The 143038-nt window shown below is 48.1% G+C and overlaps 6 protein-coding genes across 7 annotated transcripts; 2 read left to right on the top strand and 4 right to left on the bottom strand.

Annotated features, from left to right (window-relative positions):
* Window positions 1–4436: 4436 nt before the first annotated feature.
* Window positions 4437–7128, bottom strand: NDUFB6 (NADH:ubiquinone oxidoreductase subunit B6; the record flags this gene model as incomplete). Of its 2 annotated transcripts, XM_082006966.1 has the most annotated exons (4): window positions 4437–4830; window positions 6137–6181; window positions 6776–6868; window positions 6949–7128. In XM_082006966.1, the coding sequence occupies 4 exons, from the start codon at window positions 7126–7128 to the stop codon at window positions 4762–4764; spliced, it is 387 nt and encodes a 128-aa protein (XP_081863092.1). In that variant the 3' UTR covers window positions 4437–4761. The 2 variants fall into 2 exon arrangements, with proteins under 2 accessions (XP_081863092.1, XP_081863093.1); XM_082006967.1 differs by lacking the exon at window positions 6137–6181.
* A 373-nt stretch (window positions 7129–7501) lies between these two features.
* On the top strand, window positions 7502–12823 carry EEF2KMT (eukaryotic elongation factor 2 lysine methyltransferase; the record flags this gene model as incomplete). The annotated part of the gene is made up of 8 exons (XM_082006952.1): window positions 7502–7579; window positions 7663–7725; window positions 8672–8752; window positions 8971–9072; window positions 9264–9397; window positions 10237–10538; window positions 11862–12011; window positions 12723–12823. The coding sequence occupies 8 exons, from the start codon at window positions 7502–7504 to the stop codon at window positions 12821–12823; spliced, it is 1011 nt and encodes a 336-aa protein (XP_081863078.1).
* Window positions 12824–15583: 2760 nt separating this feature from the next.
* On the bottom strand, window positions 15584–24582 carry ALG1 (ALG1 chitobiosyldiphosphodolichol beta-mannosyltransferase; the record flags this gene model as incomplete). Its single annotated transcript, XM_082006839.1, has 13 exons — window positions 15584–15718; window positions 16058–16133; window positions 16873–16987; window positions 17993–18103; window positions 18997–19056; window positions 19657–19695; window positions 20496–20617; window positions 21524–21634; window positions 22262–22351; window positions 22982–23130; window positions 23599–23702; window positions 24128–24205; window positions 24378–24582. 13 exons carry the CDS (start codon window positions 24580–24582, stop codon window positions 15584–15586), a joined length of 1395 nt encoding a protein of 464 aa, XP_081862965.1.
* Window positions 24583–36509: 11927 nt separating this feature from the next.
* On the top strand, window positions 36510–47916 carry NAGPA (N-acetylglucosamine-1-phosphodiester alpha-N-acetylglucosaminidase; the record flags this gene model as incomplete). Its single annotated transcript, XM_082006990.1, has 11 exons — window positions 36510–36637; window positions 36996–37481; window positions 41587–41726; window positions 42287–42395; window positions 42727–42855; window positions 43698–43906; window positions 45029–45076; window positions 45427–45555; window positions 46718–46849; window positions 47031–47091; window positions 47612–47916. The coding sequence occupies 11 exons, from the start codon at window positions 36510–36512 to the stop codon at window positions 47844–47846; spliced, it is 1806 nt and encodes a 601-aa protein (XP_081863116.1). The 3' UTR covers window positions 47847–47916.
* Window positions 47917–54345: 6429 nt separating this feature from the next.
* On the bottom strand, window positions 54346–85446 carry SEC14L5 (SEC14 like lipid binding 5; the record flags this gene model as incomplete). The annotated part of the gene is made up of 15 exons (XM_082006561.1): window positions 54346–54451; window positions 55590–55768; window positions 56171–56416; window positions 57170–57307; window positions 57702–57836; window positions 58534–58705; window positions 59352–59422; window positions 59946–60034; window positions 60370–60559; window positions 65319–65431; window positions 67200–67419; window positions 68105–68233; window positions 70193–70324; window positions 70459–70608; window positions 85384–85446. 15 exons carry the CDS (start codon window positions 85444–85446, stop codon window positions 54346–54348), a joined length of 2133 nt encoding a protein of 710 aa, XP_081862687.1.
* An 11960-nt stretch (window positions 85447–97406) lies between these two features.
* On the bottom strand, window positions 97407–141801 carry LOC309410209 (syntaxin-binding protein 4-like; the record flags this gene model as incomplete). The annotated part of the gene is made up of 22 exons (XM_082006560.1): window positions 97407–97512; window positions 98292–98349; window positions 99703–99833; window positions 100714–100763; window positions 101970–102086; window positions 102382–102570; window positions 102667–102732; window positions 103104–103196; window positions 103756–103883; window positions 105006–105102; window positions 107341–107438; window positions 109903–109975; window positions 111596–111749; window positions 112201–112307; window positions 112504–112645; window positions 115287–115401; window positions 116152–116237; window positions 123021–123095; window positions 124388–124457; window positions 125225–125320; window positions 130113–130186; window positions 141734–141801. 22 exons carry the CDS (start codon window positions 141799–141801, stop codon window positions 97407–97409), a joined length of 2193 nt encoding a protein of 730 aa, XP_081862686.1.
* Window positions 141802–143038: the final 1237 nt, after the last annotated feature.

The raw sequence follows: 143038 nt of genomic DNA, 5'->3' as shown, positions 1-143038 counted from the left end.
CGCCGCCCTCACTCACAGGCGGGTTTCCGGGACTGGCAAAATGGCAGGGCTCGGAGCTCCCCCAGCCCCCAAGGAAAGCACAGGGCAGGTATCCCGGCACCTGGCCCTGCGTGGGCGTACAGGGTCAGCACCCCAAAATGGCCAGTGGGGTTCCCCTGCCCATTGTAGGGCAAAACTTGTCAGGATCCCCTGGGGAATGGGTGAAGTTGGGCTTAGAGAGAAACCACTAGGTATACCACGGTGGCTATTTCAGGTGAGACCTATCACCATCTAAACTACTGAGCATTAGCTGGAATGAGAGCTCACAGTGACACCTGTGGACACCATTCCATGCCTGCACATTGGCATCTGGTGCCACATGAGATACACTCGGGTGATGGAGACGTCCATGCAGGTCTGCCACACGTCACACGAGACCTATTGGGTGCCTTCATCCTCGATATCTTCAACCTTACCAAGTAGCAGCTGGAGACAAGGAAGGCTCCTCAAAGCACCTAAAAAGTCTCTGCGTGATTGCGTGTGGGCAACTAATCCCCTTTTGTTATGCATATGATTATTAATTGAGACGTGAGAAGTATGACTGCATAGTACTGAGTGAAGAAAGGAGTGGTGCAGTCACTGCATACTCGGTGTGGGTTTCAACATCGTATTTACGCAGCACGAAAGAACCAGCTGCTGACACACAGCTCTTCTGGCGTGACGGGGGAGTTCCTGGCTGAAATCACACTATCAGCTTGGCCCTCTCTAGTTGGAGAATAAACGTATAAAAGTAACTTCGCCCAGTTACAATGCAATTTCAAGTAGTGGATGAATGCCAGCGCATTCTGTTAGGAAGTCACATGAACTGGGATTCACATCACCTCATTTTAGATGGATAAACCGAGGCATGTAATTTGTACTGGGCATCACATCTTCGTCTATGAGCAATGGAGAAAGACGAAGAGTTCCTGTTATTCCAGATAAGTTCCTACTTCTGTCATTGATTACAAAGAAAACCAAACATTCAGCTGACGCAGCAGAGGCATCAGTATTTCAATGAACTGCATTCCTGGAAACGAATGCCTTAGTAGCACTGAAAGCCTCGCTGAAGGCAAGGTGTCATCCACTGCTCTGCCCTGACCAAACCTCGTCATCACAGAAAGCAATCGCATGTTTCAGGCAGTGTAACGCCACGCAGACTGTTCCCCACCATCTCCTCCACCTGACGTGCCTTCCAAAAGGACTCATTCCATGTTTTTTCCTGGGAACTGAAGTGAAGCTGGCTGGCCTGTAGCTGCCTGGGTCATCCTGAGCCTCTTTCAACAACGGTGCAAAACTTGCTTTCCTCCAGTCGTGAAGGCTCTCCCCTAGTCGCCGCGACTTTTCACAGCTGACAGAGAGCACCTCTGCAAGAACATCAGCCGGTTCTCCCAGCACCCCAGGCTGCAGCCCGTCCAGCCCCGTGGACTTGCACAGTTAAGATCCAACAAGCAAACGCTGCATGAATCCTCATGGGTTCCACTGCATGTCAGCATAGACACAAGCGCTGATGAGATGGCTCCATATCCTCAGTGTCTCCTCCTCTGGTTAACGAGCTTGCCTGGCACTGGCCGTGAGCTAGTACGCAAAAGGGATACCCTGTGGGGTGGGAGAAATTGGGAGCTGAGCTGGAGCAGACCCAGCCAGCCAAGCATGAAGGACGGCACGCCCAGGGTTGATGAGCACTGGAGGATGCACAGGGATGCTTCTTGGCCGAGTTCGTGCAGCCAGTGCTGGAACCAGCAGCTCCTGCTTGAGGCGCATCAGGTGAGGGAGGAAGGACTAGCGTGTTCAACCACTCGAGGATCTTCCAGTCATCGTTTCCCAAGACACCAAGCTTTTACTGAGTGCTTCCCTCCGTCCTTACCTCCTGCTCTGCTCCAATTAACCTAGCATGGGACTGGCAAGTGGCTCTTTTCTGGTACCTGTCCTCAACCCTCTCATTTGCAGCCTGAAGAGCAAGGAGGTCCTGATGGCTCTGCAAAGGGCTGGACTGAAAGTCATGGCCCAGAGCATATGGTCCATCACCTCTTTGGGAGAAGGTCTTCCTCCATGCGTCCTTGAGCCATTGTGATGGAAGGCTTTTTGCAGCAAGACAGGCGCCAAGAAATGTAACTCTTGACTAAATATATATTATATATCTACCACTGACCAGAGTGATTTTTTTAGCTAGTAGGGATCTCAAAAGAAAGTTATGTAGCAGATGTACTCCTGCGTGTCCATATGTGTATGGTGTATGCGTGTAACACAGAGGACATTTAAGGGAACAATATTGTACAAACCCAGAAGAGTTTTGGTTTCATTGTCTAATGCATCACCCACATTTAGCGCAAGAGGGAAATAAGACTCAAAGAACTTGCGAAGTGTAACTGAGGCCCAGCATCCCCCCCAAGGGAAGAGGCACACTGTATTTGTAGAGACGCACATTCATTGCACAGGTCCAACGCGCTGTCAGCGGTATGGTGTCTTACAACGGGTGGGTGCTCCTCCTGCTCGCCCAGTGCCATGTGCTGTCCTCTTCAGTGGGACAGGCGAGGCGGTGGTGATGAATGCTCCTGCCATAACTGTGCCGGGACACGTTCCGTGTCCTTTATTGTTTTTTTTGATGGGGTTGTAACAGTCAAACCCCTCCCTGTTTGAGGGAGAGGTATCCATTCCCTCTACCCAGGGAGGGTTATCTGTTCCCGAATGCCTAGGCAATCGCGAGCCCCATGTGACAGGCTCTACGGGTTGACCCACAACCAGTTCTTGAGACTTGGGACCGAGTCTGTGGCCTAGAACAGCCACTTAGGCCCCACATCTTAGGGACGAGGGGGATAAGGAGTGGCTCCAGAGCTGTGGGGACGTCCATGGGACCCTGGGGGTACCACGAATTCCCTGTAGTCCTGGCAGGGGCCTCACTAGAGGAGGAGAGGTGTCAGGGCTTCCCTGGGGGAATCTGGGAGCCCTGGGGGTATCAGGCATCCCCATGGGTATGGGGTGTCCTCAGGAGATGTCACAGTCCCCAGTTCCTCACAAGCATTGCAGAGGTGCGCAGTGGGATCTTGGGGCACCCCAGCCAGTCCCTTGTTAGTGGGGTGGGGGTGTCAGGGGCATCCCCAGCGGTCACTCACCAGTGGGGCGGTGGATTCGGTGTTAGCTTTGGGGCCAGGCATGTGCAGGCGAGGGCCAGGGGACGCCTCCTCCTCTGCGGTGGCGGTGGGGTCGGCCAGGCTGAGCAGCAGCAAGTTGGTGCAGGCGAAGGTTCGCTTCAGGCTGCAGCAGTTTGGGGGAGGAGCGCTCCTGGGGAACTCCGTGCTGGAGGGACTGACACACCATGGGGCAGAGGTGTGTCAGGGACCCCCATGGCCATGGGAAGGAAGCACAGGTCTCAGCGCCCCTGTGGCCCCCACAACCCCTCTACTAGCCCCATCACCCCCCTACTGCCACTGATAACCCTCAGTAGCCCCCATTAACTCCCCAGTCTCCCTCTCGACTCTCTTACCTTCCCCAGTGCCCCCCAACAGCCCCTGCTGACTCTAGGCCACTCCAGGGACCCTCATGCTTCTCCAGTAACCCCCTCCAGAGCCTCCCAGTGATGACCTGGAGGACCCTACTGCCCTCTCACAGCACACAACTGCCCCTCCACTTGGTTCCCCAGTTGCCATCCCACCCTGAGCTGCCTTTTACCCGAGGAAAGAGATGGATGCGGGCTTGGCGAGGGCCTGGGGGGCTCCTGGGCCTAGCAGAGGCCTTGGGGCTGCGGGCTGAGCATGGGTGCTCGATGTGGGGTCCATGGCCTCCCTGATCTCCTTCGACTGCAGCAGAGTTTTCACCCCTGCATTGGCCATGGCCCTGTTGGTGAGAGTCCCTGTCAGAGCGGTTACGAGGGGTCTGGCTGCCCCCAGGCACAGCAGGAGGGCTCCTGCCTGTCACCTTGACCTCACAAACACTGGCTATACTGGTCACATGTGATTCCATGAGGTCATGAGGGACTTCTGCCCCAGCCCCTCCCCTTACGTGCCTCAGGTTACCCTTGGATTGCTGTTTTAACCATTTCTATCCCCAAAGTGGCCACCAAAATACTTAGAATCATAGAATATCTCAGGTTGGAAGGGATCCATAAGGACCATTCACTCCAACTCCCCGCTAATCAAGAGGCCAGTCTTCCCCAGCATGAAGTGCCCCAGGTATGTGGGGCCAGTGAGGGCAGGAAGACTCCAACTCAGAAGGGCTGAAGACAGAGAAGGAAGTGTAAAGAATTTGGCAGCAGTGCCACTTCTGCTACCCTCTCTTGGCAGAGAAGTGGGATGACAGAGGCAGAAGCTTAATTTTCACTGGAAGTCTCTGTCAGAACTGGTTGGTAGACAAGGGCTTGCTAGACTGGAAGAGGAGAGCCGTGGTGTGGGTGTGCAGGAGCTCACCACGACAGCCTTCCTTTGAGCAGACTACTCCACAGTCCCCTGGGACATACAGCGTCTCTCCTGTTACTATGATGCCCACATTGTCCTGCTGCCAGATCTCATAAGGTCAGATAAAAAGTTGAGGAAGGGGGATTGGAGATCACCAGGCCTCAGCAATAAAGCTTACCAAAGGCAAAAGAAACTCCCGTATGAGTAGCAACTGCAATAATGTGGACTAAGGAGAAAGTAAATGACAGAAAAGCTGAGGCGATGCAGAATAAAGACTCTTTTATAGTCTATAGAGATAAAGCAACTGCAGTTCTCGCCTTGTTCGCTGAAGGAGGAAATCAGCTTTTAGCCATCAGTGGTGCCCCTCGGGTTCTTCTTTCAGGGGTGGAATAATTTCTCCCGTCTCTAAAATTCTGTCCCCCTGATGGAATGAGAGATCATGGTGAGCATTTCCTTGTACCCTCAGTCTCTGCCTTCACACAGCACAGTCTGTCAATTAAGCTGTCACTGTCCCCACTTCCAGACAAAAAAAAAAAAAAAAAAAAACACCAACTTTCTACAACTTACTCAGAACACTCTCATTCACTCAGCATTTCCCAGGATGCTGAAATAACATTACAGCCAAATGATCTGAAATCTGTACTTGCTTTACCCCTTTCTTTTCAGCTACAGAACAGGAACGAAACATTTCGAGACTCCATTGTTTTAAAAATGTATACTGGACTTACAGCACTGCCTAACCACCTTCAACATGGCGCAGCTTTAAGTAAGTCTCCAAACCCATGGCCTGTAGCCCACGAAGAGCTATGTAATCCCTCAAAAATCAAGCTGAGGCCCAACTGCTGTTTGTTACAGCTTCAAGTGCTGTCTTGGCCTATAGAGCTGACCTAACTCGAGTGAATACTTAGGCTGAAGTCAGAGGCGCGCAGTTTGACTTTCTGTATGTTGTTATGTGGTTGTTAAGGATGGAACGCTTTATAATTTAATTTCAGCTAAAACACAATTAGGCAGGTGTTACGCAAAAAATGTGCAGCTGTCAGAAAGAGCAGAGCTAAACTTCTACGGGAATATTTGCCCACTGACTTGCTACTCCAATCAACAAGTAATGGCTCAGAGCAGCCTGAAAACAGTAAAGACCAAACAGTCTGACACTCTCCACTTCATAAAACTCATCCCAAGCTAAGGTGGCATGACGCGATCTCTCTGGGGACGCCTGAGTGCAGGGGACCTTCAGGGACGCCTGGGACCAAGCTTGTGAGGGCAGAACCGACACGCTCAGCGGCAAACTCCTCCCAACTCCTGACAATCACCACTCCTGTCAGTGAGGAGAAGCAGAACCGCTCCCCTCTGTCATTCCATGCATTATTAATCACGCTTTCACAGAGGCTTTAAACACCCAAACCCTTTCACAAAGACGCTGTTACTGCGCGGTTCCCCATAAGGGAACGTTTCTCTTTTCTGCCCAGGATGCACGGTGCTGTCAGCCAGGTACTCGAAGGTCTGCCGCTACCACTGAAACAGGGACTGTCTGCTCTGAGGACAAGATGAAAACTGCTCAAAAATACTGGAACTGTGCTGATCCAAGGCAGCCTGACCACAGTTATCAAGCTCATCCATCTAGAAATTCTCCCTGCACAGCTACTGCATAACCCACACTTCTCCCCAAGTCACCCCTTTTCTGCCTGTTTTACAAAGCTGAAAGATAAAACAAGTATTAATGGACTTACTGGGAATATCCGTGGATTTGACATAACGACACCATGTGGCGTTTTCTGAAAGTGGGGAAGGGGAAGAACAGAGGAAAAGGGTAAAGAAAAAGGAGTGTTACCCAGATGAAATACAAAGGATTTGCAAAATGGGGAAAAGGACCCTTCTAAAACACAAGCTCTACTGAATACAAGGCTCATTAAGCCGGGTTCTTTCCCCTAGTTGAAGAAATACCCGAGGTTAATAAAATTACAGCTCCCAAGCCAGGCAAGACTGTAGAATTGGAATGTCTGTCCCGTTGTCAGTGCACTGGCCATTCCCCTTCCCCACATCAGCAGCCGCAGTCTGGTTACCCCCAGGGTCACTGTTCCTCCAGGAAAGCAAGAATTAAGACACAGCTTTCCAGCAGCATGGTCAAAGCCGGTCACCACCAAAAAGATCACAAAAAACTCCTACGTGTGGCACCCAAGCAAGGAAAAACAAGCAGTGACCAGACCTTGGGAAGTCACTTTACCTTAACCAGAGTGTTCATACACCCCTGAGGCACCTGCTCGTTTCATTGGCCCCCCGCTTTCAGAGCTTCTTACGGGGTTTAACCCAGATTCCCCCCACTCTCCCTGAACCCCCTTCTTCACGCGTCCTTCGGGGGCCGCACGCACCATGACGTGGTACTTCACGTAGTAGAGGATGATCCAGGCGGGGACCAGGACCCGCGTCAGGATGAAGCCGCCGGTCTGGTAGGCCTTGTGCACCTGCGGGGCACAGGGACGCGCGTCAGCCCCGGGGGCGGCGGGGCCAGGATCGCCTGTCCCCCCACCACCGCCCCGCTCACCTGGTGCCGCCAGAGCCCCCCGGGCTGCAGGAACCGCTCCCAGAAGGCGGCCACCGGCCCCAGCTGCCGCCGCGGCAGGACGGGCTCCCGCTCGCTCAGCTCCTGGTCCCGCAGCCAGCGGCGCCGCAGGGCGCGGAGCTGCTGCAGCCGCAGCTTCTCGTCCTCGGTGTAGCCGCTCATGGCGCCGCCGGCCTCGAGCTCGGTCTCGGTGCGGCCAAGCCCGGCTCTGCGCGACGAGCGGGCGCCGTGTCCTTCGCCACGGCGCGCGGCACTGACGTCCTCAGGGCGCGCAGCAGTGCGTCATCAACGCGCGCGGGGGTGGGCACTGCGAAAGCCCGAGCCCGGTAGGCGCGTGTGGGGGGAGGGCTGTGCAGCGCCCCCCGCGGGCCTGGATAGCTCAGTCGGGAGAGCATCAGACTTTTAATCTGAGGGTCCAGGGTTCGAGCCCCTGTTCAGGCGGAAGACGCCTTCTTTCTTTGGCGGCGCCTCCTCGGAGGCCCCGCCCCGGGGCGGCGATCAGGCGAGGCCGGGGACGCGCGGCCTGCTCGGGGCCATGGCAGAGCCGGAGCTGGGGCTCCGCTTCCAGCGCCGCTTCCTGGCGGCCCGGCAGCTGCGCTCCTTCCCCTGGCCGGTACGACGGGGAGCGGGCGGCCGCCCTCGAGTGATGGCGACCGAGGGGAGGGGGAAGCCTCAGCTTTATTTCCTCTGTTTTAGGAACTTGAACAAAACCTCCGGACTTCCCCGGATTCCTCCCTGCTCGTGGATATTCTGCATAAGGTAAGATGGCATGCTTGGTGTCACAGTGGTACCACCGCGAACGCGCGATGATGCCTCGTGCAACCAAAGCAATTGCTGGGGTTTTTTGTCATGATTACAAAGAAAAGTGACTTTTTGTCACAGTTTTCCTTTGGGAAACCACAGCCACTGTGGGAATGCATCGACCCTTAGACTTATAGAAGGGTTTGGGTGGGAAGGGACCTTTCAAGGCCATCCGGTCCAACCCCCTGCAGTGAGCAGGGACATCTCCAACCAGAGCAGGGTGCTCAGAGCCCCGTCCAGCCTGACCTGGGATGTGTCCAGGGATGGGGCATCCACCCCCTCTCTGGGCAACCTGAGCCAAGGCCTCACCACCCTCTCTGAAAAATTTCCTTATATCTAGTCTAAATCTGCCCTCTTTTAGTTCAAAACCGTTACCCCTTGTCCTGTTGCTACAGACCCTGCTAAAAAGTCTGTCCCCATCTTTCTCCTCAGCCCCTCTCAGCCCTGGCAGCTGCAGGAAGGTCTCCCCGGAGCCTTCTCTGCTCCAGGCTGAACGCCCCCAACTCTCCCAGCCTGCCCTCACAGGAGTTTAAGCACCTTTATGGTGCTTAAACTTTGCATGTGGACTGGAAATCGCAAATAAGGCAGCTAAACGGAAAAAGAGAGAAGCGAACAGCAAAATAGAGCTTAACTGGACTCTCTTTCTGCTTGGTTTTGCCACTTACTTTCTGAAAAGTGAAAAACACATTTGCGGCCGCAGATCTGTAAACTAACAAACTGACCAGAAGTCACCAAATTTCATTTTCTGGCTCAGCATCACTTCTTTAAGCTACAGATTGCATCACAATTTCATGACACAGCGTCGACTAATGGCTCCCATGTCTTTCTCTGGCCCTTTGCCACCTTTCATAAAATCTTCACTTGGTAACTGGTTTCAATTGCAGTTGTTGTTTTCTTGGTTTAGACTGTTCTCCACCCGCTGTGTGTGAAATATCCCCCTTCCACCAAGTACAGAAGATGCTTTCTAACCGAACTCATCAAAAAGGTAGTGGTTACTTTTCATGTTGGTTGCAACTTTTTGGTTTTCTTGAAAATAGGCCGTTTTTACATTATGGGCCAAGCTGAATGATTTATAATAACAAAGAATAGCATTCACTGTAAAAAATTATGGCCAACGATGTATTAAAATGGGAATTAATGTGTGTATGTTTTCTGCTTCATGGCAATTTGATACCCGAAACTGCCCGGCTCTCCTTCGCGCAGCATGAATCCACAGCAGCTGAACCCCTGGATGAACTGTATGATACACTGGCAGATATTTTAAAGGAAGAAGAATCTACTCACTGTTACAAAAACTACTTACTGGTAAGAACTAATGCCGCATTGTTATAAATCACTCTTAATTATCTGAACTGAGCAGTAAGTGGCTTTAAAAGTAACCACCCCCAGAAACCCAGAGTGCATCCTACCTTTTTCCAGGCGCTGATAGCAATTCTAAACTGTAAAATCCATTGTCTGTGCTGATCCATCTTTCTTTTCTTGCGTGGGTCCTCCAGCCCACGGGAGAATCTGTTACCCTTTCCGAGAGCGTGGCGATAATCTCCGGAGGAACCACGGGCCTCGTCACATGGGATGCTGCTCTTCATCTCGCTGAATGGGCAATAAAGAACTCCACAGTTTTCAGTAACAGGTAAGGACAGCAGCACAGACGGAGGGGTGGGGAGGGAAGCCAAGGTATTTTCTTTCATATTGTGAGTGAGCTACGCAATGTTAATTTAATAATATACAATATTTACCCCCCATTTAACTGAAATGACTACAGTCTTTTGCTACTGGCTAATGGCTGCTCTCATCTGTTCTGCAACAGTCCAGCTTCAATCTAGGAGAGGACTTCGTTGTTATTTTAAGACAGGTTTTAAGATCAAAACCATTACACCATGCAGTCAGATGTGCTCCCTAAAGTAGGCTGTTAAATTTCAGCTACCGCACTGTCTAGCCAGTAGCTTCGGCTAGCATGCTTCACTCCATGATGGGACTCATCTCGCCTAACTTTAGATGATTGATGTGCAGGTGTGCACATCGAATTTCATAGTCTAGACTTTGTTCAGAAGCAGTCGAGAGGAACAAGCACTTTTGAGGACAGATTCAGCTAAGTTGTTAGTTTTAAGTATCAACCTTACAAGGAAAGGAACTGTCCTGAAGTGTCAGTTTGTCTCCACCGGCTATGAAAAGAACTGGACAACCAGTTTAGATGGAGAAAACTATGATGCAGAAGTCTAAAAAGAGGTGGAAATGCTTTGTACCATATGCAAAAGCAGTATTTCAAGTACTTCATTTTTATGCTTATAATTGCATCTTTGGTGTTTACCAAGTCTACCAGTTATTTGAAACAAAAATTAGATTGTAGATGGTTTACTCAAAAATTATTGAAACAATCTGTAACTGATTTTACCTTTAGATAGAATGGTTTTATTTCCTAACTCAATTTAGAGTCCTAATAAGTACTACTTTTATTCCATCACCCTTCAGGACAGTCTTGGAACTGGGAAGTGGGATCGGCTTCACTGGAATTGCAATCTGTAAAACCTGCAATCCCAAGGCATATATATTTAGTGACTGCCACCCCTGTGTTCTCAAACAGCTGACAGAAAACATCCGTTTGAACGGCTTTGTCCTGGAGTCTGAAACTACTCATCTGACGGAGTCCCAGGGCCAGCAGACAGAAGCAACGAAATACCAAAACCCAAAACTAGTTGTTGCAGAACTTGACTGGGGCTCAGTGACAGAAAAGCAACTGTTGGATCTTCAACCTGACGTCGTCGTTGCAGCAGGTGCTTTACGCTTCTGATTACGCCTCGCTGTGTCCTGTCACACAGGAGTAAGCAGGTTAGAGAGAGAAACGCAAAGGTGTTTGTGTGCAGGACCCAACTCCAGTTACGGTATCTGGAAGTGTATGACAGATCTTCTCCCAGTTCATTTCACCATTCTGTCTTTTTCAGATATTCAACAGTTGTTTATGTAAGGCTGAAAAGTAAATTATTTTTCCCTTCTGGATTTAAACAAAAAAAAAATTTTTTTTTCTTTAAAATCCAGAAACAGAAGATGGTAACTCTGCCACTTTGAAAAGCCTAATCCATAAATGTCAGTCTTTTCATTCTCTTTGAGGGCTAACAGATATTTTTAAAGAAAATAACTTTTTTGGGCACTTGCCTATGTATAAATCTGGAGGGAGTTCATAAAAATCTAGTAATGGAAAATCTACCAATAGTAAAATTTCTTAGCTGTAGCTACAGGATTTTACTCCCTGATTTGGGGCTTTGCAAAGCAAAAATTACCTAAGAATTTAGGTGAAGAAATGTGATTAAATATGTGAATCCTGTAAAATGAGGTCACTCTCTGTATGTTACCCAACGCCACCCATACTGTTCTGAGAACGTACAAACCAGCCCAAGCTGGACTCACGAAGGCAATTCAAAACTGAAGATGATTTATTGCTAGCTACTGTTTGCTGTTGCTAGTTACCGCAGGACGTTACTACATTGCATCAAGAGTAACTGCTTGCTTACTTACATCAAGAGTAACTAAGTCAACATGCCTCAATGTTTCTGTGTAGTAAACAACCACCTCTTTAGTACTGGTCCTGAACACAAGACTGACACATTTCAGAATCGTGGTGCTAATTAGCAAGGCTGACATTTTGTACCCCTTCGTGATCAGTTTTACCTTTCATCACTATTTCTGCTCTTAAGAAATTTATTCAAGATGAAAACTGCTGCAGTTTGAATTGAGTCTTTTGCAATCAGCCTTTAAAATACAGATTTTGAGCAATGCAGGTTTTTTTCTCCTAAGGACAGTTGTAAGAGAGTAACAACGCTCAGTGTTTTTGCTGTCTCCCTTAAGATGGGCTTAAACACAGTATCTGACAGTCCAATTACAAAAAGGAGTAGTGATTTTTAGCAATTTTATCATATTAGAGATGAGGACCACTTAACATAGCATGTAAATAGAGGCATTTTCCAATATCTCTCTTGGGGAATTTTTAACCCCCCAAGTACAAAAATTCTATTTTCCAGCAAGGTGAATACTTTGGTTTTGTTTTGTGGTTTTCATTCTGCTTTTTACTCAATTCTCAATAAATATTGAATGCTTTCCAGATGTGATATACGATCCAGAGATAACTTTAGCCCTGACCGGCATGCTACAAAAACTCTCCACTTGCAGAGCAGATAGAAAACCTCCCGAGGTCTACGTTGCTTCTGCAATTCGTAATCCAGACACGTATCACCTCTTCCAGGCTGAACTTGGTAGGTGCCTTTTCCATCGAGTGCATCAATAGTTTTGGCCTCTTTCCCCATTACTTAATCTGTAGTAGAGATGAACAGGAACATTTTTTGGTGGTGGGTGTTGTCCAATAGTGAGATTCTTATCCTAGAGCTGGATTGAAAAGCAGTCTGCCTAAGAGCACTAACTTTTCCACGTGGATTTGATCAGGAGATTGGAACTTAGCTTTTTGCTACATCCTGCCTATCACAACTCGCATTTGTTAAGAGTGCCAGCTTGAGATGATTTCCAAGTGTGGTGGCAATAGGAAACTAAGAAAGGGTTAAGCTTAGAGAAGAAACATCTGTGCTGCATTGTCACAGTGATAATGTTCAAGATGCAGCCTAAAACCTTTATCTTGACTGTTCTTTGGGAGTTTAACAATATCCCAAACAACTAGAGAGTAAATAAAATCAGGAGGGATTGTGGATTTTTCTTCATATACTCTTCACAAGCCTGTCTTTTGCAGTCTACTAGCTGTACAGCTGGTCTACAGCAATTGGTTATTTCACAAAATTACGCTGAGTGCGTAGCAGCAGCATTACTGTTGATTTTTAAAAATACATACTGATAAGCATTTACCTGTAGCTTGCTTTAACAGCATGCTAAAGACCTCTTCTTACACAACTTCACGTGCAACTTTTGCTCTTCCTTTTATCACGCAGAAATATGATTCGCATTGTTTCTCTTTACAGATAAAGTTGGGATCGGATGGCAGATCATTCCAGCCCACAGCAACAGGATTTTTCTCTATGACATGCAGCCAAATGTAACTATTCTACAGCTATTTATATAGACTTGGCAAACATGACATAATTAGAATTTTCAGACCAACAGGAGCTATCTCGTCCTTGCAATGTGATTATCTTGAATTCTAGAAACATGCGTAAGAGGCACTGACGACACAACTATATGCACCGACCCTTGTCAAAGTGAATTACGTTTCTTCCTATAAGTGTCAGCATGTATGCAAGCAAGCTGCTGCCCCTAAAAAGTAGCCATGAACCTCATGCAATAGAAAAAAAAAAAATCCCTAATCATACTGCACTTTGAGTCTGTAGAAGACAGCAAAATTGAACTGTATTTTTTTTTCCCAACTGTGTTTTGATTTGTCAATAATGGAGGCACATCTGCAGGCTCACAGGATGAGTATCTCACACCAAGGGAGCAAAACAATGTTTCATAGTAATAAATATTTTTTAATATTAAAATCAGCTGTGATGGTCTCCTGTTTTTTTATACTTGTCTATATATACTTGCAGTACAGGTCATCTTAAAAATGACTAATGAATAATACCTACAGTGAAGGTAGTAGATAGTGTCACAAGCTTACATGATGCTCTAAGAGGAGGTAGTAGAGTCTGCTGTCAATCAGGTGCATCTTTACTCTGCAGTGATGACAAAAACCAGAACTTGATTTACCTTTCTTTCACATAAGGACTGTCACTTTCACAACTAGCTATCGGGAAGCCATCCTCTCAGACGGGCCAGAAAACAAAAAAAGAATCGTACTCCCTCGCAATGCTCTACATATACTGCAAGGAGGAAGAATTGAGCTCACCTTCTTTGAAACTTTCCATAATCTATCATTTTCCTGTCAGACACTGTTGGTCCTCAAGCAGAAAATAAATATGCTGCTCTTTCTCCTGACTTCCTTTTCTGTACCTTTGTTTAAAAGCCACTTAAAAGAAAATTAATAAATACTTTAGCCCCCTCCTGTAGTAATGGAGAGAAAATGGATGACGGGTAACTTGAAGAATCATCTTGCTCTTCAAGCTGGAGGAAGCCACAACTGCTAGTATTAAGCTGGATATACAAGTAACCCCACCTCAGGTTTTAGCTACCTCTCCCTGAGAAGGAAGAATTCAGAGGTACTATTTACAGAGTAAATGCATGCTAGCAGCCCAAACAGGAACTCCTTTATCTCCCCTTACACAAAATTCTTCAAGTCACTCAAAAATTCTGTACAGATGGCTCATTTTGGATCTAAAAATTTTATTACAGGTTTATTACAGGAAGATGGAACCTCTCTAAAGCTTTCAGCATTACTGTGGAATTAGAGAAGTGCCTAATTTACCTCTGTGTGCACATCAATGGCTAAACAGCAACAGACAAACTACCGGACAGGATTTTGCTTGAAAACAGTAGGAAAAAAAAATTTTGAAAATTGGCAAATAAATCTTTATGGATCATTCTTCAGCCAATAAACTAGTGAAATTGCCAAACTCCCGCAGTAAGCAACTTGGACTCTTATTTTCACCTTCCCACCAGTGGAACCAAACCACTGTCAACAACCTTTTTTCACAAGAGAGTGTGTCTACTCTAACCACAGTGCAGAAGGCAAAAGGCAAGATTAGCAAATGGCTGTCTAGCTTGACAAAAGCAGATATTAAATGATTTCTCAGTAAGAGGGTTTAAAAATGCTGCTAGAACCCTCTGTAACCATCTACCACCACTGAATGAAGAACTCTGAAGAGTCAATGCGAGTAGTAATCACATGGTAAACCACACACATTTATTCCTTCAATTTTATAATCCAAAAGGTGATGAAAAAAGCATCTTGTAAGCATTAGGTCTGCATATGAACACTGATATTAACAGTAAAAAGATGAAGGGTATACCTGAGCGAGCACTCAAGACAGTGAAGTGCCCTTTTATTAGGTTATACATACTTCAATAATAGCGTTTGTTTTTATTTTTTCCTTTTCTATTCATCTGTTCAAAAAAGGGAGAAATTCTATGTTCTTTCTCAAGGTAAACGGGCATCTTCACTTCAGCGTACAAGGACAACACTCACTGAGAAGTCTATTTTCCTCTAAGTGTTCAATAAAGCTGTCACACACCAGTGGCTGTGCTTTCACATTCTTGCACACACATTGTAAAAAGGACAACAACTTTGAAACAAAATGGCTGCATCTCAATAAAGTCATACAAGAGAGTATTCTGCATTTGTGTAGGGAAGACTAGTGAAGAATATGAACTGATTGAAAAAATAAACACCCCACTGTATTCTCAGCTCAAATAAAACAATTCAAAGAAAAGGCATCTCCCATCCGCAAGAAAACATACCCAAATCGCCTACTGTGACTGTAGTGCTTACTGTACAACAGGTACAACTGGTAATAGTTCAGCTATGTGTTCAAGTATCTTCACCAAAAAGTGACCTTTAAGCAGCACAGGTAACAGATTTTGCACATACTGAGTTATTTCCTAGAGTAACTAACCCTCCCTCCCACTTTCTAAAGATTCACCCCAAGTGGTAAGGAAGGCAAGGCAGTCCAGATGGCAAGGCTCAAGCTCTTCAGCACCGGAACCGTGTCTTCCCTCAAGACTTACACTGTTAGCACACAACCAATAGCCTTGGCTGCACCTTCAGCACTCTTCTGACTCACGTGAGGAGCTCAGATTGTAAAAGGAAGAGGTGCGTCCGAACACTTGTTCCAAGATGAAGTAGTTAAAAACTGCAACTATAGACAAAGTGTTTATTCACTATTTATCAAATCTACGCAGCTCCAGGAATGCATTAGCTTTTTTGACACCGTCCTCCCCCACAAAGTCACTCATTCTGCCCAAGCAAAGGAAGAACAGTCTGGTCCCAACTCTCATCCCAGCACAGCTGCATGGATGCACGAAGGTTTTTTCTGAAGCTGTGAAGTTTGCCTTCCAGTGTAGGAAATCCCGCAAAAAGGATCTAGAAGTTAAAAAGGAAAAACACGGAAAAATACCATCATATTACATTTCAGGCTCCTTCTAGCCTCCCCAACATTAACCCTGAACTACAGTGCTGCAGTAAAAGACATTATCCCTGGTCTGGCCCTATAAATAGTGAACGATGACAGTATTTAAAATGTTCTTGCTAGCATCAAGTTCGCATTCAAACAGAAGCGAGGCTAACAACATTCACCAGGCAAAGCAGTATCTTCTAAGAATGCAAAATACACAGATGATAGTCAGATATGGAACGGTGGCTCACATGGCAGCACCTTTGCAGCTAGAGCTAGAGGGAAAGAAAAATCAGTTAAGCCTTTACCTTTAGTTGCTCTGCAAGTTCAGCTGAGTCCCTGAATATCAGACCATTTTCATTGTGTTTCACAAGTTCATGTAAACTGTGAATAAAAGTCATAGAAGAAAACGTGAAACAAATAGCAGCGAGAGGGACATATACGTTTAAAAAGTTGCATAGTGACATCTGAATAGCTCGTGCTGGATGGCTAGATATCAGCTTCATACATGACAAAATGGAATGAAGAAGGCAGTTTTAAATGTTTAAATTTAAAGATTGTTTCTCCCTTCTATGTCAGACTATTTAAATCTACCATTACAGTACAAAAGGGCCCTCACTCTGTCTTTGTGCCACTCACCTGGACATATATTAAAAATCAGGGCAATAATCTACTTTACAACTAACACACACAGAAAATCTGTGCAGGATCCAGTTCACGAGATCTTCACAGAGAATTTATCTTTCTTTGTAAAAGCTACTGTTTCCTCAAAGGACCATAAATTCTAAGACTGACTATGCATTCACTCACCCCTCCACAGAACAGAGACACATCTATACAGAAGGAAGCCTTCTTGAAATTAAGTATATGGAACAAAGCATTACAGGGTAAGTATTTTTAAGGCAAGTGGTTGCATTAAATACTCCCAACTTTGCAGAAACTAGTGTTTTTTCATTCAAAATAAATCCACCTCAATTTCTAACTTACCGAATAAAAAAAAAAGTTATTATGGTACAGTACTGGAATCTCAGTTGATATATGCAGTAGCTGCTGGACTCTTGCTTTGTAAGAATACTGTTTTATAGGATCCACTTAAACTGTATCAGAATAAGCAAGCTCTTACCATTCAAAATATATTGCGCACACAGGTAAACAACAGCCAAACATATCGACCACCTTCATGGGTAAATCCAAACCACTAGACGATTTATGGAGACACACCCCCAGGTCTGCCGAGCCTGAAAAGCAAACAAAAGAGGCAAGAGTCCGATTTCGCCAAAAGCAGCTCTTCTAGTCTTACCTTTCTATTTACGTACTGTGTAAACCTTTCTATTTATGTACTACTTTGGGCGATGCAAGCTAAATATAAGCTACATTCCATACCATCCAGACTGACTCAATTTCAAGCACTCGGGGGAAAAAAAAAAAAGGCGGAACATATTTTGTGACTAAAATTAGTCAGGCTTTAGAAACATACCAGAGGAATGCATATTAAATTCGAGGAAATTTCAAAATTTCATGTATCTTAAAAAAGCCTTTCTGCCTCTTAATCTGCTAAGAATGGGTAAGTGCACAGGAGAACTCCATCACAACCTGGACAGGATACACTGCACGGCTCACTAGCGACCTCTTCCACTTCAAGTGATTTGCAAACAGAGAAATTACAGCCTGACTTTATAGACATTATATTCATTAGTTTAAAAGTACCAAATAAACACAGTGTTTTACAGCCACATAAACTGGCAGGCTCCAACCCTGCAGAATGTAGATCAAGTTGAATTATGTATTTACTACTTTATTAAGCTTACTCACACTTGATGCTAATACAATGAACATGCTGAGGGAATACTATTCCAAGGACATGATAATTTAGAATTTCAGTTACTTTCAGTCGCTCAGCCAAAAACTTTATGATTTCATTTACTGAAATGATCCTGAAAGTAAACTGGAACACGCACAAGCATGCAGTATTTCAACACAGTTCGAAGAAACAAAGAGTAAAAACAACAGGCTAACATAGGTACTATGCCTACTTCTTGGGATAACAGTGAAAAACTGTAGCTAGAGAAATTTAGCAATTTTGCCAGCATGAGTCAAAACCACAAATATACCATCACTAACCAGCAACTTCATTCACTTACTATATTCTACCAGCTTCTGTGCAAAATCTGTATCAGCGCTCTGCCACTGTGCTAAGCTGTTTTTCACACATTCTCAAGCCTATTTCATAACCCACTATTTACCAAGCAAAAGTGGGTAGTCCTCAGCTTCAAGCCACGGTGTACAGATCTGGATATGTTTAAAGTGCAGCTCATTTATCAGTCCGTTGTAGTAGTCTTTTAGAGGTCCTTTACCTGTTTAAAACACAAAAAAAACCTGTAATAGATTTTTTTTTAATCAAGATGACTGAAAAGAGTGTGGTCTGTGCATCTTACTGTACAGTGCAGGTACATCAAAAAGGGTACCACACAGACACGTAAAAGACTAAGTCCCCTTGAAAGAAATGTGAACGTAGGCTTCTCTCTTACTCCCTATTTAGAAGAGTCTGACATTAATATAAAATCATAGAATAATTTAGGTTAGAAAAGACCTTTAAGATCACCAAGTCCAACCTAACACTGCTGAGTCCACCATTAAAGCATGTCCCTAAGCACCACATCTGCACATCTTTTAAATACCTCCAGGGATGGTGACTCAATTGCTTTCCTGAGCAGCCTGTTCCAGTGCTTGACAAACCTTTTGGTGAAGACGTTTTTCCTAATATCCAATCTAAATCAAATAACTAATGACTCATTTCATCAGCACAACTGACCCTTCAGAATCACACTAAGTTTTAGTTTGCTCTTAATGAGAAAGGTAAACAAACAGCATTCATTCTCTCTACAGAACTTTTTGGCAAAACCTCATTTAACAGTCCTCTTTTCCAGCACTACATAGAAAGCCTTCTGTTTAACGCTCCAAACATCAGATTTTATGTTTCTTTTGCAGCATCATCTCAATGTTCAGCTTAAATTCTTTTGAACATGGAGTAATGCACAGCTGTACTAGATAGGGAGGCCGAGAGCTTCTCCTCTTTAAACATGTGCCATGATTACATGGCTGTAACTATAAATCACTACTCTTATAACCAAAGACAACAGTCCCTCCTCTCTCTTCACCATCAACAGAAGAGTCAGCACAGAACAAAAGTGAAAATGAAGTCTTCTGTATTAGCACCAAAAGAATTGTAGCGCAAATAAACTATTACCTGTTATCACACATACTAAAGATGGAAGTTTGACTCCTTCATTGATATACCGCTCATAATCTGGAGAAGGAAAAAAAAAAACCAACTGTTTAGCATCGACAAATATACGGATGCTTAGTTTAAGAACGGTCACAGTGTGTTTAATAGCTTAGCTTCCTACTTCAAGTAATTTCTTTACAAGCGTATAATTAGTAAAATAGTAGTAAATTTAGCATTGTTAAGATTGACAAACTTCTACAGAAGTAAATTATGGTCTGTTTCAAATGACTATTCATAAACCATTTGTTCAGACTACACCGTATCAGCTGTTTCAATATATCAATTTAGAAACCTAAAAAAGCAAGCCTACAAAGTAAGGCAATGCATATTCCCTTCTTTCCTATTAGCAGATGCCTATGGAAAGCATATGCAATAGCTTAGAAAATAAAATGTCAATTTGCAAGCTACTTAGAAATATAATTCTCCCTGACAATTACTCTAATTGAATCCAGATGTTGCACTTCCATATTTCAGCTACTCTTAAAACCACTGCTAGTTAATCAAATACACCTGCATTTTCACCTGAATATGGAAGCATTGCTCTTTAGCAAAACCCTTCAGAACTGTCCAGAATACAACCATCCCCCTCTGAATAAGTGAGATTAATTCCTTCATACCCACCTTCTAAAGCTTTTAAAAGCACTGAAAAGTCTTCATCCTCTGAAAGAGAAGGCTTTATTAATGACATTCGTATTTCTATCACTTATAATGACTTACTGTCTTTAAATAACAACAACCAAGATTCTCCTCACCTTCACCTACATGACTTAAGTATGGACCATGCTTTTCCTATTAAAAATCTGCTGTAACTATTTTTGTAAATAAAAGTCTATAACCATATACAGTGCTTATTTGCTCCCCTTATTGGCAACACAGCAGACAAACAAGCTACAAACACTGCACATCCTCACAACTATCAAGTTAAAATTTTCAGGTTTCTAAAGCTAGAGAATTAAGTGCAGAAATTGCCCTGTCAATTCAAAGGTATAGACAACTCTGCCCACAGTTGCTAGCAATGCATTTGTTTCCACTCTGTTCATTCTTCATACAGAGAAAAAAAAAAAGTGAGAAAATTATCTAACACGCATTATCAGAAATAAAGAAGTAAATATTTTAGTTTCGTAAGCTATTTTACACCACCATGCAAGACAGTATGCCTAGAATGAAAGTTAAAAAAAGTAGGAAATCTCTTTTAATCATTCTTCAAGCTGAGCCTCTACACTATAGCTCTATTATAAAATACAACTTAAAAAATAATTCATTTTTAGCCACTGAGGTGTATCACACACAACTTGTCTTCAAATTCTTCCAGCCAAACAAAGGAAAAATGTTAACTTCACCACTGATGATGTAAACATGCCTCTACAGCATGTCAAGCGTGAAGAAGTATAAACAGCCCTAGTTTTATCTTTTGTTAAATTGAGGTTAAAAATGTAAAATAAAAATATTTGTTTCCAAACCTGTCCAGCTTGTGCTGCTGACTAGAAGAGCTGGCCGTCCCCTGGTTTTTATCACGTGTCCATTTTTTGGATCCATTTCTGTAAAGGCAGACCTCTCAGCATTCGAACTGACAGACTCTGTACTACGGAAACAGAATTTTCTGAGTATGGACTACACAAACAACAGCCAACAAACACAGAATGAACTACTATGCTTAACTGGCATGAATTTCCAAATGCTTTGTTTCAGGTTTGCTGCTCAGGTTCTCTGGAAACACAGTCATTACAGTACTGAGCTGCAGAGAGATACTTGATCATATCTGAAAGACCGTTTTTCATCCTATCGCTACCAAAAGCCTAGTGACACTACTGCTCTAGGCACAATTCCATCTTCTAACAAAGTGTTTTTCTTAACAAGTTGAGAAAATAGCCTCTCTTTCCAGCTCTGTCTCATAGAGTAGAGCATGGAGGCCAACGGTACATTTATTAAATTAAACCCAGAACCTATACATTCTATGGTGGCCGCTATACACTATGGCTTTCACTTCTCTTTCAAGCATTAGCTTGCTAAAGTAACGCCCTGTTAAATCTACTATAGGAGACATCCTGCAGATAGACAGATCTTGGTTTAACACCAAGATCTTGAAAGCTCTCCACAGTAAGTGAAAGGAAGGGATGCTACTAACGAAGCACCCAACCACTGTCATCTAGTTCAGTGGGAAGCAGACAACTGCCAAGTTCCACCCTAGAAATATTCTATTACAGATTGCCTCAGTACTTACACAAACTTCTTTAAAAATAAAACACTTCCATTATTTCACACACCAAGCATTGTACTATCACAATTCAATGACTTTACTCATTCTGGCCTCTCTACTGAGAATTAAGCTAACTTGCACACCATCAGCTGTTGGCTAAGAGGACGCAGAGGTCACTCTGCCTGCTGATGTTCAGCGACTTGTGACCCCATGCAAAAGTATTTCTGATGCAATAACTTTATGTGATTAGGTTAAGGACTGTAACTGCATGCTTTACTTACTTACACATACCGTGGCTTAAAAGGCTCATAGTCTTTGGCAAGTTTCATGTACAAATGATGTTGAAGTTCTAATGGTGTTTCCTTAAAATAAGAAGCTGGCTTGTCATACAGCGTTACTGCCCTGTAATGAAATAAATTCACAAGTTAAATAAAAAAACAGATGTAACAAAATGTATATAGTACAGTGACAGGCTACAACAATGTAATGCAGAAAGCAAATGAGTAAAGCAACACAGCAAAATAATTAAATTCTTGACTCTTACAACTTTCAGTATTCCTGTTCCAAGGTGTACATAGTAATCCTGTAACAAAAGACCCCTTCCTTACGTGCATATTCAAGGGGTGTAATGCAACCATAAAAACTGCAGACGTCCCCGTCCCGATTTTTAAACTTACCTCATAAACTTTCCGGAGCAACTTTGATCTTAAAGCCCTCTGACTGCAGAAGAAAAATTTGCAGGGCAGACTAATTGCTAAAAAAAACAGTGATGTCTGCCTCATTCTATAGGCAGCTTTGTAGCACAACTCCGTAACACCTGGACTACTACCACTTAGTCAATGGGGCACTAATTATGAAGGGTAATGAAGACACTCAGTACAAAACTGAGCTAACATGTTTCAGTAGTGATGGATGGCCTCGGGAAAGTTGCTTTTGTAAGAGTCCTCTGAATCCAGAATCATCAGGGATCTGTTCTTACATTTTACTTCACTTACACACGTACTAATTTGTTAGAGGTATTTGACTTACTTTATGTTGCAATTCACCCATAGATCTTCTTTCATTGCATTAGTGACACACAAGTTATAGTCAGACAAACGCCCAAAAAGCTTTTCGTACCTGACAAAAATTGTATCTTAGTTAGAAATCACAGGCAGGCAATCGCATTAAACAAACAATAACTGCCCACCAGTGCCCATGCTAACTAAAAGCAAAACAAAACCAGAATAAACCAAACAGCCCCCAGTAACTGAAGTTTAATTATCAGTTATTCATTGACTCCTTATATTGAAGTAGGATCAGTTTATGAGAAGGGATACAAAAGGACTCCCTTATCCTCTAAGACCTAAGACCACCACACTCAAATGCCTTTAAAGCCTTTGGCTACATATAACCAATTAGATTCAGGAAGAAACAGACCGTTAAAGATGAGTTGGAGCATAATGCAGCATTAGAAAATTTAAAAAAAAAAAAGCCAGTACATATAAAGAAATTCTAATAACAAGATCAAAGTTTGCATATGTGCATAAAAGCAACCTGCCTATTCCATCAGCCGCCTTCCTACATGTTTAACAAAGGCGTTTTACAGAATGTGTTTTCTGAAACAGAACGCATTTTAACAAAGCAAAATCCAAAAATCCTTCATGGAAACAGCCCTTCGCTAATTATATGCTCCCCACTGGTTTCCATTCTTCTGAATTCTGAAAAGGCACGTAATTTGTAAAGAGGAGAAGAAATTACTGTACAAACCATTTTGCAATTTGTACTAGCGGGTGATTTCTTCCATGACTCAGACTCATTATAGTATATCCATAGTTGTGCCAATCAATTATCAGTTTGCTTCTCCAAAAAAGACAGGCTACCCAGGCAACAGCTATACTAGGTAAGCCTGGTGGATTCTGTTTAATAAATAAAACAGGTAAACATAGCATAAGACTGTGGTCAAGTGACAAACTCTAAGCACCTACCAGAAAAAGAAAATCAAATGATTGAAATTACATCGCTTTAAAGAATCTTAATGAGCAGAGACAATTTTGTAGATTGCTAGGCACTTCAAATTTTACTGTTGGACCAGGATCAAAATTCTCCTCCAATAAACACAGAAACATTTACATTAAAATGTATTCTTTACTACTATCCATGCCAATGAAGTTCAAAAGCTCAACAATTAACAGGAAGAACAATCATGAGTTATTAACAGAAAAATCAAAGTTTAGAGCCAAAAAAAGAGTTTAACATAGGTTTACACCATTGATTAGGCCCGTTTTAGCTCCCAAATAATTAGAACAATGTCTGAGACTGCTAAAAATGGCCTGTAATGTAGTACTGTCTATTTTTATTCAAATTAGTCCCAACACAAAACTTACCTGAAGAAGAATATAGGATGGCTGATCTATCTTCAGCATTGTGTACAGTAGTTGCATTGCCTGCACAATGACTTTTATGACATACTGGAAAAGCTTCGGGCCAACTGCAAAACAACCGAAAACTTGGTAAAAGTATTACAGCTCTCCAGACAGAAACGTGTACCTCATACAGAACCAGCCATCTCTGCAGAGAAAGGTTTAAAATAACGGTACTCGGCAAAAATGGAAACACGTTTTTACACAAACGTCTCGCAATCCCCGCAATTCCCCTTCTGTGTTTTGTACAGAAAGAAATCGGAGTACGTATGGATAAACATACCTCTGGGCCGAGCCAGCACACAACTCCGGAGCAGCCGCATCGCCCCACGGCAGCGAGGCCCAAACTCCCTTCCGGTTATTTATTTTTTCCCGTTAATCTCGTTTCCCCTTTTCCTCTGCTCCCCCCGAACACAAGCACCCGTCCGGCCACTCATTCCCCCGGAAGGAAGACGCCCGGCGGGTTCGGGAGCCGGGGCCGTCCCGCACCCACCTTGCAGCCGCCGCAGGTCCGCCACGGGCACCAGGCGTATCCTCCCGCTCCGCAGCACATCGCCGTGCGGCCTGCTCTCTGCCAGATGGGAGAGGCCCGTCAGAGGAGCGACCCCCGCGCACCGCCGCGGCCCGACGCCGCGGCCGGCCCAGCCCCCCGCTCCGGCGCTGCTCGAACCGGGCCGCGCGGGCGCCGTTTCCTGGGAGGCGGGTGTGTGGGGAGGGGAAGGAGCCGCCCGCCCCTCACTCACGGAGATAGCCCAGCAGCGCGACGCCGCGTCCGTGCCGGGCCAGCGAGAGCGCGTGGTACTGCATCCGCGGGCTGCGGCCCAGGTCGCCCAGCACCACCACGCACACCCGCCCCGCGCCGCCCGCCGCTGCCCGCCGCCGCCACAGCAGCCCCGCCAGCACCACCGCGCCCGCCGCCAGCGCCAGTGCCGCGCCGCCCGCCGCCATCTTGCCCGGGAAGGGCGGTGGCGGGAGCGGGGCGCCCCCTGGCGGCGCCGCGCTCTGAGGGGACCCGGGCTCGGCGGTTCTGTGGCGGGGGGCGGCGAGCAGGGTAGCTGTGGGGCTCCAGGTGAAATTCCGTTTTAAAAAACGGGTTGTGGTGGGGAATAGCGGTCGCTGGAGGTGACTCCAAAGCTCTCTGTAGTTTAAAATGAGTTTATGGTAGTATGGAAAATGCACTTTCTTTCTGTCAGCCCCGGACCCCTGGAGGAGTGGCCCTCAGAACGTGAATTACTGGCTCAGTGTGCCCGAGTTGAAAGCCTGGTGAAGGACTTGTCTTCGACTGAGAGCGCGACACGTTCTTTAGCACAGAATGATCCCAAATATTTCAAAAGTAGAAAACAACTGGTAGCTGTGGTGGTGAAAACCAGTTCTCGTCCAAGCTCAAGGTATTTGTATTGCAGTGCTCTGCTTTTACGTTCTTGACCAACAACAAAGATGCTAAAGTTAACAGAACAGTTTGCTTGGAGTGAGGGCAACATCTGGTATCCATCCTGAGCGAGCGTAGGCAAGCAGGGCTCTTCCGAGTTAAGAATCTGCTGAACCTGATTTTTTGGGTGGCCTGGAGAAAGGCGCTGAGGGCAGGTCTGCACAGCAGGGATATTTAGCTCCGAAAGCCACAGAGAGGCCAGATCAGCTTCAGGCTTGCTCACGCTTGCGTCATGTGCCTAGTGCTTCTTTTTAAGTCACTGGAACTAAATCCGTGGTCCCTTCCATAGCTTCCCCGTTCAGTCCCTCCAAGCTGTCTGGTGGCTGGCAGTGAAGTTGCAGTGATGCACTTGGCCAATACCTGTTGAGAGACAAAAATGATTTTTTTTTTTTTTCACCAGCATATAGTTTATTTGAAAATGTCGTCCTACCATTCCGTGGCACTACCACTAACTTTAAAGGGACTCTTCTGTCATTTTGGGGAGAAATAAAGCGCCTTATTCTGTGCTGTGGCAGCAAGATAACTTAGCCTCAAAAACTGGCTAAGCGGGTGCTTCTTTAAAACAGTCGTATGCGCATGCATACGGTTGTGTTACCCAAAGAGTACCTTTGGGTATACACAGACATCGAAGAAATCAAGCAGGACCTGAGAAATCCCTCTACTATACCGTTAATTACAGGCTTTCTTCTTTGATTTGCTTTCAGAATTTGAGGAAGGAGAGTCTGGGAAAAAGGGCCCCAGGAAGAGGAAATGAACCTAGCCTCTGCCATGCGACAGGTTTCTCTGAACACCATTTCTAAGCTAGGTTTAGACAGAGCAAAGGGCCCATGGTTCTTTGATTCCACTTGCAAATATCCTGAACTGTGGCGATATACGCAAGATACCTAGGAACGTCTTTGTAATTTTATTTTTCACATTCTCCTCAACTTCTCAGCTTAATTTTAGGGCCACTTCTTTCTCTACTGAATAACACCAATATTTTATCTGAGTACTTCATCCCAAAAATCTATAGAAATATTCCAGTTGCATAAAACCATGGACATTATCCACATGACACATTACCAGTAACCAACAAAATTATACTTGTACTGAATTAGTTCTTGGGCACCAGGCAACGTAGATGTTTACTGGGGCAACTCTATGTGTCGAGCTGGTTGAAAATACGATTTTCATATATGGTTAATCTGGAAATAGATTGATGATGAGGGTCCCTGCTTGCTGTGTAGGTATACCAGATACTGATGTTCTTTTCCATCCCCCCCCGGCTTGTTAAGAAGGACACATTATATTTGTCGGGAGCCTCTGGTCCATGAAGACGCATCCTGCTAAAAAATAATGTTGTTAGATTGACTTATCACAGAATATTTGAATCCAATGTAAGATTTTCAATTGCAGTTCACAGCTCTCAGATCCTCTCTGCCCTACTCCAGGTTGAAGAAAAGAAAAAGTCTAATAAAAAGCAGTGCAATACACATTTCTGGATCTAGAACAGATACTCTGATCACCTGTTCCTGAGGACCCACTTACAAGAGTATTTTCTGTGCTAGCATCATGAAAATAAACTTGGAGATTGAAAGCAATAGATTCAAGTTTTCTTCTCAAGAACTCTTCATGGGAAACAGTATGTAACCTATTCTCCATTAATCAACAATGTGGTAAATGGTATCATGAGATAATAAAAGCAAAGCTTTTTCTTCAGCAGCAATGAATCATCTAACAAAAGATATGAAAGATCTGCTATGTTAAAGTAATGAATTATACAACATTTAAAACTTGAGCCTCAGATATTTATCTCAAATTTTACAATCTGAATCTTTATCCCAACTTAAGTAAGATTTATCAAGTAAAATTTATTATTCTGCTACATACATTAGCTATACTGTAAGTGCAATAATTTTCAAACCTGGAAATTATTTGCCTAAAGCTGTTCTTAAAATAGATTGCTAGGATTAATGTGGTATGATTTAGGTTAAGCTTTATAAGCATCTTCAGCACAAAGAACGTGCCTGGTCATATAGATTGCCAGAACCTTAGCCCATTTGTAGGAAGTTTTCTCACTTGAAGTCTGTTTCATCAGCTGTAAGATAAGGCCATCTCCTCTGCTTCAAGAAAGCAGAAACTTCTGAGAGAGAGGTTAACAAGAGTCTTTGCTGTGGATGAAACCTCAGCATTGTGGAGCAATCCATTTCTCCTTATTTCTTCTTTTTTTTTTTCCTCCATGTAAAGATTTGGAACACACCTCTGGAATAGCAGACCAAAAGCAGCTTCTGGAGAGAGGTAAGAGAAGGGAAAAGTTGTTTGCAGGTAAAAATAATTGATGTGTTTGAAGGAAGGTGTATCTTTTAGAAAGCTTTGTTCCAGTTACTGCTGAACAACTGTGCATAAATTATTCAGTAATATAAATCAACACAGTTGTTTCCAAGGTAATTCTAACTTCCCTTTCTTACGTGTAGGAAAGGCTTTCCTGTCTCCCTAAGAACGTCTGCAGAAAGAAGGCATCACAAAAGCTTGCATGAATAAGAAAAATTATCCTGATTGTCCCACGATTTTTGTCAGGGAGGAATCCTTTTATTAAATGACAGTTTAGAGACAGATCTCACAGCATGAATGCAGAATGAGAACTCCAGTCTGCACCCATACCGAATAACCCACTGATTACATCAGAGCCTGGAACAGGTTTGGAAAAAACACTCCGAATAGCAAAGGCAGCAGCAAGAGCCAGCTGTTCCCTAAGAGAAGCCAAGCCAAGGGTGACGGCAGCCGCAATGATCTCGCCATCAGGGCACAGGCCCACAGCAAGCCCAGCTGGGTGAGCAGAGCAGGGTGATGACAGCAACAGGTTCCATCGATCGTCGGACAAAAGCAAGGTAAAAAGGCCAAGGTCGAGCCACTAAATCTAAATAACAATTCAGGAACAGGAGTGGGAACAGGTACATCTACAACATAGCTCAGGGAAAAATTGAAGGCAAGGCCTGAGCTTAAATGAGGCTTCAAGGCCTGTGGGCAGAGGGTGTGGGTGGTGAGTGTGGTCAGGGCAACTAGGGCCTACTTGCTGCACTCCGGGCCCTGACAAACCGATGCTTCCAAATACAAAGTCCTTCTGCAGATAACTTGTGAGCAAAGTTGGTTAACTTTCCCATTTGCCAGTTCAGCCATATTACCATTTTACCATGTATCAATATAGTGTAATAAAAAAAAGGGGAAAAAAAGGAAAAAAAAAGGCGCTCCTGAGATGATGGATACAGCATTTGTAAAACAAAACACTTGAACAAATGCTAGGTGTTATCTAACGCAGCCTGTTTAAAGTAGTCAGAGAGCTAATGTTCATTATCACCCATAAATTGAGTCTGCTATCTCCCTGAGTTATACTGTAGGATGCCCAGCACTAGGAAATTCAGAAATCATTAAATTCTTACATTTTCAACTCATGTGGAAACTCCAGTATTAATCTATTTGTCTTTCCATGTTTCTGATCTTTGGAACTACAGAAGTCCTGCACACACAGGTATCAACTGAACCTATTCAGACTGTGATACAAATTCATATCATGAAACAAAATGGTTTTCATTATATAAAGGATAGGGGTTTTTCTTCAGTGGCTGTCATAACACTGACAATATCCCTGCTCGATACTCGATAAAAAAATAGGATTACATTTATCTCAACGACTGGGTATGGCAGAGCACAGACAGTATTTTATCCAAGTTCAAATGCTGAGCCCAGGGTCACACACAAATCACAGGGCTACAAAGTCGAATTGAATTTCTAACTTGCCGTTCAATTTCACCATTTGATCTCCCTGACTAAACTCAGCTGTGCCCTCCCAAATGTGTATGGTTTTAAAATCAGTACAGGTCATCACCTATGCAAGCCATGTAACCTTGTTCAGTAACGAGGACAGTTGACAGTTGCAGATGTCAACAGGGAATGCCACTTGCACAGAGAGGTCCTTGAGCTCATTCCATGGTGAAATGGGATTAGATCTTTTAAATCACAATCTGTCTTGCAATACAAAGAGGAACTCCACCTTGGGAGCTGTTTTTTAATTACGGCAATACTGGATAGTCGTCCGCAATGTGTATTTTCTTGGTAAGTTTTAGAGTATCCCAGAGTGTCAGGGATGGTTTCAGTGCAGCCCCATTACCATCGAGTGCATACATTTTTCTTTAGCTCAAATACCACTCAATTCTAAAGAGATCTTCAACTTCACTGGATCGGAACGAATATCCTGGGTATTTCTGTCATATATCTCCATTTGCTGTCTCAAGTCCTGATCCTACCAGGTACGAAATACCTTCAACATCTGCATTCCGCTGGTTTCTAATACATGTATGTAATAAACAATTTTCAGCTATTTTCAGTTTGCTGATCCTCGTTTTCTGGTGGAAATGCAGATGCCAAGAGCAAATAGAAGCCTCCTGACAGAAACGTTTGCCACATTATCTTGCCAAAGCCTTGTGGAAGTAACTGAACCCCATGGTGAAAAATCGTTAAGTTAGAGCCTCATTCAAGAGTTTAAACCTAGGTTAGATGTACTGACCAGGAATCAAGTAAGATGTGTCACACAATGCAGAGACCAAATGGTATTTCTTCACTACAAACAGGAATAAAGACACAAATAAAGGATGCTCTTCTGCAGACTCTAATGGCCACCCAGTCTGAATGGTATGCTGGTATCCAGTTATGTTTCTTTTACCCCTGTGACACAAACAGATGTTAGATATTATACTTCCATGGTAATTCTCCATATCGCCTACCAGCAAGTATGCAGTAACAATGAAACCATTGTTTCCTCTTAAAGCATATGACTAATTACAAATGTGGGAAGACTGGTTCAACAAGATAATAAACCTGGACTATTTCCTCAAAGATCCTGTTCAGAACGCATCTTTTTCTAACTGGGAAAGCAGTGAAGGTCTCTTCAAGAAAAGACTCACTGTCCCACGTCCCTAGCCTGCTTTTACATATAGACTGGTGGCATGGGCAGTCACACATCCATACCAACCTGTAGGAGACCTGTTTTTTTCTGTCTCTCATTTCATTCTCACTTAGCTCACCTGACAGCTACTTGCTGCGTATCACTTTAATGCGAAATGCAAATTGCTTTTCGTATTTCTTCTGAATAGAGTGCGAATATCATGTCCTGTGGTGGAATGAGTGACTGATTCTTGCCCGCTATCAGGCATAACACCATGATTCCCTTATACCCGTATTTTCTGGCAGGTTATCCACCTACTTAGAATTACTTACAAGTGTATTAGCTTTATAGATACAGTGACTTGAGTCTGTAAAGGCAGAGTTGCAATAAATGTTCTTTTGGCCTATCTAGTCTTCAGAGCACTTAGTTGGAGAAAGATAAATATGGTGTCGTCATCACTTATATCTGAAGCTCTGAAAACAGGAACAGAGATTAATGCAGTTATGAGAAATGCATTTTGGGAGAGAACTTACTTCTGCTTGTAAAATTTTCCATATTTGTTGAATAACAGTTATGTTTTTCAAAGGCTTTTTCCCTCTCTTCTTCCTGTGACATTTCAGAAAGTTTGGAAATGCTGTTTGCAGTTTATTCTAGAAATCTAGTCTACTTAAGCTCAGTGAGTCAAAAATCTAACCCTAGCACCAGTTTCCTAAGACTGTTGGGCTTAAATGGTCAATTTGTATGCATCCCAGCAATATTGGCGCTCAGGAACCGTGCTGAGTTAGCAGATTTTCATTCCAAGTCACTTTTGTTTTTAATTCCTTTGTCATGCCTGTTAATATCTCAGGGTGTTTGCCAAGACAGAATAACCAGTTAGCCACTAAGTTATTCATTGGGTTACACCGCAGAGCGCTTAAAAAACCCAAAGTGCTACACAGCTTTTGAGTCATGTCTGTTCAATTGAGCATCACCAAACTTGTTCTTTCTCCCTGACAGATACAAACTACATGCTCGCGTAGGCATGCAGGGTCCATCTCAAGCCTTCCTCCCCTTGACAGATCGCTGCAAGTGCAATAAATAAAGACACAGAAGCCTCAATCCTGACTAGTGGAACTTCAGGACGAGAGGAAATGTCCTCAAGTTGCGCCAGGGGAGGTTTAGATTGGATATTAGGAAAAATTTCTTCACCGAGAGGGTGGCCAAGCATTGGAGGTGATGGAGTCGCCATCTCTGGAAGTGTTCAAAAAATGTGTGGATGTGGCGCTTCAGGACATAGTTTAGGGGACACGGTGGCGCTGGATTAATGGTTGGACTTGATGATCTTGAAGGTTCTTTCCAAACTTAGTGATTCTGTGATTCTGTGATTCATTAATCCCAGAAGTCACCAACTCGAACGTCTCAAGCTAACCTTACAAAAACCTGCTGCTACCTTGGCTATTCTTATTGCCACATAATATATGTAATATGAACCTTTTAAAAATTGTATTATGTTTGGTTTTTTTTCATTTGCACTGAAAAAATGAACATGAACCATCCCAGTAATAAGTATCTGCACCAATCAATTGTGCCTGCACTGTGGGGGTACAGACTAACAGTAGTCATAAACCAACATGACTTCAAACCCAGCATGACTACTGAAGCTGTGCAATATTGTCATCTGATAAATTATTGCCATTTTTTAACAGCGAGGTAATTTGCTTCTTGTGTTTGTTCTCCTGCTTGCTCAATTTCTAAAGTGCGACCCCTGCTACAGTGGAGATGAAAGGAGTCGGTCGCAGAACAAGCTCCATTTGGAAGCAATTCTAGGTAGCCTGAAATGCTACTGCAGGTAGTCTGCCACTGAGCCCACAGCCTGTTTTGACGCTGCTGAGAATCTCCTGTGCTTTGCTCACTGCACTGAAGATGAAAAGACTACGGTGTTTCAAAGGTAGGACTCCCTGGCCCCAAGCTAAATGTTCCTCTAAAGACTACCATGCTCGAAAATACAAAATTAATTTTATTCTGTTTAGTATGTGCTGTGACATGTGAACTGTACACCTGCCTAACCTCATCTGGTGTGAGCCCTTCTCCTCTTTATGCTAAGGCTACAGATAGCACTAGATAGAACCATAGCATGCAATTTTTTCACCAACCTTCCTAACCTCAACCTTCTCTCCTGAAGGGAAAATGGAGGAGAAAGACCCTTTAAAAAATGTCCCTTTTTTCACCCACAGCACCCTCTATCACTCCAAACTCTGTACCCTTCTTTCAGTTGCTGCCTTTTAATCTCACTAGCTGCTTTTTTAACCGCTTTATTAATTTTCTTCCCACCCAAGAAATCCCTAAGGAACGTGTGAAGGTAAAAAGAAGAGGAAATTTTTACACAGCTTCCCAAAGACAGTTTCTCTTGACTGATTTGTATTGGCTTAGACGTATTTTCAGACAGGTACAGGTATACGTTACAGAAATAAATTTTTTACTTCCATCCAGTTTTACAGATATGGCCATAGAAGAAGAAGAAGGGATAGAAGTTAATCAGAACGAGAAGAGCCAGTATATACAGCTTGTAAGATTCCTGGTAAGTTCTCCTAGGCAAATTCAAATTAGTAATCATTAGACATGTTTTTCCCCAACTACAATTTTTCAAATTACAGGAAAAGCATCAAATACTTGATAATTGTGTTCACACCGTAATTTTCAGAGCTGGGCTGAACTTCAGTTTCATGACAGAGGTGGAGCCAGTATTAGATCTAGATATCAGCTTGCACGTTCCTTTCATGATATTTACTGTGATAACGGGGAAAAAAAAAAAAAAGAATGGCAAGCATGGCTGACCTCCATTGAGTGGAGAAAACAGAGATACTCTGATTTAGAACCTGACCTAGACTAAAACCTGGGTTAGGTTTGGAGCTGTGTCTTCCTACCAAAGCCCAGGACAGCTTAGCTTCTGAGATTTACTCAGTCCAGTGTGGTCGAAAGGTGGTTCACCAGCACCTGTGCACACATATGCTTTAGAACCTGTATTTTGGGGAGGTAAGTGTGTTTGTGACATGCTTGAAACTGAGACTGGTTATTTTTAACAACAGGTAGTTATTTCCATTAATGGGGAAATCTTGTGCCAGCGCAAACAAACACTGAAATCCTGACAGTGCCCACCCTTCCTTCTTTGAAAAGTTCTAGAAAAACAAGTTACTTATATTCCACGCAGTACTGAATATTAGTGCAGTGGGAAGGGGCTGCTTTAGAGAGGAAAGTACATTGCAAAGTAAATGCCCTATATAGAGAGGAAAGAGTACTCAGTTTTCAAATACCATTTTGGTTGGGTTTTGTTTGTCTTTTCATTCCAGTTTGCATGAGGTTCCTGTTCCCTACGGATCTCCAAGGGCAGCTTTTGGCCTGTGGATTCTACACCCCACATTGTGATCCTGGCTTCTCTTGTAAGCTACGGAAAAGACAGAGTGAGTTTGGGAACTGGGTGGAAGCTTTCTGGTGAAGCCCTTAGTACAGGATGTTCCCTGCGAAAAGTTTAAGGTGTTTGAGCAAAATGCAAAGCACAATCCTGAATGAACTCCCAGAGTACTCGACTCAATGCTTTATGTAGAGCTGAGTTAGAGCATTAAAACCACACTGTTAGTCCATCCTGCAGTTTCAACTGGACAGCCTTGTTTCCAGCTCCAAACACCAGCTGCTGAATGAAAGTGAAGGCACAATAACCCGTTTGCAAAGATCTTTTAATGCACTAAAGGGAGTTTGCACAAAGGGAGTTTACCAGTTAATTTCTGAAATAAAAGTATATTTTTTCCACCTGCAAGGTACCTGAGACAGCAGCACACTTACCTATACCAGGTACACTTATCCTGGGAGAGCTGAGGCAATACCCTCATGGAAACACCTGCAATACAGCCTCGGGCACACGGCTGCGCAGCCCCACTCCCCCCATCCACAGGGGTGATACCTGCCCTTGTATCACGCATCATTTACAGAATCAGACGCCTGAAAGTAAGGAGGCAGCTAACTGAGCTCATCATCAGCCTCACACAGGCTGAACAGACATAAACACAGGTCGGGCAAACGTATCGAACCATTCTACAGTGAGAATGGGGCTTTCCCAATGCTTCCTCCTTGAACTCCCCTCTCTCCAGTCACTGAGTAGCGCAAGGCAATGGTGTGCAATACAGTGCAGCAGTAGGCTTTATTTTTTTTCAACAAAAATACGAAACTTCTCTATCAAGCTACAAGTCCCTGCCAGAGCCATGCCTCCAGGGCAAACTGAGGCTTGGATTTTAAGATTAGCCCCAAGAGACTGCACACCTAAAAGATGTATTTTATTCCCGATATAAACATTCAGAAATTTCATTTCCGATACAGTTACATACTGGCAGTATTTTCCCTAGTGATGGGTAAGGTTCAGAACAGAGCAATGAAACACTGAAACAATGAAGTTTGCATTTGCACCCTCCTAGCAACTTGCCCCCAAACCCTGGGAAGAGCTCTCCAATTAATTTCCTCTGCTATTTAAACTGTTAGAATCTGGTAGAAAACCGAAGGGTTCTTACCTTTACTGCTGCTCCTTGGGTGGTTATGGCTTTCCAAACATCTCATTTGTTTGGTCAGGACTAGAGCCAAAACTTGGCTGAAAGCACCAAAAGCAAGATCCTGAGGTCAAGAAGAAACAAATACAGAAGTTAAGAAGTGTTTGGAGCAGTCAGTACAGCTTGAGGAGGTGGCAGGACTAAGCACTTGATAAAGATGAAACACAGTGAATGAAGTAGGTGCCCTTACCACTGTTAACAAAATAATTCATGCATTAAAAATAGAACTATGGAGATTAGAAAGAGAAACATTTTTACTGAAAATGAGGGCTATGGCATAGAGTTTCTGGTTAGACAAAAAGTATGTTTAAAAAAATTAATTTGAACTGGATATTAGGAAAAATTTCTTTACTGAAAGAGTGGTCAGGCATTGGAACAAGCTGCCCAGGGAAGTGGTGGAGTCACCATCACTGGAGGTGTTCAAAAAACATGTAGACGTGGCACTTCAGGACATGGTTTAGTGGGCATGGGTGTGTTGGGTTCACAATTGGACTTGATGATCTCAGAGGTCTTTTCCAACCTTAGTGATTCTGTGATTCTATGAATTACCTTGTAGGCAGATACAGGAATGGAGGATTTGCTGGTTTTAATCAGGTATTTGACTTGGATATTTCTTGAAAGAGAAAATTCCCAGATTTGTAAACTAGGCTCTATGAGATTTTTCTTCTTGACTCGGTTAGCCAAGGCATATCACAGAATCCAAGCCACTGAAATTACAGTTAAGAAAACCTACTGATGAATTTAGTTTCATCACCCCCCACCCCCAATTTAGTTATTTTTCCCATCTGGAAAATGGACAAAATCCTAATCCTCCAAATTGCTTATGTTACCAGTATTTTGTTTGGAGGAAAACTGAAAGGTTCATCAAAACATTACTCTGGGTAAGACTACTTAGTCTCCATACTTATTACCTGCTTCTTATGTCCCAGTGACCAAATTCAGCTACCTTCAATTTAAATATAATAAAAGGAATTAAGTTCCTATCCATTAGCAAGTTATCAGGAGCTCACCGGGAGAAAGGCAGCAATAGCAGGGCTCGAGTCGGGGGTGACCGACCTGGCCCAACACATTGCCCTGTGGGTGATGAAGCTGTGGTGGCTGTAACGGCCATATTTACCTCATTGTCTGAGAGATGTGTGAGAATCTGTCAGAAACCATGATGAGAAAATGCCAGACCTTGAAGAACAGTGAGCGTGTCTGACCTGGGGTTAAAGATAATTCAGACGTCTTCACAGAATCACAGAAGGGTTTGGGTGGGAAGGGACCTTTCAAGGCCATCCAGTCCAACCCCCTGCAGTGAGCAGGGACATCTTCAACTCGAGCAGGGTGCTCAGAGCCCCGTCCAGCCTGACCTGGAATGTTTCCAGGTATGGGGCGTTGACCACCTCTCTGGGCAACCTGGGCCAGGGGTTCACCACCCTCACTGTGAAAAATTTCTTCCTTAGATCTAGTCTAAATCCCCCCTCTTGTAGTTCAAAACCGTTACCCCTTGTCCTGTCGCTACAGGCCCTGCTAGAAAGTCTGTCCCCACCTTTCTCCTCAGCCCCTCTCAGCCCTGGCAGCTGCAGGAAGGTCTCCCCGGAGCCTTCTCTGCTCCAGGCTGAGCTCTCCCAGCCTGTCCTCCCAGCAGAGCTGTTCCAGCCCTCGGAGCGTTGCTGGGGCCTCCTCTGGCCCCGCTCCAGCAGGTCCGTGTCTCTCCTGTGCCGAGGGCTCCACCACACAGAGACGGGCCACAGCTCAGTATTGAGACAGGAGGCTTTAAAAATATTTCTTTCCATCTTTCCAGTCGTAAATGTCCTCCCGGCTCACTGTTCTGAGCACACACCGTGCCCGCAGCACAGGCTGACGGCCGGGGCGGCGGGAAGCGGCGGGAATCGGCCCGCGAGCGCTGGGGCTGCGCCGCCGCCGGGAGGCAGAGGGCGCGCTACCAGCGCCCGCCCGCTGACCGCCCGCCAAGATGGCGGCCTGCCGGGCGGCGCGGGCCGCGGGCGGGGGGCGCGGGCGGCGGCCGGTGCCGGCGGGGCGGGCGGTGGTGGCCGCCGCGCTGGCGGCGCTCGGCTGGCTGCAGGCGGCGCGCGGCGCCGGGTGAGTGTCCGCGCGGGTGCCCGGGGCGGTGCCGGCCCCGCCGTGGCGGTCCTGGCGGGCCCCGGGGGTCCCTTCCCGGCCTGCTCCTTTCCTGGGGCTCTTGTCCGGGCGCCGCCGAGCCGGTGCCCCGAGGTCGGCTTGGTGGTGCGGGTAGTAAGCGGGCCAGTCCCCCTTAAGCCGGGGTGGGTTACAACGGTACCGGGGACTCCCCGGGGGCAGGGGAAGAAGTGGGGCCTGGGCTGCCGCTGAGGCCTTCCCTGCCCGCACCTCCAAGCCGAGCAGCTCGTGTCCTGCCACACAGGGTTGCAGATGAGCTCTGCCAGGGCAACCTTGGGGCAACCAGAGCTTCTCGTTGCAGGAGCCCCCCCAGCGACCTGCTGCTGCAGCCCTATTTCCCCTCCCAGCACGGCCCTCGGCACCACCACCGGCACGTCAGAGACTGTCAGCCCCTCAAGTACGGCAACGTCACGCACGAAGCTTGGCCCAGTGACAACAGGACGGGTGGCCCAGTGGCTACCACCAGAACATTTGTTTCTTACATACCCCCAGAGGGCGAGGACCGCAAGGTGGTCTACGGCCACTTCACTTTTGTGAGGAACCCCCTGAGGACTTTCTCTGTGCTAGAGCCAGGTGGCATGGGAGGCTGCCGGGCTCACCGCAGAGCCCCCGTGGAAGAGACCGCAAGGCTTGGGAAGTGTCTGGTGGCCCAGAATGGCGGGTACTTCGACATGGGAACCGGAGAGTGTCTTGGGAACGTTGTGAGCAATGGAAAGCTGGTGAGAAATTCTGGAGGCCTGCAAAACGCTCAGTTTGGCATCCGGAAGGATGGCACCATGGTGTTTGGGTAAGAGCTTGGGGGTTGTTTGGAGAGCGCTCTCTCCTCCCTGAGGAACCAGTAGGCATCACTGAGGCAGGAGTCACTGTCCAGGCACTGCCTCCTTGGCCTCTCCCACTGAGCGTAGAACCATGCTTTGAATGCTGAAATTAGGCAAGTCCTACCTGTACCCCCCTGAGCTATCTCTCTGGCCATTGGCTTTTTTTCCTAGGATGAAGAGAAGTGGGATAAGTTACTCTGATGATCTCTAGCTGCTTAAGTTCCTGTGTGTCCTCTCCCAACATTCAACAGGCACACTTGATTATGGTAGAAGGGAGGGAGGGCTCTGTCCCCCCACCAGAGAAGAGGCAGGGTGGACTGGAACTGCTCTGGCTGCAGTACAGAAACGCTGGTGTTGGAAGGGACCTCTGGAGGTGCCTCATCCAACTCCCTGCTCAGCACAGGGTTAGGTGAGCAAGCTGCTCAGGGCCGTGTCTAGTTGGATTTTGAACATCTGAGGGTGGACGCTCCACAACCTCTCTGGGCAAACCTGTTCCTATGATTGACCACCCTTTAAAAAAGTAAAAAAGTTTGTCTTAAGTTACTTACTTTTAAGTAGTACTTACTTTTTTAAGTACTTACTTTAAGTAGAAATCCAGGAGTCTCCTGGATTGCCTGTGATCTGCTGCATTGCCCTTTCAACAGGTGGTTAAGTCACCCGTAAGCACCAGGGCATGTGAACACAAGGCTTTTTCCAGTTTTCCAGACCAGGTGGTCTTACCTACTATTTCCCAATCAGGCAGCCTGTGGCAGTCACCCACTGTGATGCCACCCACACTGATCTGCCAGAGGTCTAATCCTAACCCGTAAGCTCTCAGCCAGCTTGTGGTCAGTGCCAGGGCAGAGCTCCAGGTGTTCCTGCTGCTCTCGCACGTAAAGGGCAGCCGCTTTTCCTAAAGAGCCTGTATCCATCCATTGCAGCACTCCAGGCACACGCACTGTCCTGCCATGTCTGCATGATCCCGGTGAGGTTGTAGCCCTGCAGCTGTGCAGACCTCTGATTGCTCCTGTTTGTGCCTATCCTGCACAACTTCACATAGGCACCCGCTCTGATTTTCCAGGAAGAGGGCATTTCCTTATTTGTGTGCATATGGTTGAGACCCCTTCTTGTTTATACTTTTTTGTTTCAAGTTCTTATGCCCATGTCACTCTGCAACCTTCACTTGCCAGCCTGGTCTACCACTTCCTCACTTGTCTGGGGGTGATCATCTCCCTCCTGTGTCATTCCTGGTCTAAAGCTCTCCTCAACAGATTACCTATTTACAGAAGTTCCTTTTGCCTCACTTGGTCAGGTTCTCATTCCTCAGAGAGGGTTCTGTCCTTGTAAAAGCCAAATTCCTGTTGTCAACGCCAGCCATGCTCCTGCATATTGACCCACAGAACCCATCCACTGCTTCTCAAGCCCTTCCTCCTCACCAGCAGGATTGAGAAGAGGACCATCTGGGCCACCCTTGGCTATTGCCTCCAGAGCCATGCAGGCACTCTTGATGCACTCCTGGTTTCTCCTGGCACTGCTGTTGGTGCCTGTGTGGAAGAGCAGCAGGAAGTGACAGTCCAGGGGCTGGAGAAGCCTCAGCAGTCTCCCCACACCATCCTAGATCTGAGCCTCCAGCCCACCTCCCTAGACAGGTTAGCAAATGGGAGCCCTGTACCCCGCAGCAGAGCTTCCCCTATCACTCACCCGCCTCCTCTGGTGCTGCTGCGGGGTTCAGGCTCAGCTGGCACAGACGCTTCATTTCACAGAGCTCCCAGCCCAGTACTGCGAGGGCACTGAACCTGGGTGGGGGAAGAGCTCCCTCCTAGTGCCAGAGCTCATGGACTTCCAGCCTTCATCATCACAGGATTTGCCACCCCACTGAGCAGATCCTGAGTGCTCTGGGGCATTGTGGGGTTCAAGGTTTTGTTTCTGCAGGCTATTAGGGAAGATCTGTCCATCTCCTTCTCATCATCCCTGCTGCTGTGCAGCATGCAGACCTCCTCCTGTAGCTCCTTGTGCCAGCAGCAGAGCTCTTCAGCCAACACACACTAGGACACTGTTTCCCTTTGCCCCAGTGAGAGGCAGCAGGTATCCTCACTGCTTTCGCCCTCCACAGTTTGGGCTGAATCAAGGTATCTGCAGTGCTGAGGGTGGTTGTAGAAGTCGGTGCTGGAGGCTGTGCCCTGCGGTGTGTCACCACAGCTGACCACAGACATTGCCCTCTGCAGATTTTCCAGCTCCCCACCATGTGAGCTACAGCATTCGTTGGCTGCTAGGAGCCACAGTCTCAGCCCTGCGGTTATGTAGGTCTCTTTCTGGCACCAGCTGAAAGGGTGTGTGCCACTCCCAAATCAGGAGTCAGCTGGAGACAAAAGCTCAAAGCACCCTTTGATGAGGAATAGCTGACAGAGGGACTGTTTGTGCTTGCTGGAAGTAAAGGCCCCCGGTAGCTACCCTTCCCTGGCAGCAGCAGGCACCCTAAAGGTCCTAGAAGGGTTCCCAGAGGTCCTTCTTACGGTCTCAGAAGATTGAGAAGCAGTCTGGAAGCTGCTGCATCTGTTGGCTGCATTCCCCACCCTTCTGCTAACCCACTCCCACGTGCCCTCAGACCTCAGCAAAGCCAAACTGACTGTACCAAGCCAGGGCTTCAGCCTGCAGCCATTCCCTGACAGCCCAGAGAACTATAGCCTTAATTTACGTGGTGGAGTGGCTGGCAGAGTTGGTGACATGTCTGCTTAGCGAGGAGCCTTCTGCCGAGGAGACCAAGTGCAAGGTCACTGCTGAGTCCTTAATCTCAGGTCTGCCCTGCCTCTCTCCTGCTCTGGCAGCATTTCCTGTGGTAAATGGAGTCACTGCGCTGTGCGGGTTGTTGACTGCTCGATGTCTTTGCAGCTTCCAAAACATGACCCTAGAAATAATTTTGATGTAAATAATTCGATCTGTCAGGGCAGCGGGGGAAGTAATTTGCACTTGACCCTTTCACACTAGAACATGATCAGCAGGACAGTGCACCAGGGCACACCACCTAGCAAAGATGCTGCCTCTACCACCTAGACTGGTGATGGATAATTGTAGGCTTTAAAAGCTGACAGTTGATTAGTCCATGCTTAAGCTGTTGTGCAATTTGATCCTTTTTCAGCTGTGTTCATTTTATCTTTGTGCTCTCTTCCCCAAAGGGATTTCTTTTTGCATGTTTTCCATTCAGGTATTTTCAATTACACTTTTCTACAAAGTGTGAAGCTTTGTTTGGCTGCAATCATGGATACTAAAAAACTAAAAGTTGAGCATCCAACTCCCACAAGACATGTCTGGAGTATGTAGAGCAATCAGCTTTAAACCAAAAACCACTGGCAGAGGTAGGGAGAGCACAGCTTTTCAGCCCCAACCTTTGCTGCTGTCCTTTCCTGTCCGTTGCAGACATCACCTAGCGTCGGGTTCTGAGGAGGCGGATGTTGCTTAGCACCCTAATTCTTGAGGGGAGAATATCCCTTGGGAAACACCCCACAGTGACACGCAATGCTGATCATGGAAATAGTAGCTGAACAGTCCTTTTACTGTCTGACACTTCAGTGAGAGGTTTTGCTGTCTGAAAGAGTAGAGGAAGCTCTTTCCCAGACGGAGGGGAACAGGTAGCATCCAGCCATGTCTTCCCCGCAGTGCAGCTGTAGGCAGACTGGATGCTGTTGCTGAAAACCCTCTCAGAGGCTGTTTGGTGTCACTGTTCTGCAGAATGGAAGCTGACAAACAGCAAGATGTTACAGCTGCTTCCATAGATCCCTGAGTATTTGGCAATGGCTCTGCCCTCATGTTCTGCCAGATGCTTTCTGTCATTATCCTGGCTCAGGTCCGCTGGCCACTTTGTTGGCAGGTGTGGTTTCATGCACAGTGGCCTGGGACCATTTTGTGCAGAATAGCGGAGAACAGGAGCCGCCCTGGCTGCTGAAGTGATGTTTCATGCTGCTTGGCCTCTAGTTTTGGGTGTCGCTAGCCTTCATTCAGCCACCTTCTCCCTGCTTCTGGAGCCTGCTGTCAGCAGAAGAGGCTTTTACATGACACTGCTGTGACTGTGGGTAACCCCTCCTGCTCTCTCTTTCCTAGTTACCTGTCTGAGGAAGATGTCTTGGATCAAGCAAACCCTTTTGTGCAGCTTGTGAGTGGGGTGGTTTGGCTCCTAAGAGATGGAGAAGTTTACATCAGTCAGAGTCAAATGGCTGAGTGTGGTGAAATTCAAACCACAGGTAAATACTGTAAAGCCTACCTTCAGCCTGGGTCTAGTGTGTCCTTCTGATGGGGCTATTGGAAGGAGGGGGTAGCAGTGGAAACTATGTTGTCTAGTTGCAGTTTGCTACTCTATTAAGAGGTCCTAATTTCTTCTGTGCTACTTTACCCCGAGTCTGCAACAAGTGCAGTACAAGAAATAGGCTGCCTGCAAGATGAGGCTGCACTCGCCTGTTCAGGGTTGTTGAACAGAATTTGCCGAGGACTGTAAATAGTGGTGGCACGATTGGTATTAATACTTGTCCAGAGAAATTCAGAGTAGATGCCTCTTACAGGAGTTTAAAACTGAGGGCTTCTGAATCCCCTTCTTTGTTCCTGTGCCAGACAATGAGTTAACAAGAGTGCTTCTGGAAATGTTATTCCTAGATGGGCTTGGATGACCAAGAGGAAGCTGGGCTGTTTTCTCATTGTGTTTCAGTTTAGATGAGCTCCTTGCTGGGAGCTGTTTTGCAGACAGATGTGTCTAAATGGCCAGTTCTGTCACGCAGCCAGTGCGCGAATGATTCCCTCTCCTGAACAGGAACCTTCGACAAGTTCATCAATGTGGTATCAGCCAGGACTGCGGTTGGACATGACAGTCAGGGGCAGCTGGTCTTGGTTCATGTGGACGGACAGACAGAATCCAGAGGGTAAGGCCAGGGTTGTGGTAAGGTCTTGGGTCAGGTGCAAGATCAGTCTTTAAATTCTGTCACTGGAACTGGAGGGACTCTGCAGCTGCCAGTAATATGTTTTAAGGCAGAGACTTGCAGAGCTCGAGAGGTCTGTTGAAGGCACCACTGTTTGGTGTCTTTCTGGCAGAGCCAGAAAAGGCTAATGCAGCCTCCAGGCAGTGAGTGAGCGTACCCTGGGGTGGGAGAGCTTCCCCCCTTCCGCTGAGGAGATGCGCCAACCTTCTAGTGTAGCAGTTTCATTGAAGTCAAATAGTGTGAATGAGCAACGAACAACTGTTCACTCTTACAGGGTCAACCTCTGGGAAATGGCTGAATTTCTGAAGCAGCAGGGAATCATCAATGCTATCAACCTGGATGGTGGAGGGTCTGCAACACTGGTCTTAAATGGGACCCTCGCAAGCTACCCGTCTGAGCACTGGTAGGTGCTGGCTGCACACGCCCAGGGCTGCACAAGTAACCACGCGGCTCCTGTTAGCGTGCAGAGCTCAGTCCTACCCCTCTGCTCTGCAAGGGAGTCAGTCTGCGTTGCTGGGAGGTCACAATGTAAAGGCAAGTGACAAGTTTTGAGGCAGAGCACGACTCTAAAGTGATTTAGTGACTACATATTTTTTCTATGGTTTAGCTTTTTCAGACATGCAGCAAAGTTGTTTGACATGACTGAGTGGCTTGATGTGGAAATGAGATATGGAAGCAGCTCTTAGACTGGAAGATCCAGAGCTGGGCATTCACAGGAATTAGCAGACATCTGTCAACAGCTTATTGTTAGGGAAGAGAAACACTGACTTGGAGGCCCTGCCCTGCCTCATGTTAGGGTACCCAGGGAATATTTTCCTTCCAGTTTAGCTTTTTAGTAATTTCTGACTGTAAATGTGAAGGGATTTAAAATACAGTTTGCGGTCAGACAGTTGAAAGCCAAGCATTGCTATAACTGCAAAGATGTTGCTTGTATCAAAGCAAATAATATTCAAGGAGAGGTGTGTTGAATGCCAAGTGAGGGAAGCCGGGACCGCTTAAAGGGAGACTTTGCGTGTTGCTTTCTGGGCTTCTGTGTTTGAAATGACTCCTATCCAATAGAAGTTAACACTTAGTTAAAACATTGACTCAAATCTAGTTTTGTGTTTATATTTTCCCGTTATTAATGTTCTCATTTGCCAGTGTGAATCAGGATGAAAATTTGTGGATTATATCAACTGGTTTCACGTAGGGCTGGGAGCAGCACAGTGCTTGCACGCCTTTATGGGACCCGCCTTCTATCCCCAGCTCCTTTGACAACATGTGGCGTTGCCCTCGGAGCATCTCGACCATCATGTGCATCCATGAGCCTGCCTGTGAGCCCGCGGACTGCAGCGGTCACGGGGACTGTGTGGAAGGGGAGTGCCACTGCACCAAGGACTTCTGGAGAGGCCCAGCCTGCGACATCTTGGACTGTGGCCCTTCCAACTGCAGCCTACACGGCGTCTGCACCGACTGTGAGTCACTGTGGTGTGCAGAGGCGGCCTCTAACACGGAGATGCCAGTGGTGCCCTTGGGTAGCTCTAGAGGAAGCATGGACCTGGGCAGCGTATACATGGGCAATATTGCTTACCTGCCTGCAAGGCACCACGGTGGGGCCTCGGTGTGTCGCAGTGCACAGTCCTGCCTGGTCCACGAAGTCCTTTCCCACCCTGCTGTGAAGGGCTCTAGCTCACATGGACTGGCACCAGCAGCCGCATCCTTCGCTGCAGAGAGCAGCAGTCTTTGGAGAGGCTGCCCAGCCCTTTAGGGCTGCAGGTACCAATTGTCTGGCCAGCCCACGCCCTGACTCTGGAAGCCAGCTGGAGCTGTGTGCCTCAGCCCTTGTCCTACCTTCTGGGCATATGGAGCTGCTCTCCCCCTTCCCTCCAGCATCTGAAGCAGCAGTAGAGATGGTCAGAACACTTTTTTGCCTTTAGGAGACAGCAGCAAGTGCCAGGCTGGGACTCAGATCTGGAAACTGGACCTGTAATGGGACTTGACTTCAGACTCTGTGTCTCAGTTTCCCTCTCTGCTCCCTGGGCTTGTGCTTCTGGTTTGTTTGTAAATCTGCTGACAGGAAGGGCAGTGTATTATGCTGTATGACAAAGCAGCTGAGTTCTGCCCCTTCCCTTCTTGACTCTCCTGCTTCATGATTTTTGCAAGTGAGCAATTGCTTCTCTTCACTAATGTTGTTTTGAATCTAGGGACTGCCATAATGTACAGCCCCAGCTTCTGCTGTTCTGTGCCTGCTCAGTCCTATTTTCCCATTTCTTTGCTACCTCCCTGATTGAATTCACAGCCAAGCTTGCACCAGTGAAGTGACTGGGCAGAGGTCGCTACAGGTGTTGGTAATAGTTGACCCAGAGTTAAATCCCTGGAAATCCAATCAGCAGGAGGTTCTGCTGTGTTTGGCAGCGGTAGTGGGTGTGTAGTTGAACCTAACCTGTGTGAGTTCAGGATTCCTCTTCTGTGGGTTCCCTGGCAGAGGCAGGGGAAGTTAAGAAGGCACCCCAAGAAGCAGAAGCTCCTAATTTTGAGTTCCTGCTATTTCTAAGTCTTTCTCTGTTGTTAACGCCTGTTTGTGTGTGTTTGCACAGCTGGATGCCTGTGTGATGCTGGCTGGATTGGCAGCAGCTGCAGTGAAGGTAATGCTGACTTCCACTCCACGTCTTCATAGCCAGCAAAAGGATAGTGTGAAGCACTTCCTAAGAGCCGGCTGCCTGCAGTGGTGGGTGGCTCCCAAGAGGGAGCAGGGAAGGGAAAGGCTACGCAGTGCCTTTCTTTTTGTCAGCATGAGTTTAAGTGCAACTTGAGCATCTTAAGATGGGCTTGGTGTGAAGCCCTTGCTCCTCGTTCAAGGCACAAGCTCAGGTTCTGTTCTCTGAGCAGCCGTCACCACCCTGTGCCAGTGGCTACCCCGTGGGTATAAGCATGGGCTGGGAGTGCTACCTTTGTAACAAGGGCCCTGATGAGTTCTTCTGCTTGTCTCCTCTAGCTTGTGCTAGCGGTTTCTATGGGTACACTTGCACCCAGAAATGCCAGTGCCAGAACGGTGGCTTGTGTGACCCCGTGCACGGAGCCTGTTCCTGCCCGGCTGGATACTATGGCACCAGCTGTGAGCAAGGTAAGGGCTGCCTGAGTAACAGCCTGGGCTGGGGAGAGGCTTTTGTGTCACAGCAGAGCCACCTCTTGTAGGTAAAGCAAGTGCAAGGTCTGCCAGGCAGGCTCAGGCCTGAACGGCACAGCTGGAGGGTAACCTGCCAGCTCCCGGCTCTTAAGGGCTTGCCTGTCCTACCCCATTTGGCTAAAAGGAAGAGGGAGCAGAGAGGAAAGAGGAATTTTCTTCCTCATTAGAAAATTGTGGACTCCTGTCTAGTCTCTGCCCCAAAGAACTGCGCTGTTTCTCCAAGCTTGTCAGCGTAGATACTCGAATATCCTGTGCTTGAGGGCATTGCACCAGGGCCTGCCTGTAGCCCAGGCTTCAGGTGATCTCAGTCAGCGACTGTGAAATGCTCCAAAAGGCCTTTGAACTCTGGCTGCGCATGTGCGAGTGCTAACAGAGCTAGCGCTGGTCTCGGTTGTGTAACCACTCCAGCTTTTCTGAAGTGCACACAGCCCCCATGTACTTGACTGAGGAGCCTGCTCTGGTGACAGGGCAAGTTAATTACAGCGTGGGTGCAGACTTCTTGTGTGCATGGTTACGTTAGCGATGCTTTGTTCTCAGCCTAGGAACGCTCCGCCAGCCCGATCCCCATTTTACAAAATCTTTTCTGTGAAGTAAACAAAATTAACAGCAGTTAACGCTGTTAAGGTTGGTGCTTTCAGGCCATTGGAGGAAGCGGGGCGGGCGGGCAGGCAGAACAGCTTGGTCAGGCTGCAGGAAACGTGGGGCCCCAGCTGCTCAGCATGGCCAAAAGAGCATGGGGGCTTGTACTCAAACACGAGTACTTGCTGCCCTTTAGGAGTCGGCCGCTGATGCCCCCCTCCACCTTCGCTTACAAGCCAAGCAGCAGGACTGTAGCTCAGATGTGACAGGGAGAGAAACGCCTGGGAAGCAAGAAGGGCAGAGCTTGCTGTGCAACACGAGTACCTCAGGGAGATGTAGGTGAGGTTTGAGCCTCTCCTAAAGCTCCGAGTGTTCCCATCCTTCCCAGCACTGAGCTGCTGCAGCTGGGGAGACAGGCAGGGCTGAGCTGGGGGCGAGGGGAGCTGCGCTGGTGAACTGGGTGGTTTCAAAGCACATGGAACTTTGCCAGTGACCGACTTCTTTGTAATCAATTCCCTAGAGTGCCCCATGGGCTGGTATGGGCCAAACTGCCAGAAACAATGCGCATGTGAGCACACGTGTCCCTGCGACCGGGAGACGGGCAGCTGCAACATCACCTATGAATGGGCAATACAGGACCAGTTAAACAGAGGTACCTCTGGGCACAGTGGTTGTGCCTTTTTTAAAATAAAAAACCAGCTTTGGTGCATGATGTTCTGTTTGCTTAGTTATCAGCTCTGGGTGGCTGTCATCTGACCTAAGCTTACTCTTTTTCAGTGGAATTTACACCTTCCCCCCCAACACTGCCTTTCTTCCCTCTATTTGTTTTCCAGCTGGGCGGTGTTTGGCTTCCCAGAATAAGGGAAGGAGCAAAGAAAAGTTCTCTCTGTCAGAGTAAGTGTGTAAACCTCATGGTATACGTGCATACGTACACACCAAGCCCACAGAGCCGCTCACTGCACGATGTTGTTGTTCATATTGGGGCAGTCTGTCAGACCTGCTGCTTCGTTGCCCAGAGCATCTGTGTTCTGACTTCGTCCTATCACCTGCAGCTCTCCGGGTGGGGAGGAGGATATGGAAGGCAAAGTGATGGAAACACTGCTCTGTGTATGTGGCAGGCAGACAAGGACAGGTCACTGCTGTAGTGTTGGCAAAGCTACAGAGCTGTGCTCTGGGGGCACAGCTGGGCACTTGTAAACCAAGTAGAAAAGCTAAAAACATCCATTTGCTCCAGCTGCCAGAGCAGCCTTTCAGAGGCTTTCAGTGAGCATGTTCTCACCTGCCTGAGAGCAGAAGCACAAGCTTGTGGTGACAGAGAAGGGACTACAAACCTTGAGAAGTCATTTGCACACTGGGAACATGTGAAAGCAGGTCAAGATCTGTTGCTTACGTGGATTTTTCTTATGTCTGACAGAAAAACCTGGATCTCCATGACCTCTGTCTTGGCTCTGCTTCTCACGATTAGCGCCATGGGAAACATAGGCCTTTTTCTCAAGGCCAGGTCAGAGAGGCACCATGAGAGTGGTGACTATCTCTACCACCCCCTGAGGGAGATGAACGGGGAAGCCAGTCAACCCTCCACCTCCGCTGCGTGCGAGACAGAAGATACTCAGGACCAGAGTCAGGCACTCCTTCAGAGTCCCAGATGAGAGGAGATGAGGTATTTTACTCTGCACCTGGTACTGTTACAAACCTGGAGTGTAAAACTGCTGCCTGACTCAAGAGCAAGATACCTCAGTCCAAGGAAGTCCCTTGCTTCTGGCCCAGCCCTGCTGAGAACATGGCTAGCTTCCCCCCTTCAGCTGCTCTAGCCCGAGCAAACAAGACTGTATAATCAGTTGCCAGGAGAGGCTGCAGGGCACAAGCCACAGGGCTGTACAAGCCACAGGGGCAGCATCCACACACACAGGTGGATAAGGAAATTCCACAGCTGCAGCCAGAAAGGCAGTGGGCTGGTTCCCTCCAGTACTTGAGGGAAACAGGTGAGGAATGTAAGCCATAGGCACTTCAGAAAGGTCCCTTCTCACCTGAGCAGTGGTAACTATTTTTAAGATGCAAGATAAATTCCCTGTAGCATAAAGCTAGGCTTAAGGAAGCTGGCTTAAGGATGGTGTAGTCTGTAGCTGTCTGCCCATCCCTGGTAAGCTCAGACTTCTATCAGAAAACTAAAAAAGCGCCATTTTAAAATGTTGCAACATATGCAGCACACAATAAAACCACAGCATTCCTCCACCTGGCCGCAGTGGTAGGCTGAAAGGCTGACACACAGGGTTGGGGCTTTCTCGCACCTGACTTTCTTCACCTGCCCTGTGTTAGCTGCAGAATGTTTTCTTACTGAATCCTTAGTCCTAGAATTAGTCTAACCCATGCGTGATGAGCATTGCATTTTTGGTACAGTACAGCAACATAAAAAGCCTTTTCAGTTAAAAAAAAAAATCATTCTTTAATTCTTTTGTACCTCCCAGAAGACGGTGTGCTCTGCCTGGCCGCGTGGCCTGCCACCGAGGTACCGCAGCCCGGAGCTCTCTGACAGCAGCGGCCTGGCATGGCCAGCGCGACACGATGGAGCTGTGGGACTGGGCTCGTCCTACCCCAGGCAGATCAGCGGGACCATCCGTGCAGCGGCGCTTGCTCCCTGCTGCTAGAACTGCCCTTCCCTCCTCGGAGGGAACGGCTGCCGGCAGCCAGCTGGGACCACGACCAGTAAGTACTTCAAGCAACCCAAGATCCTGAACATCTCAGCTGGAAATTGGACATTTTACTAGAATACATCCTTGCACGATGCATTTAAAAAAAAAACCAAACACAAACATATTTGAGTTTGCTTCCTTGTGAGGAAAGACTAGCCTTAAATGTGCTACTTTAATGCTGCAAAGGTGGGGGGTTAAAGCCTGTCTGAGCCTGAATACTAACATTTTTATGCTCTCTGTTTTTATCTCTCCAAGTAAAGGATATGTGATTTTTGTGCCACTGTTGGCATCAAATCAACCTGTAAATGGAAGATTCTATTTTTCTATTACTTACAGAAGACTATTTGAAACTTGAATAAAGTCTATTAGTAATAACTGCCTGAAACTAATTCTTAATACTCGGCTGAAGAAGGAAGGCGCGATCCTTTCCCAGTTATAATCCCTGTTGGCCACTCGAACCCAGTAGGCCCTTTTTATTTTAAATAACCAGGTACACTGCAGGATGGTGTGTTGTACCAGCCTAATCTGTGGTATGAAATACACAAAAAATGCTGCATCTACAGGAAAAATTTAAAGAACTTTTTAGCTAAAAAGAAGGAATAACTGAGTACAAGTAAGACTTATCTCTATTTCTGTGGGTAAAGAGAGGCACACATGCTGAAATTTTCAGAGTTTACCAGAGTTAGAACAGTTGCATCAGACATGTTCTTTAAAGATGCTCTTTTATTTCCAACATATAGAAATGTACAGCTCCTACCAGAACCTACCGATACTGTAATGAAGTACATTTGTTGTCAAGTAACCCGTTACAAAGAACTCTGCATTTTGCTAGTGTGCTCTTAAAGAATGTTTGGGGTTTTTCTGGCTGAGAAAAATCAGGCCTTCAATATATAAAAATGAAGACAGCTGCAAGAGAGAGAAAGTAAGTGCTTGCTAAAAACATTAATACCCAACTAATAGCTTGGAAGTGGATGTTGATGTCATTAAAAGCCAATGCATGCCACGTGATTCCAGTTTAGCCTTCCAAGAGAGAAATGAGGTGTAAGAGTCATCACAAACATAGTGGAAAAATATTAAAGCTAATGGCATGCAGGAATCTTTGACAAGTGCTTGTCAATGTTAGTCCTTAAGAGTACAATAGCTGTTCCTTGCATTGTTCAGCTCAGATTTCAGATATTACAGAAGCGTGAGCTAGGAAAATGCAGTTTCACACCTGAGTTGAGGGGACAGTCGGACTCACCGCTTCCTACCAGGAATTCCGAGTTGCAGTAAGTGTTACAGATTTAAGATGACTGGATTATGGCATTTTCAAAATCTTGTGATGAATAAACCAAATTTGGATTATAAATTCTTATTAAATGTTTTTTTCTTGCTAGTGAAAGGGAATTGATACAACCAAACGAGCCAGCCATAAGGCTGAAGTGAACAAGGGTATGCCCAAAACTCTGCAGCAAACACGTCTGCACAGCCAAAGCGACTGTGGTCACTCGGAATTTCCTCACCTAATGACAGTCAGGATTGCTCTTCCCCCAACAGCAACTACAGAGGAAGCACAGAAACAGCCAGGACATGCTCCCAGTGCCTCCCTGCCAGCAGCATGAGAGTGCCCGTTTTCAGCTTAACCCTCGGCACATGGAAGTGGAAAAGCAGCCTGCACTGCTGCTTTTGCACCTTCCAGGGTCCCTCCACAAGGCTAAGCTGTTCTGTCCACAGCAGTTAAAAAAGCCCTTTTCAAACCCAAAAGACAGCAAAACGTTTAGCCAAAATGACTCACTGCATTCCAGCTTTATCCCGAGTCTAGGCTGACATCCACCTTCAACGCAGGCCCACTGGTGACATGCTCCATGTCTGCCTTTCCCAGTCCTACTGGGACAGGAGCCAGTAAGTGACAGGATGGGGCAAGCCTGGGAAAACAGCTAAGGATAAAGGTTTCACATATGGCCATATTTCATTGTAAACAATGGCACAACACTTTGTACCTACAGCATAGCGCCCTTCCTCTTGAGATCTCGTATCGCACATTAAACATGGCAACAGCTCTTTGAGGTAGGTATTGTGTTTTGCATACGGAATATTTGAAACAGGGGAAGAGCCCCAATTTACTGAGGAGTGTTTTTTGGTTTTTTGGGTTTTTTTTTGTTTTTGTTTTTTTTTTAAGTACCCAGCTAGTTACCCGAATGCAGCCCGAGCTCGCTGACTTCACTGGAGAGCAGCGGCCCAGATACTGCTGGGGAGCGGGGAGGGCCTTGCTGCAACTCTGGCTCAGCACCCAAAACCAGAGTCCATTTTTCAAGGTTCTGGCTTACAAGATTTTTGAGAGACGAGTGGCTCCTGGGGGGCCAGAATCCAGAACTCCTCTCCGTCTCAACTCGTGAGAGGTTGCTGTGAAGAAAACAGCATGTTTCATTTTCTAAAGCACACTGATGTCATTTGCGGGGGGAGGAGGTGTTTTAGAAGAATTCTGCTTCTCTCTCTGCAGTTCAAAGTCAGGTTTAAAAAGCACGGCACCAGCCACAACGTCCAGGTTGTTTTGCCCTCTGTCTCCTGTTATGTTAACTTCAGGGGAAAAAAAAAATCCATATTGGATTATTTAAATTGGTAGCAAAGTAAACTGGTGGGTGGAATAACCCAGGTAGTTTTGCTTAAAATTGACAAGGGAGAGATCACGAGCTGCTTCCCAAAGAGACATGCGCGGCAAACTCCTGTGGGGCGGAAGAGCGGTACCATGGAGGAACAAAAGGAAAGACCATGGCGGTGGCATCCCCGGAGCCAGCCGGAGGGAGCGCTCCCTGGGACCAGCCCTTCAGCTCCTCCTGGCTCCTTCAGAGAGCTGCCAGGGTGCCAGGTTCCAGAAGCCTCACTGACAAGAGTTAAAGACCAAAAACTTTTACTGGTGGCAGGAGAACAGTCACATTTTAAAATAAATTAAAAAAAAAAAACCCCATGTAGCAGAAGAGATTCTTGACCAGGGCAAACCAAGGGAAATCGGAATGTTACCACCACGGGATGTGACCAACCATGTAAGAACCAAGCCACAAGGAGCTGAAATCCTGAAACGGCCCAGGGAGGACGAGGCTGGGTTTGCTCTTGATGCTTTGGGAGTCAGTTTGAAACTCTACTTCCAGCATCAGAATTAATTATGGGTAAAGGATTTCATGTGAGGGACACACGCACATCTAATTCTGGAACTCTTGATTTTCCAGTACAAAGGCAGTACTTCTCCCTCTGTGTCAGACGCCAGCTGAAATGCCAGAGACAGAAGTTTCATTCACCTGGGGGAAATGGTAAAGTCCACAGAACAACTGAGGAATTCTCTGAAACCAGAACTTTCCCACAGGCTTGGCATAACTAAGGTCCCTGTTCTTCTCTCACAGTGAGAGATGCAAGGTGGGAAGAGTAGTTTCCTTGGCTCCAATCCTTTAAAAAAAAAAAAAAACCAACAAAACAACCAAGCAACTTAAACACATCAAGTTCTTCATCTCCCATTGTTCCAAATATTGGGGCTCTTTTCTCCTTCATCAACGCCTGGTGCTTCAAAACCGGTAATTAAAAGAGCAGGGTTAGAAGGAACTACTTTACGTGTGTGTTGTTCTTCGCTGCACAGGCTCCATCGACGTTCATAAAAGCTTGGTGAGAGGGAAAGAAGTCCCAGGTTTTACTGAGAAAGATGGCCATGGACACACGGATTGCTGTGCTGGAGGAAGACGCCACACGTCCACCACCACCTGTGCTTCCCCCTGCCCCAAGCCCAGAGCTGTTTGTGCTGTTCCCCAGCTGGGGAACTGGAAACTCATTCCTTTTAGCCCACATTTGCCATGTTACGTGACATGAGCCACTCAGCTGGGATAACGTGAACCACCGTGGTGGCTCTCACGATCCTTCTGTAGGCAGCAGATCTGTGCAGAGGTAACCTCCAGCCGGTGGGGGTGAGGTCTTCACACAGCACAGCTGGATCCAGATGCAGACCCCCATCCACATCAAGTCCTGCCTGTCTGCTAGCTGCAAACACTGCCTAAGTATGAGTATTTGCCTAAGGCAATTGAGTATTTGATGCCTATTCTCACTCTGTTGCCACCTAGACATTTGCTACCCAACCTCAATGGATCACTAGGAGCTTTGCTACACATCTACTCTCTGGAATAATCAGTGGAGATTAGGGACAAACAAGGTATTTTTGGTGTGTCACAAAGATGCGCTATCTTCTTCCCACTCCTGAACTCAATCCTTGCTTCTTGATCCTAAAGAAACATCCCTCTAGGGTCCAAAAAGCATTGGACTAAGCTTACCTTGCCGGAAAAGGTGACACACAGCCCTCATCCCAAGCGCCATGTATGACACAGCCCTTCACGCAAGAGCATCCAGTGATCGCAAAAGATTAGAACCCAAATAGAAAGATTTCTTGGGATTGAAGACAATCAGTTGTGCCCTTCTGAAACAAAGTTCGTCCCATTAAAAAAAGTGACTGGATTTAATAAATAGTCATTTTTGAAATTATAAATAAGTTAAAAATTAATTTAAAACAAGCTAGTGTTTGAATAAATATGTTTCAGTTAAGTGCTTAAATACATACATGCCTTTTTTTTGTTTAAGTTTTCTCTTCAAGTTAGCTCATGTTTAAAAGAAGCAAGTTCTATAATATTTCCATAAAATTTTGTGCCTTCAGGAAATAAAATATTGCTTTTCTTAGCCCTTTATAATTTGATTCAGTTCCCATCCACTTGATGAGATGGGTCAGATCTACTCATTATTGCTTGTAAACCTGAGGAAAAATGAAAAATAGCCTATCTTTAAGAAAGATGCTGCTTACTGGAAGCAGGTTCTCTGCCTGTACTTTTCTAGAAAACCATTTTGACTTTGGTGTCTCAGTGGGTTAAAAAAATCCAACACATTTCCTAATAGCATCCTGTCAGATCTGAAGAGGTTTTAGGTTTGACTTGGAACTGATTTCTGAAACATCCTACCTGCATTGAGATATTTACAGTTTGCTTCAAGTCCCTGCACCTGAAATGATGTGTAATTGGTACCCTGGGCACCCAGAAAACTAGATTAGTTTTGCTACACATGAATAATCTAGTCCTACAGATCAAACAGATAAGGCAACATCAGTCTCCCCTACCACGTGTAGGAAACGGACTGATCGGAAAGAGCCCTTGGAAGTTGAGTAACACACGGATTCATGCAAACTGACATTCGTCCAAAAACACAATTCATGAGAAAAGCTACTGAGAAGTAGGCATCTGATATAAAGTTTCTAAATCTGCCATTTGAATTTTACGTTTTTATGCTTAAAATAGCTCCCCAAAGCCTCTCCATGTCCAAATGGCTGCTACCTGTGGTTACACGAACGACTGCCTCAAGGCTCAGCCCTTGTAGGCTCTTTGGTTTGGTGCACAGAGCAGCTCTGGGGTGGCCAGGAAGCCCTGAGCAGGTTTTCCGTGCCGCTGTAGCCTTGGCCCTGCTATCTGGAAAGATGGGAGCTACTCTGGGACTGGCTGGAAGATGTCGTGGCTCCACTCAGCTGGGAAAAGCCGCTGTTGCAGGATTCCAGGCTTGACATGGATCCCCTGGGATGGGACAAAGCAGATGTATTTGTAAGGAAGGCAGCTATAAATGGATAGCTCTATACATCTGGCAGATCAACTTATACTTTATAACGCTTGCAAAAGTAATTTTTTTGGCCCATCATTTTCAACTTTGTCTCTAAGAATCTCAGGGTTCCTTTGTGTCGTAATGAAAAGTTAATTTGTCATAGACATCTTTTCTATGATACAGATATTATAGCTTGTCTCTTGCAGTTATTCTGGGAGTGAGACACAGCTGGAGCCTCTCTGGGGCTGTATTCACAGCCCCTGAGCAGAAAGGAAAAGTAGAGAGCACTCCAAATGCAGCACAGCTCAGTGAATGCAGCTGCCACCGCTAACTCGAGGTCTCCAGCCTGCTAAGCACGAGAACCCCAGCTACGGTCTTCAGCTCCTCCTGCCAAAAGCAGACTGGGTTCACCGTAGCTGTGACTGCCTACTGCTCTTGACAACATTTTATGCGGGTACAGCAACAAGGAAAAGCTTTGAATGATCGGAGTGAGGAATTTGCTGCTGCTCTGACTCAACAGGTTCTGGCCAGAACATTCTCAGGGTCACCACCTGCCCATCTGCAAGTCTGGTCTACCTAACACTTCCTCCAGCTCCTAGGGAAAGGTCAGGTACTTGCAAGGTATTCAAATTGCTGGGTGATTTGAAAAGGACTTTTAGCATTAAAGGAGGCTAGACAAATCGTACCAAGGTTGATGTAGTCACCTACTCAGAACGCATGCTCCAAGTCACGACTGACATCCTTCTCAAGTGCCAAACAAAGTACGTATGAAATAGCCCAGCTGATATTTCTTAAGTTATTCCAAAAGTAACTGTTCAGAATGTTCCCAACTAAAATAAAAAAAACCTCCTCAGCTGAAAACCTTCCCCACTTCAGCTGACTGCAAGTAAGAGCTGAAGCACAAATTCCACTGGTGGCCAAGGGGTCCCTTATTACCTACAGCACCAAAAGAGATTCTTTGCGCAAAATGCCACCAAACTTTTGTCTATCTAACTAACCATCAACAAAACACACACCCTGTGGAGGTATCTGAATGTTTAACTGGCACTCAGTCCTCTCATTTGGCTTCTCTATTGCCAGTTGGATAGTAAATCCCCCCACTAAGTCTCCTACCTGAAGTCCTCGGATGCAAGCACCTCATAGTAGTAGATAAGCTTGCACTTGTGGCTGGAAACTTGCAGAGAGGCAAGAACATCATCCACCCGAGGGAGGCTAGTGCCAGAACAGGGCAGCGGGCCATGCATTTTCCACTGGAGAATGTAAAAGCCAGGCCAGCGAGTCACATGAGATCCCTGGAAGAGAAAGGGAGTGCCATCAAGTGGCTACCAGGCGTCTTAAGAAACAGACTAATGACTTGGCAAAGTCAAAAGAAACTACTGAGCTGACTACTTCGGGCGGCATACACCATTCACTTATTTTACATGCCTGAGCCACACCCCTGAAATGCTAGTTTAAAAAAAAAAAAGGTTCTTTTCAATTAGCTTTTTATCATGGGTTATTGAACCTCTTTCCAATGGCTCAGCCTAAATTAGGATTGCAATAGCAGCCACTTTCACAGGGAATCCAGAGAATGATGAACACCACAACTATTTCCAAGCAATATGTGAATTCCCCGTGCCATCGGTTCCTTCCCCTCCCCACCACCTGACCATTTTGGACTGCAAGATCCATGCCAGGACCCAAGCACATCTGACCTGGATGCTCTCTCCTTCCCGGCAAACCAGTGGAGATTCCATACGGCTGTAATCCACTCCAAGGACCCATGTCTTATCGATTAGCTGCATATTGTCCCCAGCAGCAGAGGTACTTGGTATTGTGGCTTCTTTATGACTTGTTTCAGGAGCTCGTTTGGAGTGAAAGAGGCTGAACACCACATCTCCCTTCAGGATGTCGAAGTCCCAAGTGATGACAGATTCCCCTTCTAGAATCTCCACAACTATCTAAGAAGGGAACAGAACAAGCACGTTGTAGAGAGTCGGGTCTTCAGTTAAGCTATTGGCCTTGATTCTCAAGGAGGATGTAAACTGATTCCCATTGCCAGTCTTTTGCCCCAGGAGGTCTCCTCAGGCATTTTTGCCCCATCTCTCCCCCGTATTGCTCATAAACCATTTGCTAGTTCTAGGAAAACCTCAGTGGAACTGAAGCAAAGCACTCAGGACACAGCAAAGAGCACCTTCCTGCACTCCAAAAGGCACTGCTGCTTTTTCATGAGTCTGAGCAGGCCAAACCAGAGTTACTCATCATCAGGGAAGGTAGCAGACTGTTTTGACATTCAAGTGCTCCTTTTTTGAACATTCTATTTTCTGATGACCGCCGTCAGGATGTTCTCAGTGTGTACCTTCTATCACCACCAGTACTGTCCTGGCTACGTCACTGAGAATGGAAGCTGTACTACCAGAAGGGAAACTGGGGAAACTTTATTTCCCCAAAAAGGAGGGGGAAGAGACTGCATCTTACAGAAGATCAAGCCATAGTATATATGACAGACGCTGCTTCTCAAATCCCTGTTCTTTACTACCACACTTCTAGCTTTTAGCTGGCCTGAGCCTTCCCAGGAAAGGCACATTGCTACTGAACCATGTCATGCTCACGCTTTGGGAGCCCTTTGTTGTTCTAGTCAGCCTTAACAAAAGGAAGACATCACCGATACCAGTTCAGCACCTCCTTCAGCCTTATGAAGTTCTGGTTTTTACCTCATGTGGAGCTCCTTTGAGGACACTTGCAGAATGATAGATAGTTTCTGTCCATAACCGGATGTGATCCGAGTTCTCTGGCTCTTCATCTGTTTGATAAAGAGACTTGGGAACAAGTCCACCTTCTGGGACAGTACACTGGAAGAGTCAAACAAATATGAGGGTTCATACTCATCTAGTGGTAAAGTATCGAGCCATCTATACCAGGAACACTTGCCAGCTGCCAGGCACAGAGGATGACACCCTCAGCTGGTGTAAGATTTCACAGTGGGACTAAGTTTACTTGAGCTATAATGGTTTATCTAAGCTCCATTTAGAGAGCTGACCTCTAACCCTCTTCTCCAGGGCATCACCAACCACTTCAGGGTGAAGTCTCCTGTGCACAAATTAACTGCACAGCAGTGGTACCCCAGCCAGAACAGAGGTTTAACCATCTTTCAGCAGGAGTGGAAGGCCAGGGTGTTAAGGAGGAGGGAATCGAAGGAGCTTGCACGTTGCAGATTCCACCCGCGCAACAGGAAGGAAAACTCACCATGCAGTCTCCTCCCAGGAAGTCTGGGATCACGTCTTTGTCCACGTAGTCTACCAGCCCTCCCGGACCCTGGTAGTTATTCCCACTGTAAATGAGGAACTTCTGCCTTGTGTTCTCATTGATAAAGGGACTGACCTGAAATAAGAAGTGGACAGAAGACATCACTGCCACCTAGTGAAGTTAGAGACAATGTTTATATCATCTTTCATGGGTGCTTTAGGTGCTAGACTGGAAGGCCTCATGAACAGGAATGCAGACCAGCAGTAGTGCAGAGCTTCACAGCTCTGAAGCACTTCCCCAAAGAAAAGGGTAACAAATGGGAACTGTACTACATCATCGTCTCACAACATTTTCTACTTCATGTAAAGCAAGTTTGCAGTCACCACAGCATGCAGAAACCTCACAAGAAATTTAACAAGCTTGGTCTTACATTGCCAGAACAGTCAGCAGGCACCAAGCAGAACCATATTTATTATTCTTCTCTTCGGTGTCCTCCAGCATGAGATTAAATAAAAAAATAATATTTGTCTTTACCCATCAACATGAAAACCCACTAAGTCTGGGCTACCAGTGCTGCATGAGGATTTGCAGTTTAGCTCCGACATCCTGTCCTGCCCTGGTGGCATGACAGCCACTAGAATCAAGTGGGCTACAGGTAGGCTATAGCTTGCTCTGTAGCAATGCTGTGGCCTCTTCAGGAGTTCAGCCACAAGTTACCTGGAAGCTTTTCCCTCCCTAACTCTTCAAATAAACAGAACTTACACTGACTGGATGATTCAGCTATTTGTACATGCACGAGTGCTCACGATCCTGCAGTCCAGATTTCACTCACCAGAGTCCAGAGCACCGGAAAAACCCGGGGTGCTCGCACGATCAATAGTCTGCCCAGGGTTTCAGGGTAGTTGTCCTCTACAACCTCAATTATCCGAAGCAGGGCCTTAACTCCAGGCCGCCAGAGGTGCCGCATATTTAGCCCTTCCAAGTCCACCAGACACGTCCAGGATCTAAAATAAACACGCAGAAGATGACCTGTCAGAACTTCATTGCACAGTGGCTGCCCAGTTTACGATCCACAAAACATTCCAGTAGCACCAGAGCTTGTACAGGGTCTAGTGAAGCCAATGAGGGAGACCAGCAGTTCCAATAAAAAGTAGACCTCCACTCAGGCAGCAGACAGCCTGAATCCAGTTGAGCTTTCAGGTAAAACAGACAACCAAAGGCAACCAACCGCAAAGGCAACAAAGGCTGTCAGTGTGGGAGAGGGGGAAGGTATGTAGGCCTATTGCTAAAAATAATTCAGAAAGGCATTTTCAATGAAAGTGGAATCTGGCAGACAGTTTCCTGTATTAAAAAAGAGAATTTCAAGGATCTGGATTAAAATTACCAAGATAGCAAGATAAAATTCAGCTGAAATGGGACATAAAAAGATGTAAGGAAGGACCAATTCTTGCTTTCATATGAAGCTGTAGAATTTATCTGTATTTAAGTCCACTATATAAGGTACCCCAAGCCCAGGAGCAGCCCTTAACAGAGACACTCTGCTGTCTGCAGTTTAACCCTAAGGACATCATCTAAAACCTTCACAGAAGCATTCTTCTCACCATGTCAGTTTAAACTCTGTAAGGACACAAGAAAACTAACTATACTAACGTGATGGGGCGGCCAAAGATGTTGGTATTTTCCTCACACCTCTTTTGTCCTTCCTCGTTAATTGACAGAACCTGAAATCAAAAGACAGTACAGACTAGGATTAGCCTGAGTATGACCGAGAAACCAGGAGAGTCCAGAGATCTTACTTCAAAAAATACAGAACCCAGAAGTGTACCAGTTTGAGAACTTGCAGTATGCAAAACAGAGAATAGAGTCCACATAAAAAAAAAGGCTTCGCTACTGAAAGTCAGTGCTGACCATACAAGGTACAGATACTGAAAGTCTAAGATGAAACCTAAGAGTCTTCAGATCAAACGTTATTAGCTGAGCTGCATGAAAGGGCCACGAAAGCTTACAGCTAAACTGCAAGTTATCGGAAAACATCCCTTCTGGCCCATTCATACCATTACAAAAGCTTCACTTCTGTCTCTGCGGGAAGCCTTGCCGAAGTCACTAAGCCAACTGAGTCGCCAGCCACAAGACACAGGAATTATTTGTGTCAGGTGGGTAAATTCCTGCTGCGCAATAGCAAGACTTCTAAACACCCCGAGGGAAACAGAGTCTCTCGGGTGAGAAATGAAAGTACAAACGTACATGTCGCAGCAGTGATTCCTCTCCCAGAGCTTTCACCAAGCCTTTTGTGTCCATCTGGCCAAGACGAAGGATGTAGAGTGGTCGTCCATCTTCAAAACAAACATAAGGCTTTAAAAAGAGGGAGTACTCTAGTCTCCCAGGCTATCACTCTAGTACCTTTTACCAAAGCCATGTTAAATATTTGAAAAGGATAAAAGTCACATCCGAAGGCAACCGTATCAAAGAGATGCTGCTTTGCGCTAGCTTTAGTCTGCCTGATCTGCACAGAGGAAATAACAAAGCTACAGCAAAACAGTGGCATTTGAACTGCTTTGTTAGTGTTTAAAGCGTCAATACAACTGCCTCCAAAAATCCCGGGTTACTTACGAGGTCCTTTAATACAAACTGTGTTGTATAACTGTCAATGTAAGGTGCAGCTTCTAACCTTTGTCTTGATAATGCCATCCTCCGGTGTAGTATTCATCTAAGAGGGCTGGGGGCCTCCATGACTGTAGGATGTAATCCACCTGGTACTGCTTTCGCCAAGACAGCGACTGACAGAGCATTTCTCGAGCTTTGTCAATGCTGAAGTCGCGAGCCCGCAGAAATCGAAGGATGTGTTCATCTTTGGGGATCTGAGAGAAGAGAAAAGAAAGGCCAGGGATCGTGAGTGGTACATTACCTGCACCACTGTTCCATAAAGCCTGCAGAGCATGCACCAGTTTTTAATCAAAACTAAGACAGAGATTAAGCCTACGTTCCTCCTCCCTCCCTCCTTAGCTAATCCTGCTGAATGTGGCGGATGGTGCTAGGAGCACGAACGAAGTGACCAATTCATGCCCCTTTGAGAGATACGGGCTTGGTATTTACCCGAGTACTGCACATGCACAGCCTGTGAGAAGCCACCCACCGATCCAACTGCCAGAAGCCCCAGCAAACTCTGAGCTGGCTCAAGTTTCCCCTCAGCCATCTATCCACAAAGACAAACCAAATACTGAATGAAAGCTGCAAGCTTAACTCCCCGTAGGGCAAGTCAGCAAAGGATGAAGAGATCCACAGGTAGCACAATAAGGAAGTTAAGCACGCACTGTTTGGAGGGGGATCACGACCGTACAGTCTTCAAGTCATTAGCCATAAGCACCAATTTCAGCTCTTGTGCAGCCCCCTCTTCTGCTTTGCTGTTGACCGTGCTTCCCTGGTGGTGTTCGAACAGGAAAGCTTTTGAGTTCTTCCACAGGCTTCCCCGCTCCGTCACACCACACTAACTCTTACCAATGAAAATTACAACATACCCGCTCTCCGTCACTCGGCCCAACACTTTCTATCATTAATTCTAACACCACAGGCACAAAAGCCTTCCCAAACCAAGTCTGCAGAATGGCTTGTTCCAACTTCCTTCCAAATCTCCCACGTTCCCTCTAGCTGAAAATCAGAGAAAATCTGCCAGCAATACTGAGCAGCAGGAACTAACAATAACCCTGGTAGACCCCACAGAAGTGCCAAATTTGACAAAAAGTCTGTTAGTTGCAAAAACAACTGGATTACAGCTGCATGTGCTGCCGATTTCTCTTCTCAGCCCCTTCACCCCAACTCCCTCAGAAGTGTTTGGCCTCATTCGCTACATCAAGTTTCCACCAAAAATACAAGTTCTGTCGAGCAGGGACTGTCTCCTCCAGGGTATCTGCGCCGTGCTTAGCGCAATGCAAACAATCTGAGCCCTGCTGCAAGACAGAAAAAAGCACACGTTCAGGAGTCAAAGCTCTTTTGTTTGTTCACTGACGTGCTCACAAAAACAGAAAGCAGGGAAGAAGGCAAAGCCACCAGCAGTGTCAGGCTGGGAGCAATCCCAGTTTCACAAGCTGGTATGAAGCTGCAAGAGATACTAAGAATTGATTCCACATTGAGGAGGAGTTCAGGCAGCCTAAAGTCAAGCCTAGAAGCGTCTGAAGAGCAGATGGGAGATTAATGCTGTTCAGCATATTCCAACACTTTGCAGATACTGCATTTGTATGCCATAGAAAGGAAAAGGGCAGCCTTCCCAAACAGGATCTCACATGTATTTAGAAGAATGCCACCACAATTTTCTGCATCGTAGCAAGACTAAAGCCAGCAGAATTTTCATCAGATGATTTACATTTGCATTTCTGCTGCTCAGAGGAAGATGCTGTTCGCAAGACAACAGACAAACCCCACAAACATCTACAACAGCCCCTGAATCTCCTGTAAGTTGCTGGAGAAGGGATGGCTCTTAAAAGGTTTTGCTAATTTGATGTTTTAAACCTACACGTTACATAGCTACAGGTAAGCGGCAAGTTCAGTGCTTCTGTTTGGACCAAAGGCAGAGAGCTCTAAGGGGACTTACTCCACTCTGAGTGGAATTACTCTCTTCATTACCTTTGTCCAACCAAAGCAGTAACTGCCATATGCAAGAAAATGAAGTTTTAATTTCAACCTGTTTTTCTATTTATTAGGGAAACTACACATACAAAACTGCTGATCACTAGCTTTAAGTACTTGCAATTCTGACACCATTTGAAGTTGTTTTAAAGCAACGATAAATCTGATTAGAAACAATAACATGTTTTGGAAGGAACAGGGAATAGATAGCAAAATAGGATGAAGAGGACACAAATAAGAAGGAACAGCTTACAAGAAAGAGGAGATCTACAAATATTTTTTTTAACAGGGGACATCCCTTCTCCGAATTAAAAGAACGGATTGTCACAGCCACTCCAGAGAAAACTCAAGTCATGTAGGACAAGTTCCTGGGTCTGTATTATTCTGACAGGCAACCAAGAGAAGCAAACAGGCGACTAGTAAGGGAGTTTAGGATGGAGTTTCAATAGCCAGCACCACCCTTCCTGCTTGTTCAAGACCACGTAGCGAACAGGGCTCACAAAGCCTAGAGAAGGGGTCCAGGGCAGCTCCCAGCTGTCACTAAGAGCGCTCAGCGATCTCCACCTTGCCAAGGTACCTGAACGCAGCAAGCGGCTGTCAGGAAGCACAAGCACAGGCTCACAGAGCTCCACGCACCCAAGAAGCAGTTGTTTCACATTTTCTCGTGTGGTGCCACTGTTACTTTCTCCAGCTTCCACTCCCCAGCCTCTGACTGGGGCCGGGGGAACAATGCACAGAACAAAACAGGTAGAAGTTTAGAATGTGCTGCCTCCACCTGAAACAGAGACCCTTGCAGATCACACATGGATACGGTCCGTCTTACTCTCATTTAGGGCTCGTTTTCAGCTGGATACCCAATAGCTGAGATATCTCCTACCACACAGGAGTCCACACCGATTTACCAGACAGATCACTGTAGACCTGAATAGCTTCATGTCCTATATTTCAGAGCATAACTACACCTGGGAGTTCACCCCTGCCCGCTTTGTTCTGTGCCTGCTTGCTGTCAAGCCCCTTTTATCTGACAGGAGGTTGAACTGGGGGAGACGCGGATCACAAGCAATATTTAGCACAGCAAGTTTTATTAGTTAATCTGTTGTTATTATTAGCAGGTAACCATTCACACAGCGCTCTCACACGTACCCAGTCACCTGGTTAGTTGGGAGGCCAGCCCTAGCAGTTTATGAGGAGGCAGAGCATCACAGCGACATGACAGCAGCTTGCAGGCAGGTCTTCAGACAGTCCTTCCAGGCGTCCTTTGTTCCATCGGGTGTATTCCTGCAGTCTCTCCCTGCATCTAGCAGCCACCACACTCTTGGACATAGTCCAAGTTATACAACCCGTTGATGCTACCATATACTAGTGGCCTTGGACAGACTTGGCAGACATTTGGTGTTCTGCATTTATCAGCTCTTGCAGATTCAACAGTGGTGTTAGTCTCTGGAGCTTATCAGCTGCTGGGAGACTTTCACACACTACCTCAACATACACTGTTTTTCCCTTCAGCTTGCAGTTTTCTGGTAGCTTTTTTTCCACCCACATTCATAGGTACCAACGAAACTCATACGCACACTCACACAGAAGGGGACTTCTTCAGAGTTCAGTAACATCTATAGCACTAAATCTTTGTTACTTTTTACTTCTACGTGGGTGATACACATTAGTTTCTTCCAAGAAAAAACAGGGGTTTAAAAGTGATGTTTATACTCCTTACACTCAGAGGAGACACGCCATCTCTCAGCTCAGAGAGGTACAGCAAGGCACGCAGAAAGTACTGGCAAAGCTCCCTGCAAACAGCAGCCTCTTTGGGAAAGGCCAGTTAGAAGGAAAAAACAAAGTTAAAACCTTCCAAAGCCCATGAATGGGGCGTACCTCCTAACCCATTCTCTATGACTGACTGAGCAGTCAGCTTCTAAGTCGGGAAGCTATTACTACTGCAGCCTTATCCAGCTGTACTCTCTTTTCAAGGGAGATCACTTGGTCCAACCGTCTTTCTCCTTTTTTCCCCTTCTTTCTAAGCACTCTCTCTACCCAGCCCGCCCAACTACTCTGTTGCTACCCTTGGTCCTTCCTTCCCACCCAGTCTCTCTCCATCAGGGAGTCTGGAGTTAGAAGCATCCAAGCTGCCCTGGGTCTTTTCTCTCAGCCACATAGCACTTACCCTCTTGGCCTGATATAGAGGCTTCAACCAGGAGGAGCCCAAGCAGCTGCTGAACACTACAGCAAAGCGGAGATACATCTGGCCCACAGTACCCGCGTTGCTTTCCAGGGAAAAACACATCCACCTAAACTAGCTGGCCAGCTCCAGCTGTACTTGCCCCAGTCTAGTGCCCTCAGCTCCTCTATTTCGGGGGCTTGCACCATGTACCTCACACCATAAGGTGAGACTATTTCTACTTCCCGAATCCTGCGTGGTTTTGAAACAGTACATTTTGATAAAGGAGATTAAAATGGGAACAGAATGCATTCTCCTGGGAAGAATTCAGCCCTCGGCTGTACAAGCTTACACAACCTGCCTGATGTAACACGCACAACACCCTGCTGATAGGCAGCAGCTGGGAGCTCGGTGCTACCAACTGCCGCCTCTGCTGAGCATCTGCCCAGAGATGGGACACACCACCAGTGCACCTAACCCCTTCTCCCACCCCACCCTGCAGCTCTTGGGAGACACAGCCCATCCCGACAGGCCAGTCTGGGCCACCACGGCCCGGTCAGTGCCTGCTCGAAGTACACAGCAAGCGCGCTGTACTTGGGGACCGCAGAGCAGCCTTTTCAGCACTGATGGGACCGACCTGCGCAACGCAGGTGCAGCCTGGGCTACTGTTGGATCCTGCTGTGAGGTCACCACCATTCTCCATGCCCGGCCTTTTACCTAACCTTGCCAAAACAGTTGAGTCTCAACACACAAATTGTCCACGACCCTGAGTTTTATTGTGGGGCTGGAGTCACACAAGCGTTGAGGCTTGCAAAGGGGTGGTCTCTGCCTCAGCTGCCCACCTTGCCTTTGTGTGTTTCTTGAAGCCACTGGCGAAGGCGGATCAAGCAACTCTCTTGCATTGGAGTCAGCTGGCCCAGATATCGCTCAATGTAATCAGCATCCAGTTTGTCAGCTGGAGAAAAGGGGAAAAAAAAAAAAAGAACAATTCAGAGGAGATTTGGCACAGCCAGAAAGATGTGCAGTTATTTCTACACATCAGGTTACTTACGATTTACGCTGGAAGAGAGAAGCAGCCCTCATTTTAGCCACCTGAGGGAAGCGAGTGATATTCTCACAGTGATTAGGGCACGAGGACACAGACAGCATGTAAGGTATCAAAGCTAGATCACTCCACCCGTCTCTTAGAACACTAATATTTCATTCAACCCTGAACCGCTCCAGCAGGAGCTTTAAAAAAAAAAAAAAAAAACACAAACACTGCAAAACAGGAGCTCTAGCACTCATCTCATTAACCGCTCCAAGACCCGGGCACTTAAATCCCCTGGTGTCCTAAAGATCTCATGCACAATTTCTAAGACAAGGGGCTAAAAAGCAGACAGCTGAAAACTGAACTGTTATTCTGCTTACAGACACCAGAGGGAAAGGCACAATAACACTATAATTTCTGACAGCAGGGGCAATTTTTGGCATGAGAAGTCCTGTGCATACCAGCAGCTCAAGGTCCCTCCAGATCAGAGACAAAGGACAAGAGGTCTGAGTCTGCCAGCATTCAGCGAGAGAAGCAGATGTGCCATCTGAGGCTTGCACGTACAGATGCCAGCGAGGAGAACGTGGCACCCAAAGGGAAGCAGCACAGGCCGGTAGCTGCGCTGGAGGCACGCAGGCACCCGAGGAGGAGGGCTGGAAGGAGAACCTCTGAGCTGAAAAAAATCCTCCCCGATTAAGAGCTAGCTAACTATAGAATAAGGCCTGGACACCCACGGGATATGCTGTTGCTGACTGATCAAATATAATTTCTGTACTATAAGTGCTAAGCCCCCCCTGAATCCACAGAGCTAGCAAGCTGGGGAGCAGTCCCAGGAAAGCTAATCGCTTCCTAAACATGAATATAAGCGGAAAAATAAGAGCTACTCTCTTCTGCTACATGGGATCTGCCACTCTTAGATTAACTTTAAGAAGTGTTCACGTGCTTTGAGATTTGAGTTGGCTCCTCTGTGGATTTCGATCCTTTTTCCAGATGGATTTCAACACAGAGAAGCTGCCAGAGAAGGTCTGGCAGAACCACTGACAGTTCCAAATTCCAAGCTTTTTCCCTAGTTACACACAGCAAAACAAGTGCTGTCTTTCCTTCTGAGGAATGACAACGCCTATTTCTACTACCACGGATCTAAATTAAAAGGCCCCTCCTATTTCTTTTTGTCAGAAAAGAATTTTATTTAGTCTAGAAGATATCATCAGATCACCACACAGAAAAATAGTCCGATTCAGGCATTTTGTGTGAGAAATGCATTAGGCAACATTTTTCAAGTTTGTCTTGGCTTGATGTAGGGGCAAAAACCATCCAAACCAATCTCCAAGAACATTAATTTTGAAACAGCCAAAATGTTTAATTCTAATTCAGTTACAGCATACTCAAGATACCTTTATGTTTGTCCAATTTAAAGTATAAAATATCTTAAAGGTCAGATCAAAACCAAGTTTTTTTTCTAACTTCAAACAAAAACATACTGCCTGCACAGCTTTTCTTGGCTTTTCAATTTTGGGAAAAAAAGTTCCATTGTTTGTGTTTGTGTTTTCCTTGAAGGAAGAAAATAACTTCCCCTCCTCTCCACCCACAATCCAGAAGAAAAACATCATGCCAAAAAAATAAAAATAAACCCGTTAGTGCTACTCAAGGTATTTAGATCACCAGCAGCTGCTACTGCCGGGGCAGTGCATACCGTCAGGGCTGACAGCCTCTGCTGGAGGGCAGGAGGTGCCAGTTTGCTCTTTGGTGGTTCCACGAGCCCCAGAGTCCAGCGGTACGTCACCAGCATCCTGTCCAACAGCCGGGGTTTGCTCATCCTTCTGTCGGCACACTGGGGGAGGTGTCCAGCGAGGGATGAATGTGATCCCTTGGGAGATCAGCTCCTTCAGATAGTGTTCAATCACTTCCTTGCCCTGAAGCGGAAAACTCTCATTAGGAAAAAAAACAATCCCATCTCCCCAAAATCAGCAAGGTACAGAAGAGTTTTCCTCAGGACAGATGACTAATGCTGTTAGAGACAAAACAGAAGGGAAATAGTTGCCTCCTTCCACCTGCATGACCCGGCTGGAAAAATTCCAGTATGAAAGCACCATACAAATGGTGAATTTTAACAGTGGCCAGGCAAATTCCGATGCTATGGATGCAGCTACCTTTATAACGCTTTTATCCCATTCTCCTGCTCCAAAACTATCAGTTAGCTGCCCTGTTCCTCTGCAGCCCAGGGGAAAAAGCCACCCAAAGGAAGGCACCTCTGCCCAAGCTACTGGAGAGACAGGGTGCTGATTTTTACCCAGAACTTTCTTGTCTTGCATGAGAACAGTGTCCTCAGTGTCTGAGGAGCCTGGTACCCACAGCATCCACTGCTGTCCTCCTCTGGTACAGCCTGCTCCCTCCCCTGCACAGACACATTCCAGCAAGCAGATTGTTTTTGCTCACTGCACACTGGCTTTTTCTTTGTTTCCCCTACTGAGGGATTTCAGAGACGTATGCGAGTGTATAAAACTATAGTGGGTCTATTTTACAGACAAGAAAATAGAAGCAACACTGAGAGCAGGCGTTTGATTTTCTTTTTATGGCACAAAGGGAAGCCCATCTTACCCGCTTGATGTTTGAAGTGTACTGCTTCATGGCAATTTTTTCCACTGTGCTTTCAAAGCCAAAAAATGACTTGATGTCAAGAGATGCAGACTGTTCAAAGCAAGTCCACTCTTCATTCTCAGGGTGAACCTAAGCCCAAAAATATACATACCGTTGGATGGTAGGAGGTAGTTCACATTATGGCAGGGCCCTTGCCCCGGTACCCACACTGGCTATTTAATCTCCAGAGCGAGGGGGCTGAAAAGGCTTCCTACAAGGCACCGACAGACCCACATTTAACCCTCAGTTTAATTCTCCTAGATTAATAGAAACACATCATGAACTGGACATACGGACATTTGTGGTTAACCCAGCATTCTTCACACGTACAAACAAATAAAGATTAAGATCCATCTCTGCCCCAGCAGACCTGAACAGCAATATTCGTAGCAGAAGTCGCACTAAAGTAGTAGTGAGACTGCCCACTTGAAGCCATCATGTCATGATCTCCTTACAGAAAGGCAGGAATAGCCTCTCAGAACACACAATTAAGCGCCCCCCCGCCATCTGCAAAGGAAGAGAAATGCAAAACAAGGTTTTTTTTCTCGTTTTGGATAGGAAACTTAGCCACTAACGTCAGTCTTCCCCCCAAAACACAGGAGATATAGCAGTGCGGGGAGTTTTCCCACTGTCAGTTCAATATCCACCTTCCCTTTCTAGCCATTTCCCCTCAGTTACTGTATATATGCTAAAAACCTACATAATCTTGTCCTCTTTCAAATTTAACCCTTTTCTGAGAGGGCTCTGCCTTTTCTCTGTAGGTGCTGCTGTTCAAACTGACACGAAAGAAAAAATTCCAGCCCACACACAAAGATAAAAGCTCTATAAAGGACACAAATTTCCCCAGGGGAGGTATTAAGTAACTGCAAGAGCAGGATCACATTTCTCCAAGTTGCTTCAGAGAACACTGCAGAAAAAGAAAGACGAGACTAAACCTGTTTCCGGTGGACTCTGGCAGGGAAAAGGGAACTGGTAAAAATAGAGCAGGGAACCATCTTGAGGATGCAGGCAGCTAGCTCCCGCCCTGTTCCAGGAAAAGCGCTCCCCTCAAAGTCCAGCTGCTGACATTTCCTTCCGAAGGACAGGAGCCGGAGGCAACAAGGCCAAAATCAGCAAGTGCAACAATGTCTGAGCGATTCCAGAGTTGACCTGGGAGCATTTCGGATCTGTCAGCGCCTTTCACAATGATGGAAGTTTGACTGACTGTAGTTTTTTAGGAAGCTCCACATAGCCACCAAGTGATCTCTGGCTCAGGAAGCCCCCTCACCAACCAAAATATTCATAGTTTTTCAACTCTTTGTCTTGCTTGAAACAAAAGCTACCTACAGCTTGCTTACTCCCAAAGAAGCTGAGCTGTTGTCCAGTTGCCAAAAGGGCATGTAAGTAACAGGATCTGGACTTTTGTTTAGGGAACAAAAAGCAGTATCTGATTGCTTCCAGAAACAGATGAAGCTATTTAATGGTGACTGAGCCCTAACAGCACAATTACAGTGAAATGGCACACTACTGCTGAAGACACAGCCACAAAATGAGTCACCCCAGGCCACAAATAAGGCTCAAGACCTTTCTCCAAATATTTAGAGCGTGAAGATCATGACAAGATGCTAAAACTTTCATTTATTTGTGGGCAAAATAAATTGCCAGACTTTCCTCTGGCCCTCATCATAATAGATACTAAGGTTTTCCTTCTAAATATCCAGATCTAAATACATGCCCAAGCTCCAAATGTTTTTAACAACCTGAATTTCAACCCAAAAGAAATTCCGGGAACATCATCAGTTCTGGAGCACCAGCTGCGTTTTCTACTCTCACCTCAGGACCTAACACTCCTATCAGAGAATCACAAATCAACCTAAAAGTTTGTGAAGCCCTGTGAAAGCACTGGAAAAAGCTCGCACCCTAAAACTCGACGGCCTTCCAGTCTAAGAGTATCTAACCATATCACGTGGTAGTCCAGTGTTCCCAAGTTCATTCAAGCAGCTTCACCCTGTATGTTAGCACATGGCTTTCAACACTTCCTTCACAGACAAGTAGAAACAAGGCACTTACTGAGTAGCTACATGTCTCAAGGACAACAACACGGTTGGCAAAAGTCTCATTGTGCGCTTCAATGCGGAGAGTTCGCTCTTTCCAGTTCACTGTGTTTTTCTGGATGAAGAAAACATACTCTACCCCTGCAATCTGAGAAGGATGAAGAACCAAAAAAAAAAAAAAAAAAGAGAGAGAGAGAGAGAGAAAGAGTAACTTTAGGAGCCTTTATCTATCTGAGCCAGCCAACAAAATCCAGGACTCTCTACCCTCTAGGTTCCACTTGCCTTCTTTAGCAGCCTAGGAGCATCCACGTTCAGTTTGCAGCTCCGTTCAATGATATGTATAGCTCCGTCATCACTCCTGGATTCATGCAAGATTTCACTCCCCAGGAAGACTGGGATCTCTGGACATGTAGGAAAGCGCTTTTCATATGCCTAGAAGTGAAAACAAAACAAATTTCAGCTTCTGACTAGATCAACTTTAACTCTTTCTGAATGAATTATTTCCCTTCCAGCAGGAGTCCAACAAAACAGATGCCCTTCACCTCTGAGAAAAGGGGAGCCAATGCAGGGGTTGAAATTAAGGCAAAATAATTATGAACAGAGCCAGCACCCACTCACGTCAGTCATCTAGCTAAGCGTGTCTTAACATAACTTTTCTTTCACACATGAAGCACAAACAAAAGCCTGTTGTTAAAGAGTACTGGGAAGGGACTCAGTAACTTGAACATCAGGAACCTAATCTTTAGCTAGCAAAAGACTTGATCCAGGGATAATAAAATTCAAGTCAGACATATTGCTTGTATGAAGAAGCTGTTTTAAAATATTGAATACTCCTGTGCCTTAAAAACGGTTCTAGCTGTCCTAGACTATCAAGGGTAAGACCACCAATTACTGGCTATGCACTTTGCCTTGATTTGTCTATTTCTAAAACAGTTCTGTCCTGGTTCTGAAGTCTTCCTTGTTTTAATTAACCCACATCCCTCTGAAAAGCCTTTTATCCAAAGCTTCTCTAATAGCTCTAGCTAAAACTCGGCTTTCCATGGCACGTGCAGCAAACAAAGTTAACTTGCATAAATGCTACCTACTGTTGCTCCTCTCCCCCTAATCTCTCCATTTCTCATTATATTGCAAGATCTTTGCAGGATGGAATGTTTCCCTTGGATTTCTGAAAAATCCTTTGCATGTTGGGATGCTATTGGGAATACGTAATTGAAGCAACACTAGCACGAGCTGCACAAGAAGCCCTGAATTCAACTACAGCTCCAACAGGAGAACCCATGTTCTTCCCACTGCACTCAGAGCTACACCATTTTGGTCATTAGATTTTTTTTTTTTTTCCTATCATTCCACAGATGAGCCTAACCTCTACGAACTGCTGCCATCTTCCCATCTTCTGTAAGACATAATCATTTTAGATGGCATATAATTCCCTCATGAGTATTTATATTTTTATCTACCACAGAAGAAAATATTAATGTGATAATGATCGAGATCAGCTCAGTTGTCAGCACATGCACAGCACCATGGGCATGCTCAGGGATGGCTGCGTTCTCCATTCCCACCGCAGTTCAAAGCTGGTTACCCCTATGTATTCATGTAGCCTGGTGCTGTGAGTAATACCTGCTCTTAAAATAGCTCAGGCACTTAAGGACACATTCCATACCTCCTGCTCCTAGACCTCCGAAGTTATTTCAGATTATCGTGTTGCTCTAGTACCAGGAGGAAAGTGCAAGCAGACTACCAGCTGGAGTTCTGGCCAGGAACAAAGTGCACAGGTCTTTAACCACCGTGTCCAAGTCCTCGAGTGATGTTCTGCTTGATTTGCCGTGTTTCTTGGAGAACTTTCCCCGTCTCTGTGAGGCCTCTACCTGCGCTTTTCTCTCCTGATCACAGCTAAAGTATTTTAGACAAACGCAAAGCTTCCCATGGCAAGTGACTGTTTTCGACACCAGTCCACCTGGCTCCATACCACAAAAGCACGCTCTTTGCTTTAAGAAGCTTAATTTGTTACGACAGAAATTCACAGGCGGCTGTCCAGCACGGCCGCGAGATGCTTCGCGCTACCCATGCCTGGTATCCTGCACTTCTCTCAAGGGTCACAGAGCATAAGGGGTGCATCCCTTATCACCCACTCTCCAATATCTGCAGTTGCCAGCACATTAATCTTCTCAGGCATAGTTAATACTTCCTACTTGTGCCGCTACCTGCCCTCTCCCAACCCTCCAGACTCCAAACCACCATCTAGTGCTATCATGAGCTCAAAGCTTCTTCTCCCTTGCTAATCTTTTCTATTCCAGCAAGAGCATCTCCAGGCCACCCAGACTACCCATTCTTAATTACAAGTCTCAGCATTCAGGCAGTGAAATCCGTGAACACCTTGGTAGGCCACTAGAATACAAGAACATTTAGCAATCGTTTTTCAACCGTTTGTCCCATGCCACTGCTTACACACGCCCTCATCACACTTGCAAAAAGCATAACTGAAAACCCTACCCTAAAAGAAGGCTGTCCCCATTAATCTCATGACTTTGGAAAACAGCAGCGAGCACAGAGGCTAGGGAACACCTTGAGTGCTGGAAGACCATGTGAGAACGGTACTAGAGTTGTCCACAGGCTTGACAGCTAATGGCAAGTCTGCCTAAATACCCCTTAAATCCCGCACCTCTGCTCCTGCAAGGAGTGCCAGGCCTTCCTCATCCTCAGCTACGCACCATATCCCTTGCTGCCTGAACTCAGGCACGCTCTCCACCGCCTCGGCTCACACCTCCGGGCAAGGAGCCATCATACGTTCCAGGGCTCCATGTTCAATGAGCAAGGACTAACCATAGGAAGCCAAGGCTGAGCCAACACCACGTAGTTCTCTGGGTCAGGATTAGGGCTGGCCAAGAATTTCTTGCCCCAAGTACTCATGATTTCCCACAAATTTAAGAGGTGCAAAGCAGCTGTGCCATGAACATTTGAGGGAGTTTGCAATGAAACAAGAGCTCTTATACTAGGACAGCAGATGATCAAAGCACAGATACCCTCCAAAGGCCTCACTTCAACAGCTTCACCAGGAGTACTGAGCTGTAAGTGCCTCCTCTGCCACCGAAAGGCTATAATGGCCAATCTGAAGCCCTCCACACCATCACTGAATCCAGGTACCTCTGACTCCGATTTGAAGATAAAGCCACTGGATCTCAATACACAGCTGGGTTTTTTTTCCTCCTCTATGTACTTGACGCAGCTGGAGACAGGCTTCCTAATAACCTGTCATTAAATCTAGCAAAACCAAGACCAGGACAACTGCTAACAGTGCAGTCACTATTCTGGACAGCTAAACAACATCTGAAGAATGAAGAAAGGTCATGGCAGAGGCACGTGTCTATGCACAGCCCTGCTGATATAACGAAGATAATAGCCCGAACCCATCACCTGTATAGGTGGAACATTTCCATATTTGAGAAAATATCAATGTGGGAAAGGGATTCTAAGTCCTTTGCTAATCTTCTTTGCACAACTCTAAAAATACAGCAGCCGAAGATGCCTGAGACCATATGAAGGACAGCTGAAGAACCACACTGCAGTCATAATAAAGTTGGATTGTCAACTGAAACTGAGGCAAAACGAAATATTTTACTTTTTTTCAAGCTGTTGCCAGAACTAGTTATTTCCTCCTCCTCTCCAATTCTGCAGCATGCAAGGTGAACAACAGAATATCCCAGGCAAATGAAAGGCACAGAGTACTTAATATTAGCTTGTTTTAATACTTTGGCTGCTAATCTGCCTGCATTTGCTCTTTCATCTCCTTGCTGCAGTAACTCTAGATTAACATGCTCGCTTTGTACCCAAAACAACCCTTTCACAACAGCTGGTGGTGCAGGCCCACCAGTGTCCTTCCCTAAATCAAGCTATTTTTTTCCCAGATTCCTTAAAAAAGGATTGTTGCAAAAACCAGTACAATGTTGGGGTTGTTTTTTTGTCATGGACTCTATACATAATGTGACAGACATACAAATGTCATTTAAATTTTTGCAGTTATCTCCCTCGGACTGAAATGATACATTAAATTTCACAAGAGAGCTGGGTGAAGACAGAGGAATTTGGGATCTGTCTAAACTCCCCAAGGTATTTCACTTGGAAATATAACCAATCGGTTTTGGGTGCATCTGAAGTGTAAAAAAAAAAACCACAAAACAAAAACATTTAGATAGAGATGACAGCCTGTTGGAATTAAAAATTTCAAAAAAAGGAGAAAATAAATGAAAAAATGTACAAGTGAAGCAATTTCTAGCTAAAAAAAAAATTTTAAACACACAGGAAAGGCATAACAGATACTCAAGGTTTCGGTAGTGTCAGATCTTCCTTTCACGCAGGAGGGAAGACAAGGGAAATTTGTGCAAGGCTGCAGTGCACGTGTTTGTGTGAACATGCCGCTGGCACGACCTGCCCCGCTATCACGAAGCGCCTCGGCGCACATGCTGCTGCAACACGCGTGGCCAAGCAGCCACGGGGTCTTCCACGGCACGGGGTGCTGGAGAAGGGAGTCTCTCCAGTCTTACCGCCTAAACCCAGATTAGTGGTAGCACAGACAAGGCTATTTCAAACTACTTACGCAGTGGCCTCTGCATCCCAGTCCAAGACCCCTTCGTGCCACAGGAGCTGACAAATGATTAATCACACCAAGCAACGATTAATCAACAGTGACATGGCTGACTATGAAATCAGCAGAGTGCTTCGACCAAGGTTTTGCCCTGCAATCTCCTGGAAGATGAGTCTGAGTGGTTTTACCTACGCTAGCCAAATGGATTATGGGACCAACACTGCGATAGATGAAAACAACTTGGGAGAAGAGAGTCTTGGAGGACAATGCAAGGAAGCCACACTTAAGTGTCCTAAATTGTTGGTGAAATACACAATAACCAGTACAAAGAAATGCATCTGTGAGAAGAGATTGCCCTGAAGGCCAGCCAGCTGCCAAACAAGAACAGGTTACACAAGAATACAAGTGTCAAAAACAAAAAATGACATTCTGAAGCCTCACAACCACAGAGAAAAGGGGAAATTACCCTCCTCTACAAGCTCTCTATTACACCTACTTAACCCCTTCCCCTCCAGAGCACAGAGGTCCTCTCCAAGTCCTTCACCTTCCTAGCACCAAGGTGTTAGATGTATCGATGGTGCAAGCGTGTTCCTGCTCCCCCATCAGTTTAACCTCCTGTAGACTGACAATAGCTGCACCGCTGCCGTGGCCTACATGATCCAGAGGACATGGCCGGAGGGCAGGATCTTTCATAACAGCTACTCCTGTTTCTCCTCTGCAGGTTTCAACATCCTTCTCTAGCAAGTGACCTTGAAATCAATTCCACAACAGAAGCCTTAGGAATCCAAAACAATAGGGACGTCCAAGCACTGAATTACTGCATGAAACAAAACACCTCAAAAACCAAATTCTCCCACGCCGATTGAGGCTCCTGACACTTTCTTTCAGCCCAATGTCTGCTGGGTCCTGAGTGGTTCCAACATGCTCCAACAAGAGGCAGCTTTTGTTAGATGATCTAGTTCCATACCTTAATATCCTAGAGGGAATGTTATCCTCTTAGTCTTGGGGCTGCAAACTGACTCCCAGAGCAGCAGTTCTGGCTTTCTCCCCACACCAGTCACCTCAAAGAGTTGATTCTTCAAGCTTCTCACTAATACACAGCAAACGGGCAACCTGGTTTGGATGCTCCCTATCAGCAGGCAGACCCTTTAGCAAAGTATAGCTCAGCTATTGGGGAAAATTACATTGTGTAGAACACATGACGGAACTAAACTTACACACCTGATGTAGACAGACACTGTTATAGTCAATATTATACGAATATGTTACAAGGATAAGACTTCATCCTTGTGGTAAGAGCTAAAACACTTCAAACTTTCATGATCAAACACAGAGTTTAAATCTGTATTAACGAGATTCCTCAAGGCCACGTTACAGCCGTATGCAGTGTGCCAGGATAAAGGAAGAAAATGGACATCTATGTTCAGATGAACAGGAAGTCAGGAGGAGATATGATACCAGATTTTGAGACAGACATGTCCAGATCATCATCCCTTTGAAAAGAGATGATGAGAAGCAAGATAAGACCCCTCATCACTTTTAAATAGAAAGTGGATGCATTTGGACTACTTTGATACTAGCTAATGATACATAAATATGTCTCCAAATTCAGGTGTTTTCAAATTATGGCCTTCTAGGAAAACATAATCATTTCATCTTGCAGTACCTCCTACTACTTGGTCTAACCGCTGAAGGGAACCACAGGGTCTGCATTCACCAGACAATAATCCATTTACTTTGTAATCACTAGAACAGATACCAGCTTCTCACTAACCATAGTAGCACAAAAAAAAAACCACACGTGGAAAAATTGGGAGAGGGGAGGGCTCAAATGGATATTTGGGGTGCAGAAATGCACTGAAGTGAGGGAAAAGGGAACTTCATTTTAAGGGGGCACGAAGCATCTGCAGAGTAGCAGAAAAAGTCTTTGGGTCTGAGAAAAAAACCAAAACACTTTTGCTGGAAAGCAGAAAAAAAGATTTGCCAGTGAGAAGTCCACTGGACCACAGTACCCAGGCTACAAACATTGACCCAGTGTTATTTCTCCATGGACTACAGCCAATAATTTGCCTCATTTCTTCAGATTTTGGTGAAAGAAACAATTCAGGGAGCAGCAGCTGTCTATTACAATACAGGCACAACTGAGTGACACAGCAAACCTACTAAAACCAGGACGTGCACTGCAGCTGCACAAAGCTATCCCAGGAAACTACCAACGTGCCTGACCTCCTGTCTGAGAGGAAACAACGTCCCATTCAAGCAATTCTCCTCTAGCATTCTCCTCTGCTTACCAGAGAGAAGAAACTTGGTGGTGGAGCAGTTCAAGCGACAAACAGCACAACGCATCAGCCTTTACAAATAGCTACGGAAGCGATGCCTTATCCAGGAACCATTGCTAGCTGGTTGGACAGATTTGCCACAGCCCATTGTGGAAAGAAATAGGAGGGCAAGGAAGCAGACATCTCAGGTGACCAATACCTTAAAGAGCAAAACAGCAATCAAGTGTTACATCACACACTGCTCAGTGAATCACCCCAAAAATCAAGAAGGCTGGCTTACAAAGTAATGCCTAGTTGGAAAAACAATCTGTCATTGCCAGAAGCTGCTGTGAGAATTTATACAAACTGGCCATAATTCAGGGTCAAAATTGGGCAGGTCACTGTGCTTCGCAGTTTAAAAAAAAAAAATCATCCATGCTGGTCAAGATGTAACAATCGATAATGATTCTAAATTTTCTCACCTCTTTTAGTCCCCGTTCAAGAGCTTCCTACTGGTCTTCTGCACCTGCACACTCAGTAGAAAAGGGTCACTCCTGGAATATTAGATAATGGTGCTGCCTCCAGCTATGTGCGTCTCCTTGTGCTATACTGCCATGCCATTGAACTACAGCTTACTTTAGAGCTCATCCATTCCAGCACTAGACTGCACTGATCAGATTAAGCTTGAGACACCATTCATCCTTCAAAGAACTAAGCCTCCGTGGTGCAGCTGGACAGGTGATTAAAGAGAACAGGGACTATCCTGTATAGACTCTTTGAATGATCAAATTACTGTAAATCTTCTCTCCAATCCACACATAATGCCAGCACCATCCGCTCCTAAACCATGCTTGTCAAGCAAATGGAGTCTTAGCAGTGGCAATGCAAAGCTATCAGAGACTTGCATGATCCCCACAAGGCAGACTAAGCAGGCCAGATGTGCAGAAGTTGCCAGCAGTTCTCCAGAGCTCTGCAAGAATAAGCAGTTCTTCCATCCGCTTCCACCAGCTGTGGTAAACAGCGTTCACCAAACATTTTCTACTCACCTGAGGGGAAACATCCCACACCATACCCTCAAGAGAAATGTCAGCTCTTTGCTCAGCCTGACTATTGCTCACTCTCAACCTGCTTAACACCAGGAGGTGGTGGTGGCAGAGCACAGGGACTGAACTCACGAATACAGCTGTGAAGAATCATCCCAGCTGACACAGATCATTACTTTCAGATTTTTCTTGCCAAATGCTTCTTAACAGTAAGATGTGATATTTATAGTTTATCTTGACAGCATGGTTTCAAACCATCAAGTAACGCTGAAGCATCATGTCTTGAGTCAACACTAGATCCCCTGTAAGTGCATAAAACATTAACCCAGTAGCTTCTGATAGTGACAAACCTACCTTCAAAACATGGCAAGAAGAGACAAGGGAACCTGTTGTCTTTAAAATACCTGGCACAGACCGTGGCTGCAGACAGGCCATCCGCATCCAAAGATGATTTATTTGTCTGCACTCCAGGGACAAGTTCTAACAGTCTAACAAGCTCTAACCTAACAATCCTGCCAGAGAGAATAGATTCTGTTTTGTAGGGGAGTATTTCTTAACTACTGCTCAGATTACTATCAGGACATTTCATGTCACGTGTGACATGGACTGAACACCAAAGAATAGTTATTTTAAAGCTTCTTCCCCCTTGCACATTGGTTCTCTCAATCTCTAGGGCACTGTCAACCAGAAATACCATTTCAGACAGCATCTGACAACTGTGTCGTTACCTACGTCACAGCAGCTCCAAAAAGGAGCTTTCGAGCACTGGGCATGCAGGCTACATGCTACAAAGCTCTACCGCATGTCATCTGCGGCTCTCCAAGGACACGGTGGGTAGCAGGTGACTGCAGGAACCTCTTCTCTGGCACTCCTGCAGATGCTGCACTCGGAGCTCCACTCCAATCTCTTTGGCTGCTCTGCACAGCCCTCTGATCAGCTGCACCATCACTGCTGCTTCAGAGTGATTCCAGCTGCCAGAAACTGCTCTGCTCTCCCTGCAGCAAGTGCTCTTCTGGTTCCACAGTTCGTTCTTGAAGGCAGAGGCTATGAACCAGCATCAAACATTTTAGTTAAGATTCTACTTTTCTTTATTTAAAACCAGCCTGTGACGATACTAGAACAATGACAACAACTTGGAGCTCCAGATGGGGATATTCCAGTCGGTAATTACAATTAAGTATACGGGAACCCAAAAAAATGTATTCTGTGGTGCATTTGTGCTGTAGGCACTGTAAGACATTGCACTGTAGTTGATCTAGACAGACAATCTGCGAATCCTTTGTAGCAAGACAGCAACAGCCTTTCTGAGACCTGGATGGGCTGTGAACACACACATTGAACTTGTCAGTCTAAACAAACCCACAGAACTAACGTGATCCTTGCTAGACATCAGTCTGCTTGTACATTATACTGCTTTCGCATGCCATTTTATCTGTTACCAATGTGTACTGCAAGCTGTTTGGGCCACACTGTGGTGCCTACCCAGCAAAAGAGGGCTCAAAGGTTCTGCTGCAAAAGCATCACCACATCAGTCAGTGAAATATTGAATCCTTTAAGACACCACAGCATTAGAGAAGAGAGCATGCACGATATATCAGGACTTAAGCAGTCTCTTTGTATACTCAATGTGCTAAATGCAACAGGAAGAAGTCATTAAATAAAGCTGCTTAAAGATCTAACATCCTTAACACTATGCATGTTGATGCTGAAAAGGCACAAATAAAAGCAATTTTGAAAAGGTGTATGGAAAGCAATTCTACCTGTCAGGACCTGGACCTCAGTATTCAGAGTTTCTTCTCCTGCAGCTAAACCTGACAGCTAAAATAACAAGGAGCTGCTTTCAATTAGACTACACATACAACCCTCCCAACACCGTTGGCACAAAAGAATGTCAGGAAGATTGTGAAATAAATGATGCATTTTTGTTTTAGTCGTACCAGATGTTTGACTCTTGCGTGTAACTGCGGGCTAGATCCGCAACTGCTGTAAGTGAGCAAAACTTCAGCGACTGCAAAGCAGCTTTGCCAGTGCGCAAATAGCTAGCGTAGTCAAGGCTGAGCTGCTGGTGGATCAGCCTATTATTTGGGGGGGCAAGAGTGAGGACCCCTGCCAAATCCAGTGACTATCAGCAAGACTGCTTCAGTAGCATCAGGCATGAGAGACATCTCACAGGGACTGCAGATGATTGCTTCTGATGGGCTATGACCCTGTGTTAGAGGATGGGAGTAAAGGCGATGGAGAAGGAATACTCTCCACTACCCACTCCATGTGAAGTAATTTTCTGACTCCAAATAAACCAGCAACATTTGTAGCCTAAATGAAATTTCCCACCCAGCTTGTTACTGCCCCCAACACTCAAACCACACTGAGAAGAAACAGAAGTATATGCCACCCTGGTTCCATTAATTTCCTTGATTTTTCAGGTAAGGTAAAGTAGAACTCCAGATCAACTGCATGCAAACAACACTGAATTGCCACTAAAACTAGAAAACAGTCACAGACCTGCTTGGAAGTACAGGTGGCAGACCAGGACCTCCGATGACCAAGCTTTCACTTGCAGACACAGGTGGGGAAATCATGAGCTGCCACCTAACAGATCTGTTAGAGTCAGAGTGATGCCAGAGATAAGAAATGCCTGTATACCACACACACACCCATAGAACCACCGTCCCCCACCCCAAACTAATGTTGCACGTAGCAGAAGCTCCCTAGACTGAAGAGTACCACTCAACGAGCGCAGTGAGAAAGACACACCACTGCTGTCCATGCATGCATTTTCAAGAGATCGAGCTCGCAGCAGCTCTTACGTGTCAACGCATGCTGTGGGCAGCACCAAGAAATGAGGTCGAGCAGAGAGAAGCACTGACTCACACCGTACACATATGAGGCTCAAGAGCAGTTTCAGCTTAAGCATGGAGTACAACTGGTACATGCAATGAGAGCTGATGCTATTGCAAACTTCCAAATGCCTGATCTTTGTTCCATCTTTTCAAAACCATGACATATTTTTAGATAACAGTAGTAAACCTCTCAAAGCCTGCAAACATAAAGCTGATATCCTGTATGCAGTAAGCTTAAATGTCAAGTTACATATATATTTTCACACATACATATAGCTTTTAACTAAACCCAGCCTTTAACCTACTAGTTTTGTGTTTTGCAGAGCTTTTGTTTCATAGAAGAGATAAAATCTCAGATAGTAAAGTGACGAAAGGTTTGATTTAGTTCAAGGTGTAAAACCTGCAAGCAGAACATCCCCCTTTTCGGGATCTGCATCCTTTACCATTCCCTTGGCACCAGGCTGTGCAGAAAGACCCCTCACTTGCAGTGGAAACCATAAACTGCTATTAGGAGCAAGAGCTGAACGTGAAGTGCATTGTAAATGTGGCAAGAGAAACAATTGACAGAAGCGCTGTCATGAAGTTTCTCATTTACACCGCTATTGCAGCAACTCAAACTACACATCGAGTACAGAAGACCATGTAAGAGGCCCTGGGGGTGTTATTTCAGCTTTCGGAACCATCCTAAGCAAGCTTAGTGTATACTATAAAGTATGTGAAAATGGCAGATGTCAGTTGTAAGCGTGAAGGGCTGAGTGCACTACTAAAATTAATGGCAACAAAACTCCCTACGACTTTAAAAGATGAAACTCTCCAGCTAAATCTATCTCATCTGACCTAATAATTCATTGGCAACAAATAATGTTAAATACGCAATCTCTCTTTTAGCTCTATTTCCCGTACAACTATGCATCAAATTCTCATCTCCATATATATAAGAGAAGGCTCACAACAATTTACATCAGAGGAAGCTATCACTCAGGAGCTATGTGGCAGAATTACCTCTCCTTCTGGATTTTTTCCCCTCATCATAACATTTTAGTAAAAAAAACAAAACCTTTTAGCTTTAAAACTACAACTACTACACAAAGAAAACAAAAAGTATGTTTATACTTGGGGGTTTTCTTGGCTGTAAAATAAAATCAGGAGACATGCAGTCTCAAACCTGCTGATCTAATTGAAGAGAAGACAAGATCAGGCCCAGAGAGGCACGGAAACCCATTTGAGGGAACAGCTCCATTTAAAAGGAGACACACACACACACAAAAAGAGAGAGGTAAAACGGAAAGGAAAAAACACAGCAAGATAACAAAGCATAACAAATGTCAAGGTTCTTTCCAAGTGTAAGGGATAAAGATGTCAGGCACTAGTTATAATTTGAAGAGTGTAACATTTTTGATCCTTTAATGCGAGTGCATATTAGGAACAAAGCAGGTAAAAATGACTATTGTGAATTTGGACAGGTGCTGAAAGATAATCTTTTGTTTAAATCTTTTTAGAAGGGAGGACAAGAGAAAGAAAAAGTTCAGAACTCCTGAATGGCCAGAAGAGACTTGGTAAGCTGATTCCTTTTTACTTCCTCAGATGCACAGGACTGGCAAAGAGAGCAAGAAGGGGAACGCGCTCCTCCCTCCAAGGACTTGGAAGATACATCAAATCTACTGCCTGCAAATGCCAGAACGCAAGCTGCAGAAGTATTAAGCAGCAGAGTGTAAATCCATAGACAATTATCCAGAGACACGCACAACAACAAAGGTATTAACAGTAAAAGCACCGGCTCATCTGTCAAGCACAGCCCTGTGCTGTCTAGAGGATGAGCTGCACACACATGCACTCTGTACAAGCCCAAGGAAAATAAATTGTGTTTCTCATGGCAGGGCTCAACAAAAGGCATGGGAAACACTGCGTGTTTGAACAAGGCCAGGAAGCAATGAATCGTTTGCCTCATTTGGCTATGACAACCCTATTTCTCAGGCCCTCATATCTGAACGAAGCACACGCACTGTTTTCTATAGTGGGGTCCAAACATCAGAGGTTCTGGGGAAAAATACTTTTCCTAACAAACAAAACTTACCTCATGACATGGCCTGAAGAGACCACAGGAAGTATGACCCTCCCCGTCATACAGATGAGGAATCAAGCACAAGTGTATCAGGCTGACGGGTGCACAGAGAACTGTGGAATAAGGAGGTGTCTTGAGGTCACCCACATGACCTCTGCTTTCCTACCATTACCCACGGTATGGGTCCTTGGCACTCCAAAGGTTCACGCAAAGCATTTGAGAGGAAAAGATGAAAGCAGCTGAAGATCAGGTTCCCCGTGCCGAGGAGGCTGCTGTCAGATCTGTGTTGAAGCGGATTAACAGCAATGCCACGTGCCGAGGAGCGAAACAGCTTCGCTATACGCCCACTCTCCCTGCAAAACTTCCAGCAACTGACAGCTAGCGCCTGACAGCTCTGTGCAATCTGCCCTGCCTCCACACAAATGGAAGACTCCATCTGAACATATCAAATGCGACGAAGCCTGCATCCTACTCCGCCTGCATGGGCTGCCTCTAGATTGAAACAGTACTCTGTAACACCAGTCTTCACAATAAAGCAGATCCTGCTGTGAACACATGGTTTTTACAGGACATTAGAGAGGGACTAAGGGGTTTATATTCAGCTCCCTACTGCACTACACAGTCCTTTGGGTGACCCTGACTTGATCTTCATAAGAAAGAGGACTATAACTTTGCTAAGGTAATGGGAATTTGAGTTTGCTGAACAACTGAAGGATGACATTTACAATCCCAGCCCTGAAATCCCAGAGAACTTTAAGTCCTGTTATGTTGAAAAACTGAAAGCAAATAAAACTAAACCACTCGAAAAATAAACCCATCAAACCTTGATCTTTAGGCATTCTGCTAACAAGCTTACAAAGGATTTGTCTAGAGGCAGCCCTCCTATATTAGCAGCCTATCTATTGACGGGCATCTGGTATTAGGTTTACCCTGCTGATACAGGAATGTGGAGAGGTATGCATAGAGGGAAGACCACCAGTATCTTCATAACAAGCACCGGTGTCTTATTCTAATGCAGGATGCACTGAGAGAGCAAAGAACACGGCCAGAAAAGTTTCAACTGCCACAGACATCAGCCCCAGGCTGGCTGGGGCACTTCTACAGCACGTTACTGGCTTGGCTGTTAACAGACCTGGCAAATCGAGGCGGGGGGGGGGGAAAGGGGAGGGGTGCAATTTGGGAGGGAGCCCAACTGTCAAAAAAAAGAGTGTTCATTTTGGTCATCAGAGAGCAAAGTGAATGGCAACTACTCTCATCTGAGGAACTGCTGCTACCTTTGGGGTCCATTAATCTCTCCCACAGTTTTACCTATTGAAATAATAGTTGGATAAAACAAATCTTACGGCACTTATTTCTCAGGAATCTAGAAGAGGCAACGTTGTCAAGAGGAATGCAATGCATTACTTCAGGCTCTCCCTTCCATTCATGGGAACGACGTCAGCTACCTGAAATGGCTATAGCTTTCCAGCTTCATTCTTGATCTCTAGTTGACTAAAAAATTGGTGTCCTTGTTCAACAGGGAAGAGAGACAATGGAGAAAGCAGCTAACTAAAGTGGCAAATACTAAGTCTCAGGGATCCCTACAGTAGACTGAAATGCCCAACAGATTACAAAAGAAAGCCTTGCAAGAGTCTATAAGCACGCATCTCAGATAAATGCCTAAATGCTCAGTGCTGCCCTTGAAATGCAAACAGCAAACCTTTCAGAAGGATTTTTGCACATTGAAGAGGACTTGCACCTTGAAGAGCAGTGTAAGTCCAGAATATCACAAACATTGTTAAACTCTACCTAAGGAAGCTGCCATGGTCACATTAGCTTTCTGCATCACCAGCAAGAGAACTTCTATCACTCAAGGGGCCCTCAAGCCCCTTGTGGAAATCAAAGTTTAGAGAGAGATCTCCCAACACTTCAATCACAGAGTGAACAGGGAAGAACCATACGAAGAGTTTTTCCAAAGATTTCTAGCTTTTAACCAAATCAAAAAGCTCTGTATGATTTAGAATCAAGTTCTAGATACATACACCCTACAATACGGACCGGGATCATATCTAGAGAGATTCTAAACTGAATGGCATTTAGTGATAAGGCGAAGGCTGTGTCTGGCCACAAACTGACCCTGCCTACCTGAATGTCACGATTTTTTCCTTCCTTGTGAAGAAGGTTGGGGTTTGTTGCATTCCTCCCCCCACCCCCATCAATGACTAAACTGCCTCTCTTAAAATACTGAGATGTTTATTCTTATTTTTCATGGAAAACTGAAGAAAGGACAAAAAGATAATGAGACCTAAACCTCTGTTCCCACAATGTACCTGTAAGGTTGCCACAAAGACATGCTAGCTAAAACTGCAGTGCCTCACCTCCCACTAGCTTGAGGTTGCAACCCTTAGCAGCTGGAGAAGAAAAAGTGCTGAGTATTACTCACTGCCATGACGAGCTCAAAAGGATATTTGTAGACTCGAACTGGGGACTGGTATTTCTGCACCATTTTTACTACACACCTGTAATAGAAAGAAATTGGAACATTTTAGATTCTTTACACCAAACACCAGAATACATTCTAGCAATTTTCACAAACAGACCTTGCTAGAAGCCTTAACTCTTTCTCACAAATAGAGAGGAGGAAGAATATTAGGTAGAGTATCTTGCCTAGCATGGCTTAGCAAGTCAGTGGCAGAGACAGAACAAAAGCCAGGTCTTTGCAGTGCCAGCCCAGTGCTGTGTCCAGCACATGGTAGTGTCCTCTGCTGCTTCCCAACACGACTGCAGCAAATTCAACTTAGAGCTCCAACAAAACTCACGACAATTAAAGCCCAAAACAGAGATGTAAAGCTAGAATCAATTGTACGCTGGAGAAGGAGCCTGTCTTAGGAGCTTGGCAAAGCTTAAGTGGCCATACTTCCTTCTATCCCCCTTTTCTGCATTACATTTACAATCATTGTGCAAAATCCCCCTTGTTGAAAGCTTCCACAACCTCCCATATCTTGTTATTTTAAATGCTTTTGTGCAAAGTAGCATTCAGTTGCTTTAACCCACTAAAAGAAAAAGGAAACCGCATGCTTAAAGAACATGCCTGACGCTAAGCCAGCAATCACATCCCACTGACTGGATGCCCACTGCTTCCAGCTGAACTAAGGAAATAACTGCAAGCAATGGGAACAATTCAGTTCTCAGCATTTCATTTCTCCTAGCCACCTCTCACTGTTCTCATCAGGATTCCTCCCTCAGACTCTCTTGCTGGTGTTTTAACCCTCAAGTATGCATCAATAACCAGCATCTCAAGGAAGTACATACACCATTAAAAAAAAAGGTTATTAGGCTGCTTTCTGCAACTGCTTTAGGTTCCGTTATATCGCTCCTATTAATACCATCTATGAACATCGGGAACACAAAAGACTGGACGGCTGGTTTGAGACACTGTGCTGATTCCACCCCACTCAAATTCCACTGCTAAACAGACACAGCCCTCAGCAACATGACGCAGTGTAGCACTGAAGTCAACAGTCAGAGCATTAAGACGACTTATCCCTGACATTTTACGCCCCAAAATGGAGGTGAAACATTAATTAAAGGGCAAACGGTAATAGATTCCCCCTCAGAAAGACTGCTGCAAAATGCCATTACAAAGTAAAAATCTGAGCAAGGGAGAGGGGAAAAAGACTTTTAAAAGTTTGAGTACCTGAGAACAGGGAATGTTTGTAGAAGAAGGGTCTCGCAATCAGGCAATTACTCTGCAGAGGACCACGCTACCCAAGGAACAATGTTCAGGACTTGCTGGATCTCTAGGAGTCTTACTGGTAATAAAAGCCAGTCCACGTAGAACAAGTAAATGCAGAGAGAATGCATCAGCAGAGCATCCAACTCAAACTGAAGTGAGCGGAGCAGGGACAAGCAAACACCCAGGAAGCCTGGGCTGCTATCACATATCAGATACCCGAGCCAAGAAGCACGGGGCACCTCGTAACACAACTCTGTAATATGATTATGCAAGCGCGATACCTAGACTGTGCAGGAACCTTCCGAGTAACTGCAAATATAGCAAGAGAAGCCTCATTAAGTGTATTTAGCTGCCTGTTCTGACCTCGCCTGCTAAACCAGGAATTCCTGCACCTATGTAGGAGGGGGTCAGGGACCTCTGCAGGAGGAAGTCTGAGGACAGACCAGTCAGTCTAGAATCACCCACGGCCCAGAAACAAAGTCACCAGCAATGAAATAGCAGGATGGCACAAGCTGTAGTTCAACAGCCTCAACCATGCTGCTTGGACAGATCTGTTGCTCCCTACCAGCTGCAATACCCGATTGCCACGGTTTACTGCCCCAGACTTCTCTAGTTGAGGGAAGTTTGAGAAAAAGAGCCAGTGACCATTATACCCATGGGAAGCTGTGGAAGAAAGACAGCCAACAACTCACACCTGCCCTAGAAACCTTTCATACCTTGGGGAAAATGCAGTGGCAGACCTTCTACGCCCTCTCCTCAAAACAGACCTGTGACACAGTCATTCTGCTTCTCAAAGCTAGAAGGACTCCAGCTATAACCCCTGGAGGAAGAAAAAAAAAAATCAGAAACGGCAGTACAAGGTAGCTACTCAGTGCACACAGATACAGAGGGATGACTAGCACTGGTAATAAATACGATTTTCAGGTGTTACCTCTGGGCAGTTGGGCCATATTAGCTAAAGGCATGCACCCTCATAGGGCTTTAGAGCCAAAAAGACAGATGTGTTTTTAAAGTCATCTCGTGTATTCCACCCAAATTCTAAACGGGTATGTTCAACCACCTTGTAAAGAAAACCAGAAAGAAACTATACAACTACAGAGTATGTCTGCTCCTTAAACACCCATCACACCACTCCAGCCTCTACAGTGGCCCAGGCTACCTGCTCTACTTCGTATTGGCATCTGGCTAAAAGCACATATTCAGAAACACAGCTCAGCTGAAGAGCAGTGACTCACTAAACTGCAGCTTGATCACTTAGAAACCCCAATCCACAGCTGGAGGCAGACCTGTAGCCATTCACTGGGTAACACCAGAGCATGATTTCAGCTGGCCAAGCCCAGTGCAGTTTGTAAAAATTCAGAGGCTGGAGCTGTCAATGCATGGAAGCGACATATCTAGCTAATAATTACTTCAACCATCCCAATTAGATACTAAAAGTGTTTCAGTTTCTGCACACCTGAACACAGAAAACAGCAGCAGCTACCACACTTCCCAAAGCATCCCGTGACACACTGACAGCAGTGCCAACAGCGCAGAGGCTCAACAGCCCGCAGCGTCCAGCTGGCCTGTGTACCCCCTTTTGCTACAACCCGTACGGCAATTCACAGATGAACCAAACCCTAGAAGGCAGAGAGTTAATTATAAGCTTGGGATACACCAGCTGGCACCGTACCAGGGGAAGGAGGGCATGGAAGGGGGCATGAAATGGAAGGACATGAACCCCTGATGGCACATGCATTTCCCTGTTGTAACTTTGGTAGCATTTCAGAGAAATGGCAGGTTCTTAAGAAGTGGCATACACACAGCTTGCAAAGCTACCACTACATTATTAGCCGAGCTTGAAGACTGTGAGGGGTCCCATGAGGAATACACATCACTACACACACAGCAAGGGAAAGGAGACAGTGGTATTAACTATATGCTTCCATTTTATTTAGAATCATCCACTACGTACCTGAGGGATTTTTCCATATGCTTAACTTTTATTCTACTATTTGTAGGAGAGGCTTACTTGACTGAATACAGCCAGATGGTTGGAAATCAGAAATTGAGTTTGTATATTAAATATACATAAAGCCCTGAATCAAAGCCCCCAACCCCTGCTTTTCACCCAGGCTAGTATGAACTCATTCAGCTCTTTCCACATTAGAGTTGCCCGCTGGACAGTGAAACTCAGCGGCGAGCGACTTTATTAACTTCTCCCACCGGTGGTGGCTTCTTTTCAGCTGGAAGAGGACAATTGTGCCATTTTTTTTGGTGGTGTTTTTGACAAAGAATAGCCAAAAACAGCAAAATCCCAGACTTCCTTAAATACTATTACAACGTGCGAATGCCAGCTGTGGCACCCAGCTAAGCTGATATTTCCAGTTAGAAAAAGAGGGACTCTGCAGGGCTGTAGTCTTTCCTCCCCGCTTCTAGAGGAAGGTGGAGAGAAAGGTGTGTGACATTTCCTCTGCCTTAAACGCCTTTCACTTAGGTAGGTGTTGACACAGTAGTCGACGCTTAACACGCATAATAAGACGGTACCAAGCTATAGGATATTTATTAGAGCTCTTTCACGTAAGAACTTGAGAACAAGTCTTTCGTAGCTTGATATAAGGAAGCCTCGAAGTGGAACGGTGCCAGCATAAGCCTTTACTATCTTTTAGAAGCAGACATCTTCTCAGGCAGGACTTCATCTTAACTCCTGAGAAACACCTACGGTGCAGGGGTGAAGCAGCACGGAGGGTTGCAAGCCAGCTCACTGCCACAGAGCCTAGCCACGGCTCGGTACACCTTACAAGAGATGCCTGGAGTCCTGTTGCAGATTATAATCAAAAGACAAGCAACACAAACATGCAAACAACAACATTCACACGTTCTTTACAACACAGTAAGGAACGGTCTCTTTGGCAGAGAGGGGAAGAATAAAAAGGAACAGCGTACAGCAATCAGCTCTCAAAGCCCTGTAAAGCTAGCAGTTTCTTCCATATATGTATTAAATAAGCTTCATGCCTAATACATGCCTTCACCTTCATCTCATAAGTTAATTTTCTCACCAAAGAACTACCACTGACCTTTTACACACAGCCACATACTAAATCCTTGGTATTGGCCAACCTGCAGCAGTAGGTAAGCTTTCTTGAAGGAAAGCTCCTCGTTCCTTGCCTTGCTACCCCATAGAAAGTCATATCATGCCATTTTATCCATCAACACTACAGCCAATAGTTCAATTGAAGAACGGAGACATGCTTCAGCTTAACACATAAAACAACAGCAGGTCTGGTCAGCAGGTCCCTTGACAGTGCAACAAAGCACCAGCACAAAACTGTTTCAGCTTGCCCCGAGTAAAGCTCGCAGCCATATTTTCTCTGAACACAGGTACGCCGTACACAGGCTCATTACCCAACCGGACAAGCGATGCCATCAGCACAACCCCCCCTTCTCACTCTCCGCAAGCCGATTTTACTACTTGGAGGAGTTAAGCGACCCAGAGCGCAGCACATGCTTGGTTTAACCCTGCCCTAAAGCCAGTGGGGTTTTATACAGAAGCTGACCCAAATACACCAATACATTTAGTAGCACCTCACCAGGGTCAGCCTTTGAGTTTACAGATACTTCAGGGCCAGTTTTGTTTGGGTTGTTTGGTTTGGTTTGTTTTTTTTTTTTAACTCTAAGTCCTACAAAGAGCTCGGCAGACAGTGCCCCACTCTCGGGGAGCGACACCAGCACCGAGGCTGACGCCGGCACGCGAAAGGAGCTGGGGTCCCACTCGCTGCACCCTCCACGCTGCGGGTGGGCCCACGCTGAGGCGGCCCACCGCCAGCGGGAGGGGATCCGACGCTTATCCAACTTCCTCCAGCTAGGAGAGAAACCAGCAAACCTCAAAACCGTATTTTGATTTCTGTTTGGTTGGTTGGGTTTTGGCTTTTAAGTAAACCTGAAGCGACGCTCAGCCAGCCTGCCCCTCACCGCCACACGGGTTTTCACCCGCTCCCTCCCTAATCTCCGCAGGATTACGGCTAAAATGTCCCCCTCAGCCGCCCCGAGCCGCAGGGATAACGGCTCCCGGTGTCCCCCCCCGGCTCCGCACCGAGGGCGCGGGCACACCGCGAGGCACGGCGGCCGCCCCTCACCGCCCTCGCGCCCCCTCCCTCACACGGCCGCTCCGAGGGAACCCCCGGAGAAGCGGGCCCGCCGCGGCCGCCTCCCTCCCGCCCCACGCCTCCTCACCGCGGGCACGGCGGAGCCCGGCCGGGCCCATAATGACCGCGGCGGCCGCGGCTCCGCTCCCGGCTCCGGCTGCGCCACCGGTTCCACGCGCCGCTTCAACCGCCGCGCGCGCCGGCCCCGCCCCGCCGCCGGCCCGGCCCGGCCCGGCCCCGCCCCGCGCGGCGCCGCAGAGCGCTGTCCATTGTGCTGCGGCGGGGAGGGAGGAACGCGGCGGTGGCCCCGCCCCCGCGCACGTGCGCCGCCCGCCGCCATGTCTCCGCGCGGGACCGAGGCGCGGCCGGGCCCGCGGTGGCCTCGGTAAAGCGGGACGGGGTCCCCGCGGGGCGCGGCGGGCCTGGGCGCGCAGTGTCCGGGCTGGAGCGCCTGGCGGAGCGCGGCGGGGCCGCCGCGGGCACCTTACCACGGGTTTTACCACAGGGTTTCCCGCTCCCCTTCCGTTAGGCTGCTGCCGCGGGCCTGGCGCAGCAGGCCGAACCGGGGTAGCTCGGAAGCCGTAGGAGGCTTTCACTCATCCCTGTTATCAGCCTGAAGAGAGGCGTGTGTGCGGAGATGAGCTCATCCCGGCCTGGAGGCTGAGCTTCCCACCCTGGCACCTGCCCTCGAGGAGACGCCCGCTCAGGGCCTGGGCTGGGGGAGGCGCAGCCACAGCTCCCAAACAAGACCCAGCCCCGCTCCTCACGGGGCGGATCAGGCCTTCACGAGCTGCCCCGCTGAGACCCCTACTCACCTCAGTCCTTGTATCATTGCGTTGAATGTTTGATTTATTACGTGACTTATTACTCAGCTACAAACTCATGCTTTGAGCAAACGCTCCTGTAACTGAATTCTCCTGACAAGGTAAAAGGCGATCGTCCGGCTAAGTGGCGCTGAGGAGGATGCTGGGGTGCATTCTCACCTCTCAGCCTTTTTTTCTCCCACCACCTTTGCAAATGGGTACGTTGTTTGATGAACCTTGGGGAGTTTGCACTTGCCCTGTGTTTCGGTGAGAGTGGATCCTGCTCGTCAAACCATGGGCTGGGGAAAGAGGCCATAGCAGATAGCTGTCACTGGCCGGAGAGGGTCCTTGAGAACACGGCTCTACTGGAGGAAAATACCCACGCTGCAGCCACTTTGGGGTGGTCCTGGGGCAGGAGGAGCGTGTGGCACCAAGAAGTGGTGGAGGAGAGGAATGTGGGAGACCCACCTGGGAATGTTTTGCACTTTCAAAGCTTCCTTTGGAGATCTCCCTAGAGACCAGCTGCCACTTTGCATGATGTTATTGAAAAACGCCACACTCGCATTTACTGCTGCTCTTTCTTTTCCTGCCTCCTTATCACTTCTAGCTGTACAGCATCCCCTTATCTGGGCAGGCATTTCAGGAAGCTGTGGTCTTATTTCTGATCAGCAATATTTCCTGAAACGTTCTGCCATCTCAAACCGAGGAGACCAGCCTGACACTGCTCTGTAAACAACGAACCCACAGAGCTGTCAAATGTCAAAGCACTCAAGGCTGCAGCCTGTGGAGTCAGAGCAGTCTGCTTTTCTTAGAGGCCTTCCGGAACAGCCGGGCATCGAAAGCCACAAAGTTATCCAAGGCATGCAACATCTACATTCACTTTATAAATAAATGCTGTCTTTTCCCATCCAGAATGCAACTTTTTTTCAGAGAAATGGTATTTCTCTCCCATTCCTCAATCACTATTAAATTTCCTCAGAGATAACAGAAGAAAATATAAAATACTATTTCCACCCTCTTGCAAAACTTACACCAGCCCATTACTACTTCACGGCCTAATCGTGGTAGTTTTCCTTTTGTTCTTGGCATAAAAGCCGGTCGAGATTTTGGCAGGCAACATCCCCTCCTTTCCTCTGCTGCGCAGCCCTGACTATAATTCCCGTTTTCCAACATATATTTCCCCCTGCTGCCGAAAGGTCACTTGGCATTTTCCAGTGTCAGTAGGCTACCTTTTCCCCTGACACAGAGCCAGCTCTCCCCTGGCATCCCCAAGGGCTGTGAAGTCTCTTGCTATCCTTCCACTTACCAGGACTGGGTGCTTGCCTCAAGGGCTGGCACTCAGCCCTCAGTATTTCTCGTGGGAGCTGCTTAGAAAGAAGTTCTCACCCCATAGCAGCCCAGCCCAGGAACTGATGGTCTCTGCAGTTAGAAAGGAGAACTTCTGCCGTGAAGGACGTCTGGTTTGGAGATACCATTCAGCCTCCTCTTCCCCCATTACCAAAGGTTTTCTGCTGCAAACTCTCTCTTCCTCTCAAGTTTCATGCGTCGTCTTTGGGCGTAAATTTGAAACACTCAACAGAAATTCAAGTGAGCTGGTGCATCACATCCAGAAACAAAAAAAACTTGTAGGCATCGTTTATGATATTGTTATTCCAATTTATTTTATTATGAATGCAGCTGACCTCTGAAGAAGCTGCAAAGGACGTTTGTGGCAGTGCTGTAGTTAGTGAGGCCAGAAAACTCTGTGGTCTGTCTTGGATGTGCTGGGCTAGACTCAGCCCTGCGCAGGAGAAGGATCATGCTGTAGTGGAAAGGTAGCATCACGCAGCCAGCCCAGCCCTTTCTGCATCGTCACACTAAGGTGCTTTGCAGCCCTCTTTCACACGTGTTCAACAACCTTTAGAAAATCAGCACTGTTTAAACATTAAAAAGTCTCTTTAAAAATTCAGCAGCAAAGTTCACCTGCTTTTTAGAGCCGTATTTAAAGCGGCTTGGAAGTGTATTTCCACTCTCTGGAACGGGGCTTCCATCCAGCCCATGTCACTGAGTGGAGCGGGGAGAAAAGAGGAGGCTCTGCAGCCTCCAGTGCTGGGAACAGACATGCCAGTCCGCTCCACAGCGGTGGTCAGGGCCAGCTTTCACCTCTGCTACCTCTACATCTCCACAGAGTAACCTTTTAGCGCTTAACCTAGCTCTGTTTCATGAAAGCTAAGCAAAAGTTGGGTCTGTTGTTTCGAGAGCCAGCAAAAGTTAATATATTGAAGCTTTTTTCCACGGCAAATGCAGATCAGCCGTTACATCATACCACAGCATTTGCCAGATCTTTTTGTGCCAGAAGGTCATGCCCCATATCCCACGAGTCCCTAGGGCTTTGCCTTCCCCATGCCACTCAGATAAACCGATACTGTCAGTCCCATTTTTTCTGGTGCACAACTGAGACGAAATGTGCTGCTGAAAGTCATGCAGTGAGATGGCAGAGATCACCGGCAGAGATGAAACTGGAGATCTAATGAGCTCTAGTCCAGCACATTTACAGCAGATTCAGTTACCTTACCCATGAGACTGCAGCTAAACAGTGTGCTAATGGCTCTCTGCTTCGTTCACCTTTCAAGCTAATGCCTAGGTGGCTACCTGCCCAACCTTCCCTTTTTCTGCAACTGTTAAAATACTTAGATAGTCATACCTTGTTCTGTTTTATTTCTTTAGGGGCTGAGGTCTCCCAACAGCTCACCCACCAACAGCTAAGAATCGAATTTCTGCTTTGCGTAAGAAAAAATACAAAATAAAACCGTCACATCAGTGATATTTAACCCCCAAAGCTTCCAGGTCAACAGCTGACCACGCTGATGCTCATTTAATGTGTCTGTATGAGTTTATACACATGCAATGTGTTGAACGTGGTCTATAATGTCCATTTATGGGGACTGTTTGCATTTTCCCTGGTGGCTCATAAAATACTTGCCATTTTCCATCTTGGGAAGATCTGATACCATGCAGGATTCATTTTTATCAGAAATACTCCTCCTTCTTCTCCTCATTTCTGTTCGGTCGTACTGGGACCCTCTCAGACAGATCCAGCACGTTGCAACAGCAGCACATCTCCACAGCCTTACAAGCAAACTATAATATTGCAAATGAAGATAAAATTCAGCTTTTTGCAAGAGTGCTAGACAGGCCCTGTGTAAATAAAATGCATCCTGTTTAAATGACACATTCTGTGACTTCTCTTTCTATGCTGTTTGTTCCTTTATGCAATTCCCTTTTTGCCTCTGTGAGGAGACGTCACCCCGTGACTTGCCGAATTCTGCCGACTTCCACTTGCCTGGGAGTAAAGCGTGACACGGGTTTGTTATTCTGGGTCACGAAAATCAGCATCACCTCCAGGAGCACAACTCTCATCATGTCTTAGCTTTCAACGTTGCTCTGAAAAGGTAGCAGTTAGTAACAACGCTATTAACAGAGAATGGAAAGGTTTCTGTGCTTGAAGCAAAGGAACATGACAAATTCGAAGAAAGTAACGGAAACCAGTTAAGTTAAATGCGACTGCTTTGGAAAGCACACAGTGCTTGATCCTTGCTTGATGCGAGGATCACCAGTGGCTCATAGGAACCTAGAGGATTTATTTTCCAAAGTGGTTGCCAGTACGCTTAGAGCACAGAACTGTCGGGGCTTTTGGAAAGGTTAATATCTTCACAGCTCTTTTGCTAGCAGACAGCTCGGGATACACAGAATACAGCATCTCGCTATTTCCACCCTTTGCCATGCGTTACCATCAACTGCACAACATTTGTCTCATCCAAGCCCTCACCCACCGTGATAGTTTTATACAAAATCTTTCTTGCGACATTAAAATACAAATCACTTGCCTATGGAAGCCGCATCAAGTACATTCTCTTTCAGGCCACATAACTGATCCCTGCTGGGACAGGACTGGGCTGTGCCCTTCCAGCACACAGGGAGTTGGAGTTCAACACTCTTATTTTGAGAAAATTCCATGATTCTCAGAGGCGATAGCAAAACTCCTGTTGAATTCCACAGGGTTGAAGTTTGGCCTAAAGAGTTCTGTTTTCCCCATAACTTGTCCCTTTTCTACTAGGTTTCTTGAGTGCCGTTGGGTATAGGTAATGACACAGCACAGCTGAAGACCTGCGACTTCCCAAAATCTTATTTGTACTGTTCTCTGGCAAGTGTGGTGAGCAGTGGCTGGAGACATCTCCCTAGGATGCAACCTCCGGCCAAATGCTTTTGAAGACACGCTTCTAGGAGCAGATTGGTATCTGCCATACTAACCCCGGGGGAACTGGAGATGTTTTTACAGAGACAGGGTAGACCAAACTGGTGAAACTGGATTTTGTCCTGTGCACCTCTTACCTGTCTTCTTGCAGCTTTGCCCTGTCTATATAACACACGAGATGAGAATGAAGCCATAGGGCTAAACCCACAAGTAACACTAGTACTTACTACCATTCCATTGAAACAGAGAGCACTGGGGAACAACCTATTAAACATAGGGTATCCCAAGATTAGTATTTTTTGAATGTATCTCTTTCCTGGGGATATTCCGTGTGAGTGGTCCAAAGAATTATGATTCCTTTTAAAAAAGAAGTCCTTTAATTTATATTCTGAACCATGCATTCGGAAGTTTTAATTTACCCTGAGCTATGAAATTAAATTTAACCAAAATGTCGGACTGGTTATTTATGTGACTGTGAAGTTCCACCACATGGTTACTGTTTTAGCAGTGCAGTGATATCTTCGAGTACAGTAGATGCTGGTGATGGTCATGATTTTTCCTAAGCCTTTATTTTAGGCTATAAAGGATCCTCATGCTTTGAGCCCCCACAAAGGAGACTTGAAGTAATCACAACAATTTGTGTAAAAGCTAGAGTGCATCCCATTTTCCTGCAACTTCTCAGTGTATCTTGCTAGCAGCTGCCAATGTAAGAGGGAGGAAAAAAATGGACCCAGACGGGGTGTTTGTCTCAGAGGCCCTGAATACAGCAACTGCAATCATAACCCAGAAAGCAAAGGCCTTGTGAGCCATGTTTCCATTTTATTTTCCAGACCCTGTGTTCATCTCGGACCTCTACCCCGTTCGTTGCTAACCACATACAATCTCGCATCATGTGTATCTAATTTCCAAGGGACGCCGCCGGCCTTTACTGAAATATGTTTGCTATGTCCTCTCTTGCGTTCCAGGGAGGGCTTGGTGTTCAGCAATACGTCATCACCAGTAGCGTACGGCTGGCTATCTCTGCGCTCTTCCTCCAACTAGCTGAGATGGTGCTTTCCATTTCAAGCGTTGCAGCTGGGATAAGCTATACAAAAAGAATGAAAAGAGAAGTACCTATCCCAAGACAGCTAGGTTGCTACAGATTAAGCTCCTTTGATTATAGTCACTAAATACACTTTGGTTTTTCATATGAAATACCAAAAGGAATCTGTTGGAGACCCCTGAGTCCCTTGGGTATGTTCACGCTCCTCTTACTACCCAGGATACAAGCTCTAAAAGGCTGCCAGTGAAATCCAGGCCCTCGTAGCCTCTTGAGAATATTTTTCCTATAAAGCTGCAAAACCGTGAGCAAATAGCCTTGTATGATAACTCAGAGGTAGACGCGCCGGGGAGGTTGCTGAAAAAGTCTTGGGTAGTTAGGAAGAATTAGTCTCATGTTCGAAAGCTTGTTTCTCGGTCTGCTTTGCCTGGAAGCTGAAGCACCCGTGGTGTGTCCTTCCCCTCTCCCAGCGCAGCAACAGCCGTGGCATGGACAGTCGCAGTCTGGAGCACGAGCAAGCCGTGGGAGATCTATGTAGGCTTTTTAGGCAGTTCGTTGGTTGGATTTGGTGGCTGTGGTTGATCGCTCTTGGTCTGGCTTGCAGGAGGGGGCCACGTGGTCTCCTGATGAAGATGGCTGAAAATGAGAAATACGTTTTATGTAGTTTGGGAGAAGGACACGGAGGACAACATGAAGACAACACTGGTTATTTAGGAAACAAAAGGGGAGACCATGGGTCTTGCATGGATTGTACCGTTCATCGGTTTTGTCTGAAAATGCTTTTCATAACCCTGAAATCCTGGTTTGCAAATGTCTGCTTTGTACTTAACTAAAAAACTGCTGGCAGATCTTCAGGTTGAGTTAAGGTGATCAGCTAAGGCAGTGGTAGTAGACATTTAGCTCTCAAAGCGCCCTTTCAGCAGATATCTTTAGGACAGGGCTCAGTTAAATATAAGCCATTTAAGAGGTTTTAGGGAAATTCTTAAGATACTGAAGGTCCAAAGCAAGCCATGTTGTCCTGCTCGCCTTGTCTGGGACTTCACAGCATCTTGATACCACAATATAAAAGATTAACACATTCAGTGATGCTTTTTCCCTTACTCCGAACTCACAGTGATTGATACAAATGGCAGCTAGACAAGCCAGAGAACCATAAATTCCCATCCGGCCTGAAGGAAAAAGAACATTTTAGAAAGACAAAAGAGAGATCCAGGAATTCACTGTGCAGGGTGGGAAGTCTCTTGCTGTCTAGGAAGGGATGTATTTCTCTGACCTGGCCACCTGGAGACCTCTACTAGATTACCTGGTTACAAATTGTCAAGCAAAAAATTTTATTAAAAAACCCAACAAAACAAACAGGACGCTTTAGTATGTGTATTGTCAAAATTACAGACCACGGCGGTTTTGACACCTACTCCTTGTAATTTGGGTTTCCTTCAGCAGGCAGGCACTGGTCCCTGTCACATGGCAAAGCTGTAAATGTAAGCACACAGCCAAATATAAGTGAAGGGTTAGAAAACATGCCCAGTGCAAGTAGTACTGCTACATTATGATAATGCACATTTAAATGATGCAGGAACTCTGAAAATGCTGACACGCTCATATATCAGAGGTGCTCCTTAAAGGCTACAATTATTTTCCTTGTGTCTTGTGCTTTGAGACAAAGACAATGCTGGACCATGGCCATGTTTAGTTGGTGAATAGCATCAAAGAGTAAAGACTGGGCACTTATTTGGGGCTGTACGCTCACCTGATCATGACACGGCGATCAGAAACTCTGCTTTTGCATGGAAAGAGAGAAGCGGGGTCACATCACTGCCGCCAAGAAACGTTTATGGCTCACGGACTAAGCTCAGAGTCCCAGGCTGGGAAAGTTAATTCAGACTCCCATGGAGCTAGGTGGCTTTTCTCTGATTTTCTCCCATCCACAGACATGTGAGTGGAAGGGAGTCTAGGCTGACTTGTACGCCAAGGAAACGGGGAGATTACCGTTCCCCCTGACTCAGCATGGCTGTAGTCATACCTGGATGGCGTAAGGAAGGTGTGGATCTCTGGTTCAAAGCTATTGAGAAACTGGACCGGGTCCAGCAAAGGGAGCCCTAGGGCTCATAACCTGCAAGGGGAGGCTGGGGAGGGCTGAGGGAGCTGGGCTGCTTTAGCCTGGCAAAGAGGAGGCTGAGAGGCAACCTCACAGCACCCACTCCTACTTCAAGGGCAATTAGAAAGACGTAGGAGCCAAATTCTTCTTGGCAGCGGCAGACAATATAACTGGGGGCAGCGGCTACAGATTGCACCTGGGGGAGTTCCGACGAGATGCTAGGAAAATCTTTTTCAGAGAGCAGAATGTAGCTCAGGAACACATTATCCAGGGAGGCTGTGGATCTCCATCCTTGGAGGCTGGAAGTACACCTGGCTAAACCCACTGCAGATCTCATCTAGTGTGATGGTCCTACGTGGAGCCGCAGATCGGACTCCTGATCTCCAGCAGTCCCTTTCAACCAGAATTTCTACATTTCTGTGAAACCACCCTCCTGCCTCTTAGTTGTTTTTTTTTCCCCTGGATAAATGCCTTTCTTTTGGCTCTGGGCACAAGTCAGATCCTTTGACTCCTTACGCTGCAAGTCCGCATTTCAGATTCAAAAATGAGTCACATGCATACACGGAGGGCAATTACATCTCGGTTAGCATGAGAGAATCAGATACATGCATGGGAGGCTTAACTGGTATGGCAAAAAATAAGTAAGGTGGTGGAAACTGTAAATAACACTAACAGACATCCTTGAGACTTGTTTGAATTCAGGTTACTCCAGTTAATTCAGTGCTTACCGTCCTTGCTGGAGACGATTGGCGCTAACAGTTCTTTAGCTTCTGATAGCAAAAGGTCAACAAGATCTGAAGATGGAAGAGATGTATCTGAGACCGCGTCTGTTTTATCCTCTTCTGTTTCACTGTTGACTCTTACAAATATGGAAAGTGCCATCAATACTTCTATCATAGAATGGTCATTGAAAATCCTGGCCAGACTCTCTTGAAGGATATTCTATATAAATTCTATGTATTCGGGGGGGATTGCACCTCGGTCGCTCAGCATCACAGGAGACTCTCTTTTAGACACACTTGCATCATTATGTTACAGACAGATATCTATGCGTTTTTTCAAATTTCACAGAAACATTTTTCCTTCGTTATACTAGAAGTAATCATCTTGGAAACACAAAAATTGGATTCCATCATTCTTAAAAACTGGCTTTTTTTTTAAGGGGCTGGTCATTATCCATGAGCCTGTTACCTTTCAACGAGTTAATCAATTAAAAACCCATCAGTGTTCTGATAATAGAGGTCGGATGCATTTTTTTCCAAGTAAAAGGGGATAGGTTTGGGTTGAAGGGGAGTCCAGAAGCCTGAACTCTCTCTTCTCCAACCATTCATGCAGTTGAGAATCTTGCTAGCTCTTTGCTCATGTGCTATCAGTTTCGGTAACTGCTGATAGGAAAGGACATGGTCCTAAAGCCAAAAACTGACATACTTTGGGAAAAGAAGGTGAATCAGAACTCTGTGTCTTTTAAAACCTGCTTAGGGTCTCTGCTAACAAGACCAACTTAACCAGAGGAGTGTTTCACCTACTTATTCCCCAAAAAAGCCTGAATGGAGGCCAACCCCCACCAAGTACCAATCCACCAGCAGTCTCCAGATCGTCCTTCTTCCATGGTTTCACTTCCAAAGTGACAGTGTGTTTATAAACTCTAGGTAGGTTATGTGTAAATCACCTTCCCCTGAGAAAGGTCAGAAAAGGACATTTCATGTTGCTATTCACAGTTCCCAGAAGCCATCTCCTACCTTTTCTCATCTGGTAAATGACTGGGTGTGCTCAGGACCTTGTGGACGTTCTGCCATGCAACAACAACAAAAAAAAGGTTTCAAACTTGTAGGAATGAATAATTCCTGAGAACAAACCCCATGGGTTTTTCCTGGTGATCAGATTTAATATGACAGTAATCAGCTTCTACTTATTCATTGCCCTTGAAGCGAGTATCTCAAGGCCTTTTGCAGCTCAAGCAACATTCACAGCCTATGCAAATCTACAGACACAACTAAATTATGCATTTTAATACCAACACTAAAATATTTGAAATGCAACATAAAAATACTCTTCCAAAGAACAATTTTGCAGGCTACGTTTCAGCAAGCCTTGATCATCGCTACTAGCAATCCCTGGTTTCTGGATTGTACCCGCACGCGTAAGCTCTCATTACCATGCACGGTTAGCGAATTCTCAAACGCTACTGAGGGATGTATTAAAAAGGAAGATATTTTGCTCCAGTGGTCAAAATCCTGTGATGTTTGACCCTGGGGCCAAGTCAAATCCATTTCCAAAGTCCAGCCCCAAACCGCACAGGCACCAGCACGTAGCGCTGCAGGTCTGGAAGCTCTTTAATCCTTCCTTCTCTGAAGCAGAGGACATGGCATCTACGCTTCCTTGCGCCCCACCGTTTCCTATTGGTTTCAAGAGCTCTTGGGATAGGTTACTAGTAGCTGTAGCAGATATACTCAATGCTAGTGATCCCATGGTGGCCAGTTTACTACTTACACAAGCTGGTACAGGTAGTGAAGTGGAAGAATAGTTAATTGAAAGAACTAAAGCAATTATGTGTGCGATTTTGCAGGAAATCTAGGGGGAAAAGCAGCACTGGAAGAGCAAAACTGCTCTTCAAGTTCACATTTGTTGTGTAGAGAACCAACCGTCCAGTTATACAGAGGGAAGGTCAAAACACATGATTTCAACCATCATGTCCAGGAACTAGAGCAGCCTCAACCAGAGTGTCACAGGGGGGACAGGTGAGCCAGGGACAGTGGAGCCGCCAGACAAAACCCACACCACAGTGTTTACATAGCTCTTAGGTATATGAGTGTATACGAGTTCATTCCCTAGTTTCTCTTAACCAACAGACAGTGACTTTTTAGGATGAGTTAGGATAAAAAAACACAACCCTCTCTTGCTTATGGAGCAGGAAGTTATTTGGACTTGCAAAATCAGCCTTCAGGTAAGAGGCCACGGTGATGCCACCAGCACCGGGGGCGGTTCAGCACTTCACCTGCACAAACAGGAGCAGTTTCCTATTGCAGATCTCCAGGCGCTTCCGTGAGACTTCTGATTTTCGTAACTGGCCGTCAGCCAGGAACAATTGTCTTTTCAGTTCCAGGATGTCTTCCTGAGACGGGGCCGGAGGAAGAAGAAAAAGGTGATGATAGCGCTCCAGCCTTGGCTTTTGGAAACACCATGTTATGACATTTGCTACAAACAGAAGACGACTGTCCTTTTGGAGTGGACAGAGGAAATTATACAGATTATAACACAGATCCAGAGACCACACTGGCCTTGTGGTCATACACAACAAATGACGCATGTGCTACGTTCATTTCCTCCTTTATAAATAGAAGGAGAACCCACAGAAGGAGGGTCAGGTGGGTTGTGGGGTTTTTCCCCAGGCTGAGGGGTTGCATTACCTCTATTTCAGAGATGTGTTTTGCTTTCTTCCCCGCCAGCTGCATCTTCAGTTCTGCAATTTCAGCTTCCAGCAAGTGGATCACTTCCTCGTAGTCCTGCTCCGCGCTGTGGGCCTGTCTCTGCACGACCTCTGCCACCTGCAGCTTGCTGTGCAGCGTCCGGTTCTCGGAGAGGAAGCCCAGGGCTTTCTGGAAGCAGCGAGAAGTTCTGGTGAATGCACCACATCCCCCTCGGCTGCCAACCACCGCATCCACCCCAAGGCCCCCAGCAAACTCTTCACTAACCTGGTTCAGTCTCTGAAGCTCGTCTTCCATTGACTTCTTGCTGTTCTCCATCTCTTTCAGGAGAGACTAGGGAAAATATTTTCACTGGATTAGAAGCAAGAAGCGATCAGACATTGTCTAGAAGATGCCCTGGCCTTGTAGCCCCTACCCACCAGGATAATATTTTACAGTAGCGGTTGGTGCACTCTCCCCCACCACACTGCTAAAAAGTGACTGCATGCTTTCAGTACAAGTAAGTTTTCATTTGAGGTTGAGAGTGAGAAAGAGGCAATTAAGGAGAGCCGAGGCTGAGAGTCTCCTTTGTAACGAGGAATGCGCAGAATGCAAACTGGTGGCTTCGTAAGAGGGGCAGGCTACACCACTGCCCTCGTGCACGACTACAGCGAGCTACAGCAGAAGGCACCAGCCAAGAAATCTGCTCAGAGGAGAGGCTCCACCTTGAGCCTTCGGACTTCTTGCCGCAGATCCATCACTTCCAGTTGCAGCTGCTCCAGCTCCTCGTTGCCGTTACAGCTGAGAGCGTCGAAGGTCTGCAAGGCAGAGGGACAGACAGCATCACGTACCGCTTACGCTTTACCAAAACCATGGGGCTATGTGGTTTTCCATACCCAGAACAACGGTGAATCAAAATCAAAATCACTTTGAGAAGGAGTCAGCGTTTTTAGCCAACAGATCAAAAGGCACATTAAATAGTTCAGCTGCAGGGTGGTTTTTTTCCCACCTCACAGGATTTCACGCTCTGATCCCTGACATAGCTGGAATAGGTGTGCTATAGGGAGTTCTCATGTTGTGAAGCTGGTGAAATTAGTTGGAATTGATTAATTATGGCTAATTTTCCTTCTGCATCACTGCCAGGCTACTTCCTTCACATCATCCCATAGATACTGTTACTTCCTTGCTGAAGATGAGAATTTTTAGGTCTTTCACAGAATTTCCTATAATCTAAATGATGAATGCACAGTTCTGCCTTCTCTTTACAACTCTAGAACCAGCAGGAAATGGTAATTTAGCTTCCCCCGTCTCAGAATTTCATGGATTTCACGTGGTATATTCATGGATTCAATGTAGAAGAGTGTTGGACTGACTGACCGGAGAGTGGAAAGCCGACGTATCCAGCAAACTGGCCACTTCGTGCTGCGTGAAGAGCATGGAGCTGGAATCCAGACCAGCCTCGTCTAGCTCCTCCTGCATCAGATCCCTGAGTGCTTGGAGAAGATCTGTGAGGAAGAATCAGTTTTTAACAGGCTAAAAGAGGAAAGCACGGTGTGTTAGGAGAAAGTGCCACCGATTTTGGGGACATCCACTGACTGCCAAGCAGAGTGGGTTTGGAGATGCCAAACAGTCTTCTCTAACACTCCTGTGCTCTTTGGCAGTCTCGTCAAGCCTAAATAATTTGTTGACAGTCTTTACCAGACTCATGTTTCTTATCCATTTGAAAAAAATGAACCTTTTAAAAAACAAAAAACCTCAGACATTTTCACAGTGGACAATTGTGGTTCTCAGAATTTTAAAATTTTAAGCTAAAACCACGTTTCTTTGACCAAAGGCACCCGCCTGCCTGCTGTCATTTCTCATGCTGCTGATTTAAACAAAAAACAACTCGACGCCTTCGGCACTTAGAAAGAAACACTTAAGCTGACAAGTCTGAAAATGCAGATTCATTTTGCTTTCAGACATGGAGGAAGGCACGGTGCGAGGGGCTGTGCGCCGGGATCTGGCGCGGCGGAGAGGAGGTGGCACCGAGGTCCCAGCCCCTCCAGTCCTCAGCCCCTGGGCTGCAGCAGGGACCAGAGCCTTTCCGCAGGAGCGGCATCTTCACTGCCAGCACGTTTGTCAAATACCCCTAATCGTCCTTATTTCTACTGCCGCAAACTACGGAGCCGGTTCCGTACCCCGTTGCTCGCTCTGCACAAAAACATCCGTCCAAGAGGCGTTGTGCTTTGCAAGCCTGTTCTATCTGGTGGGGACGTCGCTGACGGCTTTGAATTTTTGTGAAAAAACTTCTGGGGAGCAGAGCCAGCTGTGCTCTGGCAGGTCACAGAAAGCAGAGCAGGCTTTTGTTTTCTGCGTGCCCTCTAGCCAGCTCTTGCTTGGCAAGCTGGGGGTTAAGGAAAGTGAGCCCTTGCACTGACTTTCCTTTATTCTCATTTTACACATGCCTCTACCAAAAGCCACCTTTTGTATTTGTGACTTTTCTTAGCTGTTTTGAGGCTCTATCAATACCCAGGCAGGTGTCTTACCTGCCACCTTTCAGCAGGTGCCTCTCTCCTTTCTTAGCTGCCAGCAAAGCTACACAAAAATGAAAAAAAAGCCCATCACGCTCAGAGCCGCCCACTCACCTCCATAGGCCACCGTCCCCTGCGAGTCTGTGGTCAAACTTTGCCGTAACTGCCTCTTCTTCTCCTCGGTCACATCCAGACCAAGATACTGCAGAACCTTGAGCAGAAACAATGAACCTTTAAAAAGAAAAATACTGGAAAAGCAACTCTTTGAGGTAAGTGCTGGGAAGACACTGGGTGCTGGGTTTCTCCTGGAAGTGGCTGCCCAGGCAGCACCTCCCAAAGGAACAGGCTTGGGATGGATTTCCAGTCTCTCCTTTCCTACACGTGTACAGATATGCCTGTTCCTGCAGACAGGGACACGTTCACATCCCTCCGAGAACATTTTATACAGGCTGCAATCAGATTTGCAGCTATGACAAACTGTCAGGAGCTTTACCAAAAGCCGGTGCAGCCGTAGCTGCCAAGAGCTCAGCTTGTCCTCCTTCTTATTGCCCAGGAGTTGTGTTTGGGATCGAGAAGATAAAAGCTCTTCACAGAGCATTTCCCGTGGCAACAGGAGACGTTCAAACGTTTTCCTTCTCTGCTGCACTTTTTGCGCTCTCATTACGCCTGATGCCCTGTCTTCCACTGGTATTTATCAGTTCAACCCCAGGGCACCGCACAGAAGCGAATAACCCTGTGCAAACCCCACTTCACCGCTGCCAGCAGCAACTAAGAGCTTTTAAAAGACAAAGTCGAGCTCAGCAGAGCTGAGCAAGCCCGCGGGACCCGTCCGCTCTCGCGCGATGCCCGCGAGGCCCGTCCGAGTCCCACCTCCCGTCCCTTTGCCCACCATCCCTGCATGAGGCGGTGCCACAGGCGCCTGGGCTTTGGGGTGCTGGCGTTGGCACCTGGCGTGAGCCACCCGAGAACCATCTCGGGTTGTGCCGGTTGGCGCGCATGTCCTGACCCTGGCACCGTTGGAGCTCGTAACACTGGCTTTTAAAAGGGGAAGCCCAGCATCCCCACTCCCCCCACCGAAGAGGAGCCGCTTTTATACCCGTGACGAGCAGAGGTCGCAGAAAAAATGCTGCTTTAGGAGAACTACGTGGGCTTAGAAGAAAAATTCCTGCTTGCCTGCTGCCCCCGCAGGAGGCGAGAGCAGCAAAAGGGCCAGCGCTGCATCTGCCGTCGGGTGGCAGCAGCGGCGCGTTGCACCGGGTCCTCCTCGCAGTCCCCCGGCCCGCAGAAAGGGCTGCCTTCCCACGCTCCCCCCCCAAAGCCAGCGGTACCCAAGGTGGGGACATGCACCCCAAAACCGGACGGGGAGTGTGGGCCCCCCAAGGGCACTCTGCCCTTCACCAGCGACTCGGTGAGCAACGGGCAGCTCCGCTCCCTGCCCTTTGATGGTGCCCATGGAATATATTTTCCATAAAGTGATGAAAGGAGCAGCGGTTCTGGCTGGATCCTCGGTGAGATACCTCGTACTTCAGCCTTCCCTCGCCCACACCAGGCTGCCCGAGGTCACCCCAGCAGCGACAGCAGCACCGGCAAGTTTGGAGGGCAGCTGCCTGCACCTACAGCCCTGAGACAAATGCGTTACGCCCAAGGGAGATGCAACTCCCCGGAGCATTGAGATGAGCCAAGGTGTGTTTAAACACCCCTTCGGACACAACTGGGATGTTTCACGACGCCCTCTTCTCCCTTTTTACCTTTAGAGGCTGGACCCCAACCTCCAGGAAACTCGACTGAAGAGCCGAGACTTTTCTTTTTCCCCCCCAAGACTCTTGATAATAAATACTGTTCGGTGGCCAACTCTTATGCCTCCCTCCCAAAAATCAGATTAAGTAATTGTAACATGCGAGCGGTGTGATACTGATAAGGAAAGCAATGTTCTGGGTACTGCGGCTGACTCCGCATTCCACATCGCCTGCGCTACCGCTATTCCCAACACGGCCCGGTCAGCCTCCTGGAGAGGCGAAGTGGAATGAGGCTGGAACGGGCTGGTCGGCGGAGGATGGTGCACGTGTAGATTAGAGCACTGATCAAGTGCTGCACCTTTATTTTGTGCAAACAGCCAGGACGGCTCTCTGAGACTATTTCTATTCAAGCTTGCATTTTTTAATCCATCCAAAACCCAAGCAACATAGTGACCCCCATGCTAGTACCTGGCCCAATCCTCACGTGCCCGAGTGCAACACTGGTGCAAGAATTAAAGCTGGAAGGTCTCGATCAGTTCTTTCACAGAAAAGCAATACAAGGAGACCGTTCACATAAGCTTATTTTGTTTGCCAATAACGTGGCAGCTGGAAGCAAGGAGGTATCACGCCAGTGGACTATTTTCTGCATAGCACACCCTGGGAGAGGATTGAGAGGAGACCTTGCGTTGGGGAGAGGGACCCGTTCCACTCACCAGTTCCAGCTTCCCGTCCTTGAGCCGGATATGGGGATCCAGCGCTACTTTTGGTTTGGTGCCTGAAGCTGCCTTATGATTAGACGCCGAAGCGGGCGCTGAAAAGCCAAAAATAAATGTTAATGGAAGAGCACTTGGGTAGAGCAAAGAGGTGCCTGCAAAGCAAAATTCAGAACCCTTGTTGCATGAAATATAATGTGTGTGCAGCAGGCCAAAAATCAAAGACCAGGATTTACTAAATCCGGTCCTGGAAGGCTGAACTAGGCCACCATTGAAAAGACTGGCTACCGGGGCAAACCCTTACTGAAACTGGGCTTCTGCATGGTTTAAAATGGGAAGTTTCATCCAAGGACCTGGAACTGCAAAAATAGCACTTTGGAAATTTCCAATTACAGATTTTTGTGGCGTCTTGGGGTCTGTAGTTATGGTGACCTGTGGGAAAAATAAAAATAAAAAACAATCTGCCTGGGTCTTGTCTTCTCTAATTCTAAAAGGAAATCGGCAGATTAAAAGCGATGTGGAAAAGCACCGGTGCAAGACTTCTCCCTCGGACTGCAAAAAGCCTTGAACCCTTTTCCCTCGGTTGGGCAGGCAGGCGTTTTTGGATAAAAGGAGGCACATGCGTCGTGAGGCAGACACAGAGGGAGAAAGAAGCAGGAACGGCAGCTACTTTGCTGGGGAAAAGCTGTCATGAGATCAGAAGAGCCAGCTGCTGACAGCTGGCTCCTCATTACCGGCACTGCCTTCACAGCCGGAATGGTACGGAGCGCAAGCCCTGCTGCCACCCCTGCCACCGGTGCTCCCCCGTCCCTGGAGGGACCCCCACCTTTCCGCTATGATTAGCCCTTGTCCGGAAGAAACCGTGATATTCCCTGGGAAAAGGGCTGCGGAAGGCGTTACTCGCGCAGGAGCTCCCCTGCCAAACCCCAGAAAGGTGCAGGACTGCGCTGCCTGCAGCCCTGCTGCCTGCCTGCCTGCCTGCCCACCCCTGCCATCAGGCCAGGTCGGTGGTAAAATTCCTTCTCGTGCCGGCGGCACAGGATTTGCCTGGGCAGCAGCTCCTTCCACCTGCCTGGGATCTGATTAACGTCATGGGAAGCCCCGTTTGCTGCTCCTCCTGAACCTCTCGAGCATTTCTCACCGCACCCGCCTCGACCGTCGGGGCAGAGACCGGGGGCAAGGAGAAGGCAGCAAGAAGCGGCGGAGGTGCCGCACAAGCGTAATCCTCCTGATCCGGGTATTCGTCCACTCTGCTAACGCCAGTGACTGGGAAGCAGCAAGAGGTAATAAATGGGTTTGCTGGATCGGCCACCAACCCTTTACTCTCCAAGTTCAAGGGCAGAGCTGTTACCCTTCGACGCATGGCTAATCAGGATTAGCTCCACGTGGCTCTGCCACTAGCTCTGGACATGGAGATATCCAGGGCATCCGACAGGCACCCACAGAGAGGCAGTTCTGGCCCAGGCTCCAAGCCTGGCCGCTGCCCTTTCAAAGCCAGTTGTCTGTTTTCATGGATGACAACACTGACACAAAAGCCTCCTCAGCATTTCACGTTAAAAATCCGCGTGTAACGAAATCCCCTAGCTAAGTCAGGAAGCGATTAGGTCATTGCTATTTGCTGGATTGCCTACATGACCCAGGGCTTTGCTCCACATTACCAGGAGCTCTGGCTGTCGGCGGTGGCCACCTAAGAGGTGTGAGAACGACGGGCTGCGCTTGCTCAGGACTCGCTAGGGAAAGCCCGTCTTTTCCTCTGGGCAGAAGTAACCTTCGTATCACAGGGTTATGGGGCAACCTTGCTGGAGGTCATCTTCCTGGACACTGGATCATGGGGGTTATTGAGGTTTTCTGTGATTCCTAAGGGACCTGTGAAGCTGCAGGGTGATTTGAGTTCACCCCCCTGTTGCTGCCATCCCATCAGGTGAACAGAGTAGGTCTCTCCCACAAAAGTTAAGAGCTCAGTATGGCACCCAGAGCATGGAGAGAAAACACACCGTAGAAAAGTGAGCAAAAAGCGAAGCTTGGATGTAGAGAGAAACGTGACTTAATCACACCTATAGGCAGTTTCCCAATTTGACCGACTGAGGGCATCCTTAATGCCTGTAAAATGCCCAGAGCTGCCATGTATGTTACAGCTATCATTAGTTGACCTTTTTATACTGTGTCTCCGAGGACCACCCATTCCCATCAGAAGGGAACGTTGCCTGCCATGGGACCTGCTGGATGCAAGTCTGACACGATCTTTGCATGTGGGCAAAGACACTGCTGCAAAAGAAACACAGGCTGAGAACGGACGACGTCGTCTCCTGTGAACGCCTTAGTCCTCTGAATGCCTTAGTAAAGAGTTTTGCTGTTATGGACAAACGTGGACATAATTACTACCCACTGAGTATGCCAAGCTGCTCCCTTCCCTCTCTCCTAGCTGAGTCTTATTACCACACCATTAGATTCCACTACAGCAGCATAAACACCGATAAAAATTAATTTCATCATTCTCAGCTCTGAGGAGCTAAGGTTATGTTCATCACCCACACAAAGAAAACAATCTAGCAGGACTCTTACCTGAGACAGTAAGCTCTGGTGGGCAAATGTCCGGTGACAAAGAAGGCACAGGAAAATGATTTTCATGTCTATTCTAGAAAAAGAAGACAAAACGGCACAGACAGTCGCTAAGCAGAATCCACTGGAGTAAATAAAGAGCAGAAGACAGAGGAGTTCAAGAGAGCGCAACCCATCTGACCCATAAAGAGCAAAGGCACCATGCACACCTCCCGTGCAGATGGGCCAAAAGAGGCTCCAGGGGTTTCTCTGGGAGCATTTGGCACAGGCACATTCCTGAGCCATCTCAAAATCTCTGGTCACACACAGAAAACCGAGTTTGCCGTTACTGTAATTGAGAGTCGAGGATTGATTTGACCTTGCGTGCTTTCTCCGTAGAGGTTCTCCCTAAAGCTCTGCATCCAACACACTAGTGAGGTCCTGAGTCTGACCGCAGCCAGTTGTGTTATTTACCCAAATCACAAAATTATCACAGTGAGCATGACAGGAAGCCGAGACCAGCGCCCACCCTTTCTTAAGTGCCAGGTCACAGGTGAAAGCACAGGTAAGAGGGAAAAATAGAGGCACAGGGTAGATACGCTGAGCACCACCGAGACAGTGCTTCCACTCATGGGAACTCAGATGCAAAGAGGGGCGCAGAACTGGTGCTGAGGACATACAGACCGGTAGCATGGGCGCCTGAGCTCGCTTTCACTAGCGTGGAAGCACAGACCTCATTAGAAGTTCCATCTTTTAGCAGCAAAGTCAGGAAAAGCACAATTTAATTCCAGCCAGCAGTAATTTCATATAGGTGCACAACATCACACAAGCACACCTTCTGCTGGGTGATGAGGGATCTAAGCCTACTACTCGGGTACATGGGTATGGGCTAAGGCTGACTTCCATAAGCATGTCTGCAGCCTGGTACACCCAAAGGCAACCTGTGTGTGGCATTCTTGAAAGTCTGTCTCCCTGCAGTGTCTGAAAAGAAAGACCTTTTGTGAATGATGCTTGTATGAAAGGAACCTCCAGCCGGCCTTTTCTAAAGGAAGTTTATGAGGAAGAGGGCAGAAGATACTCCAGGCATTGCACCAGTCCGGGAGACGAGCGACAAATGCAGAGAATCCAGCCATGGGCCTAAATTACCATGAGGGATGTGTGGTTAAACCCTGTCTCACCACGCATAGCCTGAGCGCTTGACTCTGCAAACACAACATGGAGCTAGGCTTCACAGGAAGAATGAGCCTGACTTATCATTAGGCTAGTGAAGAGCAGAAACGGGCTGCTTAGGAACGCTGCAGATTCATCCTTGTCAGAGGTCTTTAAGAACAAAGAGTTGTTCCTGCCTTTGGGTAGGAGACTAGATCAAACCAACTCCTGAGATCCCTTCCAGCCCTATGACTGGTGTTGAATGAGTTGCAGGTTGCCATCCGTAGAAGGGTTTGTTTTAAACCCGAGACTTCTGAAACAGGTCTGAATGCAGGCCCTGGAGATGAAACTCCTCTCATTACCTCCAAGAGATCCTTTGCCGTCTCAAACCCAAGACAGAAGAAACAGTATTTCAGATTTAAAATACCTGGCTGTAAAACAGGGCTACATACATCAGCATTTCAGAACTTCCGGAAGGACTACCATGGAGTCCCTGAAGAAGAGTTTCCTGATCAAAGAAAGATCGCAGGACCGATGTCTGTGGTCTTAGATACGAACTTCAGCCTACCTCTGGGGACCTCACATGGACCTTCAGTCTGCAGGAACTCAGACCGTTTCCCACAGCCTTTGGAGGTGGCAATGGGTTGTTGTTATGAAGTAACAGTCCAGGATGTAACCGTCCCCTTCCAGGAATAAAGGCCACTTCTGTGTTTCCCTCGTGTCTTAAACAAACAACAAACACAGAACATTTTATTAACAACAACAACAACAACAACAACAAAAAAGCACAACTTAAATTTGCAGAACTTCCATGCCCATGGTTATTTCTCTGGGATAATCTCACTTAAGCCCCTGTAGCCTGCACCAGTGTAGCTGGATCTCCACCAGCTGGATTGTTTGTTTGAACTTCAGTTCTGTTGCAGAACTCTGCAGGGGGCAGTGATAAGGGGTATTCCTGAGGGACAGAACATTTGGAAGGTCTGGATTACACTTCAGGATGATCCATGCAGTCAAGATTTCCTTATACGATCACCTACCAAGACCATTTTGAAGCATCATTTAAGACTAACAATCCTTATGCTTCTTGAAGCCAAACATTGGGATGACATGAAGGGGTTTTGCCCAAGATCCAACAGCACCGTGATGATGACGGGAAATATGCGACAGGCCTACCTGAATTTGGCTTTTGCAATTATTTTTCTGGCTTCTTCTTGTGTGCTGCCCACCAAAGAATCTTTATTGATAGCGATTAGTTGGTCACCAGGTCGGAGCCGACCATCCTAAACAAAGAGGAGAAAGTCAGGAGTTTCTGGGAAGGAATGTCCCTCTGCCCAAAGCTGCCTCCTGCAACACAAATCCTCATTAGTTCATGCAATGCATTATTCATCTATTCTTAGAAAAGCTGCTTCAGAACAGCTACAGCTTCTAGGAGGGGTCCCCATTGCAAAGTCACTGATAGTCTCCACACTGACTTACCTTGTAACAGTCACCATCTGGCACAAGCTCTTGAACATAAATCAGGGGGCCATCAGGCCTGTTAGATCCACCACTGATTGTCAGCCCTAAGCCGGAGGATTTTGCTATAGAAATGCTCTGGATTCCTGAGTCAATGGAGTAGCTGCAAGGGAGAGACGTTAGCAGGTGACTGAAGGTGATCTGGTTTATTTTCCCATGTCGCTGAACAAACTTTGCCTGGCTTGCTTTCTGTGCATGATCCTTCTAACTTCTCCCAACCTTTTCTGCCTCTGCATCTTTTCTTCCACCCAACCTTGGAAAGAAGAGGTGAGGACTCCAGTTGCTCAGCAGACATTGCTCATCATTATGAAGATGACTGGTTGACATGATCCCAAATGCTGGGGAACATTCATTTGCATTTAGAAAATAAAGAGAGAAGAAACTAAAGGTTTAATCAGAATATATTTGGCACTCTTGGTTTTTATAGCCAAAAGCATACGAAGGATCGATGTGGTTATTGTTTCAATCCAGCAGCTCTGGCCTAAATCAGCAGACAACAACTTACAGATCGGTCAACTATTAAGCAGCCCTTAGCAAACGTCAAAGTGAAGCTCAGGATACACAGCTGACTACGTCTTAACCAAGGTTTGGACTCAAAACCCTGCAAGATGCCCTAAGGATTGAGCCTTTAGGCACCACACTCTGATTTACTTCCGTGGCAGTGGTACAGACAACTTGCCCAGTCAAGGAGGTGCTGCAAATGGAGCGGTAACAAGGTTGGACCCTACCCTGGAAGACCTACCTGCTAGGCAGGACCTGACAGGCCATAGCAGGCGGCTCCGTGTGGGGAGGGAAGAGATAGCGACTGCAGTAAGTGTTTGTGGGAGCAGGGATTTCACTGAGCACCCACGGGCCGGTGAGCGGCATCGCAGCAGGGCAGTTGTGGGGGAGGATGCGGTGGGACCTAAGGGTCAGCAAGCCTCTTCCTCCTTATGGGCTGGGTGCAGCTGGCTCTTCTCCTTTTCAGTTTATTTCCACAGCAGCCGCTCACCAAACGGTCTGCAGTTTCTGGTCCTCCTTGTGTTATCTGATAACTTAAGACGCAATGACAGCTGTGTATCCCATGCCTCGCAGTGGCACCAGCGCATAACCGATGCCACCGCAGCAATGCCAGCCCCAGTGGTCAGACACTCCAGTGACAGAGCAGCGTGTGGCCAGCACCCCTCCGAATCGGCAGCAGACCCCCAGGAGAGCCAGCTGGCTACGCGGGCGCAAGGGACTGCGGTCATGCAGCATACATCTCGGTCTTACGAAAAAGCGTTGCTTTAAGAAACATTTTAGGAAAACGATGTCACGAAGTGTAGCACGAAAATGAAAATCTGTTCAAATTGAAACATCAGACACTATATGTGGTGAGACCAAATCGTATCTGGGTCCTGTTGGTCCCCACCAGTGGGGTGGCAGGACCACAGATGACCCTGCAGGTCACAGCCTGGGGATGACCTTCAGTGAGAGGAAAGGATGGGTAAGGGATGGCAGTCGTCTGCGTGAAAAGACCCTGCTGCACATGGCCTGAGCTACATCTCCGCAGCCAACCCACCAAGGCTCCGCACAGTCTGTGCTTTCAAACGGCTCGTGCTGCTCCCGGGAGGAGACCACGGGGGCCTGGCAGTGGCACGGAGACAGGCAGAACATGGCACATCATGGCAGCGCTGAGCGAGGATGCCACCAAGCCAGGTACGCTCTAGCCTATATCGCAGCCTGGAGTGGGTTAACAGCAGAGCAAGGATGTCTAGTTTGTCCAAACCAGCTGCCAAGTCGATGAGCTGGCCTCTCCTCCGCAAGGGTCTCTCACTCCATGGAAGCAGTGTAAACCTCTGGTGCCAAATATTTGTCCTCTGCAAATCCCTAATAAAGAGCTGGTATTTAGCAAGAGGATTTACTGGTTCTGCAGTCAGGTCTGATTCTCTTTACCAGCGACTTGGCTTGTTTATGCTGGCAAAGGAAGGGGAGCTGCAAGCCCTGGGGACAAATGGTCCCAATTCCACGACTGTTAACACACTTCGAGCTGTCCCTCTTGAGAAGGGCAACCCTGAGCACCCTGGAGACGAGACTCCGCAGAAAAACAAGCTCTGCCTGTCCAAACCTCTGACCCTGCGAAATATGAAAGGGACAGATGACCACATGAAAACGCATGCTCCAGGACATGCTCTGGAGACAAAAGGTTGCAGTGTCCGTAGGCAACCCCTGCTGACACCAAAGCAAAGGGCGTCGGGAGTGTTTGCGTTGAGAAGGCAGCGCTTGTGCTCTTGTCGCACGACGTCAACGTGCCAGAACCAGGGCAATAGAAAATAAGCTCCTGAAACACCTTCCAGAAGCACCACTGGCCTCGCAGAAACACTCCGCTCACGACACGCTTTGTAAAGGTGATGTGCGGGGTTCTCTCAGCGGGCTGTGAGCCATGGGTCCTCCCCGGCTTTCAGAGGGGAGGAAGAGGAGCGGTTGCCTTGTTAATCGTATTGTAAACATACTGGCTGCCTCAATGGGGAAGCTTGTCAGCTCCTGGGGACAGGCTTCCCGGGAACAGTCAAGATGCCACCATGACAAGGACTTCTAGAAGACCCTGTGGTCTCCTAGCCATGATACAATGGTATAGAAGGCATAAAGGTGAACAAAGCAGTTCTTCAGACGCTGGAAATATTTACTGGATCTACACCCAAGCCAGCGTCAGGCATTCGGCGATACCTTCACGACTGACCAAGGGACAGGGATTGCGGGGCCGGCCCCGCGCGACCCATACGTACTGTGCGTGAGAGGGGTGCGCCGGGTTCCCAACGAAGGGGCTGTGGGAATTGGCCGGGCTCAGCAGGAGCGGGCTCTGAGAGGAGGAGCCCGAGGATGTACTTTCCAGGTATCGACCTGAACAGCAGAGTCAGAGTCAGTCCAGGGAACACAAATACTCCAGCATCAGCCTCCTCCCCTGCTCTACTGCTGAGAGCTGACACCGTTTTCCTAGCTTTCTGGGGAAAGCCACATGGTAGTTAAAGACTTCAGTATATCGCTCAGGGAGGGGAAACGTTCAGCCTACTCGGCATAATTCCAGCATGGGACTCTCCCCCCTCTGCCAGCCCTACATACCTCTGCCATAGGGGAAGGGTTGGCAGCCTTCTGGTGGGACGCCAAGCCAGAGGGACAGCTTCTTCCCCCATGCACACATGATGCACTGGCACCCGGCTTAGCCTTGGTGCTACCCTAACAAGGTTAGCCTTGTTGCATCTCACTAAACGTTTCCCCTTTGCGAATGAAAAATACTGATCAGCGAATGAACAATTGCTGAACCGCTCTGAAATCCGTAGCAGAAAGTTGCACCTGCAGAGACAGGTACTGCTGGGGTTACCCGCCCAGCACGTCAGTTAAGCAGAGTCGGGGGATCTGGGGAGCAGTTACGGCCCCAACTCAATTCTCCCTTGCTCACCCCGAGGAGGCTGGCTCGCTGCCCCGCTTTGTGCTTGCCCTGTGCAGGCAGGACTGGCCGTGCCTTCTGCTCTGCACCCAGGGAGGCACTAAGTGCTTCCCTTCCTTCAAACCTCCACCCAAACACCTACACAAATCAAATCAAAACGCCTTCAAAATAACGCTGGGGTGAAGAAAAGTTTCTCAGCTACTCACTGCCACCGTGCAGGATCGGCGAGCTCCGCGCTGAGCCCGTATTGCTTTGGGAGCCAAACTTCTCCAGCAGCTCAGAGAACTCTCTCCTGGAAGCAAAAACACGGCACAGTCAGCTGCTGCTCAGAACTATTCCCCACCTGGTTTCATGACAACTGTGCTCCTGATGGCAGTGACTTACTACCAAGCCTATAGGGCCGATTCCCTCCGGCAATGGGGAGCAGACAGAGCTTTCTCGTGCATAAGGGTATAAGCCCCGTGGTTTCAAGAGGCTGTGCAAGGCTTAAGGTCGATAAGCAATCTCGTGGCAGCGCAGCTTTCCTGCGATGGGCTGGAACTTGGGTGCGCTCCTGCCCTGCCCGGGAAAGCGTTCAGGGTGAGCGTGGGCAAGGAGAGCTGGGAAGGGGAGTATGGACAGGCAGTGGTGCTGGGGACAGGCAGCCCCCAGAGAGGGCAGATGAACACAAGAGCCCTGCCCTGCACCCCCCCTCCTTGGACCCTCCCGGGAATCAGCTGCAATAATTTCACCCCCAGCTATAAGGCTCAGAAGTTTTGCAAACACATCACACAAATTAAACAGACTGTCAGAAGGAGCTGTGACTATGCTTCTAACATAACAAAAACGCTTCGCCTATTTGTGACTCCTTCCAGAATAGCTCAATGTAGATTTATCCTCGGTTTTTTCTCCTCCTTTCCTAGACAGAAAGCAGATCCTGCTAGCTCTTGCTGGGGTAAAGATGGGAGGTGGCTTCTGGAGCACATGCAAAAGCAGCAGCCCACTCTCTGAATCCATCCATGGTGATATCCTCCATGAACATTGCAGGATAAGCTCTTGGAGCATATAGCCTTAACGAAGACCTGCCTTTTAAAGCGTGCTGGGGCAGTGCAGGCTTCTCTGCTCTTCCCAGCAACTCATGGCTGAAGATGCTGAACCAGATGGCACATGCTAAATTTACAGATACCATGCAAGAGTAGGGAGGGGTGGCAACCCACAAACATTGAGCTCTGTCTTGAGGTAGCCCCTCTGCTTCCTATATTACCTCTCTGCAAAACAATCTCATCCACAACATCTCCTGGAAAGCTGGCCCGAGCGCCTTCATTAATGCTTTCCTTCCAGGTTGAGTTGGACCACCATATAACTACCCAAGCGTGTCGAGTCCTTGACGAGCTGTAGCTACCTGTACGCAACAGGTGAATCGTTTCGTGACCTTCCTTTTGCCAAGTGCAACATGTTGAGTTTTTAAACCCCGTTAAGAACCACCATTAACCGTGTTTACCAGCTCCTGCATGATTTCTGTAATCCTTCTTTGAGCTGCCGTGAGCCTCTCGCATCCTTTTGGATGAGGAGGCGCAGGAACGAGATCAGCCTCCTGTGCCCATCCCGGCTACATTGGCTCTTCGCTCCCAGGAGCACGCTGTCCCTCTGCAACTGTGTGGTCCTCTCCCTTCATAACCCAACACTACCCCATCAATCCAACCTCTTGGCAAAGAGAAGAGCCTGAAGGATGACTAATTTCTTACAGGTGTCATTAAATAAGCAGCCAGGCAAAGGGGGGAAAGCCTGGAAATATTGTTTCTGTGGCCACAGTAACAACATTAGATGTCCACTTCAAATGGACAAAGCATGAGGGAATCCCCATGCGAAGGTGCCTTCTTGATGCTGTAGCCACAGGAAAAGCCTGGTTATGAGTGGCTAGCTCTCACACTTGACAGTCAGACAAGCTCAAGACATAAATCTGTAGGAAACCAACCACAGCAAAGTTTCCTCAGTGAGGAGACTCCTCTTACACACAAGCAGACGTTGTGTCATCTGTGTACTTTACCGGGACAGATGTCATATATTATTGGCCAGATTAGAGTCAACAATATTAAACGATGAATGAATCATCAGCTCCTTGGGTTCCTGCTGGAAACGCTCTCAGTGATTTACATCTTCCCATTAACAACCAGCTCATTTAACAAACTTCAAAGACCAGTGCCTGCCTTATCTAATATTGCCATCAAATGTATGCCTTATTCATTCCATTTAATGCTAATTTTAAATCCAAGTGTCACACAATACTTAGTGGAATGCCTTGGTGAATCCCAATACTTTGCATCAACGCTATTGTCTTATCAACTAAACCCATGACCTTAAAAAAAAGACAACTACTTTGTTCAGAAAACCCACCTTCCACAAAACTGCTTTAACAGGCAGTTTCATAGCGTTAGACACTGAAATAATATGTAAAAGCACCGAGAAAGTGGAAGGACAACTCGGATCCTATAGCAGTAGGACAGCTAGGACAGCAGTAGGTTTGCTGTTCAGTGGTTCCCTGGATTAAGCCTTGGATGGATCTTGCCTTAGCAGAGTTTTTCCAACTTTCCAGTAAAGCCCCTGTATTTCTACGGGTGATTCACACTCCCGTTGCACTGGTAACTCATGCACTGATGGCCTTATGCCTCCATGACCTATTGCAATGGCAGGTCTAACACGCTGGAAGCTAACATATTATTTCCAGTGGTTACCAAGCCATCAGCAGCTGGGTTTTTGTTTTGGGCTGGGTGTATCTGTGGTCATCTACTGTTACATTTTCCTCAGATAATAATGCATCAGAGCACAGGACAGGTTATGAACTTAAAACAATGGCTAAAAAACTCTTAGCCAATGCAAATGCAACTAGTCTGGCAGCTCGTGTGCTCTTTAAACCCTACTAAACAACGCAAACCCAATCACCAATCCATGCTGTCAAACTCTGTTATAAGTAAGGGCACGTATGACTTGAGCGCTCTTTGTTGTTGTTTATTTCATGTCGTTAAGTTCATCCACAAGGGAGGATTTATCATTATTTGCTCAGGAGCCTGAACAACGAGCTCCGAGCCCAGGGTTGCTTTGCAAGCCCGGGTCCAGCCCAGCCATTTGCTGTAGGGACGATGTGACTAACTGCTACCTCACGGGCGACCGTCCCGGCTCCTGCTTTGTTGGCCAATACTGCAAGCCCCAGTTCCACCAAGGACAAAAACACATGACTAACTTGAAGCACGCACTTATCCCAGCAGCAAGCAATACGCTTTCTGGTGTGAATCTCCCGAGAATTAATTTTGTGCTCGGTGCTGTATCTGAAGGAATTTGCAAGCGGGCAGAGGATGCCCAAACATGACTGATTAATGAACAAGTATGCTGAAGGAATGCCAGCAAGTCTTGCTTTGTGCTTTCAGACACCAAGAGACTTCAGAAGGCGTCTTTAATATTTAAAATTTGACCCTGACTAAAACATTTCGAATTGTCAGATGCCTGCAGGACTAAAATGCCCAGCTTGCTTTAAAAAAAAAAAAAAAAAATTACATGGGGTTGTATTAGGTGGAAAGTTCATTTTAACAATCCCTTCTCCAGCTCTTTTTCATTAAGATAAAGACGTTTGAGGTCTGGAGGATCCCTGTAACAGAGCTCAGACCCGCACAGCCTTCAGCCAGCCCCATGGCGTGGAGCGGGATGATGGGGTTTGCCAGCAGCAGCCAGCTGTAGGCCGACTTTGCTGCAGATTAAGCAGCGGGGGGTCAATCTTCCTGCAGAATATTGTTTTATCTCATAATACCTTTTTGTCCTGCCCTTTTGTTCTTGGGAGAACAAAGGGTGAATCCTACGTCAAAGGTTACGTGAGAGCACGGCATCTGGAAACCTCAGCTCTGCACCACGGCTGGGGGAGAAAGAGGACCCTGTGACACCAGATAAATTAATAGCTTGTCTCAAAAAAAAAAAAAAACAACCCAAACCAACCCCAAATCCTGCAGGTCAGTGGGAACCGTGAACCCGGAGCATCGCAAAAGCACCACAAAAGCAGACTTTCTCGCGCCCAGCTCGCAGCAGCGGCAGCGTTTCCACCAGCTGTGCTGGGCAGCACATCACGGTGCTGCTGGGCTTCGCTTCTCCATCAGCGCCCGGGCAGCCGCGCACCTCGGCTTCCGTGGCTTCCGTGTAAAGGGCTGCGCGTTTTCCCCCAAAGAGCAGCCAAGGGACATCCCGGGCTTGTCGGATTCAGCCCCGGCGCTGCCGCACGCGGGAAGAAAAGGAATTGCCTCGCGCTGGCACCAGCCTGGGCGTGAGCTCCAGCCACAGCCTCCCCGCTGGCTCCCGGCTGTTGGTTGTGCACTGCAGAAAAGCAGACTGCTTCCCTTTACTGCTTGTTGTGCAAGCCCTATGAAGACAACAACCCCTTTTCACCGAGATGACTCTGCATATCATGCTGGAGAGGCCACGTATTTAGCATTTTATCATGCGAGCACCAGAGGTGCAGCGCAAACAGGCTTTCTCACAGCGACAAACCTGAAAGACCAGGATGATTATCCGTGCGACGCATAGAAACAAGGAACTATTGTAACTTTCAGGCTGAGAATGAATAAACAGTAATTATGCCCATGCAATAAAATTATCCTCATTAGCTAAAGATGAGCACAGGCGAAAATCAGATCCAGCCATCATCCAAACCCAGCGCGTCCAGCTCTAAATCTGAATTTTCTGCTTTAAGCCCTAGCATTACTGCCGCTCTCTGCAGCATGTCTGATGCGACAGGCCGAAAACATGCATCTTATACACGCCAGGACCGAGTTCCATTAAGAGCACAGGTAATTTGGGCCTATAATTAACTCCAGGGACAAATAATAGCGCTTATGAGTCAAATTCACCCGCGGGCAACCACAACAAAAATGCTACTCAGCTGAGTCATTGGGAAAATTGGCAGGCGGCTTGAATCGTCTCCCAAACCCAGAGCCATTACGCTTCCTCCTCCGGCCCGCCTTGTGTGCTCGGGGTTTATGAAGACGACCTGCAGTATCTGCAGATACTCTGAATTACACTCCTCCCTCCCCGGGTCACTGTCTCGGCTTTCCCGTCTCGTGAGCCGCCGTGCCGGGCAGCGGGAAAGGTGCCTCACACAGCTCCTGGGACTTCACGGCACGGCATCTCCGGGGGCATCGCCCGCGGAGCTGGCAGTCCCTGGGAAGTCAGAGAGCCCGGTGCAACCCAGGGCTCAAGGACAGACTTAAGAGATAATAGGGCATCAATAAAATAAAGACAAAATTAAGGGGGGGTGGGGGGGAAGAAGTGGAAAGCGGAAAAATCCTTCCCCCGTTTCCACAGCCCTTAATCCTGGAGATATGTATTCGTGCATTAAACAGTTTGCGAGATGATGATGTAATTGCGAGATGATGATGTAAGTGAAATCTCTGCAAATGTTTTTTTTATAAAAAAAAAACCCACTGATTACTTCCCCACTCTCCTGCCGGCTAACCTTTCACAGATTTAACAGATAACCCACAGCAAAGGGAAGCCAAATTGCTGAAAGTTTCGTTGCCCTCCCAGATCTCCCTCGGTGGGTTTACAAGCAGCTCCTCGGCGGGGCCATCGGGCGCTGCCGACAGATGCGCCAAGGAGCCTGCCGACAAAGCCACGCGTGCGCATCTTTTAAGCGACATCTGCTGCCGTTTAAGATATTAGGAAGCACGTTGAGATGCCTGAACAGCTTGGAATGGATCAGCGTGGGTGAAGGCAGAAAACCTGCTCGGGGGGCTCTGGCTGAGAAACAGAGCGTTTCCCCGAGCGAGCCCGGCTCCGCTGCCGGGCGCAGGGAGCGGCTCGGCTGCGGGAACCCGTCCCTCCTCCCGAGGGCCAGCCCTGCCAGCAGCCACCCAGAGAAGGGACAGCACGAGGTGCCCACTGCCCCTTCCACCCCTAAGGCAAGACGGGGGACCGCTGCGGCACAGAAGCGCATCCTTACTCGGACCGAAAGAGGCTCCAAGTCCCGAGTCTGGCAACCCGCTAGCTTCACCCAGTGCTTCCTCAGCAGCTGCTAAAGGACTTGCAGGTAATATAATAGTAATTTGAGAGGTTACGGAAGAGCGGGACGGAGGTAGGTAAAAAGCAGCCTGTCATTAATAGCAAATAATTCTTCCGCCGGAATATTACTGTGTCAAAATTAGTCTCATCCCTGTCATTACAGCACTCTCACTGTTCTGCAAAGGCAGTAACGCTCCGCAGCTGCTGATGGATAAGGAACGCAACCATCGTCTCTGACGCTAACGGGATGTGGGTACGTTGAGCAAATGACTCAAGGAGTGCAAAGCCTCGGCGCCATCGGCCTGCCTGCCCACGACCGCGCTCTGCATTTCGGTGGTTCCTGGTGCACCTCAGGTTTCCAGACCTGTAGAAGATGCTCCAGCACGTTGCACCATATCTCCCAGGGGATGCGAGCAAAGGGCCCCACTAATCCCATACCCTGCCCTCTCTCTCATGACGCCATCGTTGTCCCACACAGCTTAAATCCAGCCAAGACAAAACTCGAACTCTTTCCTTCTCCTTTTGAGTCATCCAAGCCTCTCTAGAGAAAGCAAGGTTTTGCAGGGAGCAGCGAGGGGAGAAGTTTCAGGGAGAAACTGCTTGTCCTCACCGAGAAGGAGGAATCCTCTGGGGAAGGAAGACCTTAACTCAACGTGTCTAATGAGCAAGGAAAGGGAAGATTCTGCGGTCCCTCTACGTCCTCATCCCAAGCTCTGTGCAGGATGTGACAAGCTGTAAGCAGCTCAGCACCACACAGCAGAGCTGAAGGAGCCCGTGCCACCCTACAGCCGAGGCTGGAGCTGCCCTGGTCCTTGCTGGGGAAACACCCGCAGGATTCTGCTCAATGCCGGGATGCCTCACGGACCTGGCAGTGCTGGGAGCCGCCAGCTTTGCTTCCCTTCCCATTACAGCTCCAGTGCCTTCCCGCCAGTGTACAGTTATCAAAGACCCTTGGCCACCTCCATCTGCACGACGAGCTTTGAGCCCGGGTAGCTCAAAGGCAACCCAGCTACTACGAGCGTTGCGATCCCCATTCCCGGTGCGAGAGGACACCTCTTACCTGGCATCGTCATCCCGGGCTACAAGAAGACGCATGTGGCTGGTGGCTGATGCCGTCCTCAGGATGTCCACGGCCCTGCAACACAAGGACCACAACACATCAATGCCAGCAGTGAGCCATACAGAATCACAGAATCATTAAGGTTGGAAAAGACCTTCAAGATCATCAAGTCCAACCATTAACCCAACACCCCCACGCCCACTAAACGGTATCCTGAAGCGCCACGTCCACACGTTTTTTGAACACCTCCAGTGATGGTGACTCCACCGCCTCCCTGGGCAGCCTGTGCCAATGCTTGACCGCTCTCTCGGTAAAGAAATTTTTCCTAATATCGAGCCTAAACCGCCCCCGGCGCAACTTGAGGCCATTTCCTCTCGTCCTATCGCTGGTTACTTGGGAGAAGAGACCAACACCCACCTCGCCACAACCCCCTTTCAGGTAGCTGTAGAGAGCGATGAGGGCTCCCCTCAGCCTCCTCTTCTCCAGACCGAACACCCCCAGTTCCCTCAGCCGCTCCTCATCAGCCTTGTGCTCCAGACCCCTCCCCAGCTCCGTTGCCCTTCTCTGGACACGCTCCAGCACCTCAGCGTCCTTCTTGTAGTGAGGAGCCCGACACCATCCAGCACATCTCCTCCCTCGGGAAGTTTCCGTCTCAGGGATGACCACTCTCTGGTTCAAAATTCGCGCGTCCCCCTGAGAGTCGGGGCAGCGTGCTGGGGTCCAGGCACAGCCTCCCTGCAGCTGCAGAGGAGTCCTCGGGGACCTCCTTCATCAAACCCAGCCGCTCTGGGGGGGGTTTGGGAGCAGGAGAAGCTCCTCGTGCTTATTCCCAAGCATCCATCCAGCCTAAGCACACCGTGTGGGGATGCAAGGCGGCAGCGGGCTAGCAGCACGTTTAATGGAAAAGGGGATGCCCCAAAAGTGCAGTACGCCTCTGGATCAGTTAATAATTTTCTTGGCAGGGAGCTGAGGGGCTGAATTGCAGCTCCGGAGGGAATCCCCCGCGCAGAGCAGTGCTGTCGGGCTTAGGCACTGGCTAATCTCCTGCGCTGGGAGCTGCGGGGCTTGCTGGGAGCTGCAGCAGATGGGGGGGCGGGGGGGATGCCAGGAGCTGTTAAAAAAAACCACCAGTTTTGGGGGGAAATGTCTGAATATCTCACAAATACGGTTCGGGTTCGCTGGTCTATTTTTATCTAGAAACTTTTCGTTTGCTAATTCCCAAGCTGGCTCTTGGGAGCAGCGCTGGCTGCATCAGAGCACGGACAAAGCGATGCCCTGGCGTCCTCCACACAACCTGCAGCCTAAACCACATCACAGAATTATACAAAAGCAACAGGAATGCAAAAATTTCCGTTCGGATATGGTACCTCTCGCTTGTAACCCCAATTAAGGAATCTCCGTTGACCTCCAGGATCTGGTCTCCTGGCTGCAGGCGCCCTAGAAAAGAAAACTAATGGATAGAAACTGCAGAAAATACAGCTTGGAGGGACTGGGAAAGAGGTTGGGCAATCCTCCCCTTTGCCCAGAGACAGGATGAAATATGCATAGGTCCTTCTCAGATGCTCATCCAACCTGTTTTTCAAGACGAAGTTTCTGCAACCTCCCTCAACAACCCATGCCAGTGTCGCAGCGCTTCCTCTGCTGTAGGACGTTACGAAAGTAAATACCAAAAAACGCAATAAAGCTTTTACTTAATTCAGTTTGAGGTCAGGTAGAAAACCACGAGTGGCACTTCCACCTGTTCTGGATTTACTTTTCTTTATTGAACGGAAAAATGATGTTGTAACATTCGGAGGGGGGAAAAAAATATCTCTTCGGCTTAAGTTATGAAAGGTGAACTTTGCCTAATAACTACTTATTTGAAGATGCTCTGAATGAAATCGGTATCCCAGAGCAGAGCCGAATTTGCAAAAGGATCTCAGGTAATTTTGGGACTACAGGTAGCGAGTGGCACGTTGGAAAGGACAGGCAGCAAAGCGAAGTTCTTTGTGTGGCGGGGTGGATCCTGCTTTAAAGACACAAAGCGATCATACACATGCAGTAGAGGCTGCTGCCAGATGTTACGATGATTGCCGCAGTGAAAAAATAACTCCCCAGTGCTGGAAAATCGGGGAAGAAGCACCTGAAATGTCTAATAAGGCAACGTATAAAATAAATGCAGTGGATTTTGGCTTTTCTCAGGCTCCGCACCACGTTGAACTCACCGTCTGCGTAAGCAACACCTCCTGGAAGGATCCTCTTGACGTAAACTCCATATTCTTCTCTGGTGAGTTCCTTGATGCCACCAATTACCTTAATACCTGGAGGAAAGAGAAGTGCCCATGAGACAAGGGCAGAAGAACTGCGGCTTCCACCGGCCGTCTCGGAGGGACGCAGCCCCTGAGGCTCCGTTGTGGAGAGCCCCACGTACCCCCTGCGCTACCCAACCAGCAGCCGCAGGATGCGGCCGCTGACACGACACAAAGGCCAAAGGCATCCGGTAGCACCAGCTTGGCGAGATGAAGCTTCTGAGAAAGGTGCAAACCATGGAGCGACCACCTTCCCCGGCCCCGCGTCGTCGCTGATGGGGAAGGGTCCGGCTCTGCGGCGGGTGCCTCAGCCTGCGCTCACGCCTCTGCTAAGACTTGTCATAGGAAGCATTACTGGGGACGAGCGTCTCCCTCAGGAGACCCCCCTTCCGAGGTGCGACCCCCGGGCAAGCCCCAGGTTCAATGCAGCAGGGAGAAGACCCCCACCCGCAGCCATTGAAGAGCTGCACGGCAGCAGCAGCCGCTTTTTATCAGCGTTTGAACCCGGGGGAGGCTCAAGCCCAGCCCAGAGGGTGCAGACATGGCCTTTGGTGCGGCGTGCCTAAGCCGGCCGGCAGAAAGAGACCCGAGAGACCTATTTGTCCCGGGCTCCTTAAGTCCTGCTTTGAAGACCCAGGCTGCGGGCAGAAGGATTAAAAAGCCCAGCTTTAATTAACAAATCTCCCCTGAGAGCCGCTGCTCAGGCGTTTTGCGGCTCTGGATGGAGGGGGGGACACACACACGCACGCTTGAGGGGGTGGCACCGCAGAGGGGGGCACAGCCAGCACGGGGCCAGCTTCATCCCCGGGCTGAGGAGCCCCTCTGAGCCTCGCTGGGATCCGGGGATGCACGAAGTGACCCCGTGCGAGAAACGCCTGCCGCCGGGGAGGAGCGCCTTCCCCAAAACACAAGACCCCATTCTGAAACGAGCAGGAGGGACGAGGGGTGGATCCCTGGATCGGGGTGACTCGGTACGACGCGCTGTTTCCATAACCCGGGCTCAGTTTTCGGCTGAAGACCTTGTCTCTCAAGTCACCTTTCCAGCAAAATTGTGATTAAAACCAGATTACCCCAGTTTTTCATTTCGTCCCCGTATACACCAATTGCTGCTTCTCCCAAGCACGAGACCCCAGCCCCGTCCGAGCGCTGGAGTTTATTCCCTGGACTTGATGCATTAAACCCTACAACCCCCCAGGCGGGAGGAGCTGTTTTACTGGTGGCACTGGGAGCTCATGGCAAGACACCTCAGGAGAAGGCACCGATGTTGTTCTCCGTGGCATTTTTTTAAAGAAGTTCACTGAAATTTGAAATACTGCCCAAAAGAGGTACCGCCGAGTGGCGCGAGCCTCACCAAGGCGTGGGGGCAGGTCAGGCGCCCGCGGACCGAAACGGGGAAGAGAGGCCGCAGCCCCAAATTTCTGCTGACAGAAATTAAAACGTGCTCGTCCCCGAGGATGCTCGGCTGGAAAGCTTCTCGGCTCCCACCCGGGCTGGGGCGGCTGCCGGTGGGCTTCGCGCTCGAGATGGGTTTGGGAAACCTCTGGCCCGAGGGAGTCCTGCAGAGGCAAAGCCCCCCTTGGTTCCCCCGGGCAGGGAGGACACTTGGAAGTCCGGCTTAAGCCAAGGTGGTGACTGAAGGAGTCGTCCTATGTCTTTCTTCACACCAGTACATGAAGTAATTAGGAACGATGAAACGCGTTAGACAAATGGTGTAAAAATCTGCGTCTCAGAAGAGGCGCAGCTGTAGCGTCCAGCGGGACCTGCTGGGGACAGGCTCCTCTGCTGAGGTATCAAGGCAATAATGACTCATTTGCCTTTTGTGTCTGCAAATCAATTGTAATAATGGCTTAATATAGCTGAAGTATCTACAAATCCTCCTTCATCCCCAGTGATGTCAGGAGAAAATCCGATCTTGTTATTAAAATCAGTGATTACTCACAGTATTGCTCCCAGACACACTCAAACTTTGACAGGGGGGAGGGAAAAAAAAAACAAACCAAAAAACAAAACACCAAAAAAAACCCCACACCTTGACTTCTAACTCCCGTGCTGGCAAACCAGCCGGGTGCTGCCAGGCTCTGCCCACCCTGCCCGCCCACCCACCGCCTCGCCGCGGGGGCACTGCGGACGCCAGTCCTGCCCCCCGAGAGATGCACCGGGGAGTCCCCGCCAGGGCGGGGAGGAGGAGGAGGAGGAGGCGGAGGAAGGGCTCGCCCCTGCCAGGGCTCGGACCGAGCTGTGGGATAGCCCGGGACTGATGGTGACAAACCCAAACCGCCAAAGATTGCGGTGGTAGCATTCCTGGGAGTCCGCCTATTTTCTAAACACCGATTTCAATCAAATTTATATTTGGGACCCAATGTGGGTAAATAATGGCTCTTTAATTATCTCAGCATCAAAGTCCCAGTATAATGCTTATTAAGTCATACTTAGGGCCAGATAATCTAGCCTATTTTGGATCACTCTATCTAATCTTTCCTTTCTGGCAAAGGTCCTGGAGCTGATGCCCATGTCCCCAGTATTTTCTTCTCTGCAGAGTAAATGTTTATGGGGAAACTCCAGGTGGGCATACAGGTTAGACTGGCCAAGACGGCGTTTTCTTTAGATTCCTAGCGATCCCATAAGCTTCTTCAAGACGCTTGAGGTTCCCTGGTGCATCTAATCTCGCTCCCACTAATGCCAGTGTCACAGTTCTCAACTTCTCAGGCTATAATCTCACCTGCTCTGGGCTCCCTATACCACGGGTCAAGGGGTGTCCAGGCTAATCTGGTTGTTTGGCCCAACTGTAATCATCTCCGGCGTATCGTGACCCCACCGGCCGCTGTGCCGCGCTGCCGGCGGTCCGCACGGGGAGCGGCTGCCCGCTTTGCGCCTAAGCTAGCAATGTTCAATTACATTTCCCTTAATCCCCCTCTGTTGATCTTGCAGCCCCGGCCAGCTTTTTCTGTCTGGAGGAAGGGACAGATTGGAGGTGAATCACTCGCTGCTCTGTCCTAAGAAGATGAAGGTCAAAATAATGGGATCTCACTGTTTCTGAGAAATGCTTCTTAATCAGCACTTCCCTTTGATGGCTATTCTTTAATTCAAAGCTCAGGTTTTAGGAGCCGCCAGGTAACCCCTTTGAACTTCTGCTGAGGTTCACATGTGGGTTTCCACCTAAAGCCACGGAGCAACAGACCCGGGGCCAAACGCTGACCTGCCACGCCGGCACCGAGCGGGCTGGTGCTGCTCTAAAGAAACTCTGCTGGAATAACACCCGCAGCTGAACACAAGAAACTGATGGAGGCACCTTTTCCCCCCCCCCAAAAAAAAACATATTCTGAGCAGCTACACCCATGGCAGACACGGGGCTCCTGCAAGTACCACTTGGTCCCTCAGCAGAGAGGGGTGATGTTCTGGAGGACGATCGCTTGCCTTGGGCATTTCAAGCCTCGCAAGAGGGGATGAAGAAAGCTGATGATGGCATTAGCAAATCCACGTTATACCTTCCTGCAACACATCACAAGACCCTGTAGAGGGTCTGCAAGACCCTGAAAAGACCCTCTGGCCACAGCCTGGAGGAAAGGAGGGATACTGGGAGCCAGCAAAGTGGCTTGCAGCAGGCTGCAACATCCATGCACTCCTTCCCGAGGTCAGCCACAGCCCCGTCAGGCTTTTCTGGGTCTCCTCCTTAACGAGCTAATCTAACCCAACAGCTAAAATCCCTTCAACTCAACCAAATCCACCTCTGGAGATTAAAATATCATATTCACCGAGCAAAGACATCTCTCTGAGCTCCCATGAACTTCACGAGCAAACGACCGGGGGAAGAGTCAGCCAAGCCGTTCCTCCACAGCAGAAAGCCCTGTTACCCAAGAGCTGGAAACAGCCAATAATTACTCTATAATTAATCTCAGGTCTCAGGAAACCTGACCTTGTTTCTCTGGTGAGTTTGGCTTCTCAAGAGGGGTCTCCAAGCGGTCACCCAGGGACCTCACCACAGGGCCCAGAGCTGCTCTATGGAAGGATGGGCTACGCTTACTATTAAAAATTATGGAGGAGACTGCATGGTGGACCCCGAGAAATCCTGACTCAGGATTGTGATTTTTTACAAAGTCCATGACAGAGCACCAGTATTTTTGCTGCTGGATACACAGAGGTCAGCTGAGATGCTATACTGGATCCTTTTGGGCTGATCTTCATGAACCTGCAGCTATTTCTCACGTTCTTGATGGATATGACCGTCTCTTTTCCCTTCTCTTCTCTGCTTTGATGTTCAGAGCACCGTGGAAGGACATTTGACTCGCTTGCTGCTCACACCTTTACCCTTGGGCCAAATTTTCCAAAAACAGCTCACACAGCCCGGTCCCCAGGAGAGCTGCAACGCCCTGCATCGCCCGTCGGGGTGGCTTCCCGAGGATCCCTGCCTGCGGTGGGGCAGGGAGCTGGGAAGTGCTTGGGATTTTATTTATTTGTTATTATTGTGGGGTTTTTTAATTAAAAAAAAAAAAAATTAATACAGAAAATCATGAAAAGCCCTTTCTCCACCCTGTCCCGCTCAGGGCTCTGGCCCTGGGCTCCGGCACAGCTCTCAGCACTGCTCCCCATCAGCAGGGAATTAGTTAGGGTTTTGACCTTATTTTAACCTTCCAGCTGCAAAAGGTGCTATCAGATGCTCGACACAGGCAGGCACAAGGACCAGGACTTCTGTGAGGTATCAGACTTCACGCCGGGAGGCACGTCACGACACGGGCGCTGGGGACCGGGGGGGTGTTTGGGCTGCCCCAGCCCACCCCGGTGTCCCTTGCAGAGGTTCGGTACTCACCCAGCCCGTTTGCACAGTCGTAGAAATCGAAGCAATGCACAGTTCGATCCATCCCGTACGGTCCCATGAGCGTCCTGGGAGAGAGAAGAGAAGCATCTTTCTTTCCTGGGCTCAAATGAATGGATGCACGGGCGCCCAACCGACACGCGCACAAGCACATCCATCCCACCGCGCCGGACGTCGCCCATGAAATGATGGAGACACACAGGTTGAGGGACACGGCTCCGCGTTATTAAGCCCGCACTGGCAGAAATCAGCCCGCTCCCCCCGCCACCCCCCACCCCCTGAAGTTTATACAGATAAATGAGAGAGTGTGTGCAGGACTGGACGTCATCCTCCACGCCCGGCAAATCTGATGGACCTGTCTGGGATTCATTACCCCAGATTAACGGGGCTGGACAGCTGTCCAGCTCCCGGGAAATGAGATCAGAGCTCGGACCGATGTTCTGGGAATAAACCAGTTTCACAAACACAGCCCAGCCTGTAACGAAGACAGCCGGCCACGATCCGCTCCCGAGGTTTTGTAACGCAGGCAGCCTCCATCCCTCCGGCAGGGGCTCTGGGAAAGGGGGGTGCAGGATCTGCTGAGCCGCTTTAAGTCCCTGCCTTGCCAGGTTGAAGGTGGGAGCTTCTCGTTGCAAGCCGAAGCAGGTGGAAGAGCGTCGTACGCCTGAGCTTCCCCCGTGCCGAGTAACTTCCCCAACCACCCCACAGCCTGCCCCTAAACACCCGCTGGCGAGGTGGGTGTCCCAAATAAACGACGCCGAAAGCACCTGGCTCCGCACTTCCCTAGCTGGGGACCCCAGACTCCAAACCCGGGACCACCAGCGCTTCTCCTCCTTGGGTGGCCCGTGGTGGTCGCCCCCACGAGGATGGGTGGACCTTGAGCTGAGAAACCCGGGGCCAGGCGGGAAACCACGTGTGGGGGTCTCCCAAAACACTCCGCTTCCCGGGATTTAAGCCACAAGAGAAACCGAGTTTCTGAATCGATATCGGATCCCAAATCCGGACGCGGCTGAGGAGGGACAACACTGTGGGGCACAACGGGCTCCTCCGAGTCCAGCAGGATGCAGAAGAACAAACCTCGGGGACTTCTCTTTTCAGGCATCCAAAATACCTCTCAAGCTATCAAGTTATTCTGCCAAGCCGGTTAACACCCACCTCTAAGATTCAGACTTGAAGCTTTTTCTCCTCGTTAAAAATTCCCCCTCTTCGACACTCTCGCAATGTTTCACGCACTCAGGAGGCTGGAGGGACAACTGGCCACCTCTGGCTGCCAGAAAACAGAAGCCAGAGCAGCCCTGGGCCGAGGCTGGTTCAATTTACCGCCCAGGATTTTCAGAGTAATTTGAGTAAATCACCGAGGCAACTCCACCATGAGTGAACAGAAATAGCTCGGGCCGGCACGAAAGACGACGTAAGGACGGAGGTTTCGGTAACGCGGGCGCCTGCTTGGCACGATCAACTTTCATCCCCGACCCGACGGACGAGCGGCGGAGCAGAAGCGAGCTTTGCTTAACGCGGGGGACACAAGGGACCCGGCAACGGGCGCCAGTTGTGACGTCCCCTGCCCCATGCCCCCTCCCCGATTCCTGCCCCAGCCGTGGGGGGATTACCTGCTGATGATGATGGCTCCCTTGTAAAGGACAGAGACGGCAGGCATCTTGCTGGCGGCAGCAGCCCAGCCCTGCCGGGCACCAGCCACTCCGATTTGGCAGGAATCTGTTAAAGCGATGGGAGAAAAAAAAAAAAAAAGGGGGGGGGGGGAGGAGGAGGAGGGGAGGTCGGAGGGGGTCACGTGGTCTCCCTGTATGCATGTTAATTCCACCCAACATTAACACAGATCAACTAAAAACATCTCCAACTTTAGATTAAAGCTTACGCAAGCCAAAGCCAACACGGCCCATCGCAAGTGCCTTCCCGAACAAGCCGGGAGGGAGCTCTGCCGGCCCCCTCGGCGGGGCTGGCGTGCTCATCGTTAACACAACCGGGTAATTATTTGGATGCATCCTACTGCGCGTCCTTGGGAACGGCCCCTCCAGGGATGGAGGGCAGCGTTGGGTGCAAGACATGTTTGCTCCCCATCCCTAAAGGCTTAACATCCATAGCAAAGCTATGGAAGGAATAACAGACTGGAGCACTTCAAGGGGTTTTGTTGGGTTTTGGGTGGGGTTTTTTTTTTCCTTTTAGCATCTTTCCCAGCCCACAGCATTTCCTTCTCAATAAAAAGCAGATTCAGCTGTTCCACTATCTGTTGGGAGGTCAAAAGTAGGACTTGCCTTTATAGAGCCTCTTCCACCTCCGTCTCGCCGCGCATCACCCAGCCAGAGAAGCAGCGTGACCCCTGTTTTGTGGGATGTAGGGATGGAGGCATGAAATAAGATTATCCCAGGTGGGCCGGTGAGCAGGGATGGAGCTGGGACAAGCCACCTCGGGGCTTGGCAGGAGTAGGGCTGTGATCTTGGCAGGCCCGGTGTGAAATGAGGAGAAATTCCCAGGAAACATGGTCCCCTGGAGCTGCGGGCAGCGGGAGGACACAGGTCCTGCATCCCTGCCGGCTCTGGAGGACAGTTAAGGTCACAGGTAAGATCTTGGCCTTGACTCCGTCAAGTGTCTTTCACGTGCTGTGACCACAGCATCTCTCTGCAGGCTCTTGGCCAGACCCCGTTAGTGGCACCAGACCTCGTTAGCTGAGCGTCAGCGTACACCAGTGCAGCTCAGCTGGAGAGCAGATTCGGACGTGTTTGCTTGGGACTGCAAACCCTTTGCCAAATACTTGCTTGAACCTGGGGCTGTTGGATATTACTTTTCTCACGCGTGAGCAACTAAATTTGTTAGCAAGAGCTTCCCGAATGGCCCCGTGGAGCCTTGCCGGGAAAGTTCGCGGCGATTTAAAATAATGTGAAATGTGAAAAGTCTTCCTGCATTTTAATTGCGTTTTTTTTTAAAGTGCCTTCCATTTGGGGTCATTCAGGTGAAATATGAAAAACCCGCGCAGACTAGACCTTTAGGTGGCCAAAACTCTCCCCCCCCCGCCCAAAAATGAATTAATTTAGCTGCAAGATCAAACTTTGGACAATTAACGCCAGCTAGACATCTGGCGACACGTCGCACACAAAGCAAGGGCTAAGCACGAGGGGTTGTACGTGGGGCCGTTGCCCGGTCCGCTGGACTTCCCTGCACCGAGACCCTCACAAAGCTGCTCATCCTCGCAGCGACCCGGCAGTGGGGAGATGCTCTTTCTCCTGCCATCCCGCAGACGACGTCCAGGGCACGGAGAGCCCAACATCACGCTCCTTTAAGGCGGGAAAGTCCGAGTGCCCGGCGGCCACCGGCGCTGGCACTGGGTGACTAAAGGTAGCCAAGAAGTTTTGCGGCAGAGTGGACACACGAACGCCGCTCCCGGCGGTGCGGCAACCCTCCGTCCACGCCTGTTCTCCTGCAACCGAGAGCTGGTCCGCGCCGGGGCACTGCTCCTCGAGGGGCAGGAGTGCCTCAGCACCATGCCCACCTCAGTGTGGCCTTTTTCGGCAGCTCACCCGCACACGGACGCCCGAGCAGCCCTCGCCCACCAGCCTCCTGCCAGTTACACCAGCGATCATGCTCCAAGCCCTCTAATGAGCATCCTGGTCACAGCAAAAGGCAATTTCCATCCCACCACCAAAATTCAATGTACAACCTTCTGAGGTCCTCTGAGACCCTGCTAACAAGTCAATTCACAGAATTACCCCATTGAGTCATGGGCCAGAGCCTTGGCTGGAATAGATCAGCGCTGCTGAAGGAATGGCATAGCACAAGTGCTGGAGACAACGTCAACGGGACAAGATGACCTCTCTGACCAGCCTCAGAGGGGTGGCAGGAGAGCTCGCTGGTGCCAGGCCAGGCTGATCCAAAATGTGCAGGCAAACAGGAGAATTTCCCTGCCTGGCAATTCAGCAATTCATCCACCCTGGTGTCTGCATCTCAGGGAACAATTTCCACACTCAACATCAGGTGGACATACGTTTGTTTGGGGCTTGGGTGCTCAGCGCCTTCAAAACCAAATCCTTCATCAGCCCAACCATGGTCCCACCAACCACGGTCCCACCAACCACAGTCCCACCAACCGCTGCCAGCTGCACCTGGAGCCATGCTCGCCCTTCCTGTGTGCCAATGCTTCATACCGGCTGGGTGGGATGTTGCAATAAACCACACGTTGGTCTGGAAGGTGCTGAAGTAAATGAAAATTGAACCAAAGAGGCCCTCAGGGAAGAGGAGCCGAGCTCAGCTTCCAAGTTTATCTCCAAACCCTCAGGTCCTTGACTCCATCCGCCAAAACACAGACTGACCCTGGCAAAAAGCATCAGACACTGATGCTTCTCCTGCCAATCTGTCTTATTTAGAAAAAGTTTCAGGAAAACAGCTTCAGATGTTTTTTAGCGTTTTAAAACTCGGGCTGACGCTCAGGAAGGATTTATAAGCCACATATAACCTGCCCAAGGGTCCCGGTCCTGCTCTGTATAACCGGTGTTGAAGGCAAACATCCCACTGGCAAAGGGGATACGCCATATGCTCAAGGTCTTCACCGAACTGGGACCTAGCTGAGCAACTCAGAGTAAATCCAGCTGGAAAGCTCAGGGTTCCTACCCCAGGGAACTGCCAACAAGACTTTACATTTTTAAATAAATGGGTGAACGGAAGGAGCATGATTTAAATACAAACTAATACTGCAGGGCTGGACAGCGTATAAACACGTGCTTAACTTGCATGTCCACCTTAGAGTTGACTGCTAGAAAAATGAGGGTTTGTGAAACTGATTTTTTTATAATGTAAAAAGGTATTTTTGCTTGAAAAAACATTTTTAATATAAAAAGCTGAGTGAAAAACATATCAGGGTGGGTGAAGCTATGAGTGGAATCAAAGTAAGTCTTAGAGCGGGACCATAAGGCAAAAAAAAAAAAAAAAGGCCGACAGCAAAGTATAGCACAAGACAAACTCATTTCCAGTACTTCTTTTTCCTAAGAGATCATGAAGGGGAAAGTAGGGGAGAGAGAAACTGGGAGCGCTGGGGAAAGGCACAGAAAGGGAGCGGGTTACGTACCACCACTGCTGCAGCGGTGCTTTTCCCCCATCCCACCGCAGCTGGCTGAGCTACTTCTTCCTGCTGAGGAGCAAGGAGGCAAAACGGGCCATTACTGGGGCTGGCTGTGCCCTACGCACCATCCCACCTCCTCCTCCAGGGTATCACACCTTCTCCAAGCCACCAACCTTTGACCACCACCAAGAGCAAGCAGGTGGAGAAGACGGTGGCAATACGTTTGTCCGGGTTTCGGAAAGAGAAGAGTGGAAGAGGATGGCTGCAACAAGCACAACCGACAGTAAAGCTATTTTTTCTCATCGTACAAGTCTCCCCTTGCCCTTCCTACCCAAGGCGACCAGGAAACAGCTGGCCCACAGCAGGTGGAGGTCATGGGTTTAAAGTAATTGGGAGCATTGGCACCACGTGGTCAACGCACGAGCAGAGGAATGTCCAGCAGAAAATGCAAAATTGCGCGGGAAGATATTGCTCAAGGCTCGCCTCTTGTGAAACACACTTTCATTTGAAATTGAGGGGTTCGGTGAGCGCTCTCCCCAGCCAAACAGTTCTTTGCAGCCTGTCTGCTCAGGTAGGGTCGTCTCCAGGTTGCGTTAGGGCCACAGAAACGCATAAATAGAGCTATTGGTCTCCTCTATTATTTCAGCCCCAACACTGAGGCTAAAACCCAGGAACCAGTCTTTTCATGCCCCTTAGCCTTCAGCACTGGCTGATGGCAAAGAACTGGAACACGTGTGCAGCCCAAGCTGCAGTCCATGGAGCTCCTTTGGCAGGTGGAAAAGCCACCTTGACTGAAACCAGAACTAAAGAAACATCTCCAGCACATCTGTCTGCCAGTAGGAGAGCCAAGACAACTCCACCACTTCCTCAGCTGAAGATGACCAGTGTATATATATAACGCTGTGCCAGAGCAGGGCTGTTTGCCCCAGGACACGCAGCACCTCTGGACTTCCAGGCTTTGAAGTGACCGGCACCTGGACGTTCAACGTGTTTATTTTCAATCCCTTCACGAAGGTCTGCAGACTCCACGGGAAGGATGCTCCCTCCTGCTTCTCTCCCTGGCAGCACGTTTTAAATTTGGATTTTCTCCTAAATACCAACTTCGCAATCCTCCCTGCCTCCAGCCAAGGCATGCGCTGCCTGAGGAGAGAGCTGCCCGGAGGCTCCCTCCCCGTCACTGCCCAGGGCAGGACATTTCAGTCTTCTTGCTTCAGAAAGCACCATTAGGATCAGGGATATAAAGCAACGGTTTAGGTAGGGATGCAAGAAAATTAATGAGAGTTTCTTTTCTACCCAAGAGAAGATCACGAGCAGATGCGATTCACTGCTATGTTATTACCCGCCGCTCCTCTACGTGTCGGTCAAAGGACCTTCTAAGAAAGCAACCTTTAGCCTGTCCGTGGATAAAAGGCTCTTCTGTGTTTCTTTCTTGGTCTGTCTTCTGCCTCCTTTGAGCTTTGGCTCCCACCATGCCCGTGCCTGACCCGGGGAAGCTGCAGACCTCTCCTCTTCCCACGGCATCCGTGCCAGGACGGAATCACGGGCAGCACCGCGCTACATCCTACTGATGCCAGGAGCCACGGCAGGAGCAAAGGGCTGTCCGGGCGGCAACAAGCACTTCCTTAATAACGACACAACATTGGTTTCATGACAAAACAAAGTTAGTGTAGACTGAAGAGGCGTCGGCACCCGATTAGAAAACAGAAAATGCGGTTGTGTTGCTTACAGGATCAACCACAAAGCGTCGATAGTAAATCAAACAAGAAAAATCAGCTACTGTGGAGCTGGGAAGCAACTGCACGCTGCCTACGGCCACGGCACGGCCAGTAGCATTTTCATAAATGCCCATGGAGCCACTTCAGAGCAGCTCGTAAGGTCAGGGACGTTCACAGACAAATCTGAACAGAAGAGGGAAGAAAACCAAAACCACACTGCCGAAATTACTGGCGGAGAAAGCGGGCAGGTACCATGGGGAGCACCCAGGGACCAGCGGCTCTGTGCACCCACCACGGTACCCTCTGCCCCAGCCTTGGGCATCAGCAGCTCCGCGGCCGCCCGCCTGCAGGCAGAGGGGTGGTAGCAGATGAAGCGCTGCTGCCCCGGCGGGGTGACACTGCTCCCCTGAGCCCGGGGTCACAGAATCACAGCATCATTACGGTTGGAAAAGACCTTCAAGATCAAGTCCAACCATCAACCCAACACCCCCACGCCCACTAAACGGTATCCTGAAGCGCCACGTCCACACGTTTTTTGAACACCTCCAGTGATGGTGACTCCACCGCCTCCCTGGGCAGCCTGTGCCAATGCTTGACCGCTCTCTCGGTAACGAAATTTTTCCTAATATCGAGCCTAAACCGCCCCCGGCGCAACTTGAGGCCGTTTCCTCTCGTCATATCGCTGGTTACTTGGGAGAAGAGACCAACACCCACCTCGCCACAACCCCCTTTCAGGTAGCTGTAGAGAGCGATGAGGGCTCCCCTCAGCCTCCTCTTCTCCAGACTGAACACCCCCAGTTCCCTCAGCCGCTCCTCATCAGCCTTGTGCTCCAGACGCCTCCCCAGCTCCGTTGCCCTTCTCTGGACATGCTCCAGCACCACAGTAATGGGTCCTGCCTCTTCCCAGTGATACCACTCACAGAGAAATCTCGTCCCTACTGCCAGTGGTCACACGTGGATGTCTCTGCACCCTAAGGACACCTTCCTCCTCCCCATGGCCATGCAGATCTCAGTGCTCCACCATCCCCTTCCTCTGGGGTAAAGAGGGGCATCCCAGGGGAGCGGAGGGGTTGCCCAGTGGCAGCTACTGCTTCCTACCACTGCCTGTGTGCTTGCACAGCCATCCAGCCATCCTCTCCTCCCTGAGGCGGACGGCCAGCCCCGGTCATTGTCACACACCTCACCTCCGCAGTGTCCCTTCCTCGTGAAGGGGCTCAGTCCTTCAGGCCGGGAAGAAAAGGGACCTGCCCTTCCCCCAAGGAAAGCCAGAGGCTGTAGCACCCCTACCCCATCCTTACACCCCCCCTCGCTGACCCAGCTCCACTCCCCACAGCCGAGCAGGGGTCTCCTCTGGCCACAGAGGAGTGTTTCATCCTCCCCACTCCTTGTGCTGGTGGGTCACCCTTCACTCCGGCCTGAACCAGACCCTGCTCGTTAGTCTAAAGACGGAGAGGTGAGGAGGTTTTAAGGCTGAGGCAGTTTTCCAATGCTTACTCCCTCCATCTGTTGAAGGAAGATGTCTCCACGCTGGGGTGGATGCATCTCCTCACCCTTTGGGGATGAAGACCCCTTCTCCCATGGCATCTGCCCCATGAACCAGGACTACTGGGCCACCAAGACCGCGGTCAGGTGGAGATGCCGTCTCTCCCTGCTGGCCAGGTTTTCTGTTCTTCAACTCCTTTTATCACCCTCCTCAACTTCATCCCATTTTCCAATGTCCTTCTCAGCCAGTGGATGACTTCAGCATTAGGGATTGATCCCAATGAACCTTTGCTGTCTAAAAGTCAGGTCTCTGCTGCTCATCACCCGGGGACAGGGGCTTCCAGAAGGGACCTGATCCCACCTGAAAGACATGCATCAAGTCAACCGAGGTGGAGCATTTTCTGGAGGTGCTTCTTGCCCCGTGAGAAGAAGCTCAGCCTGCGGGCGCCTGCCTGGCAGAGCTGGCCTCAGAGACCACTGGGGCTTGGAGAGGGGTTACGAGTGTTTTTCCCACAGACAGACCCTTCCATCAACATGCAGCTCTTCCCATGCTGCTCTAAAAGGCTTTGCTTGAGGAAAAGGCAAAAGGGCCTCTTTAATTAGCCTGTCCTGCAGTAATTAGGAAGAGAGGCTGTGTCAGATGGAATCAAGGTCAGGCTTGGTCTGCCAGAGGTTTTTGGGAAAGGTGTTTTATGCCAGAGCCCCGTACCCAGCTAAGTGTCCCCCAACATCTGGTCCAGCCCAGACCTCCCACATACCCACTGGAGAAGGGGATTAACACCATTTAAACGCAATCGCAGGGGAAACCTTGAACGAGCTCGCTTCATTTTCACCCCAGCAGGACTGAGGCGCGGTGGCATACTGCACACAGGGAAGCCTTCCTCCCTCCTCTTCCTCCTCCTCCCCCTCCCATGAGGTGGGCCTTCTGCTGCTCTGCTTGGAGGCTCACGCTGCAGCCCCAGTTTGGGCATCAGCTCCTGTGAAGGGTTAACGGGATTATAAACCTGCCTGCCCTCTTCAATCCCCTGGGCTGTGGGATTGGACTGGTCGTAAACTTATTAAGAGGGGACGGTCGCTGATGGGGGCCGCAGATCCTGCTCTGCCGGCCGGGCCACCAATCTGTCCACGGGGTCGGGCTCTCCGGCTCCCCCGGGGAGCAGCGAATCAATTAAATTCTGCAATTAGGGAAAATGCAAGAACGACGGCGGGGAACTCACCCAAGTGAATCCATAAGAAAGAAGAGGGAAAGAAAGGAGGGAAATGGCGGGGTACGGAAAGATAGGAAAACAACGTATTTTGGGGAAAGGTTTCAGAACGTGCCACCGAGCTGGGAGCACGGCTGAGGCTTGGGAAGAGCTTTGACTCGTCCTCGAGCTGCGAACCTCCCCGCGCTCAAACCCAGACCCCGGCACAAGCCGTCATCATGGCGGCAATAATAACCCAAAGAGGAACTGGGTTGTATCCCAGCCGTGCCCGGTGAGGAGTCGGCAGCGGGTCCGCACAGCGTGGTCCGGCCACCAGCCCGGCATCACTGGGCACCATCGGGGCTGTTTTATTTCCCACTGGGTCTGGCAAAGCTCCTGCACAAAAGCCACCATCGTAAAACCTCCAGCAGCCGCTCGCCGGAGCGGTGAAGCCAGACGGGAGAGCCCCACGGCGTCACGCCGGCATCACCACCGGCAGAAACCGGTGCCAAGGGACGAGCTGCCGGTCCAGCCACACACCCTGTCAATCACCACCCCACCTCCTGATGATGCCAGGCAAGGTCCCACTCGGTGGCTCATGTTTATTTATTAAATTCCTATTTCAAACTCTGAAATTAATCTTTTAATCAGCGGCAGAGCGGGGCCATGCTTATCGGAGCACCGGGGAGTTGTTATCTCCCCGCCATCTGCTCGCCACCCGCCGCTGTGTTCCGGCGGAGCTGCCGGGCAGCCGGACGCCAGCCGGCGCATCTGGCACCCGTCGCACGCAGAGCTTGGTTCCCCGGCACAAAGCCCCTCGGCCGAGGCTCTCCGTCCGCCCCAAGCGCATCCCGGCGGTCAAAGCCCGGGGAAGTTTGAACCCAAAATCCTGACATATGAGCAGTTTTGTAATGTAGAAAATGGGTTGGGGGTTTTTTTTTGAGCATTTTTGCTTGGCAAGCGCAGGGAAGCAAGGCTTAGGAGCTCCGTGGAGCCGGGGGCACGCGGGGGACCCCAGCGAGGCCGCTGATGCTGCCGGGCTGGGGTGCAGCACAGCTTTGACTTCCCCAGCCCCGGTACGCACACCGTGGCCCCGTAACGTCGACGCCCATCGGCGGCACCAGCCTGGCAGTGCTCTCCAAAAACACAGGTGAGGTCGAGCCCGTCCCACGCTCCCTCCTTCTGACCATCGACAGATTTTGCCTTTTCTGCACCCGAAAGCAGCAGGGAAGCACCGGCAGCGCACCCCAAACCAACTTCTCGGACGAAGGCTGCTGTCACCCCAGGGTGCCGCCCTCACCAGCCTGCCTGCACCCCCGTGGGGGGCTGCCACCCCACGGCCCCCCCAGCCCTCGCTCCAGTGACCTACTTCAGCAGGAGACGGAACGTGCCCCAGCGGCGTGCGTGGACCCCGGTGACCGCAGGATGCCCCGGGCTTTCAGCCCCCAGGGAGGGGGGGATGCCCAGGCTCAGCCAGCCCAAAACAAGCTGCTGCCAAACCTCAGGGTGGCCCCAAGAGCCTGCTGGGGCCCCCGGCGGCTCTGGATCCGGCCCACTGACCCCCAGTTAATCGGCTAAAGCCGCGTGCTCTGAACTCTGGCCCCGACCATAGCCACGTTCCTGCCAACTCTCACTGTCCTACATAGACATCTGCAGCTGCCCAGCGCCTGCCTTCACCTCCCGGCCCCGCCGCCTTCCCCACACTCACATGGGGGTCCCTGCTCTAACCCCCCCCAGGCAGCAGCACAGAGGGGGCACAGTCCCTTTGGGGAGGCTGGTTTTGCTGGATGGGGAGAGCCCAGCGCTGGGGCGGCAACAGGAGCCCCCGCAGCTGCTTGCAGAGACTGTGGGCACTTCCCCAGCTGCTGCCTGCAAAATAAATGCCCTTCCCCACCTCTGACCGATACCGGCCTCACCTGTGCGCTGCCCTTCCCGGGGGGAGCTCGGACGCTGTGGGACCGCCCTCCCCGACACCCCCACCCCCCACCCCGTGAGTCCCTGCCCTCCGGCGAAGGGCCACCAAAATGTACTGAATCAAACCCTGCAAAAAGCCGCGAGGTCACTGCACGCATTCTCCCCCCGTGGGCTAACACCGCTCCCCACGAGGGGACCCGAGAGGCCAAGCAATCCCCCGTTCCCGGCGCGGCAGCGTCCTGCCCCTCTTACCAGTAAATGAGAGAAAGCCCATCGAAGCGCTCTAGGTCCCGGCGCGGGGGCTGGAGGTAGGACATCATCTGGGGCCACCCGTCCCCGCCGAGCCCTTAGGGCCACCGCCGAGCCCTTAGGGCCACCGCCGCCGGCTCCCGCTGCCCAGGGCCATGGGCTCGGCTGGCCGGCGGCCGGCACGACCCGCCGGCACGGCTCCCCGGCACGGCTCGCCGGCACGGCCAGCCACACCTAATCCCGGGCGGGCGAGCATGTGATCGCCCCTTCTCCCGGCTCCCCCCGGCTAAACCCCGCCGGTGTCTCCAGTCCCGCGGCGCCCGTGCTGCGGGACGGCTAATTCCAGCCGGCAGGTCCGAGCCCCCCGCCCGGGGTCGGAGCCGCTTGGGGCGTGGAACGGCTAGTGCCCCCACCGCGAGACCCCCCACAGCACCCGTCACCGGCGTGCGGCCGTCAGCCGGGCCTCGGGCCTGGCCCCCGCCTCAAGGATAAACCGAGCAGTTCTTTCAGCAGGATGACCCCCTTCGCCCCGCTACCAGTGAGGTCCCCCCTTGCACTCGCAGCGGCTGCTAACGATGGTGATAATCATTAACGATGGTTATAATTGAGGGTTAACCTGCCACAACAAACTATTTAAAGCCAATCGCAGGCGTCACCGACCTGCCCTAAACCCGGGCTGCGGCAGCACGCGCGGCTCCCCTCCTGCCCAGCCCCTGCCCACAGGCTTCAGCGTTTCTAATTATTTATATAATTTGGAGCACCATTTTTGCAAGGGGTTTTTTTGTTGGGGTTTTTCCCCCCCCCCCCCTTTTCTCCCCGTTTCAAGTTGTCTGGTTGTACTGGAGCATCTGAACAGTCCCTCGGGCTATTAGGAAAACCCTGGGAGCGAGCGCCCGGGGGCGGATGGAAACTCTTCGAAGCGGGGGGGGGGGGGGGGTGTCATCCGTGTAATTTATCCCGGAGCGGTTGGCCCCCTCGTGCTTCCCCATATCTGTGGGATGGACAGACAGCGGGATGGGCAGATAGGTCCCTGATTCAGGGTGATGGAAGAAACACGAACGACCATCAACCCGCTGCACAATGTGTATTTTATTTTTCCTTCTCCCCATCAGGCACGGTCCCACGAGACCAGCCCGGGGCAGCTGCGTGCCTGGGGATCGGGTGAGTCCCCGGGATGACGAAATGCATCCGCCCATCCCGGTCCCACACAGCCCAGGAAAGCCGCCAGCCCCCCCTCAGGGGCCGTGTCCTGTGCACACTGCTCCCCCCCTGCTCCACGTCACGCTGGGACACTTGGGGACTCAGTGG

This window comes from Phaethon aethereus (genome assembly GCF_964289735.1).
Source record: "Phaethon aethereus genome assembly, chromosome: 15".
In the NCBI taxonomy this organism is placed as follows: Eukaryota; Metazoa; Chordata; class Aves; order Phaethontiformes; family Phaethontidae; genus Phaethon; species Phaethon aethereus.
The sequence above is the reverse complement of the archived record's forward strand: the minus strand, read 5'-3'. Positions and strand labels throughout refer to the sequence as shown.